This window comes from Nestor notabilis, unplaced genomic scaffold (genome assembly GCF_000696875.1).
Source record: "Nestor notabilis isolate BGI_N333 unplaced genomic scaffold, ASM69687v1 scaffold179, whole genome shotgun sequence".
NCBI classification, from domain to species: domain Eukaryota; kingdom Metazoa; phylum Chordata; class Aves; order Psittaciformes; family Psittacidae; genus Nestor; species Nestor notabilis.
Genome location: NW_009943091.1, coordinates 1 through 120,124, shown reverse-complemented (window position 1 = coordinate 120,124; position 120,124 = coordinate 1). Strand labels below are relative to the sequence as shown.

General features: G+C 37.7%; 1 protein-coding gene across 1 annotated transcript; it reads right to left on the bottom strand.

The window, feature by feature from the left end:
* Positions 1–28,901: 28,901 nt before the first annotated feature.
* MYOM2 (myomesin 2) lies at positions 28,902–104,536 on the bottom strand. Its single transcript, XM_010021720.1, has 37 exons — positions 104,491–104,536; positions 97,653–97,786; positions 96,506–96,625; positions 94,370–94,508; positions 94,025–94,182; positions 93,071–93,163; positions 85,081–85,169; positions 84,949–84,999; positions 84,509–84,673; positions 80,030–80,191; positions 78,132–78,273; positions 76,348–76,547; positions 75,117–75,170; positions 72,565–72,692; positions 69,372–69,555; positions 66,783–66,957; positions 65,306–65,427; positions 62,913–63,100; positions 60,301–60,427; positions 55,650–55,828; positions 55,369–55,483; positions 54,849–55,005; positions 54,638–54,744; positions 52,623–52,667; positions 52,021–52,157; positions 46,920–47,064; positions 46,751–46,810; positions 45,217–45,284; positions 41,122–41,235; positions 39,670–39,757; positions 36,727–36,765; positions 35,951–36,056; positions 33,622–33,785; positions 33,253–33,289; positions 33,106–33,128; positions 32,205–32,260; positions 28,902–29,219 (listed from the first exon to the last, which is right to left on the bottom strand). Exons 2-37 carry the CDS (start codon positions 97,757–97,759, stop codon positions 28,902–28,904), a joined length of 4,362 nt encoding a protein of 1,453 aa, XP_010020022.1. The 5' UTR covers positions 97,760–97,786; positions 104,491–104,536.
* Positions 104,537–120,124: the final 15,588 nt, after the last annotated feature.

The following is a 120,124-nucleotide window of genomic DNA, read 5'->3' as shown; positions in this document are numbered from 1 at the left end:
TTCCCTACAATGGTAATTCGTAAATGATCTTCCTATATTTATCTCAACCCATGAGTTTTCTTATTCTTTTTTTCCCCATATGCTTCTTGTCCCATTGAGGGGAGGAAGGGAGCAATTGGCTGCATGGAGCATTGGCCACCAGGTGAGACCAACCCACCGCAGACTAGAGGCTTCTGACACGGAACTACATTCTTGAAACCTCACATCTCCAAGAGCTGCAATAAAGGCACACCTGATCAGTAATTTGACTTTGTGTATTCACTGGAAACAGAGTTTGTTGAGGATAGCATCAATAACACTTAGGAGACACTCATATTTTAGGTTGAATTATATTTTGTTTGTTTCTCAATATAGAATATCAGTTCTAAAGCATGTAACAAAATTCCCACTGATGCTGCTTTTTGACAGTGGGGTGCATGTTAGTACTAATAACCCATGGGAAAGACCTGGGTTGGTAGATTTCTAGCTTCCCCTAAGAAGTAGATACAGTAGTGAAGGGTTCAACCAACCTCCCCAACATATGCTTTATGTATTTATTTTATCTATAAGCACTTGCTAATTTTCTTCCCCAATACTGTTCTGAGGATCAGCCTTCTACTTTAAGCTAAGAGGATAATTGTGGGCTCTAAAGGGCAGGAAACCAGGAAAAGAAATCTGCTTCCTGTCACTTAACGTTGTAGTCCTTAGAGCTTGAGGAGTGGCACTGGACAACTTGGAGGCAAGGATTTGCTTTCAACCTTCCCATCATCTCCTTGAACTGCAAACATGGTTAGGCTCAAAAGTTCTTAGTGGAGATTGCCTGTGGGTCAGGGCTTAAAGCTGACCTTTAGTTTGAATGCAAAAATTATCATGCATTGAAGCCTTAGTAATGCTTAAGAATTTTCTGAAAAGACCGTTTTTTAAGTACTGTTAATGTGAATGGAAGTTAGCCTTCTCTGTCTTGCAGTGCATTTACAGGGAAGTCACTGTTACTGTTTTTCACTTGTGTTTCATTGGCTTCCAGAAGTATAATAATCTAGTCCTCAATTTTACAGTGTTCCTGAGGGACAGAAATGTTACTGCAAAACCAGAGGTCTCAAAGGTCCCAAGACTTATTGTCTTCAAAAATGTTAAGACAGAAACACCTCTTTCAAGGTTTATTGACAGCTTGTGATTCAGAAACACATTCAATAAAACAGTTAGTCAGCTCAAGAAAGTGGTAATAGCAAATAATGAACACTCCATAAGGAACAAAAACATCTGGTCATTTTAAGATGTGAAGTAAAAACTACAACACTTAAGGCCAAGTTCCCATTATCTTCTGAATATTTTATCATAAACATCCAAACTTACTCAGCTCTTTCTGTAATTAATGTCAAAGAAAATATTTCACAGGGCTTTGTCACAAGACAAAAACACGGAAGTAGGAAAGTGCATTAAAAGTGTAATATATAACTGAAATAATGACTGTAAGCTAAAAGTGCTACAAGCTCAAATGAGAATATTTAATAATCAGACCTGTCAAATATTCTTACGAAAGCTAAGAAGACAAACATATGATATTTATCAAAAAAACTTCTACAAAACCAGTACATCCTACCACAAAAATAGCACTGTATCTATGATACTGCTAAGGGCAGACAAAAAGAACCATGAAATGTCATCATATATTTAAAAGCATTGTGAAAATACGACGTAGTTCTGTATTGCTTTTATGAGGTATAGTGACTTGGTTTACCTGTTTAATTTGATGGGGGAGTATTAATTAAGGAAACAATTCATTTCAAAAGACACTCCCCACACCTGGCAAATAGCATGCACGTTTTCTGTATGTTGTATCATGATACTTGTTCAGTCTGAGCAGACTGTGGTCACTCGTACATTTTTGAACATGTCTATCTGTGGAAAGCTAACATATACAAGACAAGTAAAGCAAGCTCTACTGTTCTTGTCTAAACTTAATCAAAAGATTAAAAGCAGATGAGCTGTGGTAAAATTAAGTGCAGATATCATCCACAACATATATTACATCTGTGTACTAACATACTCTGTTTCTCATTTGAGTAAATTAGCCTTCATTTAGCTCTGTGTTATGCTGCCAAACTGCTTCCAAGCAGTTTGTTTTATCTCTTCTTAATCCTGCAATATAGACATCTCATGGAAACTAAATATAAGTGCAGACTTGGAATTGGAAAACATGGAATTGGAAAAGCAACTGTAGGAGCATGCTCTTGCAGCAGAGAGAAATTGTTTCTGTTATTCTATCAAGCTATGAATGAATGAACACAAGTGGACAAACAGAAAAAAAGGAGCGGCATGCTGTGAGTTTATGACTGAAAGGGTGACACTCTGGAAGGCTCAGACCATATGCCAGAGATTATTTGTAGGTGTTGGGTATAATAAGTAGTATGTACAACTGGTTTATTTCTTGTATCTGGACCTACATACCATTTGTGCCATCAAAATTGAAGAGTAGTTGTCCTATAAACCTGCTGGCAGTCCTGTTTTGTGGTTGTACTACAGATTGACAATTAAAATGTTTGTTTGATGACAAATACCCACACAGCAGCCAAGGTGAGCTTTGGCACCAGGCAGTAGGGTAGCTGGATCATGAAACTGAAGTGCTGTAAAGGTCAAATCAGAGCCTACAAAGCATGATAATGAAACAAAAAAAATGGAAAGTTATGAAACCCACTTGAACCACAGGAACCACAATACAGGGAGTTGAATCTCTCCGTAGGGAGACTCAATCAATGCAGATTTGTATTATATATGTAAGAAATTTGGGACTTGGGATTTTAAACATAACTGCCTGATTCTGTGAAGGATAAGCTTCAGGGGCAGGAGTGTGCAGTATATGTTAGTGTATACAGATACACAGATACATAGGGACAAAAGTATTTCTGAAATTAAAACCCCAGGATTCTCTCATTGTCTTCTACACAGCCATTAACTCTCTCTCTGTTGACTCCCACTATTTGCTCTGCTGACTCTGCAGCATAAGGTCTACTATCCTGTGCCCTATTTGCACACAGTGTCTGTTTCATGCATTTGCATCCACTGTATTACATTATAAATATATTGTAGTACAAAATTATCCTTCCTCTTTATAATATGGCATATTGCAAAGATTTTCTTCTGTAAAGAGTCACAGAAGGTAAGCAATGATAGGTTTTAATGTCAATTTATGGCTATATTTCCTATACCTCCACAAATTTATATTTGATATTGTTGTGATTGAACTCTGGTTTAACAACACCTACATTTACTGTAGTAGATTTATGTGGTATATTTATGTGGTAGATTTTACAGTAGCTTTGTACCAGAACCCACCTCTGTGATAACAATTGAGATGGTACCAGGCTGCTTGTAGGTATATTTTACCTCTTCTAATTAGCTCCAGGGGGTATTCTCTTCTGAGCAATTGACAGAGATACAGAATACCTACCAAATCAGTTTAAAAAATTAAACTCTAGCAATTTAGTTTAATCTAGTCCCTAACCATAGCAACAGAGCCAACAGAAATGCATAATCCAGCAAAGAACAGAGGAATTAACTTTTTTTTTTTAAAGTGTTTTGTTTCACTAAACAAATTTTTCCAAGGCAGCACTGTTGTATTCATATCTGAACTGAGCCTTGAAATAATGTTCACATGCTTTCTTTGACTTCATTTTAGACATCTTTAATGAAGTGAAGAATTCAAATAATTATAATTTTCCTTTAGGACTAAAAAAGTCTGTATGTAACACAGTACATTCCATTAAACTTTTAATACCTTTTGAATGTGTTATTAGCAACATGATTCAAAGACTAGAAAGTGAAAAAGCCAGTTTTATTTTTACCACATTTATGTACAATCACTAGCTGTAATCCAATATAGGATATTCTTTTAATATGTCCTTCAGCCAGGAAAATGCAATTAATTGTATATAATTATATCTATAGCTGTGATAGGAACGCATATCATGACTGTTGTCACTACAGTGTTTTGAACATTTGTACAGCCTAGCAACACAAAGATACTAAGATATAGAATCATAGAATAGTTAGGGTTGGAAAGGACCTTAAGATCATCTAGTTCCAACCCCCCTGCCATGAGCAGGGACACCTCACACTAAACCATGTCGCCCAAGGCTCTGTCCAACCTGGCCTTGAACACCGCCAGAGTTGGAGCATTCACAACTTCCTTGGGCAACCTATTCCAGTGCCTCACCACCCTCACTGTGAAGAACTTCTTCCTTATATCTAACCTGAACTTCCCCTGTTTAAGTTTAAACCCATTACCCCTTGTCCTGTCACTACAGTCCCTGATGAAGAGTCCCTCTCCAGCATCCTTGTAGGCCCCCTTCAGATACTGGAAGGCTGCTATGAGGTCTCCACGCAGCCTTCTCTTCTCCAGGCTGAACAGCCCCAACTTTCTCAGCCTGTCTTCATACGGGAGGTGCTCCAGTCCTCTTATCATCCTCATGGCCCTCCTCTGGACTTGCTGCAACAGCTCTATGTCCTTTTTATGTTGAGGACACCAGAACTGTACACAATACTCCAAGTGGGGTCTCACAAGAGCAGAGTAGAGGGGCAGGATCACCTCCTTTGACCTGCTGGTCACGCCTCTTTTGATGCAGCCCAGGATACGGTTGACTTTCTGGGCTGCAAGCACACACTGAAGCCTGCTCATGTCAAGCTTCTCATCAATCACCATCCCCATATCCTTCTTTGCAGGGCTGCTTTGAGTCTCTTCTCTGCCCAGCCTCTAGATGTGCCTGGGGTTGTGCCAACCCAGGTGTAGGATCTTGCACTTGTCTTGGTTAAATTTCATGAGGTTGGCATCGGCTCACCTCACAAGTGTGTCAAGGTCCCTCTGGATGGCATCCCTTCCCTCCAGCGTATCAACCAAGATACAAAACTTGGTGTCATGTTTTATTCAATAGTGTTACACATTCATTAATTCCCAAGCACTGAATCTGTTATTTATGCACACAGAATGTTTGAGGTTGGAAGAGGCTTCATGAGGGCACCTTTTCTGTAAGCAGGCTTACCTAGACCCCATTGCCCAGGACCCTGTCCAGATGGCTTTTGCATATCTCCAAGGTGAGATACTCCATAACCACTCTGGGCAAACCTCACAGTCTACTGACAATAAAAAGAAAAGAAAGAAAAAAACAGTGCTTCCCTACTTACAGTTAGTGTCAAACAAGTGTAAACACCTTTCTTCTGCACCTTCTTTCCTCATCTTTGCCCATTTCTGGTTGCCTTCTACCCTGCTTTTGCTTTTCTTGAAGGGCTCCCTTGCAGCTTTCTGCTGCATATTATTCAATGACCTCTCTCCTGCTCATTATGCAATGCTGTCTGTTCCACAGTCTCTAGATTCAATATAACATAAGTATTGCTGTGATGATGCCTGAACTTATTTGGTGGAAAATAAGTTATTTCCAACAGAAACCAATATATGAAAAATGAAGCCTTGGTCAGATATTAAAAAAATACTCTTAAAAACTTCAGCCAGTGTAAATTACCATAATTCTATTGTCTTCTATTTACTGATGTACCCTTCAGTAACTGCTTATTGCTTTCTGCTTTGGACATAAATATGTTGTGATGATTTGCTTGAGCCAATAGCCTATGAACTCCTTCTCAGTGATGGGGAGAATTATCTGGATAGATAACCACTGCCCCTTTACCCTTAGAGTGAGCAAAGTCCTTCTGCTTTGCAAATGTCATCTTGAATAACATCAGCCATGCTAGGTTTATGTGAGTGGGATGACACACATCACTCTAAGGGAATGAAAGGGAACATCAGCAGGCAGTCTAAATGGCAGTGTATTTACTTCAGCACTAGTCATATATTCACACCAGCTGAGGATCTGGCTCCTGAAGCTTCCTTTCAGTCCAAGAAAGCAAAGTGCCTCATCACAGAGCAACAAACTGCTCACAGTTGGTGTCATTCAAGATGCAGTCTGCGAAAGCAGAAGTACTTTGGAGATACTGGCAGAAAAAAAATAAAAAAGGAAAATGTTTTCATATCCAGTTGGCTGAAATACCCTCTTCCCAGAATCAGGTGAATCACCAAAGCACTGCAAGATTTACTGCCAGTTCACAAACTACTGAAGAAGCAAAAATCTGAGTTGTTGATGATGATTATGTTTGAAAATTAATAACTCTTCTGTTAACATTTATATTGTGTCATAAAAATTGTAGAGAGTGGTTTGTGCATATGAGATTTTCTTGTTTTCATAATTCAAGAAACTCCCTTTCTCAAGCAGGCAAGCTACCCACTCAAGCAAATGTATAAATCCAAAAGGGGTAGATCTGTTAAGATGGATGCAGTTCAACAGAGCAGAAAATACACTTTGTTACAGAAAAATAATTCTCTAGCGAGATATATGAACAACTAAAGTAATGATACTGGATTTCCACATATTTCTTTATCAGGAATTGATTTAATTTACAACCTAAGGCCAGAAAATGCTTACAGAAGTAACATTGTTCAATTATGTACTTTTCAAATTATGCTGTTTATTATTTTTTAAGATGAGTGAATTTCTTTTGCCTCATTTTCTGTGGACTCTAAAGCATCATGGGCCTAACTCATGCTACAGAGAAGACTTCGAGACAGGTTAGATTTTTGAAAAGATGGCACTGAACAAGGATGACTACTCAGCATTATTGCCTAACAGCAGTGTTGCTGGCTCGAAAAGCAGCTATGCATAAGTAACAGCCCATCTCTATACTATCCCTGCATGCTGTGTACCTGTGGAAGACGAAAATATGTGGAACAGGAAAGAAGTCTGGCTGTGGTAAGTCCATATTTCATCAATCCTCAAATTTCGCAGCAGGCCAGCACAGTAACAGTCAGCAAAGAGCTGCAGTATGTGCTGCTGTGGGCTGTGCCAGGAAACATTTCTGAGCAGCAGAAATGCAGAAAGCCACTGAGGCAGATGGCCAGTGCTTGTAGCATTCCGCAGAGGACCAGTGTTCAGTGAACTTGCCTTTGCCTGCATCTCCTCACCTTCTAGGACAAATTCTGCGTACAAGGATTTCTACCCAGTTCCTTTGAAAAAAGTCCCTTCTCCCCTTTTTGTTTAAGAAAGAAAAAAAAAAAATTATGTGAAGGACATTGGAAAAACTCAGAGAAAGACAAAGGCAAAAAGCTCATAAAAGCAACTGAAAGTGAGAGGGGGTAGCATGCTAAGATCACCATCTATTTACTTAGGGAACTTGGTTGTGAATCCTTCTTGCCAGAGACCTTCCCTCTGTTCCTGGCAAAAGCTTCTCTGCAGCCAGGAGAAATTCTCACCCATAATGAAGATGAGAGAGCTTAAAATATGCACCTGTTTGAGCTAATCATATTCAACTTTTTCTAAATTAAAACTCAGTTTAGCAAACTCTTTTTCTAAATCACCATCTCTCAAATGCGTGGCTGGGGGTATGAAAAGAGGAGTAAAATTTTTCCCAGATGGAGAGACTAGCATCTGGTCTGTATTAGAAACAGCACAAGCTATGGCTTTTTTGCAAAACTGTTTCTCTGGGACCCTCCTACCCTTGGCAGGCTCAGCTATAGGTAGGAGTACTCCAGTGTTCATGTCCATGTTCCCGGGCTCCTGAGATTGATGCATTATCCTTCTTCTCCATCACACCACATACCATCTTCAACAAGTGATTTTGTTCAATCCATTTTCCCCTGGGTCTGCTTTCATACAACTCTGGGCAAACTTGCATTATGCTAGCCTGCAGGCAAGCAATTTCATCAGAGCAGAATGGAAGCTGTTCCTATTTAAGGAGGTAGGTTGGAGCTCCAAAGCCTTCCCTGGTTAAGCATACATTGGGGTCTTTTATGCATGGGAGTGGGGATTCAAACAGCAGACTTACTTACTTAAAAGAAGGGGAACAAGCAGAAGCTGGGGAAATAGACATTACTGGACTGTCTGTAGGAAATAGAGACTGGCTAGTCGTTTTGTCAGGAGACTATCTTGGGCCCAGAGTATGCATCTTACCTTGAGCAAAAATCTTATGTGTTACCATTATCATCGTGTTCTCTTCTGCACTGGAATCACCAGTCTGGATATGACTTCAACAGCCATCTGCAGACTGTATAGATGGTCAACAGGCTTTCTGCATAGCCAAGATCTGATCTTTATCACCTGTAAAGAGTGGAAATAAGTCATTAAATAGCATGCACTTGTCTCTGCAGCGAAAATAATACAACACTGCCTGTGCATAACCCATATATTCACACTTTAAGGTACCAGCAAAAACACGAAAGATGAAAACTTTCTATGATGTCCCTTGTTGCCATATGTTCAAAGGATAAAAATCTAGACAGAATCAATCATCTGCTATATAACCCAAGTATTAATTGGACTGAGACTAATTAGTTGTCTTCCTTTGATGAGAAATGAGATATCCTCCTCCTCTGTTTTTCAAAGTGAAAGATTTACTGCTCAATTTTAATGACATTTTAAACGTTTCCTTCTCTTTTAATCTGTGGTACTAATTTAATACAGATACCTCTGCAGCAGAAAAGCTCTCTGCAAAACTGATTCTGATACATAAGGTGAAGCAAGATCATTTTTCAATAAATTGTAGGAGTCAACACTAAGCTGAATATAATGCTCTGCCGCTGAGCTCAATTTATAAACTTGCACTATGGATTTAAAATGTCAACAGGTGATGGAAACTCTAATAAATTATATTATAATTAGCATCTCTGACTATAAAATCTCCATTCCAATCTCTTTTAAAAGCAAACAAACTAATATATGTCTGACCCAATAAAGGCACCCTGACCACCACACAGTAATGAATGTATGTATCATGAATAGTTTCAGTGGCTTAAAACAGCTGTGGTATATGCAAAATATATATTAATGGCAAAGAGACTTTCTAGAAACAATTTATTAAGTTCTGCTGAATGTAAGAAAAATATTCTGCTCTTTCCAGTGTCTGAGATTTGATGAATGATACTCACTGTTTTACTGTCCATAGTATTGGCAGGATTAGTATAGCCAACATTTGTTGAACATATAAAACACTTATTATGGAAGTATTCTTCTTTGATAGAAGTTGATTTAAATAGGAAAGCTGAACCAACTGAAAACTTTTCTATCAAGGAAATAAGTATTACAGCAGTTGTTCCTCAGATCTTGCTGGATTTGGAAGGTTCTAACATAGCTAGAATTGTGTTGGTACATCTATTTTATCAGTTAATAGTATGACAAATTCAAGACAAAATGCTTAATGGAAGCTTCATGGACCACCTCAAGTCATCCGAGGTTTATGCAGAACAATTCTAATCTTTCATAGCATGATTCAGTAAACTGCACCAGTTCCATGGATTTCTAGCACACTATGATTTGACTTAGGAATGAAGCATGATTATTTTGGGTAACAATGTGATAGCTAGATAGAATTTTATCAGCAAAGATTTACCAGGATCCAAATATATCCTCTGGACCTTAGCCTGAATACTGATTTTCTATTGAGGATTTCACTTTCTCTTACTAGTACATTCAAAGGTCACAAACACTGCAGGGAAAAGGTTTCCTTACATACTTTTATATTTACAAGCCACAAAAATAATAGCTTTTCTCAATTTGTGTTTTTTTAGTATTATAAGTTTAGATTTCATAAAAAAATAAGATTTTCCTTACACATAATTTTATTTAATTGGAAACATTTATAACATTATACATGGGATGAAAATACTGCACATTAAAAAAGATTTTTGAATTAAAAAAATCTTTATGGTGTACAATTAGACCCTTGTGCATGTAAATGTTATTAAAGATTTAAAATTATGATTCTGTGCATGGTAGTTTTGTCCATAATATCCATACTGTAATTTTTTTAATACTCTACCTAGTATATATTACTGCTTAGGGAAATACTGCAGTGCTGAACTTGCTCAGGCAGTGTGATTTCAGTAGAACTGTATGGGTCTGCATCAGCTCTGGTTCTGCGTCTAGACCATTTTCACAATGTCTAAGTATCAGCTAATTCATAATCAATGATCTAGTTGCTGCTGAGCCACCCTAAAATACTTGTTAAGGTTTTGCAATACACTAACATAGTAAAGGCTCAAGTTATTTCACAGGTGAAATCGATTTTAAAGTCTCTGTATGCAGCAACATGACAAAACATAAATGAAATAGAGATAAAATTGGGCTGTGGGATTGCTTTGACTCTGCTATTGTTATCAGCTTTGGCTGTGTTTGTTGCCACAATTTTTTGTTTTCTGCTTCCTATCACCAAAGATGACAAGACATACATTGTACATTCTGCAGGAAACTTGCAATTGACTTCTGCCTTACAGACTGGGAAGGCAGGCCAATGTTTGGGCATGTGGCATCACATGACAGAGAGGATCTGTAAATCTTCAATCTACTGGATCAAAAGTCTAGAGTAAGGGGTAAGTAATGATTTGCCCTGGCAGTATTTTGCAGCTAGAAAATAACACCATACCAAGACTGCAAGAAACAACTTTCCTGCTAGCCACCCTGACCATCTCCTGTAATAGGTTCCATCCTTTGCCTTCCCCTGTGTGACCCAAATCTATCTGCATTCTTCATTATGTGTCTTTTCTAATGTAACAGAGCTGGTATTGAGGGGAAGGAAAGGAAAACGGGGGGCAGAGGTTGTGCTAAGGGGAGTTAAAGACACTGGTACACACATCCTGGTTCTGCCGTCATTCTTTCTTGCCTCCCCCCCTTTCACTGTCTTTCTTCTTGAGAGCAATTCAGTAATAACCATATCCAACTTCAAACATTTGTTTCTAAAATAAAAAAAAAATAAAATATCCAATGCTGAAAGAGGAAATGGAGGGAGGATAAACCTTGTGTGTGGATGGAAAACCAAATGGAAAAAATCAGTTTATGGATTTCATAGAAAAAAACTTTTCATCATTAGCTATTTACTTGAGGGAAAAAAAAAAAAAAAGCACAAGAAAAAAAAGACATTCTGATATCTCTATAATGTGAGTCTAATACAAATTCATCACAAAGCAAAGATATTTAAAATGAATATTACACTAAGGCCCAAAAAAAACCCAGATCGTGAAATGATTAATGATGAGATAATCACATTTAACAGAGTTTTGTTTATGCCTTTGATATAAAGACAATCCAGGAATGTCAAGTACTTGCCATCTTGACGAAATCAAAGATGTAAGGAAAATCCTCAAGTAATACACTACATGCTTTACCTAAAATCTAAAGCATTGCTTGCTACATCTGTAGAATATTTCATGGAAGAATGTACTCCTATGGAAATTTCCACCCTAGCCCTCTCTTTTACTAACCATTAATTCCAATGTAAGCGCACACAAACTCCTGTTTACCCCTTTATAATCCACTGCGTACTGCTGACAACAAAACCTTCTTTTCCCCCAAAAAAATACATGGTGCTCCAGTGAAGTGACTTGCTCGGGAACTGTTGAAATATTACTCCCTTAAATGACTACTAAATGACAGTGATCCAGATTGTGGTCCATGCTGAATCCTGTCCTGCTCTGCTGGGAGTCCAGCTGAAAGGCAAGACAGAGCTAGATTTATGGCTTAATTTACATTCAATCATTTTAAGAAAGGACAAATAAATTCTCGTAAGTATCAGATGGTCTCAGAGCTCATCAAGTGCTTTTTAAATGTTAGCTGGGAGACTGACTAAACTAAACCAGAGGACTGTGGTCAAGCAGACAGATTCAGAGAAAATGTTACACCTGAGTGGGCCTTCTAATACAAGAGAAGCTTAAAGCATAAGAGATGAAAAGAAATCCAGTCTGAAAAAGCTGTGATTGGTAACAGAAATCAAGTAACTTCAATTAGACTTGCCCTCGAGGAGATGTCTGAAGCTGCAATATGGGTACAAATTGCATTGCATTGACAAAATACAGAAACTGTCTCCTTCAGAACCACAAAATCTACTTTGAAGAGACAATAGGCCTACTAGCATATCAAATGGAGCAAATTAAAACTGTCAACATCACAGCAACTGTTTTAAATTAGTAACTTAGCATGACCCTAAAGCAGAATAAATATTAGATATTCTGATAATGTTCAGAAATGTGAAGGCGGGGATCGGCAGCTTGCCCTAGCAAATGGCAAAGTTATAACATTCAGAGCCTTTCTACAAATTATTAGCTCACCCACCCAAAACAGAGCTTTAGAAACTTCTATAGGTTGTGCAATAGTCTCTGACAAAATAATCATCCAAGGGAAAAAAGTCATTAGCAGTGAGTAATCATCAGATGAGTGATTTATCACTAGCTTTCTAAATAATTGGCCATGGTGATTGTGAAAACTTCAGCTAATATTTTTAAAATGTCACGGAATCAATATATAATCTACACAGTGTTGTGATACATAATTGAAAAGAAAGTTGTAGCATACACCACTGTTGTTTTTCTAGTGCTGCTGTTTCTTTAAATAAAATACGTAAATTCAACAAAACTAAGCACCTATTCCTGGCATATTTTTTCAAATTCAATTGACAAATTTATAAATTTGATAAAGAGATTAGAAAAATCTTACTCCCAAAATATTCCCCATATGCACAGAAACTAGTCATAATCAACAAAGTGTAAGAGCCCACAAGAATTTAGGAATCAAAATGTTAAGCAGTGTGGCATCCAAATTTTAGGCACCATGATGCAGGACAGCTAGACCCACAAAAAATAGCACATTAAGCAAAAAGCAGCCAAAAGGGAAGTCCTGACGAGAGGGTTTGCATTCAGTTAGTCCCCAGTACTCTGCCATCGTAACAGAACAAACAAAAAAATCTCCCAAAACAACCAGAAGAAGGGAGCAGGAATTACAGCTTTCTTTCAAGGTACTGTTTTCTGTAGTAAGAAGCGTCTAAGTGTCATCTCTCTGCAAATACTAGCTCAGGACACAGGAGGAAAAGGCAGACTCGAACATATGCAAGCTTACCCCAGGAGTTCCCTGGCCTCACCATGACTAAGATGCTACCAGGTAACTTGAATGTTCTATTCAAGGCATTTAGCAAATGTAAATGCTAAGCAATAGACAGAAGTTGGGTGTGGTTTTAGGATCATGGTTTTGGTGTCTCCGTTCAGTCTAAATCCCCCCTCAGACACCGTGGCCTTTTTCTAATCTTTGAATGAACAGCTTTAGGATGGCCTACAAAAGTCACCTCATTCAAAGTCAAGGAAAACAAGTATGGGGCTGCAGCTCACTTAATGCTGGCGAGATAAATGTAATAATGTGGTATTATGCTGAACTGGTATGCTTGACTGGTTGCTTGCTGACTGGCCCACAACCTGCTGGAACTGCAGTCTGTGACCTTTCAGGGGTGAAAGTTGCTCCACGGAGCTGACATTTACCCAGGCTTTGGGAGTTTCTGTCTCCTAATACAGTTCCTGGCATATTTCACAGGAAAAAAGAAAATGAGAGGAAGGCAGTGTAAAAAGGACTTCTGCAAACTAAATTACCAGGGTAAGAAAGGAGAATGTAAGAAATCTGGACATGTAGGCTGACTATTATCTCCAGGGAGTGGCAGCTCACCGAACTCCCATTAATTTTACAACTGTGGCTTAAACTGCGTGGATTTTATTGCATAGATGGACAGTGGCTGTTAACCACTAGGTCTGTCCTAGTTTCACGATTCAGTTGCTACCTCTGAACTTCTGTTTGTTGGTGTCCCTGGCTGCAGATTTTTCTACCTGTTCTTCCACCACATAAATTTGTGTTAGTTTGTCTATAACAATTATCTGCAGATGATAAAACCTGAAGATCTTGAAATATATTCAGAAAACTGCAAAATATACAAGGCTATGACCAAAAGCCCCTGCAATATTACGAATAATACTTATCACTAAAAAGCAGGCAGATGAACAGGCAGGCAGCTTTGACACGCACTAATATCATCACACTGTGAAAACTGTAGAGAGGATGCTGTTGCACTGACAGATAATTTTGTAAATAACATTGCTCTTCAGTTACCATTTCTCACCCAGGTGAACAGCTTTTTGCTACCATTAAAAGCTTTTTTTTTCTTTTGAGCCAGGCTTTGCAATTAAAGCAAAATTAATGTCCATGCTATTACACAAAATAGAATGTAAATCAGAAGCAAATGCAAATCAAGGCAAAGTATATTGTCTTAGCTTGTCCTTTAAGTTCAAGATGACTTACAACATTTTACTGAATTAAAAGGGCCAGCAGCAATAGAAAGATATTTCCACGGGGGGGGGGCAGAAAAAAATGTGGTAATTCCCATGTTACCTTCAATCCTACAGCCAGAGTAAGGAAGGAAAGGATAAAAAAGCCTGGCCGGGACTCAGCATGACACTGGCATTACATGACTGCCACCACAGCCATTCAGGACCACCCACAGCAGCAGTTAGAATATTGTAACTTATGCCACTGGTCTGGTCTGATACACAGCTGGCCCAGGGTCATGGTAATGGCATCCAGAGTAATTTACAGCATCTGTGCACCTCCCCCAAGCTACACTCTGTGCCTCGCTGCTGCACTGAAGAATTTGGATCATTAACTTTAGAGTCATTTAACTTACGCTTGCATTATGACTGCTGCCTGATGGCATCCTACTCATCTATCTGCTCCTAGGTTGCCATGACAAACTAAAAACCTTGATGCAATGAGAAATTAGTAAATCAGATGAGTTTCATGAGAATTTAGATGATAGTAGCTCTGCCTCCAGTATCTTAACAGATAATCATTTTCATGGTCACTTGACAGTGGCAACTGTTATGACTTTTGCATACTGCTTTATTAACATTTCTAGGACTCAGTACTCTGCAAAGATGCTGCTGTTCTCTGATTCATGAACACTGCAGCACTACACATGGCCAAATATTCATTAACCCGTATTTAGGCACCTATGGTAGGTGACCTGCTTTTCATCATCATTGGGAACTTTTAACACATCTTTTTGGCATCATATTCTCATAACAAATCAGGCTGTCTTTCTCCTCTTTGTCTTCACCCTTAAGCTAAAAGAACATTTGTTTCATGAAGTTTTAAGTAATCATTTTAGATGTTGGTGAAGGGTTTTTTTTCACCTGTGAATGTGAGTTGAACTGGTTGATTTATACATCTTTTTAATGAGCACATCCAGAACTAGGTATCTCCTAGACCTTAGTTTTCCTCTCTAAACAGTAAATACTGAAGATCTACCTTAATGTGGGTTAAGTGCAGACTAATCTTCATTTTTATAAAGTGACTTCTAGAAATACTATTTTTTTTTTAATTCAAAAAAGATGAGAAAGAAGAGCTTGTATTTCTCCTGTCAGGAGCAGAGATATTATATGACAGTTATGTTAATAAGCATAGAAAAATTTGCTTTACAGTAGCAAAAGCACAGGCTGCAACAATGAAAATGACTGCACATTTCATTGGATAAAGAAGTTTATTTATCAGTTTATGGCTAAAGATAACATTTCTGTCATGAGAATTGTACACTGTATTATTGTATGTTGCAGTAAGTAGACTATTATGTGTATATGATCAAGAAGGCTTCTTGCACAGATAAGTACATTGCTGTGCCTGGAAATCAAACTCCTGTATGAAAGAAAGCTTCGCGTTTGCTTTTAAGCAGGTTCTTTTCTGATAAATCTTGGTCCTCACATCATTTCAATTACAGGTGAAGGCAAAACTCATATCACAGTGTTCATACATAATTAACTATCAAATTCAGGTTAATAATAAAATTATAACCTAGGGATGCTCACCACACATCCAGTGGGGCTTCATGTGGCCAATCAGAAAAAATGATCCAGCGCACAGCTGCTTTTAGCAGTCTTCTCACTGCAGGCAGTTCAGCAGCAACCAAAGAGTAGGGGTTAAGTTTAATAAATCAATTTCCTACTTTCATGTCACGAGGGAAGGATCACTGGGGAAAATGATGGGAGGAGCAAGTCGTGGTTGTAACAAAGAGAGTTCATGTGGTCTGAGGAGAGCTTTCCCCACCCTATGCTACCTCCAAGGAAAGATGTTCCATAGCATATAGTTATCCAACTTGCTTTAGTGGCAGCAACCCACTTCTGGGTGCTTTTCTTTCGGTGCACCTGGGGAGGCCACACTTATTATGTGATTAGGGTGGACAGAATAAAACTAGTTCTCCTGAGAACTCTTAAATGCACTTGACTCTTTTTTTTTTTCCCCCTGAAGGGTAACTTCTTCTATTTGCAGCTTTCTCATTTTTCTAACCTTTACTAGTTCATGTTCTTAAGCTTTTCTGCAACACAAACAGACTAGAAATACATTCTTATGTTTTAAATTAAAACTGAGATACATCAGGCTAGGACTTTGAGTCTAAATTAAGAGATGGTGCAGTAGAAATTGCAGCCATTGGCAACATTACATCTCACTGATGGATTCAGGGCTTTTAGTACAATTTCTAGCACTATTCAGCCATGATTTTTAGCAGAAATTTGAATGTTATTGTAATAAAAATAATGAACACTTATATTTTTAATATGATTGTTGGATGGCTTTTTTTGTCTGTCCTGTATCACAAACACCACTTGAAAGATAAATCATCTTAGTACTGAAATGCAAAATGATTGAATGAGACACACTACTGTAAACTGTCTCTTATTCTCATCAGCCTTTTTCATTATCAAGGGAGTGCAATATCAAATTAGTTTAACTTCTTGACTCACAAGAGAACACAAAGAGCTCACAAATTAAGATTCTCCTGCAAGAATGTTTTAGTGCCAGGATTAAATTTGGATGAGTAGTTGATTGATAAGCAGAATTAGCATGGACAAATAAAGTCCTTGGGGGCCAAACCTTCCTAGTACCCAAGAACATGTCACTTAATATGACCCCATTTATTTCAATAATATGACAAGCCTTTGACTCAAAATTTCAGCCTGATGATATACAAAGAGTTGCACCCAACTCAAAACCCTTAATGACCCCCATCACTGAATGCAAAGACAACTGTATCTTGTCATAAATCTTTTACACTGGGAACAGCTTCATCTCTCCTCACCAGTAAGGGAAGAGACATCTCTCAGAAAGATCTAGTCAAACTTTCCATTTTGGTTACTTCTCATCGTTAATGATTTTTACACCCTTCATGTTGACAGATTTAGTCATTCTTTTGTTCAAGGCCTTGTGCCTAAATCCCTGAACCGAAGTGTTAAATAAAAAGAATTAAGGTTTTATTTAATATCACTAGACTACTGCAATTGCTTTATAGATTTTTAAGGCAGGAAGAAAATAATTGACTAGCCTGAACAAAAAAAACCCCACACTCAAACTAAGTTGACCAGCAACTATTAAATAACATGTGATTTAACTAATGTGTAATAATTCAGAAAGACCCTCTGCCTCAATTCCTATTGAAAACTATGTCCCATATGTTAATTGATTCTCACTGTTGAAAATTAGTTACTTGCTTCCAATTTGAATTCTGCTAGCCTCAATGAGGGTTATTTTCTCCTAACATGTGGTTTTAAATGTTTATCAATTAGTCATGTTTCAAGTAACAGAATGAGGGCTGGACTTTACTACTGCCAATATTTTCACACATTTCTTCTTGTATCATACAAGACAAAATTACCTGTTTGTTTCTAGATGTACATGTGCTGTAGCCTCTGTGAAGAACTTTTGCCTCTAGGGAAGGATATCCCAGAGAGAAATTGAGATCTTGTGGTGAATCAGTCACAGTGTAGAGGTGCTCAACTCCTTTCATTTTTTCCCTTAAATTTCTTTTTTAAATTTTAACAGGTGGTACAAGCTACAAAACATCTGTTTATATCAGGTTGTGTTGTCAGAGCTCCCTACATTCCCACTTGCTAATTTCACTCCAGCTCTCAATTTTTTCAAGAAAGCCTCACTTGTCTGTGATAGTTCTTTTGTTACACTTATGCCTGAAGTGCATTACCTTTTCTCTGTTAACCTGTCCTCATCATTTTGTTTTTCTGGGATGAGTTTAAACAGTGGTCTGTTAAAGCTTTTCACTAAAATGTACTTTCAGTAAATGATAGCTAAGATGTTGCCATTCTGAGTTGAACAGGAATATTGAAGCTTCTCAAATGTGATTCACACTGTTATGCACTCAGTCAAACCCTTGTGAAAAAAGATGTGATACTTGTATCCCATCCAGGATTAACCACCAAAAAAAAAAAAAAAAAGGAAAATAAGATCTATGTGAAGTAGCTTACATTTGTCTTTCAAATTAGATGTAGATTCATCACCAAAGTATTTATTATTATTCAGAAGAATAAAGAAGTCTAACAGGGCAGGGCTTAAAAATCAGAAAATGGCAGTTAAAATACACAAATCTGTTTTCTGCAAATGCGCTGCTGCAATTCTTCACACAATAGTTCATGCCCACAGTGGCAGGATAATGAAAGCTAAAGAAAACCTTGAAAACAAAATACTTTTACAGGTAAGGAAAATACATGCTAGATTTTTGAGGGGTTTTTTTGTACCATGCCAGTAGAGCAAGGGAGTCATGAACACTAAGGTTATGGCCACAATGTGTCACTGGAGCTGAGTACAGAGAACCAGGGACACATCAGTGAAAAGTGTTATTTTTTTCTGTTAAGACTTTGGTTTTGTAAAACCAAAGCAGGAAGCTGTATGCAGCCCGACAGATAAAATCTCTGCAGAAAGGATACTGATAGCTGTACAGTTCCTGCTCTGCCTTATTTGAGATCCATCCTACTGCCAGTCAGCCAGAAAAGAACATTTAATCAGGTTGTGTAACCCAAACATAAACTTCCTTTTGTCAGTAGTTCTGTTATTAGTATTTGAACAGCTGGCAAGGAGAAGAAACTCCCCAAACTATAGAATTCCCTACTAGTATCCCCTTAGATAGAAAAGTGTCCCACTTCTCATCATGAATAACATATCCAGGTCACTCTATGTATTAAGTTCAGGAGGTACTGCGCTGTACAGATATCCTGAGGAGGGGAAAGGTTTAACTACTGGAAAGTTTCAGATCAAGATTTTGAAATTTGTCTTGAGGATCTGGTCACAGAATTTCACTTATGTATTTAGAAACATGTAGATGAGTCCCTCTGTGAGTTTGATAGTCTTCATATGTAGATGATCAGAGCTTTGCCGGGATGTATCTGTCATAACTAAAAGAACAACTGTTATATTCATCTGACTAGCTTGAATCCTCTCGTGTAGCTCTGTCACACATCTCTGCTTCTGATGCCAGTGTCTTCTGCCACCTAACACTTTCAGCAAACTGGAATTCTGACACTCTCACTGCAAATATCCTCATATGGCCATGAATATACCCACTGTCAATCTCCTTCTCAGGTTGCAAGCTTGGTTGAACTTTTAATTTTTCTCTTTCTTCCTTGCATACTCTGGTTGGTGTTACTGCCAAGTCCTGCTTTAGTATCTCAGAGTTGGTATCTTTCCATATCACTCTGGCTTGCAGTCTGACATGGTCTTCCCCAGTTATAGAAACACCTTTCCCTCAGTTTCTCACCAGTGTCTCTCTTCCTGTCATTCTATCCCACTACTTAGATCTTCTGATTCTCCTGAATTTCAGCCCTGTCACTGCACTCACCTGCCATGCTCTGCTCCCTTAGAAGCTGCCATCATTAATAATTTTGGCTAATCAACAGCAGATTTCATAACATGTACTAAGTTAAGATATGCAGAGATGTCCATGACCTCAGTCTCTGTAGAGAAATACATGTCAGCCCTTGCTTTTGTCTTCACTGGTTTTGTGCCTTTTTATCCAGATGTATTTTGTTTCACTATCACCTCTTCCACACATATACCTGGGTACTCATCTCAGCCTCACTGCCCAGCTCCTTCATTACAGTCTCCTTCCCTTCTAGCTGGTGCTCCCCCCTGTAATTTCAAAACTCTCCTCTCCCCCTGCTATTGTCTGTTTTCACAGCCATGCCAGTATCCCCATGATGCTGTCTGATGCTTCTGTGTTCACTTGCTTTATCAGCTGCCCCTCAGCAATTCCGTGATTCCCTTCCCCTCTCCACCTTGGGCTTCCTGCAGTCCCAGCCTTCCCACAGGCATCTGCCCTCACCTGTTCTGCACTAGCATCAGCCAGCTCCCTCTTCCTACCCTGCCTGAATCTCATAGGTAAGCAGGAGCAAGAAAAGGGATGCTCTTTGCTGCAGCATCTAGTTAGTAGGAGAGCAGGCACTGCCTCTGGCAGCCCAGAGGAGTCATCTCAGGAAAAGGGCAAGCTGCTGCTGGCTGGAGCTTGACCTGTGCTCGCAGAATCATCAGAGACTTTTACTGCTAGGAAATCTCTACTCATGTGCAAACTACAATTTACCAACTTGGCCAAATTTAGACAGGTTTTCAAGAGGACAGCAAGAGGCAATTTTCTTCTGCAGATCCCCTTTCCCACTCCTGTCCATTTAATTTGTCACAAATGGGTGATTTAGATTACCTAAAGAACCACTGTTAGAGGTATTAGCAAAAGCAGGTTTAATATGATGTTGTAAAAGTACAACAAAGTTTGATGGCAAGATTCACTCTATTACTGTACAGCACAATCACTTGACTAGTGATTCAAAACTGTCAAAGCACAAATCAAAGTCACCAAGACAGAAATAAAAGTTACCCAAATCAAACTTACCAAGGCACAAATCAAATTTACCAAGACAAAATCAAAGTTCCAAGTCACAAATCAAAGTTACTATACTTTGTAGATTGCACCCACAACTGAGAAACATGTATGATGCAGAATGTACTATAGTTACCATATTGATTAGCATATATGAAAGAAGTGAGGGTCTCCACCCTGTGGGTCAAGCTTAATGATATGTGAACCATGTTTGGTTCATGCTCACAATGAATATTGCTGCAAGAAGGATAAGCAATCCTTCAGTGGTTAACCAAATCTCCAGGGAAAGTGTGCTGGTATCATTCCTGATATTGATCCTGAAAGGTGAAAACAACACAAGCCTGCAGCGGTTTTCTGGATGGGTTACCTATTAATGGCTCAATTTGTTTAACTTCTCAGACTAAAGACAAAAGTCCCTTCTGCCACTTGGAATATCTCTGTTCTGTCTTTTTAACATCAAAATACAAGATCATTCAAAAGAATATAGATGAATATAAGCAAGCTGCCAATCCTGAAATGCATGTGGAGCATCTGTAATTACAGCCTGAGGCCTCAGGAGAAGAGCACTTGGGAGCACAGTTGCTGAAAAGTCATTGGCCCATGGCATTTTCAATTAAAGCCTGTCAGGCCCATAAAGGCTGTGCTCAGATGGAAGGGGAATTACTAACTGTGTTCTTTGGAATGGAACAGTCATACCAGTTCATGTTTTGGCATGGGATGGACACGGGGCTTGACCAGAACCCATCAGAAATTATCATGTGGAGCTCTCTAAGTGATGCAAATTATGTTTCTGAGTCTTTGGTACTACTAGGTAAGGATATGGTTCTGAGAAGAGAAATCATGGTTTATTAAATGAAGTACAATACAAGTGACGATGCAGGAGACAGAGAGGTCTGCAAGACATTCTGATTTGCAACAAGACACTTCAAACAGTTACAACAGGATGGAGCACAGACTTACTTCAGAGGAGTAAGCCTGAAAAGAATAAGATCCACAGGAATTTAGCTACCTGAAACCAGTAAAAGGAGAGCTGTGCATGTAAAACGTGATTATATTTAAAGGGAACACAAAAACAGGTTTAAGACCTGATGACAAAGTGAAACAGGTCTGAATGTCACACTTGGAGAAAAAAGACATATCCAAAGCAACCTGGAAGCCCATTGACCAGGCATAAATGCTAAACAGACTGGAGAAGCAGAGAGCATGCACCAAGATAAAAAGAAAGGTCTCACAAGAGCCAAACCTGCTCCTGAAAGGTCAGAACATAACCTTTAACAGCAAAAACTGCCAGAGGTGTTTACCATACGTGACCTGGAGGTCTATCCAAAAGCAAAGAAAATCAGGAAGTTTAAGGTCTAAGCCTGCAAAGTGCTGTATACATTACAGAGGAGTTCAAGGACTAATGTGCCAGTTAATCATAAAGCATTTTTCCCCCAAGTTACCCAAAAATTAGTGGGAAGACAGTCAGTGGTGGATGCTGATGAAAAGGCATCAAGACCAGGAAAAGGTCAACATCAAGAAATGCTGGGTTCAGCTAGGAGCTGTAGAGAGACACACAGGCTGCGGAACCAAACATTTCATTTACATTAGGGTAGGCTTGCTTGATGAAAGTGGTTATGAGAACAGCAGGCCATGTAGGCTCAATTATTTGCTTACTAACAGGACACTAAGTCTTAATGCTATCACATACACATTTCATATGGCTACTGGTGCTTGGACATTGTAGTTATAATCTCTGCTAGTAAATTAACCAGTGCTAAAGGATCAGCACTGAACTTAATTAGCTAGTACTTTCATTTGTTCGGACTGACCTTAGTGAAGTTTTGGCGTAGGTCAGCTCATGCATTCTTAAACATCTGATCTGAAGCTAGGGTGGGTAAATACTGTCTCCAGTTGGCAGTTCAGGTGACATTATGCTTTGCAATGGTTGCTATAAGAGGTTAATGTGATGCATAGAGCATGTTGGCCTAAGGACTAGATAACCAAGCCTGGTACTGTTTATTTACTGATACAGATTCTGCCATTAAAGCAGTATTGAAGGACAGAAGATCAAGTTAGAAGAACACAGATTATACCAAGAAACCACAACGTCTAGAGAATGACAATGCTGAACAGGAATATATCTGGGAACTAGTTAAGAGACAACCAGAAGACAAAAGCAGGAGCCCAGGAGCAGGAGGATGCTAAGCTCTGGCCAGTCATTGAGCTGCCTTAGGCACACTGGAAGAAGTCTGGTATATGAGAACCACAAGATCGTGCTTCTCCAGCTAGAGGGTGTGCTCGGCTAACAGAACAGAGAAACTGCACAAGGCATATTTTATGGGCTTAGCAGAAGGGCACTAATTCACCATGAAAGGCTTAGAGCATCTAGTGACAGAGCAATGGGGAACAAAGGTAGAAACAAGTCCCATACTCATAGCAGCATCACAATCAAAAACTGGGCTGAAGACTTTTCAAAGGACAGAAAGCCTAACGCAATGTCTTGGTAAAGGCCAAATCATGACAGTCATCTAGGACTTGGGACCAAGTGGCTGCTGGAAGTCAGCAAATGATTGCACAGAGAATTCAAAATAACATGGATATCAGAGAAGGCAGCAAAGATTTCAAAATACAAAAATTCAGTAGAGGAAACCAGCCTGTAAAAACACAGCAAAAAATCAGCTATTATGAAGCATCTCTGTAAACAGATTTTTCAACTAAAGAGCTAATAAAATTAGAGAAACATGGTACAGAATTTATTACATCTAAGTTCAAACATCAGCCATTTAGGTGTGTCCCATCCAATCTGGCTATACTAAGCTCCCTTTACAGTCAGTGGAAAGAATAAACAAGATTCATCTCACTTATTTCAGACACCTGCGTTAGAATGACATGACTTGTGCCCTACTAGTACGTGTTTCTCTCCATTTTCTAAGAAGGGAGTTTCAGTGATTAGCTCAGATGGAGACATCTGCATGTGGCCTCATAACTCCCAGCCAGGGAGTTGTCTTGTGTTTTACCTCCCATTAAGCACCATGCAGGAGGTTGATTGCCATTTTCATATGTCGAAGGCATTTTTTCCCAGGCAGCAAAAGTGGCACACGACTATGTGGGGTTCTTTTTCACACACTGTCTTGCAATCAGGAGGGCTAGATTTGGGGTTGATTTACAATTGTTGGATTTGCTTTTAGTGCACTTCATTCAAAATGGTCCAGTGGAGGTCACTAAGTCAGCAGACTAAAATTTTGATCACCATTTTTATCATGATTTAAAATGGTAAAGAGCTACACTGGCTCTATCTTTAACAGCAGTTGTAGCTCTTTCCATCTGCCTCTCTTCTACATGCTGAGTGCACCAACGTCATCAGATGGATAATGGCTTCCTGAAGAAGCCCTCAGCAGGGTGGAGGGCAAATTCTCTCATGGGAGACATTGGTGCCCAGTGAAATCTGCATGGGACAACCCTGCTGGATAGTTTAGAATACCACGGGAAAGGCTTTAGCTGCAGCTATTAACTAACTGCAGTAGGGTGTCTAGGTCTCTCCTGTCAGACTCTCTGCTGCACAATATTAATGTAGCAGAGGAGCAACAATAACAGAAAGTGAAGTTACATTAACTTAAAAAACAAGACAAATTTATTACAAGTTAACAGTCCTTTAATGCACCCTCACAAAGTTCGAATGTTCATAAAGAAAATTACGTGAGGTCAAGTGTGCTATTTTTAAAATATAACAACCTGATAAACCTTGAGCTAATACCCAAGGACAAAGCTGGTACTGAGATACTGCACATTCCAATGAGGAATTAAATATTAATATCGAAGGCTATTGCTAGTTTCTTACAGGTCTCAACATTACTGAATCTCGCAGTAGCAGAGCTGAGAGCCAGACCCTGTGCTCTTCGGTCCCAGACCTCCCATCAATTTCAAATGGAATCAGCCCTCTGTAAAGACTGAACAAAAATAGAAATGGGCCTTGCTGTACTAGAAACAGAGTGTGAAAACCTATGGAAGCTGGTAAGTCTGAGACATTTGCCTTTACAGCTCCAATTCAAATCTCCCCTTGCAAATAGAGTCAGTATGCTGAGGTTTTCATGTCCTAAGGAGAAACTTGATGTAACATGAGTGTCTTGCAGTATTTTACAAGACATGCTTAACCTCTTAATGTGTGTCATGCAAAGATTAAGAGGCAGTGTTATTGCTTGCAAAACCACCTGCTATTTCCGGGAAACAGTCATTTGCTGGACCCGTCCTTGTCACTAGCATAAATATAATGCTTTTCATAATCTCCCATTGCCTAAGTGATGTGTTTGCATCAAAGTGATGGATATGCTATAGCTGCAGAATTTTTTACAATCTGCTCATTTCTATCTTGTTCTTTTGGTGCCATCTAGAGGTTATAGTCTTCAGTTCTACAGAACAAAAATAAAGTGTTGCACTATATTTCACAAGTTTTCCTTAAAAACTGTCTGTGCATTAACATCACTTAGAGTATTGTTATCACTGAACCTCTGTCTCCGTACAAGAGCAGATTAATGAGGTGTGCACAGGTTTTTGAGCTGTGGGATGCAAGTGAAGCTTATGGGCTGGTGAAAAATTTACACTAAAGGCAAATGCTGTCATAAAAATTAAAAAAAAAATACCCTCATAAAAAGCACCTGTAAATTGGCCTTAGGAGGAATTTTCACAGAGCTTGTTTCCAAGAAAATAAACAGTAACTTATCAAAGCTGATTCAAAGGAAGCAGGTGCTTGGAGAAAAGCAGCCTTGCCAGCCTCGTAGCAGAATGCCAACATGACAGACAGAGACATGAGTTTGGTCTGCTGGCACCTGCCTACCATGACAACTCAATGATGCTCCATTTCACACTAGACCTGCCTAGAAAAGTGCAACATGAAACTCAGACAACACAAAACTCACCAGTGTGACAGAAAAACATTCTAATAGAAACATTTCTTCTTAAAGGTAGCAGAAATAGCTAATTCACTGCAATGGGTCCCTGGATTTGTAAAAATAACAGGCTGGATTCACATCCAGTGTAACTAAGTCAGTCTCCCTTGACCTTAGTGTGAGTAGGATCATTTGGCATCAAACCTCCTCCAGCAAATCTTGCTTTCTTCTCTTCCTCCTTCAGAATGGTTATTAATTAAACTAATGCTGAAGCCAAGTCTGTGAAGGGTGTGTGCAAATGTTAATATGCCTCATCATGTATTCCATCTGACTTGACTACCAGAGCATGTTTTTTGTCCCTCTAATATCTGTCCAATTGTATTGCCCCTCCAGACAACTAGATACACGTTTGCTCTGAAAAGACAGTACTTTTTAAACACAGTTGACCCAATTCATTTTCTAGCACTGATAAGATTTTTAAATGTGTACAAAAGAATCAAAGGTACACTGAGCACTGAAAAATGTGAAACGGTTTATAGGAAGTCTTTTGAATGCAATGTTCCTGTGAATGATAATTTCTGTACTTCAGCAGAGGATTAACTGTCATAATAAATTATTTCTGTTTGCCCTTAAGGAAGTAAGTGAAGCTTGCTTAACTAAGAAGGCCAGCTAATGGTACAACTGAGATGAGACTAACCTTGTCTCCTGTGCCAAGGATACCTCTCAAAAGCTGCCATAACATGCAATAATTTGATAGTGTCAGCTAAAATTAACCTGTGTACTGTAGAAAGAGATAAGAATAATACTAAATTCTTGCTGATACTCACTTTACATGCTATGGAGACTGGCTCTGACGTTTTGTGAGACTGCAGTTGTAAGATTTTGAAAACCTTACAGGCCTTTAGTAAGAAATCAGAGTAGAAAAGAAGAAAATTTGAGTTATTTTATTGGAAGACTTTCTGAAGTTTTTGTGATGACAGATTAATGTAAAAAAAAAAATTCTTATTTTGATAGATTTTTGGAGGATAAATCCTTGTTTCCTTTGTGTCCTAAAATTTCCTAATAAAATTAGCTCATGCAATATCACGGTCTTGAGACTTTAGCCTTCTTGGACACTTTCCTTTAATGACCAGACACAGAATATGGTTCCATAGCCACAAGAATTTTTCCCCCACAAAGAAGCCTTTTTCATCACTGCGGAGTGTAATTCCTGTCTGGTTATACTGTACTTCAGTATAAAATCACTGTTTGTTGGCTCTAAGCACAAAAATCTTTCAAAAGCTGTTTATTTAAAATCAAAACATCTCTTAATAAAGTGTGATTAGAGATTATTTCCTTTCCAGAGCTGGCCTGCTGTTTTTTATCATGACTACTCGCAAATATCAGTGAGTTGCAAAGGAGGCTTGCAGGTTTTTTTACTTAAGGAATTTGAAATTACAGTGAATCCATCCTCATCATTATCTGTTCAATCATTATCTGTTCATTATCAGGTTCTTAAATAGTCTACAGTACCACACCCTCAATCCCTCCTGCAATATTATAAGTTCAGGTAAAATACAAGAAGTAGAAAAACCTTGTAAATCTAGCATTTAACATGCTCATGTGAGAAGCAGGTTTCCTAGCTCATCTATTTTTACTTTTACCTAGTTAGACTAGTAAAAAAAAGATACACAGAAGCAGCATTTCCAAATACAGAGAAGTCTGGGGATTAGTGCACTGCCTTTGGTGTTCAGAGATACAGATTCAAATCCCCATGGATGGAGAGGGGGGGAAGAGTAACGCTGCTTTCCTGCCTCCCAGATGAGTGCTCCAAGCTACTGTGTCTGACAGCTTGTAAATTGGCTTCTCATTTCCTTTGCTTTTCATTTGTCTCAAATATAAAACATTTTTTGAATAAAGTGTTTGTTTGCCAGACAAAACAGTGGAAGGTCTATGTCACTTAGATGAGAAAAACAAAATGAAAAAAGATCTGAGATTAGGTAAGTTTACTCTGAAACTGATTTTCTGGGGGTTTTTCATTTTGTCTGCTAGGGAAAAAAAACCAACTCACAAACAAAAACCAAACAAACAAACAGAAAAAAAAAAAAAACACCAACAAAAAAAGAAACCCAGAACAATTTCCGTATTTTCCACAGTTAAACTCAGAGGCTGCCAGAGACTCATCACTGGCTTCCAGGCATGACCCATGAAACCCCAAACACAAGGTACAGTCCCCATAGCTGTGCCAAACCCTTTCATCAAGTTTCACCTGTGAAGATCTTGCAGAGTGCCATTTCTCCTTACCCAAGCTCCCCTGTCTCCCACAGTGCTCCCTTTCCCACACATTTATCCTAGAGACTGCAAGAAGTCACGAGAGAGGAGGGCTGCATCTGGGATGTTTTTATCACCAGTGTTACTTACCATTAGAAGAACTCTGCTGGAAGCTGCTTAGCAAATTACAAAGGTTCATCTAGGTAGATAAATGAAATTCTATTGAACAGGAAAACTCATCTGAAAAAGCCAATGCTTCAAACACTCAATCATGTGTTGTATGACAGGTATGTTATAATCTCACTGAAGCTCATTCTATCTGATCACTTCATGATACACATATATTGAGATCTTTGCCCAGCAGGACATCAATTCACTCAGGGAAGAGTTTAGTTATTCACTTTGAATAGAGGAGAATCAAAGACATAATTATCTTAAGTGACTGAATTGTATACATGTCGTTTGGTATCAGTGTAAGCTTGCATCTTGGCCTGTACTGTAAAGAGTAAATTAACATCAGAAGTGTCACCCAGTGACTGTGGTTAACCATAATTTTCATTCTTTATTGAAAGTTGATAGTCTGTATGCTACCAGCTGTGAAATTGTACTGTAATTAATAATTAAACAATGAAAGAGAGTAAACAGAACTAGTTAGGTGTCATTTGGAGCAGTAAGTAACAAAGGTGACTTTTGAAGTTTTATTATCACACAAAAAAAGAAAACCAACATATAACCATGTGACCTATACTACGACTATAAAACAACGGTATCACTATTAAAGAGATGCTATCCACTAGACTTACAGGATCAGGGGCTCCAAAGCCAAAGGAACTGTGTGTGGAACAAAGCAGGAACTATCTCTGAATATGTATTGAACTGCAGTTCTCTACCTCTACTGACGGGACGTTTTTTCGCAGAGTGTGGTTGGGTTGTTTGGGGTTTTTTGCAGAGGGTTGGGGAGGGTGGAAATGGAGGTTTCCTGTAGGTTTGTGCAATTTTCCATTGCATATGGTGACCTCTGGCAGGCTTTTTGCTATTTGCAAGTCACACCCCACTACATGTATTCAAAATGAGACTGCTGCAGTGTATACAGCACCATAGCACAGCTACCTCCCTGAAGCAAACTCCTAAAAGCCCAGTTTCCCTTTGGACATTATCAATAAGTTATGTGAGGGAATACCTCAATTACAGCTTATGTATTCTATTTTATTTTGTTTGTCAAACACAATGTCAAGCTTTTCTTCATACTGGATGTTGCGTGCCCTAAGGTTGGAGGACTTCCTCTGATGGTGGGATTGGGCTGGGTTTAGCAAGCTGGCCAGGCTTAATTTCAGGCATTTTTTCACCATGTTTGTACACACTTATAGTGACATCCACTTTTTCCCCACCATACTTGTTCTTGACATGGATGCTATATTTGCCGGAGTCTTCTGAGGTCACTCCCTTGATTGTTAAACTGGCATATTTCCCTTGTTCCAGTGAAAAAGCATAGTGCTCATTAAGTTCAAAGACCTTGTCATTCTTGAACCAAGACACTTCAGGGTCAGGATTTCCAAATACAGTACAGGTCAGATTCAGCGTCTGAGGGAGGAAAAAAGAAGTAATTTTGAGGATCAGTCAGATTTGTTTAACCAGAATATTCTCAATATTGCTTTCAGGCACTTCTTACTCCTAGTTAATTAAGACAGGTATCATGTTCCTGAGGACTGAAAATTAGAGTTTTTAATATTTCTTTTTTTTATTTGATTCAGTCTTTCCACCATCTTAGCAGTGACTGTAATGCAATAATAGCCTCAGGGTAACATTGTCTGAAGATGGTAAGTTGGGCTGTCATTGCAGTCCTGCCTGCAGGAGACTCCTGACAACCCATTAGTCCCACATGAGGTTCAGGCAATGATAGGTTTAAAAACATCCTTGATGTTTCCCTGTACACAGCAGGGAGGAGAACTAAGGAAATCTTTTCTGACCAAGGCTTCCTAAGTTATTGCTTGAGATGATTAAAAATAAATCACTTAAAAACAGAGTACATAACGTGAATCATTGGACATTGACTCCAGGTGCAGCTGACTGGTAAAATGGAAATATTTCACAAAGAATAAATACTACGTAAACATTGTAAAAGTGTTACACGCTTATTGAGAGAGTAGCTGAAATGACCTAGTAGACCATCCTGGTATTTCAGGTATTTTCCAAGGACTGAACTGAGACTGAAGAAGCCAATAAAATTTTCATGGTTGTTCTTCCAAATTTTTATAGTTAGTGTTGAATCCCATTTTGACGTCCATACGTACATGTATGTACACTACATGTATTTAGGTACAGTGATGACAGAATAAATAAAAGAACCATCTGAAAAGTTGCATTAATTAATGACTACTTTATCCACCTTTACTTGGAACTCATTCTGCTGAAAATTCTGCCATAGATAATTAAGTCACCTCAAGAATTTCATATATGCACCATTGTGTTAGGGGAAAAAACAATGAAACAAAGAAACAAAAACAAAACAAACAAAAAAAAAACCCAAAAAACAAAAACAAAACCCAACAAATCATGACCAAAGAAAAATACCCCAAGCAATGAGCAATGCAAAATTGATAGTTTCTACCAGAATGCTTCCTTATTTTCCCTCCCCTCCGTATTCCCCTTTAGGTTTCTCCAAATCCTGACCCACAGGGAACAGAGGAAGTCCATCTGTGTGTGTGCATACATGTATGCTTCTGTGCAATATTTTTATTGAATGATGATGATTGAATAGGTGTGAAGAGGGAAAAATGAAACAGAAAAACATTTTAAGTGATTTAAAAATCCATATATTCACATATAGAAGCAGCTACATGCCTCCAAGGTCAGAGAGGAATGTTGAAGGAAGATTTACCTGCTCTGAGTACAACCTAGTGACATCATAAGTGCGTGAGTACTCTTTAAGAAATTATATCATGTAGGATGTAAAGTTAACTAATAGTCTATAGGAACTAGCCTTACTATAAAATATTTAAAGATTTAATAATGTAAACATGAAAATAAAATTTTAGGAAATCAAACTAACATCTAATAGCATGAATTTAAATCTTATTGTCCTTTCTATAACCCAGGCCATATTTCATGACTATTGCCCTTTCAAAGTGACTTCATTTAAAAGCAATTAATAATTAAACAATAATAATTGATCGAGTCTTAATAAGTTAATATTAAAATCTTACCAGAGAAAAGATATATTCCACAGTCTTTTTAGATCATTTTGGGCCTGTTCTAATTTATTAAATAATAAATGTGACCTAAAATCATTTATAATCTCTTAAGAAGCACTAGTAAAGCTTCATGTCCATATATTTGTTTAGTTACGCTGTTCCATTGCATGAAGAAAACTCTTCACTTTTTTTTTAATTTTTTAATTTTATACTTAATTGTCACACTTGTACTTACACAGCTCTTGCCTGGTACCTGTTAATATTTAATTTAAAGATGATTTTAAAGTCTCACTTCCTTGTGATCCATTCCTTTTTGCTTGATTGCAGGAATTAAATATTTTCATATATTCAGTTATTTAATCCTTAATCATGAGGTTTCCTTTGAAGACTTCTGATTCTGGAAATGCACTTTGTAGCATTTCTTTAATTTAAGGTTGTAGGTTTTAGGGTATGATTTTGTGAGGAAACTGCAGCTAGTGTGGATATGCAGTTAGGGGTGACTCCACTGAGCTGTTTCCTTACAGTTAGATTGTTTGAAGATGTTGGTTGTAGAGTGTGTTACACTTAACCTCCTAAAAGACTAGCTTTCTTGCTGTGTCTACCACAATAAGAAGGTCCCTTATATGAACTTGTACTAGAGACAAAGGAAGGAATGGGCCAAGAGGAAAATCATCTCTATATGGTCCAGAGTTGAACAGCTTTCAGCATCCAGTATAAGGACCATATGTTCCCCTGTCATCCTAAAGAGACTGCTCCTGGATATCCAGAAAATGGTGAAGTACACAGAGTTAGAACAGTTGTGTGCAACCTCTTACTCTGCTGTTAAGAAAGAATTTTCATACAGAAGAATGCAGCTATAGTCTCTGAAGATTCACTTCATACAAGAGACATAAACAGCCTGATCAACATGCTTTTGATAGCCAGCAGATGGTAAGAGTCACATCGGCTCATGAGCTGATCTGCTGTATCCTGTCGGAATGAAAGTCCATCTAACTCTCTTAGAGGTCAAAAGCAACTGCTTAAGAAAGTACACAAAAATACAGAGGGTGAATAGCACGATCCTATTCCCAGTATACCTTCCTACTTTCCACAGATTTGTGGCATTTAAACTGGTTATAAGACTGATTCCTCTTGAGGCTGACCTTGCTTGCCTAAGATCTGAATCAGGCTGTGCTTCCTCTGAGTGCGTAGTCAGCTTATGGTACCTGTGCTTCCTTAGAATTCGCATGTGTCTTAATTAAATTACTACTATTACATGGTTTAAATTAACTTCCTTTGCTTTCAGCTTCTATGAAATCATCTGCATTCCCTCCCCTTTTACCATAAAAGCAAACTTCTTACCAGTCAGCATTTCTTTGACAAAAACTGTCCTTACCTTCCCATCCATTATAGTAACGACATCAGGCAAACCACCAATGACTTTACCACGATCTAGGAGTTAAAGAAAAATATATTGGCCATGTGATGTTTAGACCTCAAAATTACTAATTCCTTACTGATTTTATAACTTGGCATCATATTAGTCACAGCTTTTGTTCAAACTTATCTTTTTAAAAAATGTAGTTCCTGATTAACTAAATGTATAAAAACATGTGTTGTTTCTTTTTAATGCATCTTATGGTCCCCTCTTTTTTCAGTAGATTGTGCTATAGCATTCTAAACTGATATATGTAACAGCCTTGAAGCTACTGGTGAGCTTGACAGTTTGTGCTTTGGGCAGAGAGCAAAGCTAGGAGAATGATTTTAGCATTTTGGTGATATCTAAGATTGAAGGAAAATTTGTTCTGCCATTCTCTTTGTGGGCAGAAGCATCTTGTCATTACTGGGGGAATTGACATCAAAGAACCAGAATTCCTAAAGCCCCTAACAGTAATAAGGTTCCCTACTGTGTGTATCTCAGTAAGCACTGCCCAACAGGCATTAGCAGCTAATTTTTTACTTAACAGGTAGATTCAAATATTCAGTGTCAGCAGCAGCTTTCAGAGTCAACACATCCTTATATGACACCTAGAAGCTCACACCTCACAAACTTCTGCAGATACGACAAGATACAGTGGAGGTTTTCAAAATGTGTAAAACTTTAGTGGATTGCCATTGGAATTAAAAACAAATAAATCCAAAAATTACTATTATTATTGCAGTATTATATGATAACAGGGGATTTCTGCAGCCACAGAACCCTGAAAGCTATGACAACATACCATGACAGATGCCTTAAAGTGAACACTATAGTCTAGATTGTAGAACACCTTTGATAAAATGTAAAATAAACTTACTCTTCTCAGCAAAAGCAGCTGCCCTAAAATTGTTGAGGAAAAGGAAGAGAAATAATTATTGTTATTAATGTAATTATTAACAAAATATTTTTTCTATAAGTAAAGACACTTGTTATGGCATTAAAATGCAAAAGATGTAGCACTTACTTGAGTCGCTGGAATTCTGCACATGCATCATCAAAAGCTGTAACAAAACAATTGAGAGAGTTTTGCCCATTAATATAAATTGCACTTGGGGCTCAGTATAAACGTTTAAACAGATATCCATGTTAAAGCTCTTTTAAAATCCATACAGGGTTACACAGTAGCAAAACGGAAAAACAAGCTCCTGAAACTTCATGCCACTGGTGGTGGAAACAGATGTAAGATTAAAACTATCATAACAGTTATGCAACTAAACTAGAATTGGTTCTGACCAAAGGCTTTCTGGTTTTACCATCAATCCTCTCATTCTTGCCAGTAAATTCTGTTTAATCCACAAAAAGTCACCATAGAAGTACGGTATTCTAAATATACCTTGCCCAGACAGATCGAGTGTGCGTTTGTAGGATTGCTTGCTGCCAAAGATTTCAATAGTATAGTTCCCCTTATCCTTTTCAGTAGGTTCACTTATCTGCAGCCAGGCAACATTCTCTCCACCTCCAATCTTCATCTTTTCACTAGAAGAAATCTTAGATTCCCTGGAAAACATCAATGGAAATGTTTACGAACATTCTTTTAATGTATATTCTCCATAGTAGATCATCTGTAAATTACAAAGAATAACATCCCATTCCTAATCTACAGATAAACAGCAACTAACAGGAGCAATTTACCAGAAGATTCTTTTCTTCCTTGTACGGGTATAAAACACTTTAGAAAACTAGCTTGAGCTTAATTTCCAGAGATAAATTTAGAGTTCTGTACACTTCATACACATTAACATAGAATATATAAGAGTAGCAAACTAGAGGCAAATAATCTTTTCTGATGAGAAAAAAAAAAACCTTTACCTTTACATCAGAAATTAAGAAAACCATAAAATATTTGCATAAAATGTATTGCTTTTGCATCAAAATTCACCTTTGGTGGGTTTTTTAAGAATGAGAAGCAAACTGAATTAATAAATAGGTCTTTAAAAACAGTGGCATTATATTGACTTATCATCCCTTTATCAGCTAAGAATACAAGAAATGCTGTCCTGATTCAGACTGGGATTTCTTCTTGTCCATAATCTGTCATGAAGAGTGGAAATAGAAGAAGCTATTTAATGAGAGCATGCAAAGCAGACTGCTTTTAATGCTTTGAAGAGAAGTTCTCTTCCACTCACTAACTAAAGAAATATTTCTTTTCATCCTTCCTCCCCAAGCATCTTTAGTTGGAATTTTTAATAGATGAAGTCAGCATTAGCTTGTCTTTGATCAGTTATTTTATTTGTCCAGACAGGGCTGATTTGGCTTCATAGCAGAGTTACTTTCATGGAGAGAGGAATTTTCACTATTTCCCTTTCTGTAAGATGACTATATTGAGTTCAGTGTACCAAATTAGATAGCTGGATAGAAACTACTACCTTAGAAAATACTAAACGTAATATTCCCCAATGTGCCATGAGTGGATGATGCATGCTGGCTTTAGGATTTGCACTATGTTCCCTGCTATGCAGTGTGGTGGATAATTCAAAACAAGCTAGAAATCTACATGTCGTGTTTCATGATGTGCAGATAATGGTAAAATAACATGGACTGTCTAGCCTTTCATTTAAATATAAATTAAAAAGTTGCATAGAATCCCTTTTAAAAGAGCACGGAAGTTTGCAGAGGCTGGGGGTAGTTGTTTGGTTTGTTTGTTTTAGTCTTTGTTTTAGCTTTAAAAACTCTGACTTATAATCACTGTAATCAAGGAAGTCCTGAAATTTTACTGGTTCACAATTTGTGTTGAATGATCTTTAAGACAATCAATGCGTAAGACATCACAAAACCTGAAATATTGGGGGGGGATGGGGGAGGTGTCTGTATGTAAATATAAATATGCACACTGATATTTCCAGATAAGCCATGTAACATTCTCTGGTTTTATATTTTCATCAAGGAATGTGAAAGTTGAAAATACTTGAAGAGATTTTAAATACTTCCAAACATTAGCTGCAGTTTCAAACAAATGAGGGCCTGACATAGCTAAGCATTTGAACACACATTTAACTGTAAATACACAGATGAGTAGAGTGCTTCTAAAGTCAAAGGTTAATTTAACATGAGGGTGGAAAAATATTGTGAACTTTAAAGCTCATTTCTGGTTGTATTCTCAGCTCAGAGGGCTATTCTTAAAGTACTCTGTGCCCCACTGAATATCTTTTCAAAAAGGAACAGAAGTAAGATATTTTAATATATCCTAACTGAGATATTTTGCATTACTTAAGACTGTATCAGTTTGGAAAAAAAAAAGAATCCTTTCTTAATATAAGCTTTTATTAAACTGTGAGAGCAGATCCTTGGTGTTCACCTACTACTGGAGGAGAATTTCATCCATTTAAAGAAAAGGGCAGCATAGAAAACTACGCTCAAATAGTTTGCTATCTTTGAACCAAACAGATAATATAGTGGAAGACAAACAGTCTCATGTAGAATAAGAGGCTGGAATATTGTAGATTCTTTTTTTCCTGGCTACTACAGTCCTCCTGATAGGTGTTGGCTAAATCTGCTAATATTTCTTTTTCTGAGTCTATTATCTATGTGAAAAGAGTATATGAAATGCTGGACAGAGAAATTCATTAATGTGGTCCACTTAATAAATGGCACACAACAGTAAATAGTATATCATAAACACAGCATTTTTTCTCAAATAAAATTGAAAAAATAGTCTCATGTACCTGTGAGACCAGTTGATTTTCATTTCTTCATTGTAGTACTTCAAGAAACACTGGAGCGTTATTCCTTCCTCAGTGCAAAGGATCTTCAGTGGAGAGGCTGACTTACCTGTGTAAAATAGGATATATGCAGATCAAATAGGATAGTGGAATGAACAGGAGAAAGTCAAATGGACTACTTGTACTGCCAGGACAAAAAAAAAGTCAAAATCCGTGCCATTATTCTCACCTACCACAAAGAGACAATTGTTCATGCCTCTCAAAGGAGATCTGCTGGTTTGTATCATGTGAGAGTTCAGTATATGTTTATGGTTTTATTGTTATATATGAGCATTAGGACTAGCAAGATCTGTTGTGAAATAAGCTAGTCATGTGATTGCCATGAAAGTGTAATGTCATGATTCTAACTGCACAAAAATTTTCTTCTTGTGCAACCCCTGTTCTTTCAGTGGAATGACACCCAGCTTCTCACTGGAAGCAGGATCAGCATCTCATTCTGTCTGTATCAAGGTTCACTTATTTATGGGAAGAAAATTACGGCTACAGCATTGTCACAGTATCTAAACCAAACAATCCAGGTGGAATAATATTTTGTTCTCTTTTAATAGTGTCAATTAGCAAGGTCAACTGCCAGTTCAGAAACTTAATAACACGTCCATAATAATATAAGTATCATGACTTTCAGAGATTTCCCACTTATAATTAAAATTGTCTGCCTCAGGCTAAGATGACTTTAACATAAAAAACCTACAAGAAAATCCAAGACAGCATTTACTTACCACTGACTTCGCTCAATGCCAGAATTATATCATCATACACTGGAGGAAAAAAAAAAAGGAAAGAATATGCACCATCAAAATTAAATCAGAATACAGCTTTGTTATGTTCAATTTAATTACAGCAATAAGGGAAATTTTCACATCCTTAGGTAAAGAAAATCATTAAAATTGCAACAGGTGCATAGGACAAATTAGAGACTATCTGCGTACAGCATACAAATTCTGTGCTATGTCACTCAGTATCTCCATTGTGTGTGGAGTGAGCTGACTGCTGTCAAATCTTTCTCTTTGTACCCTTCAGGTCAGAAACAATAAAAGGTCATTAAAAATGGATAGTTTGCATTTAAAGGAGAGCAGAGGGGAAAGAGAAATTATCACATTTTAGGTGAAAATAGTTTTCACCTGCTTCCTGTAAGACAGCATTTGACAAATGTAAACCCCTTCAATAGCAAGTGAAAGAAACCAGGTATCATATCAAGCTTTTGCAATATCACAGAGCTGATGGGTTTGCAGGAGGGAAGAACCCTGGAAACAGGGGCAGCAAACCAAGAGAACTCTTTTATAGCAGAACAATCCTGTTCAATGTCACTGTGTAATATGGAAAGAGAGAAAAAGAAAGAAGTGCCATAATCTGAAGAATGCATACTCAAGGCTGAAGAATTTTTATGAATAGGGGCAACAGTGAAATGCATGAAGTTCAGAAGATGCTACTTGTATATTTGGTCTGTATTGTTCCCTATCTACACCTTATTTATCTTTGCTAAAATAAATAGTGATTTAATTCCGTAACCCTCTGCAAACTCCAGTATGCTTCTACTGGCATATTATCATGAGGACATGAATTGCATACTATATATACATGACATTATAGATGTCTGAGAAAATGGGGTTATATTACTTATGCTGTCTAAATTGTATTTTTTTCTGAAAGAATAATGGGCAGAATTTATATGGAGGAGAAACACCTGAAAGATTATCAAGTGATGATACAGCCTTCTGAGGTAAAGACCGAGTTCTTAAGCTGTAAAAACACAGGTTAAGAACTCAGTCTGACATTCATCTTTTCGTCTTATTTCAGGTATTTCCCCAACCTCCTAAAAAAAAGTTAAGACCTTTGGTAAACTGAGTTAATATTTAAACATGCCTTTCTCCCTCTATTAGGACCCAGTAAAAAATACTCATTATTTAGGTCAAATGTCTACATGCAGGTGGGATGTAACAAAGTTTGCTGAATAAAAATCATTTATGCTGGCTACAGATCAGTCTTTATTATAGGCTCAGAAGTGAAGTAACATTTTGTTTTCACTGAACAAATTTTGATAGGCATAGAATTACAGTAGATCGCTATGATATGTGGTAACATATCATTGGTACATTTTAGACTAGATTATCTTACCCTTATTTGCGTTTATCTTCTTTTGAATGCCAATATATACTGAGCTTGAACTAACCCACTCCATAAAATATGCAGTCTTCCAAAGCCCTGTTCTGTTAAACTTCTCTGCTTATCTTTTACATATCAAGGCTAATTCCACCATTTAGGAGGCCCACTGTTTGATTTAGCACCACAGTTCTTGTGGTTTTGATGGCTGACATTTTCAAAGCCTCCTGGGCCTACAGAATTAGACACTGAATTCTCTAAACAGGCATTTCACTGTACATTTCCAGCACAGCACATTCTTCCCACAGTTGAAGTATAGACTATGGAAGCTGGAAAGACTACTGACCACAGGATGGAGAACTACTGCGCTATTTGTTTATTCCGGTGGTCAGGATACCCTTTACTTGAAAATCCATAGACTTTCAAGGAATGATATCTGTATATATCAAAGGACAGGAAAGGAAGAGGTGGTTAATGAGGATGTCTTGGGTGAGACCTGAGCATGGCATAAATGGTATGGAATAAGGGGTTGGAGATGGTACTGTTTTTGGCTGGGATTGAGTTAATTTTTTTCATAGCAGCTTGTATGGTGATGTGTTTTGGATTTGTGGCTAAAACAGTACGGATAACACAGAGACCTTTATGTTATTGCTGAGCAGTGCTTATACACAGTCAAGGCCTTTTCTGCTCTCACCCACCCACCAGTGAGTAGGCTTGGGGGCGCACAAGGATTTGGGAGGGGAGACAGCCAGGACAGCTGACCCCAGCTGACCCCAAGGGATATCCCAGACCATATGACATCATGCTCAGCAATAAAAGCTGGGGGAAGGAGGAAGAAAGGGGGACGTTCGGAGTCATAGTGTTTTGTCTTCCCAGGTAACTGTTATGCATGATGGAGCCTTGCCTTCCTGGAAATGGCTGAACAGCCACCTGCTGATGGGAAACGGTGAATGAATTCCTTGGTTTGCTCTGCTTGTGTGCACGGTTTTTGCTTTCCCCATTAAAATGTCTTTATCTCAACCCATGAGTCTTCCTCTTCCAGTCCTCTCCCATATCCCACCAAGGAGGTAGAGGGGAGAAGGGTAAGATGGGGGGGAGGAGAGTGAGCAAGCAGTTGTGTAGGGCTGAGCTGCTGTGGAGTTAACTCACAAAACAGCTCTAGGATTTTGCAATCAAAACAACTCTCAGTCCCCACTGACAGTCCCATATCAACATTGAGCACTTTGGTGCTTTAGAGATTCTTGTAGACATTAATTAAAGATTAAAAAATCTGAGAGAAAGGGAGCTCACTAGAAAATATCTCACATAAAAGGGGACATCTGTTTGATTAGAAACTTACTTCATTTCTTGTTTGTTAGAGTGCTAGAGATTAATCATTGCAGTGCCCAGTGTCTCTTTTTCTAAACTGGTAATAATGCAGTTCAGGCCTCTATGGTGTATGAAAAGAACTGAAACTCAAAGCATCCCAAAAATATTTGCTAACTTGCTTTTTGCAAGGATAAACCTTTGGCACCTCTTGGAAACATGTGATCATTATTGCAATATAGTAAACTGAATGTTACCTTTTCCTGATAATTCAAGAGTAGATACATCATGACCTCTATCATCTGATAGTGTTGCCTTATAAACTCCTTCATCTTTGCGAGACAGCTACAAGGAAAATACAAGATGTTTACTGACAAACTTGATAATAGTACAACATTTGCTCAACCCCTGCACAATTTTTCTAAACCAAAAAAAATACATTGTACTGCATTCTGGCGAAGTAATCTTACCAGAGATTAGACAGAATCTATGAATGGCTTGGACATGTTTCTTTATGGACCTGTTTTTAGTTTTTAAGCCTAAAACATATTCTGATTTCAGTTCAATTGCCTTGAGAAACTGTGTTTTTTCTCTTGTTCCAGAAGGACAAACAGGATTGATCCTGATCCGTAGAAACTACAAGTAGTATAGTAAGACATAACAAAGGGTAACTTCAACCCACACAAACTTTAGAAATGTAATTTTTCTTTAACAAAAACTATTACTTTTTTCAATTGATGTAAAGCATAATAGATTTATACTCTTTAACTGTCCAGATATCATCCCAGTAGCTTTCATTCAAGCAGCAACTGTAGTCAAATTATATCTATGTTAAGTAAATAATGAATTCATTACCCTTGGAGAGCTCATATTCTAAAATCTAACACCATGATACTGTGTTAAAGGCAGTAGGAGGTTTTGGTTTAGGTGTTTTTATCTTAATTTGTTTTAAAACCTGAAGGAAAATATATAACTATATATTACATATATTTTGGAGGTTATGTCATTGAGTTTTAGACTTATATAAATCTATAAGCGAGTAAATCATAGTAGAAGCATCATATAATAGAATGACAAGTAACAAGAGTAATTCAAAAAAAGCGGAAACCTCCTTCCGCCAAAAAGGACTGCTCAAGAAAAGTGAAGCCACTGGAAAGTCAGTGCTCAGTTGCAAGTGATATGAAGGAAGGAAATTAGAAGAATAAGACACCAAGAAATAAAATAAATATATCCATTAAATGGAATGCACATTAAGCAGAAAATTTCAGTCCAGGGACATTTCAGACTTTGAAGGCAACGGTTATGCAAGTTAAGGCTTCAGACACCTAACAAGTTAGGTTATCCTGTTTGCATAAAGATAAATCTTAAATAGCCATATACCTTAAACCTATTCATTTAGGGCAATAAAACTGAAACACTGTCAGAAATAAGGTACTTTAACAAATTGAAAAATTAATGAGCAATAAGAAAGAATGAGATAGAGTTCACCTAAGGACACTGAAGCAACTTAAGCATGAACTATCTGAGCTAATAACGAAAATAGATACTTTTACTAGCATTAGTTACTTAGCAGATAATTGAAGGATAGCAAATATGCCTTTTCTTAAAATAGTTCACAGAAATCATGATAGCTGGTTTAGTGCTCTGCCTGGCAAATCTATAGCATGTCAAGCAGCAACTATCAATTCTAACAATAGGTGATACTGTACCCTCTGAATACTGAGGTGACATTCTTCCTTCTGCAGATCAGGCACCTCATCAACATCAATTCCAGAACCGTCCTTATACCACTTGAAAACAGTCTCCTTCTTCGTGTTTGCAACCTGGGCAACAGAAAAGGCACATAAGGCTGACTATGTACTAAAGAAAGGTATCACGCTGCATATAGTCACACAGGTACTTTCAACAGAAGCCAGGGGTTTGTTTAACACATGTCAAACAAATCTAAATAAAAATACAATTTCACCAGAGCCCTACTAAGCAAATCATAGTCCTACGTTATTTATTTGCAGCATAGAACTGGTCAGAAGTGTACAGCTCACAGCTCCACAGCCCTGTTAAATCCTTAAAGGCAATCATAGAATCATAGAATGGTTAGGGTTGGAAAGGACCTTGAGAACTTCTAGTTCCAACCCTCCAGCCATGGGCAGGGATGCCTCACATTAGACCATGTCAGTCAAGGCTCTGCCCAGCCTGGCCTTAAACACTGCCAGGGATGGAGCATTTACTTCTTTAGACAACCCATTCCAGTGCCTCATTACCCTCACAGTAAAGAGCTTCTTCGTTATATCTGAACTTACCCTGTTTAAGTTTAAACCCATTACCCCTTGTCCTATCAATCCTGTCAATCTCTTCTCCTAAAGGTTTTTGCACTCTTTCTATGTGGTTGTAACTTGTCTAGAGGTATCTGTGAGAAGTATCTTTGAAATTAGAGTTCCTAAACTTTCTCCTTTACCTTTTTCTGGTTGCACGTCTCTAGAGAGCTGTATGCAGAATTTAACCCACCCGCCCTTATAGAGTCTTCAGCCAATTTGCAGATTTATCCCAGCTATCTAAACAATGTCTTTGAGGGATAAACTGCAGAAAGTGTCTGGAATTACTATTTGGAAAGCATTTCAGACTTCAAAATTGCGAGCTGCACCAGAAATCCTCTTTTTCTACTGCATTCTATCTTATGGAAAGTACAAACACTTTAGGAATCCTACAAACTACAGTCTCTCCCAACACAAAGGGGCTTAACAATGCAATGCAAATGCAGAGAAGTTGCTTGAAAGCCAGGATTTTGCTGTAGTAGCAGCAGCTCATCTAAGCAATGCATAAATAGACCACAACTATACCTTAAGTACTGCTCTAATTTTGAAATACAAATTGTTTATCGGTGGCACTTAAATATAGCTGCATGAATGACCTCAAACTGTGAATTCAAAGAAACTAAAAGCCCAGTTCTTTCTGGAAACCTTGGCAATATATTTTATTTTTCTCCCTTTCTGAAACACGATGGTTTATTTGACATCCCTATTTCCATGCCCTTCAAAAATCACAAAAATCTGATGGCATTTCCATCTGTGGCCTGAATTCTCAGTCAGAGTGTCTTCTGTAGAAGGACAAAGCTGGCAGTACATTTCTCAGACCCCAGGCAGTTGCTTTAAAAAGTCTCCTTAAAAAAGAACTGAACAAATGTATAGAGGGCAGCCCAGAAGTTAATACGGATCTTAAATAGTTTCCAAGTGGCTTGCTTGGAGGAAAAAGCATGCACTAATTTCTAATCCTTTCACATTAGAGAAGTCTTTCCATAGATGAACAGCTCTATGAAAGCTCTCTATGGAGGTGACTAGACAAATAGGAGGGCCTCCTATACTGTTTCCTGGACATCTCTACAAATCCTGCTTAAATTAATCACAGATATTGCTGCTTAATAACCAGTGTGGTTGCTATGGATCTCTGACAGAGTACTTGGGATCACAACCTGGCCCAAAGCAATGCCTTGGTTGAGAAAAGTTAGCAGCATTTTACATTTACCAGTAACTAAAAGTGACTGCTCCTATAGTCATACGACATGGGTGGCAATTTTATTTGAGCAAAGCCTGAAGGAACAAGCCTTTAATGCTTTTCAAAAATTTTTCATCAAAGACTGTTAGCACTCAATCTGACAATAAACAGACTGAGTTTCAGGCACATGCAATTTGCAGTGCCAAAGTTATTTCATGTTGACACTTGCGATGAAACGTCCCTTTTTCACTGTTCAGGCACACATCAAAAATCTTGCTTTTAACAGACAGTACAAATAACGGTCAAAGTTACACAAGAGCAGGTAGCTTCTGAACGTTATGCAATTTAGAAGTACTTAAGGAAAAATTATAATAGATGCTGCCATATGAAGAGAAATAAACACACAATAAAAAGTAACCACCATCAAATTATCATTCAAATGGACAAACATGTTCTACTAGCATGCAGGGGCTACAATACCGAAAACAAGATTATCAGTCCCAGCTGTATCAGAATCAAATACTAAGTCAATCAAAAGTCCACCAGGTTCAATCACATAGAAAATAAGCAGTACATGAAGTAATGTATATTACTTTTGATGTGCTCTTTGGTCATTATTATTGTTAGTGGACCTGGATCATGCAGTCAGCCCTCTGCCCCACACAAGCTTCCAGTTGCCCTGGTTTCCTAACTCCCCTATTTCATGCCATGGCCTTTGAGAAAGACAAGGTGAAAATTCCTCTTTTGTAGGTACTTCCTTCACATTAATCCAGGCTCTTTCAAGAGGTAGAAACAGCTCTGGTGCACAGGACCACTAACCAGAGCCTAGAAGAGACCAGGACCAAGTGCTGTGATATGGCCAGGGCAGGTATATGTTTTTATTACGATAGGAATAGCCCAGGGCAGACACACTTCTAACTTGAATGTCAGGTATTTGAAGTTCGTAGGACAAATGCAGGCTTTATTGTTCAAACTCTTCCTATGTGCAAATATCAGCCACAAACAAGCATAACAACAGTAGCATAGGAACCTAATAGCCAGTCACATACCAACAGTAACAAACATTATAAGGTCAATGGCACAGTTAAAATGATGAGTGTGCAAACAGCCCACATCCTAGATTTCATTTACATAAAATGTTCTGACCTTATGAACAAAAATTACACTGGTGAAAAGCATATAATCAGACACTCAGCCTCCCATAGCTTCAATCATAGAAACAGGCTTGACAGTCAATGAAATGAAGGACAATTTCAGACGAATTTGTAGAAAATTAACACTAGTATAACTGATTCAGGAACATTTAATTCCCCATGTGAATGAAAGGATAAGCAGGGTTCATGCCTGAAGCAAATCACGTCAAGGCTATAAAGTACTGCAACTATACGGCCTCGTACCAGCAAAGGTACCATGTTAACTAATGAGTGCTGAGCCCTAAAATGGTGGCAGGCAGAATGGCTGCTTCACCACCCAGGTCAGTTCTGCAGGGAATAAGCTGAAGTTAAAGGTCTCCTAATTAGTGAGCAGGAAAAAAAAGAAGAAAAAAAGCCCACAAATGTGCATGCAAATTGCTCATAATGAATGACTCAAGTTAGTCTAATTAAAAGCCAAAAACTTATTCAAAAGAAGTGGAGAAAACACAAAAGAGTCCATATTACAGGAAAAGGCAATGAAGAAGATTTTGATGCATGTTGAATTCAACTAACTCAGTTACTCAGGCCTCTAATTAGTCACTCTAGAAGAGCAACAAAAATGACAATATATCAGTTTATAATGGTATATAAAGATGTTAATAACAGAAGTTACTCTGAATTCCATACACATTAGTTAAGATTCAAAAGTCATTAGTCATATGTAATAAAAGTCATATTTTATAACTTTAAATCCAGAAGCCTTTGTTGTATGTTTGGTTACAGCTGATTAAATGAGAAATGTTTTGGGAGAGAAACCTCCAAATAAGAAAATGGTGAGGAAAGAGTTTGAAACTTAGCTTTTTGTGGCAATTTTTTGAGGAAGGAAGAAGGACCATTAGAGGATGATTCTTTTTTTTTTTATTATTATTATTTTTATATCTCACAATTATTACAAATAATTAGATCACCTAACACATTTAGAAATGTCCTGGGGTTTTTTGTTGTTTTAATGAATACTACTGCTGAAAAGTAGTAATTGAAGTGATTTTAAATATTTCTAAATAATACAAAAGTTTTACTATGAAACTTTTAATTTTAAATATCAAAAACTTTCCTCACATTTTCCTACCTTAATTTTTAATCAACACATTCTAAAAAAAAAATTTCAAGCATTTTTCTCACCTTACAAGCGAATAAAACTTCACATTCCTCTGTAACTTTCCAATACAAAAACTCTGAGAAGTGAGGACCTAAGAAACGAAATTATCTTTAACATATGGTAGAATAAAGAGTATCAGAAAGATCCAGTGAAAGAAATAAAAAGGATGACAGTTGTAACATTCTGACACCAGAATGATGAGGTGGAACTCCTGAACTACCTGTGGACTGGAAGGAAAATCCTGCAGGAAGTTCTTACCATATTGACCCAGGTGTCTACAGTACAGCTTAGAAACCTGCGGTTTGTCTCTGTGCGGTAAGTGATACAGTATTCCAAAATGTAAAACAGTGAGACAAATGAGTTTTCTAAATATGTTTATGCCCAATTGAAACTAAGCATAGGAAAGAAACTAAGTAGCTACAAACAAGTGTACAAATGATGCCTTCAGTGAAAAAGGAACTGGAGAATAAACAAATTTATCCAAATGCCTAATAAAATGTTCAAAGCATGACAGACATTATTTTACCAAATTCTGTAAAGTTAAAAAATGTATTTAACATTACAAACAGAACATGAAATATTCCTTTTACACACTAAGGCTCCAATCCTGTGAATATACATAAACTCAAGTAAATTAACTGACATTCACAGCCTTCTAAAAGTTATTGTAGTTACTCGTGTCAGTTTATGTTTTAAATTGCAATATCCAGATCTGAGAGGTAATGAAGTCCCAGACTTTCCCTTAAATCACTAAGAACTGAAAGATCCTGTGAGTTTATACAGTAAGTGGCATAATTTTTTTCTTTAATCTATCACCTTCACACACACCCAAAAAAAAAAAAAAAGAAAAAGAAAATAATTGAATTACATTGCTTACGTAGAGAATCTTACCTAAGCTATTTATAATAAATGCTTTTAATTACTATTGTTACTTTCATCCTAAAAGCTATCTGCTTGCCAAGTGAAAATTACAATCTAGAGCTCAAACTTAATTTTTTATGGATTTCACAGTGATAGAATTCTGATTTAGGTATCCAGTAGTACTTTCATCTGCAAACAATATGATAACAAGTATATAGCAAACTCTGTAACTGTGTAGCAACTATCCAGCAAATATACATGTAATTCCTGGAATTCTGCTTAGACGGAAACCAAAGGATCAAGTTTTTAATCTTCGCTGTCTAACATTGTGCTGTCTATTCTTCCATCAATTATATTGAAGTGACAATTTATATGCTTAAAACTAAATGTGTTGAAATGTTCTGTTGGATCAGAGTCTGCAGTAGGCACACTTCTCATAAATGCTGAGTAAAAACAACATCTTGTAAGTACTCCCACTATATATACTTAGTGAAAGTTCCATCACAATTTGAATGCATCATATGACAATGTTAGAAAACAAGATCCAACAAGGCTTGAAAGTGTTCTCACACTGTGCAATATTCTCATCTTCTAATGAAATCAGTGGAAGCTGGAAGCATTTAGTATTCACCAGGTACTTAGTACTCATCATTAGCTGCAAACTGGGCCTAAAGTCACCTTTCTACTCTGTCTTACCTTGCTTCCTGAGAAATTCCTTTTGCTGGAGCTGAGACTCAGCCAATACTGCCTTGAATGCTAAATTTGAGAAGTGAATGAAAAATTAGTTAGTCACAAAATTACTCAAAGAATAATTGAAGTTCGTTTCTTCATCAAAATTAGAGTTTCTGTGTTTCAGTGAACATACCATCTCCAATGAGAACTAATGAAGACTGGTTCTTGGCCTTTCCATCTTGAATCTGCACTGTGTAGGTACCTTCATTGTCAATTGTAAATTGGTCCATCACCATTTCTATAATGCCATTTGAACGGTCACAATTTATTTTATGCCTCTGAAATAAACAAGTAATAACTTTAATATAATGCAAATTACCTATTATTCATTATTGAATTAATCATGTTTTACACCCCTGCCTCTACACTCAACCTTTTTCATGTCCTTTTAAATTGTAAGCTATTGAAACAGGACTGTGCTTATGTATCTGTTGTACAACAAGATCCCACTGGTGACAGAAACCTCTGGCCTCAATTGAATCCTCAACTGAATCCTCAAGTCATGATAATACCACTGGTTTGGATTTTAAACTAATAGTTTATGGCACTATGTGTGTTTGAAGGAAAGCTTTCATATCCAAGCTTTCATATCCAAGCTTTAGCTGCATTACAGCTTCCAGTTCAACAAGGGGTTTTATTAGGCTAAAGCACTATTCCTAGCAGAGTCCAGAAATATTTGGAAGTATTATATTCACAGATACGAATGTTGACCTCCAAATAAGTCCATCACAACAAATCCAAAAAGCCATCACTACTAAATGTCTCTGAGACATATGTGGCAGCTCAATATGAGATGTTTTTTTCTCACTAAAAAGTTTATTTAGGAAGGGTATAATGATTTGCTCATCTAATGCAGATTATTCTTTGCAAAGAATGCTAAAGTGCAAGACCATGAGAACAGTAACTTGTGAAAAACCAACAAAGTTTCTGGGAATGAAAGAGATCAACCAAGTCCAGCAAAAGAGAATTAGAATTCTATCAAAACATAGAGTTACCTATTAAAGTGCTTGCAGAATACCCAAAACATCAAATATTGACTTAAATTCAAATTTAAATATGCTTTTCATTGTTTGTGTCCTTTTTTGTGTTTGCTTTCTATTAAATATTCCAGAAAGATAAAATATTGGCAGGCATACTCAAGGAAACAGAAAATTGCAAGCAAATATTGGACAGTACTTGCAAAACACGTGTTTTGAATTTGCAGGTATTTTAGATACAATCACCTTTTACTAATAACCTCTTTCCTTTGGTGAGTAACAACCATGAGGACTGTGTCCCACTAACAGTAATGTTTGAACATCAACTAAAAAAATTCCTAAAGCAAAGTAAAAATAATTCACAGAAGTTACTTGATGAATACTTTCAGGTAAGCATTGTAACCAATGTAACACTAGCTGTTCCACTGATGATGGGACCGACTAGAAGGAGTTCTATGCAGTAAATTATAGAACCTGTCACTGTTAAGAGGAAACATGATGCCTTATAAACAGAATGTTTTGGTTAACCTTGTTATTGGACTCCAAACCTAGAAAAAGCTACTTGAAGCCACAGGTAGATAAAGTTTAGGAAAGGGGGTGGTGAGAGGGAAGGAAGGAAAAAAACAAAAAGCTAGTAAAAAAACCCCACTTATTAAACTTTCTGGAACCACATCCCTAAGTGGGAGAACCTTTAAGTACTAATTCAAAATTAGTAGGAATATGCCCACAGTTATATCTGCTTCAGCTTTGAGGGACACTTCCTGGACAGTCTCCAGAACAGATTCACTCTGGACAACAAGCCTGAAAGAATAGTGTAGACATAGTCAAGATGTTCAGCATTCATTAGTGGTGCTTTCAAATATAAAAATAGTACTAGTTTAAATCTTAATGGGGTAACTGAAGAATGAAGCAAGATGGAAGATAATGGAATTAACAAAACAGTAGCCAACAGATTGATCAGGATTATAATATTTTAAGTAAATTATTTAGAGGGAAGAGACTGAGGTATAACATTTCTATGATTCTATGATTTGTATAAAATAGCAGGGGAAAATACTCATATAATTTAGATATACACTTTCCCATATGTATTTCAAAGAAAGGTAATGTCAAATAATAAGAAAAGATTTAATAAATCAGGAAATCAGCAGAAAAATTACTTTTGTAAGAGTTCATCTGTAAGAGTTGAGGAGATAGGCAAGGTAGGTTAAAAAGAGAAGTTATAGACTTCACAAAACTATCCAAAAGTGGAAATTAAAATTCTTGCTTACAGAATCTTGTCCACAGAGGTCAAGGACAACACTTGCATTAATTTCATGAGTTCTCAGGGAGAATGTTAAATTGAGATTTGCCAGAAGCAGAAAAAGAAGAGCAAGATGCATGTTTTAATCTCATCCTTTATCACACTTCTAGAACTTTTTTCATTTCTTGCTCTTGGGTAAAGGAAAAAAATATTAAAAGTTTAAAATGACAACTGATTAAATGGGGACCAGTTCATTCCTTTCCCAGATTATTTTGAATCTTACAGAAACCATTCCTTGTTAGGACCTACAAGGAAAAATTTATTACTTCAGCCAATGTCAAGAACCAGGCTACAATTCACTGGCATAACGGTCTGCTGAACATGTTCAGTGACTGTAGCCCAGTCTCCAGGCAGGCTTTAGAGTGTAATTAGGCTTCTAACTATTGCCATTATGCAGCAAGATGAAGTTCAATGATTTTATGGGCACCATAAATACTTGGGTTTTATGAGACTTTCCACAAAAATATCATCAGTTTCCAAACGTAAATGTCACCTGTGGGTTACTAATTAAAGAGGTGAAATAATGCAGCTCCACTTCAAGACTCTCTCTGATGTCAACGCTTCCAAAACATATGTGAACTAAAAATAGCTCGTTCTGTTCCACTAACATTACTAAGACAGAATATTGTCATTTCAATAAATCATAATATTCAATGCTATAGTTTATTACTTCTTAAAGTAAGAAAAACAAAAAAGTATTTTACTCAGAAACACTTCTTTTTCCATATGTCAATATATAATTATAGTAAATGTTCTTTGCTTTTGTATGGTATAAAAATGCTGATAAGCTTCTCTGGCCAAAACCAGGCTTTGCATCCTCGGGAATAAACTGAACCTGTCAAACAGCTGCACCGGAGATGGTTTCCTCACAGGAAAAGATATTTCCAGTGCTTTATGCCCAGTAGATTAATCATACTCCAGCCCTGCAAAGGCATGACCTTGCTTTCCTCTCAGCCCAATCTGACTACATTTTTGTTTCCTTTTCTATGAAAAGTCTTCCTAGAGCTATAAAAATGCAGGAAGCTGGTGGCCTGCCCTTTCATCTCCATTGTAGCCATTTGATGCACATTTAATGTCCAGGACAAAATTAAAGAAAAAAAAAAATCCAAAAGAAAGTGACACCATCTAAAAACTTTATATTTACAGACACTGTTGCATTTCCAAGTGCCTCCCACTTTCTGTGTAAAACTAGTAGCAGTAGCCTCAGAGAGTCTCTGGGAATAGCATGCATTGGCAGTTTGGAGTTCAAAACTTGAAGCAGCTGTTTTGGTTTGAGTTGTCTTCATAAAACATCTGTGCACTACTTTTAATGAGGTGTGTTTAATACTGGTCTGTGTCTCATTTCTTCTCTTTGGCTGTTGGTCATCTACCTACCCAAAATGAATACAGCATTCTGAATGTCAAACTTTGCCTTTTTTTTTTTTTTAATTTGTATTAACAGTCTCACTCTGCAACAGGAAACTAATACTGCAAAAAAGATTCAAGTTAAAGAATGGCATTCCTTTCAGGTGTTATCAGACCTTAAGAAGCTATAGGATCCAGGGAACTAACTACAGGGCTGTCAGTCTGACCTTGGTGCCAGAAAAGGCTATGGAGCAGATCATCTTGAGCACTGTTACATGGCACAACCAGGTGCACAGGATAACCAGGTGATCAGGCCCAGTCAGCATGGCTTTATGAACAGCAGGTCCTGCTTGACTAACCTGATCTCCTTCTATGACAACGTGCCCTACTTAGTGGATGAGGGAGAGGCTGTGGATGTTGTCTACCTAAACTTTAGTAAACCCTTTGACAATGTTTCCCACAGCATTCTCCTGTAGAAACTGGCTGGTCATGGCTTGGGTGGCTGTTCTCTTTGCTAGTTAAAAACTGGCTGGATGGCTGGGCCCAAAGAGTGATGGTGAATGGACTAAAATCCAGCTGGCAGTTGATCACAACTGCTGTTCCTTAGGGCTCAGAATAGGGGCTAGTTTTGTTTGATATCTTTATCAATAATCTGTGGATGAGGGTATTGAGTGCACCCTCAGTAAATTTGTGGACGACACCAAGTTGGGTGGGAGCGTTGATCTGCTTGAGGGTCGGAAGGTTCTCCCAAGGGATCTGCACAGGCTGGATCAATGGACTGAAGCCAAATATATGAGACCCAGGTGCAGGGTCCACTTCCTGAACCCAGGTCACAATAACCCCATGCAACGCTACAGGCTTGGGGAAGAGTGGCTGTAAAGCTGACCAGTGGAAAAGGACTTGATCAACAGCCAGCTGAATCTCAGCTGACAGTGTGCCCTGGTGGCCAAGAAGGCAAATAGCATCCTGGCTTGCATCAGCAATAGCATGGCCAGCAGGACTACAAGAGTAATTGTCCACTTATACTTGGCACTGGTGAGGTCGCACCTCGAATCCTGTGTTTAGTTTTGGGCCCCTCACTACAGGAAAGACATCAAGGTGCTGGAGCATGTCCAAAGAAGGGCAGCAAAGCTGGCAAAGTGTCTAGAACACAAGTCTTATGAGAAGCAGCTGAGGGAACTGTGGTTATTTAACCTGGAGACAAAATAAAACAGCCACAAGTTGTGCCAAGGGAGGTTTAGATTGGATATTAGGAAGAATTTCTTCACTGAAAGGGTTGTCAAGCATTGGAACAGGCTTCCCAGGGCAGCAGTTGAGTCGCCAACCCTGGACGTATTTAAAAGATGTGTAGATGTGGCGCCTGGGGACATGGTTTAGTGGTGGAGTTAGCAGTCCCGGGATAATGCTTGAACTTAATGTTTATAGAATCATAGAATAGTTTGGACTGGAAGGGACCTTCAAAGGTTATATATACCAACACTCCTGCAGATATTAGATGTCTTTATATATCTAAATAATTCTATGGCTCTATGATGAAACCAGAATAACTATTAATGTATAAAGGTTTATTAAACAAAATCACACATATATAGAACTCAGTATGTACTTACATCACTGTTTTCAACTTCTTTATCATTAATAACAAATCTGAAGGTAGAATCTGGTGATAAGCTTTCAGCCTGAATCCAGAAACGAACTTGTCCTTTCTCAAGAACCTCATAAGCTAATTCTGATTTCAGAGGTATTGCTGCAGAAAGAAAAGCAATCAGAAGTCAATAATGCATGAATTCTTGTGAGAAAAAGAACTATTGTAGTAAAATATTAGTATTTCCCTATTACTTACGGAATGCTGGCTTTAGAATAAATTTTATGCATGGAAAATACATCTAAAGCTATCTTTGGCTGATTTTTAAATTAATTTCTCAAAAAAAGAAAACAATTTGCAGCTTAGTTTGCACATTGTTTAAGGAATTGGCTAGCAGCAACTTATAGTCTCTTGACAAAGTTAAACTTGAGAAGACTTTTAGGCAATGATTATTTGATTCAGTGAAAGCTAATAATCGTCTAAATGAATGGAAAGATAAGGAAGCAAGTTGTTCCATGAAAAATGAAGCTGCCATTGTCTCAGGAAGAATCTTTTTGGAACTCCAGCTATTAGTGTGTAATTATAATTCTTCTAGAAGTATCCAGTAGATAGTGATCTTCAACTTACTTGGATTCTTTATCTCATTGCTTAATGCCATCAAACGTTCAAACTCTGAAATTAAGAAAAATACTCATGTTTTAATTTATTCTGAAAAATACAGTCAGAAAACGAATGCCAAAGAAGGTACATGTCAGAATCAGCGTATAATCTCAAGTCTTATATGTGAAATACTCAACTGTCTTCAGAAAACTACGACTAAAAAAAATAATAATAATATTTGAGAAACTTAAAATTCTCATACATAGGTTTAGCTGATTTCATGCATCTTCATGCACACCCTCTTATGAAAAATAATCTAAACAAGGGAAGAAACCTATTTTAAGCTCTCTATGGGATCTGAACAAAAGTTGGGAGACAATAGCTTCCAAATGCATGAGGTTTCTTTATCTACTTACTTCCTTTCTGACACTGTACCTGAAAAGCCTGTTTTACTGTGGCAGGAAACAATATTGAGTGCAGGTTAGTCTGAAAAATGTACAGAAAGTTCTATTAAGCCACTGAATGCTAATGAAAGCTGAGAATCTAGAAATCGCTTCATTAGATTTTCACACTAGACCTATTTATCATATTCATTAGTAATAAAGATTTTTAAAAGATGAACATTACTGACAATTGCAAATTTACAGATAATGAAAAGACCAGAGGAAATTAGCAAGGATTTATGATATGGTCAAGAATTTAGCAAAATTACAAGAAAATTTTTAGCATTTGAGGAAGTAAATAGGCAGAAAAGTAATGGGGTTTGGTGCTAAGACGAAAATATGACACATGCAAGGATCCAGTGCAAATAAAAGTGTAATTTTGAATGACAGATATGACAAGGAAAAACATGGGCTAAGTGTGGGATGAGAAGCACCTTCAGTGCTCTTCTACACAAAAAAAGCTTTGACTGAAAGTGGCAAGACTTACAGACAGGTTTCAGAGTGACACTTCAAAACTAAACCAAAGGGAAGTTCTCATGGTGAAATGTATACCTGTCTTTTCATAGAGTATTCAATGGAAAATAAAAAATGTTATAGTTTAGTTTCGCTAGAAGAAGCAGATATTGGTAATAACCAGGAATGCACATAAATGGTCAATGTCCCAGAGAACCATATTTTTTGTGGCTGCATACAGATTTCTTCTCAACACCTACTATGGATGGGAGGTTCAACATGGTTCACACTGATGAAAGTCCTGTCTGCCATCAGGCTCACACTCAGTCTCATCTGTCTCCTCAAAAGACTTAGAAAGAAGGTAAGTAGAGGAATTTTCATGCTTAAGGAACTGGGCATAGCAATTATAGCCTGTGGACTGGGAAGGCACCAAAGTAATTTTTGTGCTATTTAAAAACAGAAAAGTCCCCTGCTTTGCCTTTCGCCTCAGCACCTCTCAATGGTAAACCAAAGTCAGCCTAAAGCAAAACTCATTGCTACAATGAAATAAAATAAAACTCATTTAAATTTAAGCCAAAGGATCATTTAACCCAATGTATTCAGATGCTAAAGTACTAAAGTAACATCCTTTTTCTAACATTCTTCTCACTAATTCTCTGCAAGTTTTATGAAACTATATCTAGACCCTCAAGGTCTGTCTCTATATTGGGCTCCATGGTAAGCAGAGCTCTGATGGTGACTTTAAAGCTAACAGAGAACTAATTATTATAAAATGTAAAAGGCTGTAAAGTCGAAGCACAGCAAAAACAACAAACTAGAGAAAGAGACTTACAAAACAATTAAAAAAGCAACACTTCCAGACATATAATTGAAAGTGTAACAGACATTTACAAACAGCATTATATCCCAACATAAAGAAAACAATTCTAAGTGGGTGCATTATTTTTTTTTTTAAGAGAATATTGCCTTAAGTTTTCCCTACTTTCATTATTGTGATAATCAGAAAAATAAGTAGTCACTCAGAGCTTGTTGTGCATAGGAAAGAATGTGAGAGCTGTGGAATTCTTTTTCTTTTTTTTCTCAGACAACTTTTAATGCAGTTGAGGTGATAAAATGAAGAAAGACTTGAGCTGATAACAAGCTTACCTTCATCATCCATAACAAAGCTGGATGAAACTCCATCTGTGTCACTAACCGAGATAGAATAAGTTCCCAAGTCTGATTTATCAGGATTTTTGAAGTACAGCTTTGAACTAAAATTACCAATAAAGAAGGATATAATTAGCAAGCTTTCTTATGTCATTGAGATTTTTAACATGACAAAAGTCTAATAATTTGGTAGACAGGCAAGACTTACCAGCTTCCTTCTGTTTCAATCTTAAACTTATCAGTATCATCAATCTCCTCATATGATTTACCCCACACAAAATGAGACGCAGCTGTAGCTTCCTTGCACTCAAAAGCCAGGTAAATATTACCTTCATCATCCACACCTGAAAAGATTTCTTTTGTTCCTGCAAAATAGGAATCAACTCAAATATTAAGTCTGCATTTCTCTTTCAAGCTACAATTCATAAATTAGTAAAGCCCATGCAAATTTTGACCATCTTTGCTAACAGGTACCGATCTTACTTGCAGATCTTGAAGTATGTTTATGTCATATGCTGACTCAGCACTACAGACTGTATGATTCTTTTGCTATATGAGCAGAAAAAAAAAAAAAGGAATCCTAAAGTTTAAAATCTTTAAGTTTTAAGGCTAAGAGCTTCTTAACTCTTGAAATACTTATCTGTGCTACAATATCAAATCAGATTTATTAAAGTCACTTCTAAGTGTTTCAGTATTTCAGAAGCAGAGGAGATAAAACAGTTCATTACCTGGCCGTGCCTCAACAAGCACTGGTTCAGATATCTCAGATGATTTGCCTATCCCAGCATCATTTACTGCACGAACTTTGAAAACATAGCTATGACCCTCTTGTAAATCAGTGACCTTGAACAAGATAAAGAGCAAAGCCAGTTTAAAAAACAATCTAAACTCTTCACATTTATATGAAGATATTAGCTGAAGTCCAAGTTCAAATACACACCCTTGCTGCACTCAATTAAATGTTTTTAGAACTCAGTTTTGAAGTAACACTAACTCATTATAATGTTACCTTAAAATAGCGCTTTGGAGTAGGCTTTTCGTTAGCAGTGACCCAGTCTTCTGTATCTACTTCCTTATAGTCCACTAAATACCCAGCAATAGGACTTTTGCCTTCATATACAGGAGCTTTCCACAGAAGAACCAGGGATGTATTTCTAACTTCACAAATGTTGAGATCGTAGGCAGGACCTAAAACATTTCAAATATAGGAAGTTCACTTCAGTAAAATAAAGTTCTACAAACTGGCCCTGTAGAGGTCAAAATGTACCACTTTAATTTTGTTTTTGTTTTGACCATGTTTGCTTTCCAAAATCTCATCCTTTACAATAAACCTGGTATATGTGGTATTTAGGTCATTTTTCCTCATGGCTGTATACAGCAATACCTGCAGTGAGTGACATTAGTATTCTGAAGCACACATTCTTAGCTATATCTCAGTAATTCCATTTTAAGGTGAAGTTAATCATGCAGAAAATCCATGCAGTTTAAAATTTTCCAACAAGTAATAGAGGTTGCTCATCTATTAAAGAATTTCACCAGCCCATATCAAAGTTGCTACACAGACCCTGACTCATAATTTAGAATCAGGATTTTTATTTTTTGTTGGTACTCCTGAACAATGACCCTTCGGACTAATCTGATACCCACTGGCACCAGTGGACTTTGGATCAGGCTTCTCATTTCCTGACAGAAGAATTTTACATTGTGGTATCGATAACTATAGCCAAGAAGAAATTCTCAAGAGGATATCTTTTAGAAGAACTATTTACACCAGAAACATCCAGATGTCCTGTGAATAAGTGAGAGTTCATAACTTTGCAGATACTGGATTATGTTCTTCGTACTATACTTTCCTTTTCCTTCATTAAACTCTTCCAGTGGCATTCAGTTTAACTTGTGGCTTTTTTTTTTTTTTTTTTTTTGCTGCACTCTTGATATTTATTTATACCTGTAGACTATAAAGGTAGAATTATACCAGTTTTTTACCATGGTGAGAACATCCATGACAGAATACTGATGTTCAGTCCAGTTATGTAGTTGGAAGCTTGCTTCTCGTGCTTTAAATTTAGAGTAAGGAAACCTGAAAGTACCTGAGACTTAGGGATTTTTTCAATGTTGTCAGCTTGGCCTACTTCTTCATACAACAACTCTCACCATTTAAAATAAAGAAGAATAAAAAAACCTTACAAATAAACCTGATTGCCATTCCAGCCTACATGATGTTAACCAGTACTGAATGAACACGAAATTTGTCATGGATGATATTCAGCAAATATCCAGCGAAAAAAGAACAGTAGAAAAGTTTTTCCCCATATTAGACATGCACATTTCAGAAAAGAAACATTGAAGTACCTGTTTCAGACCTTGTAAGGGTAAATACTAGATTTCTGACAGAAAGACTGCAAGTTTCAAGAAGACTAAAGCCTTCTTTCAGGGCTCTTCAAAAATCCTAACATGAATGTCTATATATCCACAGATAATTAAAATTCCACTGGCAGATTCACATGCTAGAAATCTAGACAGTAGAAGAAAATGTGTAATGAAATATGTTCTGTTCTGAGGATTCTGAGACCACAGATGATTAATTTTTTTCAAGTCATGTAAAATATTTCATTAGTTATCATTGTTAACTCACAGAGGCTCACAGAGATGCCTAAGACTAGAGTTCTGCAGAAGGATGAAGTAATTATGGGCTCTAGGCAAGGAATCCATCGCTCATGCTGGAAATCTTGCAAGGGGTTTTGGCCTTTCTAAGGAAACCTCAAAACATCAAAAGGTGGAAGAATATTTTGTTGGCACTGAGAGTTTATTGCAGTCACATTACATTACTCTTCAGTATCTTTAGTAAGTCAGGGAAGAGAGTCAGCCTCTTTCTCCCAGTCTTAAATCTCAATTATTTCTTTTCAGTATTGCTAAGCTAATGTTTGAAAACTTATTCTAAAAAAGGCTTGTGAAAAATTTTAGGAGGTTTGGTAATTTGGAGAGGGATGGATGGTTGGTTTTCTTAAGCAGGAAGAATGCAACACTCTGTTCAACTGAGAACTCATTCAATTGAACTATCTGTTCAATTGAGAACAATGTAATCAGCTAAGAAGTAGAAAGGTCAGATTGTTCATTATGAAAATAGAAATTTCACTCTCTTTATTTTGTGAAAGTGCCTTTTATTTTATTTCTTTATATTATTTAAAACGAAGGATAATCTTCACTTGTTTACACACTAGGCAGTCTCACTGATATTTTGAAAACACTCTAGAGAGTACAAATTGGAGTTCCTTTCTTTAAGGAAAATAATTATTGCACTGATGATACATTTAAACCAAATGTTACAAGATGATAAGAAAACATAGCTAACAAAAAGGGAGTTAAGGTCAAGATATTAAACATTTTCTTATTGATAGCTTTGCCATGTCATTAAATCCAGAAGGTAAGATGTATGAACCTAGAAGAATTTAGCTAGAAAATGTGGACAACAACTCTCTGATGAGCAGTTCTGCAGAAAAGAATCTGGGCATTAAACAGAAGTAAATTTAGAGCTTAGAATAACAGTATTAAAAAGAAAGAAAAAAAGGCAAATAGAAGGGGATTTCTAAGCAGGCAAATAGCTGTGGCATGTGGAGTTATCATTTCTCTGCTCAGCATTGAAAAATCTTTATTTGAAATAGTTTGTGCACTGCCATTCAAGAAAGACATGGGCCAACTAGAAAATGTTCAAATATCAAAAAATTGTTCACTTAGAGATAGGAAATACATGCTTTATGAGAAAGAATGCATGAACTGGATTTTGTCAACTAAAGGGGAAAGCTATGGATCTGAAATTCTTTAAACACAAAGAAAATTTGTTGAAAAGAGGAAAAGTATAATTTCTACATGCCATTGGTGAACAGGACAAGAAGCAAATTGGCTTAAATTGCAGGAAGAAAGATCCAGAAATATTAGAAAAACTTTTTAAACTCTAACCGTATTAAGATTAGGAATAGATCCTCTCCATAGAACCTGGACTTTTTCATGGGTAGAAGTCTTTAAGGATGGATTAGACAAGATGGGTATAGCTGATCCTGCATGTGGACAAGCAGTTGAATTATATGACATTTGACAGTCTTTCCTAGTAAATGATTCCATGAGCTTACTGAGCTGTTGTTCCGGGCAAGAATTACTTTCTACATATAGTATGTAAAAGAAAACTGAATTTTTCCTGCCACCTTATACTAATTACGCCTTTTTGAAATCACTAAAAATTCCAATAGTTTTACAAAACCAGATTTAGGGGTTGGCTTTTTTATATTTTTTTTTCTTTGCTGAGAAAATAACTGCATGAACATTTAGGCGTGAAACAGATGTGTGTAGGTGTCAGACAGCTCTTGATGACATATACAAGTATTATAATGGATCCTTAATTGCATACAAAAACTCAGTGTCATAAATAGAATTTGATTTAACAACACAGCAGTATTTTACAGCATTTTGGGAAAAGAAAGTAGAAAGATATTGAAGTGGTAGGTGCCTGTGTTTTTGTTATGGGCTGCATGGTCACATGCTTTATTTAGGCAAACCAGTACCAGACATCAGAAATTGTTTCAGCAAAAGTGTTGCTCAGTATGAGTGAGGGTGTTGGAGTGTTTTAAAATAAGCAGAATGAGCTTTTCAAAACCCTTTCATAGTTTATTTACAGAACTCAAGCATTACTGAGGGGGACCAGTTCCCTCTATGCCTAACATTCAGGCACAAATTTATAGGCTCATGAGGTAGACTAAAATTTAACTTTCTTTTGCTGAGTGTCCTGAATTCACAATAATTTTTATTTAACATTTTCTATGAAATCAGCATTGCAATTAACAGTTTGTAGCTACATCTACACTGCTAAAGTACACCCAGCCTAAACACAGGTTTGAATACTAGCACATAGTCATTCCTATAGTATGTTTGTTAGCATGTTTTTTGTAACATCTGTCTAATAATAATCTCTCAGGTAGCACCTAGGTACAATCTAGGGGAAATACATGAATAATGGCACACTATTTGAGACTGGAGACTTCAGCTATAAAGTGTGAGCTACACTGTGCTAGTTGCCTCTATGTCAAGAAACAGATCCATGTTGTGTCTGAAACTCCAGGAATATTCTTAATAGATTGCAATTTTCACTGGAACAGGTTGCCCAGAGAAGTTGTAGATGCCTCGTCTCTGAAAACATTCAAGACCAAGTTGGCTGGGTATTTGAGCAGTCTGGTCTAGTGGAAGGCGTCCCTGCCCACATTAGGAGGTTTGGAACTAGGTGTCTTCCAACCCAAACCATTCTATGATACTATGGTGCAGAGACGCCTATATATTTTACAGGTGGTGAGTGTGAAGTGGAGGGCTGGATGTTAAGAGATGATAGAGATAAAAAAATAGACTGAAGACTGAAGACTTTCTACTCAGAGCTGATGTGGGCAGCGAAAGAAAGAAACACTCAGCAAGCTAAGTAAAGGTCACCAACTTCCCTGGACATTCAGTGTCATCAATGGCGATATGGAGGTAGCTTTTAACAGGAGATCTCAGAAGCAATAGCAATCTCAACAGGTAATATGGCAGAAATTAACAGCCAGCAGAGTTTGCCTGGAAAAACACACTTGGAACAATACGCTGACTGTGATTTGAATTTCACGAAGAACTAATAGACTTACCAGGTTCTGGCATAGTCCAGGCTTTACACTTAAAATGCTCACTGGGATCTGAAGGTTGACCTATTCCAACCAAATTTGCAGCAGCAACTTTGAATTCATAGAAAGCATCTTCTGTTAAATCCTCCACCTTTTTTGAGAAAAAAATTCAATATATCAAAATCCATAATTTATATTATTTTAATAAATTAAATACTTAAAAATAAGATTTGGTTAATTAGTTTTCAGGCATTACTGCTGTGCTGGAGTACTGGAAGGATTTAATTTGAAGATTTTACTCTTAAACCAAACACACTGCAGAGAGATACGTTGTAGTTCCATGTTTCAGCCACATCATCCTAGGAATAACAGCACTCAATATATTGGCATGAGAGGCTTTAAAAGGTTAGAGCAAAGGTCCAGGGAGCCCACTCAATGAATGACAACTAGAAGATACTTATGGGTGACTGTTCTAACATGAAATATCTTCTTCATTTCTTATGACTGGCTAGTACTAAGCCATTCACTTAAGCAAGAGTTCAAATGGTGTATTGGTCTAAAGAGGTCCCAATGGACTACCCAAGGAAACTAAAGGAAAAGGCAATCCAATTAGTTCTGCAATGTGCTGATATAAACCTGGGAAAGATTCTCTTGGTATTTTTTTCTGGCTTGTATGCATTTTTCTCTTAATATTACCATTACAAACTGAGGAAATAAGTACTGGAAGTGGGATGCCCGGAATCCATGCTATACCTCCACAAGCATTCCTGGTAAATCAACCCTGACTTATCTAGTGAGTCCATCACATCACCATCTAAGATTTTGAGGTCAAGGTAGACTAGCTATAAGGCATGAGCACCACACAGTAGTAACCTTCTTCCATCCTTCATCTTCCAGATTGTCTAAAAACAATAAACAAGTCTTCTACACCTCAGTCCTCTGCATAAGTTTCCCAACTCATATCTAGTCATATGTCTGAAGAGAAAGAGGCAGCTGAGAGCAGTACATCTAGCGGAGATATAGAACAGTTTTAGATTTTCATGAATAAACTATATTCTCTGGGAAAATGTAAATATGTAAGATAAAAAAGAACTTTGGTATGATTTTTTTAATGGTAACAAACATATGATGGGATTATAACAAACATATGGTAGGGTAGCATCAAATACAAGACCAAAGCAGACAACGTAATCTTGGAAAAGTCAGGCACTAATACAACTTAGATAGATTTTCCTGAAGACATAGAGCTGTAGAGAGTGATTCACAAGAGGGAATAACAGCTCAGCCTGTAAAAACGGTTTTGAAATATCAGGTTATTAAGGGAAAGAATATTTGTTGGGTTCCCATAGACTAATTTAATCAGAGAGGGTTAAACCTTTAGTGATTTCCCAGTGCTCAGCTGTATATCTCAGTGCCTTCTTTGCTTGCAGTATGTCATATTCTGTGCTACTAAAAGCTGTCTTGCTTTTATTTCCCATCAGTATTTCAGATTGCAGTCATTCAAACTAATGTATGAAGATGCACCTTCAGGCACATACACAGTTACTGGCAGGTATGAGAATTAAATATCCAATTAATTAAACTCTGAATGATTTGCCTTAATTTGCATTATTTCATTTACAAATGCATTAAAAAATGAAAAGATCTGGAAAGCATTGATTTGTAGTACCCTTTCATGCCTAGCCTCAATGCCCTTTTTTATTTCTTGATACCCGTGCTCCATCTCGTATGTCAGAGATGACAATTATAAACTCACTCACAAGCATACCTACACCTGACTACTACTGGCTGTGCATGAAACATTCTTCCTGTGCTCATCTGCAGCATTATTTTCTATGTCAGTGTCAAATATCTGCTAAATATTTATTTCTGCCTTGAGGCTTATAAGAAAGTTGCTGACTTGAGGAAATAATCTTAAGAAATATTTTGGAATAAAATTCAATTGCTTAACTTGAAAAGTATCAGATTAATTAATTAGTTGTTATATTCTATATTCCTAACCTTTCCTCATGGAAGTTCACATCAAAATTTTCCTATTTTAAGAAACATTGAATACATTTCAAGCGCAATCAGAAGTAATTTATTTTAAAACTAAAATCATCACCCTGGCACTCTGGAAAGAAGGCAGTAAGATGTATTGCTAGGTTTATTAATATACATTCCTTTCCAGCTGAAAGCAGATTTCGGGAGTAAGAATGGGGACAGTTATATTTCTTCGCAGCCCATCTCCACTTCACTTTACAAGTCTTCAGTTCTACAGACAGTGTGGGCATTTGTTCTGAAAATGCTTCTATCTTTTGCCTGCATGTTATTACAGTGATACATATAATGCTCATTAATGAATATAGTTTGTGAAGCATTTTATAGCTCATCTTGTTCTTTGCGAAGAATGTGCTTCACATCTTTTTCCACAAAAATAGCCTCATCTGAATTGGTCTTAGAATTTCATACCAAAGGCAGGCATTAATTCTCTACCCCAGTTTATAGGCTTGTTGCACTCCAAAATACACAATGAAGGGCCTGGTTTTACTGTGTTAAGTATTTAAAAAACTTCTCTGTAAGAAAGTGAAACTCTGCCAAAAGCAAAGAAGTAATACAAATTGGCTCCAGAAATGTAAGTATCAAAAAGTACCAACCGTGTAAATTGTCTGGGTAATAAGGGAAGAATTGACTTCATGCCAGTTTTGATGATTAGCTTCCCGTTTATCCATATAATAACCAAGGATTGGTGAACCTCCACTGTACCTTGGTGCTTTCCAGCCAAGGGTCATTGAATGACCATCACAGTTCAGAAGTGTGATACCATGAGGGTATGATGGACAAGCTATAAAGAAATAAGCAACCTGAGAGTTAGGACAGAGTCTAAAACACTGCACTGTATAAGTTGTTTAGCATTTTTTATATTCATTTTGTTTTCTGCACCGTATTGCTGTCAGTTGCATATTGGTAACAAAGAAGTTGTAAAGCTGCTAATCAACATTAATTTTATTTCCAAACATAAATGTGGAAGCTTTTGAAATATCTGCCTAATGTCCTGCCCTCTCAGGAGATAGCAAGAAGGAATATATAATCTTTGGTACAGAAATGGTAATGTCAGTGAAAATGTCTTCAGACCAGATATTATACTAGAAGATTGAAAGGGATCAGAAGATCCTTTCCTGCTAAGAAACCAATAAGCTATGCAAATACTTCTGGAATACAGTAAGAATGACCCAATAATTTAAAAAGAAACCAAGCTGGCTATGAAGTTATATGACTGTCTTATCTATGGCCTTCGTGGTTTTCCCCTCCTTTCCCCATATTATATGCCTGCTTCAGACTGAGAGTGCTTTCTGCCCTATAATGAGTGGAAAGTATTTAGATGATCACTAGCTTAACCTATGCTGAGGCAAAAAAGACATTTCCTCATGAGTCCACCTAGATGAGTTTACTCCCATCCGTAGCAGAAGCAGAAATATCACCCAGGCATCTTCCTAGAGGTGTAAAAACTTGTTTTCTTTAGCTTTTTACACTCCTACTACTAGCAAACACCCTTTCTACCAACCAGTTTTTTGTATTTGCCATCCATGCATGAAAGTTTGCTCGAAGATACCCCTTTTTTAACACTATAGTACTGCAATCAGTACAGCTAAGCTCCTGCCCCTAAAGCTCATTGGGTATTTTCAGTTGAATTACCAGTATAAATTCAGAGAACGTGACTTATCTCATTCAGAATAGAATACGTTCACAGAGCCCCTTAATGCAACTCCTAATCTTGTAGCTGTACTGGTGATCAGCATGAAAAAAGATAGCAATCAGCAAAACTGCCATTTTGGTTTTTTTTCAAATGTGGTGTTATACTGAAAGGCCATAAAAAATGGCCTTTGCAATTATTACCACTTCTTGGTAAATAAGAATGACCATAGCAAACTCCTATAAGTGCCCTTAAAATAATACTACAGAAGGAGTCTGTCCATGCTAATATAGGTCACCTTTAAATAGCCCTGCAAAAATCCTTTTAAGGTTACTGAAATGAATAAAGGCCATCCACATCCCACAGGTGCATGTAAGATCCATGTGCTCTGTGTTTAGTGATATACACCATGCAACCCTCATTTTCAAAACACACAGTGACAAAATAAACAGCAAAGTGCATTTATGACATAGGGGTGATATATGTGCAAGTGCCCGTGCACCACCTACCCATATGAGACACACTTTGTCCTAAAAAAATCAAATAGAGTAAGATTGTCAATAAAATCTCATCCAAATTCATATTATAATAGTCATTCTGAATTATAAATCTGTTAGAAAATTGTTTCTGACAAGTATGCCTATTGGTCTTCTTCTCCAAGAGGAAGAAGCCATTCAGGTGCGGAAAAGGTGTTCTACTTTAAAATAGTCAATATGAAACTGAAACTATGTAGAAATGAAAAATGGGCCATAGTAGCTCAGATCTGTGTACTTTTTGTTCTAAATAATTATCCAGCCTTTCACTCAGTATGTATCATTCCCACTGAAGGCTGCACAATGGATTTTTCTTACAATGAAATTTTCTTTGCAGGGTACCAGAGGAGGTAGATTGCTCCAACTTGCAGCAACCAAAGGGAATTTTCTGTTTGTTTCAGCCACACAGCAATAAATTTTCCTTAACATTTCTAAATGGAGCAGATTCTGTGCTAAGCCAATCTGCACCACTCCATTTTAGCCAGAAGCTACTTGTCTAACTTAATCAAGATTTAGTTTCTTTGTTACAGCTGAGTAGCAGAAAGCAACCTGGTCATTACAGTGGATCAGATCAAATATTTGTAACAGACATTACGAATAACATTTTGAGGGTTTAGACAATTTTGTTTTTAATAGAACACACACATGCCAGAGCATAAACATCACTAAAAGGATGTGCTCAGTGGCTGCAAAATGTACTGTTACTGCAAATGAGACCAAAGGAGTTCATTGCTGAAAATATGTTACTCATTCTTCCAACCTGAACCGTTCTATGATTCTGATTCAAGAAACAGGAAGCTGAGTTACAGAGACTCATACTTACTAAGAGCTGCCTGTACTGTTATAGCCTCTGACTCCTGTGAATTTTCACTGAATCCTACAGCATTCACAGCTTTCACACGGAAGATGTACTGCTGTCCAGTTTCCAAACCATGAACAACAAACCTGAGTTTTAAAAAAAAGGGTATTAGTATACGTTTTACAGGTACCATTCTGTACTGTAACATGAAATCTGGGCAACAATCAGAAAGCTCAGCTTCATGAGTGCTTCACAAAGGAAAGTATTTCCAAGAGGGAAACCATAGTACAATGGTGTGATGTAGTACAATGTAATTGGATGAGATGCAGGAACAAAAGTCACAGTACTTGAGTTGCTAGCACTGATCTACCACGTAGAGTCAGATAAACTATAGTATATTTCCTCTGAAATTTGGCTCACTTAATTCTAATCTATTCTGGGAAGGGACTATATTTTTCACCATGTTTTCATAGTCACTATCAAAAATAGAGTACAATTTTGATCTGAGGTTCTAGGCAATTATTGTAGCAGATAGGACTATCCTATTGTAGAATATGTTCACATATAACCAAATGTTTTGTTTGGTTGGTTGGTTTTTATTTTTGTGTTGTCCCAATCCCCTTGATCAAGAATTATTCTCTACTTTTTCTTTGGTCAAATTCCTTGACTATTTGATCAAAGGATTCAGCAGAATACAAAGTCACTTAAAATTAATAACTGACAAAATACATTAAACAACACAATGTGCTTGTTATATGCCCATAAGAAAACATAAATTGCACATATAAACTTTGTATTTGGTGAGTGATTCTGAAAAAATTAAGAATGATTGTTGCAAAGGAAATTACTTGAACAATCACATAATAAAATGTGAAATATTCAGGAGGGAGTAAGAAATCATCAGAAATACAGACAGGGCTGGCATCATGAAAAGGGAACTAGAAACAGGGGCTACTGTCCTTTACCAATAGATATAGCAGGTCAGGGACCCCTGATGTTTCCTGGATGAAACACTTGGGTTTCCTGCAGAGTAGTATCAGCAGCCGCAGCACTTTCCTCACCATGTTTATAGCACGTGGCCTGCCCTTTTGCCCTGATGTCCATGGGCTATGGGAAAGCTTCTGAGTTCCCTCTCTTTCTCATACACTTCCACACGTGCATCAGGTCTGTTTACACCATAACATAATTTAGATTTTAAGAAAGGCATTTATTTTAAGCTTACTCATGTCCTTACAGAATCATGTCTCTATAACCTGCTTTTGTAATTCAGTCATATAATAGACAAAAGATGTTTCTCTTTGGAGAAAAAAAGGGTGAAAAAGAGGAGGGAAAGTCTGCCCTGCAGTCTGAAACGCTTAGCTCTGAGCATCTGCAGACTGTTTTCCTCACATTCATTCAACTTTCATCTTCCATGATAACATCATTGCGTAGCACATAAATGGGCTTAAAACAAACCCACAGTTTTCAAACCTCCCCAAAAATACAGAATTATTGTCAATACCTATTATATTTAATAGGTTTATGGTTACTAGGTTCCCAGTGATTTGATCCCACCACAGAATAGTCAATATAGTAGCCATACAAATCCTCTTCATGTTTTGGTTTATCCCATTGAACCACAACTGATGTTTTCGTATTCCTTGTGGCCACTACCTGACCAGGTGTAGATGGAGCAACTAAGAAAAAGAGAGAAAACATATACTATTATGAAATACATAAAAATAAAAGTTAGCTGAGGTAGATGCAACACTGCATACTTTTATCATATTTAATCACTACAGACATGACTTCTACCATGCTAATATTGCTAGATGATATATATTTTAGTATATTTGTTTTACTGTAAGTCTGGATACTTCATATATGTGTGTATAAATATATTCATTTTTCTATTTGTTTACTTAGAGTAAACTTACTCTAACCTACGAAGGTCCCTACCTCTCTCATTTTGTATAGGTTTCTGAGGATGGAGTTGTAGGATAACGTATTTTCAAATATCAGTGTGGATAAAGGCTTATAGGTATGAAAATGTTTGCTCTCAGAAGTTCTCTCTCTAATATTCTCTCTCAAATAAAAGATTTATGTATAGCTTATGCCCCTGGAGCACAACTGCATCAGTAAGAAATGCACATAAACTGTAGAGGTATTATATAAAGAATATTAAGAAGTACAAAACAAAAGAAAGACAGCATTTTTTTTAATTGTCTTTCAATCTCAAAATAAAATAAAGTACTTGTACATTATTGTACTTCATGAAAAGATCTGCAAGATCCAATGGATTCAGTTTGAGATGAAAGTATCTCTATTTAGGAGTTTATGTGTGTCTGCAAGTACATGTTCTTAAGCTGCCATTATAATCAAAGAGCTAGCGCTTAATTCAGTTACCCAAACAAATTAATTTAGGGTCATTTTAGAACATCTGAGACCACTTCATAGAGCTGATACGTATGACTCAGGAAATACTTATCCCCCTTTGAAATGGCAAACTGAAACCGTTTGAAAAGGTACTAAATGCCTGTTTGGCTGATTAAACTGCAATTCTGATCAGTGGTTGGTAGAGTCCTGAAATTCATTCATCTCACCCCAATGTAGACACTCCATAGCTGGGTGCCATGGGGCAACTTATGGCAACATCAGCCATCTTATCCTCCAGACTCCAACTGCCACAGTGAGAGCAGAAACATCTATAGCACCTGCTGATCCTACAGAGAAACACCTAAATTTAGATGTTGATTTCAAACTGAATACTCTTTTACCACTCATTTCAATTGCATAATATTGTGTCATTTTGTATGGCCTAGAATAATCCCATTCACCTTCTAGTTTCTGCTCAAGAGAGAAAGCTACCCATAATTCTAGTGTAATGATTGCCTTCAGCATGAAGTTACCCTCAGGAATGTCAAATGCTGAGGTACCCTTAGCTAACCTCAGAAATGTCAAATGGTGCTATGGGCAAGCCACTAAAAGGAGCCATGTGTTTCTGATATGTTTTAGCTCAGGTGGTAAACTCCATCTCTGAAAATACTCCTGCAGTTTCTCTTTAAAATAGCTTCTTCTGCTTTCTGCTTTCAGCTATAGTTATGATTTATCCAGAATGTCTTGCGTTAGCCCCTAAGGGATAACCTATTTTCTGTACTAAGTGAAATAAATACAGTATTTTTCTTCCCTACCTTGGGGAATGTTGAATGGTTTAAATAATTTATATGCATTAATGAGACATCAAATCAAGAATACATAAAAGCAAAAGATGCTTTTATTTTATCATGTATACTTACAGATAAAGCTAAAGGTGATGAATTACACTTTTTAAAAATTATGGTAAACATTTAGAAGGCTATATCTATCAACATTAAAGGAACTATGGTATATCGGGTACTGTAAATATTTCTTATATTTCTAGCAAGTGCAGTAGTATAATATATATGCTTTTAAGGTGACAGTTGTCAATACATGAGGCTGTTTTATGTGACCTCTGTAAAACTGTAAAAGCAAACCAGATATTTGACCACTCTCTAAACTTTCACTTATGCATATGAATGTGAAACAATTAAGATAAACACTTAATTTTCATTTGGAAAGTTACCAACGAATATGCAGATGTATCTTCTCCTATCCCTGAAATCTACTAATCTGCATACCATGGGAATTTTGCACCAGCAGCAATTTGCAACTTAGAATACTAAGAAAGAAATGAAAGGTTAGCTTATCTATCTGAAACTGTAGGGAATTAGGTAGTATATAATTACCTAAGCCAGACAGTATAATTACCCAAGTTGGCAATTAACCTGTATTTTCTTACTTTTTGACAAGTCACATTAATAGAGCACTCTGTAGAATGAATAACTAAAATTAATTTAACTTTTTAACAATTATTGGTCTCAGAAAGGAGACTTGTGGTCATCAGGAAAATTTTTTAATGTTTCTAAAGCTTAGAATTTTGGTCTTTCTGAAATCCTTCACAGTATTGAACACCAACTGGTTCAATTACTATTATTGTAGTTCTACTGATTTTATTATAATGAGCTGTCTATTTCCATTTTGTAAAATAACAATTGCATTTAATATTGATGTCATAAAATTTATCTCTTACCGATGGTATCTTCTGGTTGAATAGGTACTGTGATTTCAGATGGATCACTGATGCCATGCTTGTTTGCTGACAAGACTCGGAAAACATATGATTTTCCTTCTGCAAGGTCAAACACTGCATAGCGAGGAGATTTTACTGCAACCTGTGCATTGACTCTTTGCCAGCTTCCACTACCAACCATGGACTACCAAAAAATAAAAAAATAAAGGAGAAAAGAAGCTGTGAGTCAATTCTGTGGACTGTAAAAAAATGAACATATTGCTGTATTGCATCCTGTCATGAATTTATTTAAAACTACGAAAGAAGGATCACTTGCAAATGCGTTGCTCTAGCATATGCAAATTCTAACAGCTCATGCATTCCATTACTCTACAAAAATGTCTGACTACCTCACTGTCTCCCTGTCTGTTTAGACCTCAATATATGCACACTTGTACATACAGCTAGCCTTCAGTTAGGGCCATGACTGTCAGCTGTGATTGGTTCCAAAGGAGTTAATTTCACGCCCTGCAAAACTTGCTCGAATGCCCAAAGGTTTGGTATAAAGCAAGAAGTTCTACTCCCAATTCTACAGAAAGGGAGGGAGGAGGATGTTACTTTATGCAGTGATTTATCTTTATGTAGTTCAGGGGTTTTTTTAGTAAGGTCATGTCCCTAAAAACGTTAATCAAATGGAACGATTACTTTTGAATATTCTCAATGCAGCAGCTGAGCTAATCATCTCTACAACTGCACATGGAAGAGAGCCAGCAAACAAGTACTCTAAGAGAAGTCTGCTGTTTGTTAGGTTCCCCAAATGAACTGTTGACCCAAATCAAAAATTAGTCATGGAATATTGCAGCAATTCTATTAAAGCCCAAGTGCTCAGTAAATAGCTTACATGAAATTTCCTTCAAGCACAGAAAGGTGCATACAAAGTAAATGCTTATAAAATTTTGGAACATACAGTCTGGGAACAAAACCTGATAGACTGTGAAGTTCTTAACGGAGGAACGGTGTTTCATAGGTACTTGGAAACTACCCTGTATATAAGAGGCCTACTATAGATATGTAATAAAAACATAAACAGCTGGAGCCCTTATATAAAAATATTTTTCATACATAACAAAAACAAAATCCATACATTTTATTCATAATAAAAAAGATTGAAAATATGAAATCAATATTCTTTCCATATATTCTACTTTCTGCCATGAAAAATGTTAGTTAATTGTTGCATTTCATTTTCACAGAGCAAAGAACCAACATCATGTTTTATTCTGTAGTTTTATTTATCTGTTAAATAATGACTTTAAGGGAATATTGCTATACAGCAGAGATAACTCATTTCCATTTTGTGTTTCCTGAGGAATTTAAAAATACATTTTTATTCTTCAGGACTGAGACTTCTTTATTTGAAATAAATCAGTTAGAAATTGTGCTTTTCTATACTTGTGCTTTTCCAAATTAACAGATAGCTGTGGAAAGCAAAAAACCAAACATTTATCTATGAACTGACTGAGCTATTCATATATATAAGATATTTATATGCAAAAAGATTTTAGATTCAGGTATTAATTAGTATAGTGCAGCTTTTTTTTTCTCCCTAACAATAGATTTTTAGTCCTCATTCTCACTTTCCCTTGCTATGTTTGGCATTTAATTAAGTCTTGTTTGTTCATTATTGTCATTGCTCTATACTGGTTTTGGAGCTATATAAAGCTATTTCTGTAAAATAAGCAGATACATATCTTTTCCAATTCATATGAAATTCAGCTAAGCAAGTGTAGGTGTCTTCTCAACAGAAACCTATATCTGAGCTTTTTCTGGGTTATTCTGTATATTCTGGAAGCAATGAGGCATTTTCACGCCAACAGCTGGTTGAAAATCCTTAAGTCAGTATGCTTGAAATTTATAGGTAAGAGCAGATGTATGCAACTGGGAATAGGTACAACGAAGACATTATTTTATTGCATAAAGAAAAACCTAGATACTTATATCTATGGAAATTTTCATTACTTTTTCTGAATGTGAAAGGCAGAGCAGGAGAAATCATAGATATGCTTGCTGGAAAATTTAACTAGTGACTGGACTTCACTTTACACCTATGGGTTCAACATCCAGCAGGTAATGGACGATGAAGAATGCAGAGATGGGCTACAAAGATCTTCTGAAATGGAGATTTTGATGTGACTGAGAAGGAAAAGACAAGATGGGGCTGCAAAAAGAGGAGTGATGTGAACAGAATGGTTGGCTGAGAAATGAACTTTGGAGGAATGTGCTGAACAGATGTGAGAAGAAAAAAGTTGCATGGTAAGGGCCTGAGAAAAGGCTGTCACAATATTCAAGATGCAAATTGAATGTGTTGTAGTTTTATGGACAGTTTTAGTGGATCGTTAAGAAGGGGCATATGCTAGAGGCATAATACATAAAAACTAAGTATAGCTTGGCATGTAAGAGTTTTAGAGGTCAGGTATGAGGCCCTGTTTACCCACTAGGGAAACTTTGCGGCAAGGAGGAGAGATGATGACCTCTGGCTGTAATCCAACATACTTAATTTAGAAACTTGGCCCTGTGACAGATGTATCTAAATCTTAGTAGTTTAAACGGGAGAAGAACAAACCTCTCCTACTGTGATGACTGAAGTCCCCGTCAAGTAAAAGAGAAGAGGAAGGCAGCCATGAAGACTGCCAGGGAGCAGTGAACCTGAAACAGGCATCTGCATCGCTGCTGACCTTACAGGGAATAAATTGGAAATATCAGGGTATAGCAGAGAGTGCTGTAAGCCTGAAAAAATGAAAATGAGAATCAAATTATGAGTCACTGTTTATTCCTAGCTTTACCACAGGACTACCAGAAAATTCCCTTGGATACAAACAGACTGCAAGCTTCCAGTCTTGTCTGTAGGACTGCAAAATCTTAAAATGTTTCTTTTCCATTAAACCACTACCTTACACATGTAGTTTGTTGTCATTTTAGACATCAGTACGCAAAGAGTACAGGGGTATCCTTTCCCCTGGGTCTTGAATTTCAGTGCTCATTAAATCACATAATAAGACATTTGATTCTCCATATTTATATGGCATCCCATTACCAAATCCTGTGAGACCATAGAAAGTGTTAGTTTCATTGTTCATTCTGTAATTCTAAAAATGAATTGAATGCAATTGCACACAGCAATGAAACAGCCAAATGCCACTGTACAGCACAGTACCTTCTCAATGAAATATGTCAGTGGTTCCCTGCCACGGGGAACAGGTGGATCCCAGCTGAGTACAACGTATGTTTTGCTGATTTCTGAGGCATGTACATTGGTGGGAGGGCCTGGAATCTGAATATCACCTGGAAGAGGAATAGAGGTAGAGAATGTTAAACAGCAAATCAACCCCTGGGTTAGTACTAATATTACAGCTCATCTTTCTGAACTCACACCCTGCAGTGCAATGCTCAGCTATTAGGAGCTATGATAGCATCTGTGCAGTTCACTTGCTCACTTTAATTAAATTTTGAGAAATAAGGCATCAGTTTTAAAAGCTAGTTATTTACTTTTTCAGTAAAAGTTAAATATGCCCCCTGAACACCTGTGCATTTGTCACAATTTTTCCTAAGATCCCATTTGAATTACTTCTACCTGCTGGGCAGAATGTCTTGGAAAAAAACCTACTCATTATATGCAAACAAGAGATATTTTTTGATCAAGGACAGAAGTTTAAAGAGCTATTATGAGAAATTTGAATATGTCCCCAACCCTCTGGTAACTCCACCAGTTAGTTCATGTGGCCTAATCAAACCCTTATCCCCACTCTCTCTGCAGGGTTACAGGAAACATGGGGCAGGAGCCTGTGTACCATGGGCCAGGCTGGAAGAATTCAACATGGCCCTTTGTGATCACGCTCACCCATCCAGTGTGTGAAAAACTGGTTTCGCTATCTAAGGAATTACAATGATGTAAAACAGCACTAGGTATAAGAGGCTCAGACCTACGATAGACCACTTCAGGCATAGCTACACAGCTCTTAAGAAGCTTCTTCTTGGAAATGGGTTAGAAATAGCACCTCAGCAGATATCTAAAAATGTTTTATTTTTTATGACTTGAAATAGAGAAAGCAAAAAGTTTTGTTCTTATAAGATACGTTTTTGCCACTTCTCAGGGTAGCAAGGAGCATATATCATCTAAATTCTCAGGATTTTACATTTTAAAAGAAAAATATTTCTATAATAATCTCTAAATCATGGAAGTGATGTTTTAACAGTTTATAAACGTCTGTAGAACCAACCAGGCTCAAAATGTACACTGAAGTTATTTCATCGTACACGTTCCCCAATCAAAACCAGACTTTTTTTCAAAGTAAACTGACATATCCAAAGAAAATTTATTTTTTCTCAATGCTTTCTGTATTTGATTCCCTACAAACACACCTTTTCTTTAAGAAAGGCACATTAATCAGCTGTTTAAGACAAAATTACCGACATACAGTCAAGAAAATTACAATAATCCTTCACAGCATAATGAATAAAGTCAAAAGGTTTTCAATTGGTTTCACATAACTAAATCCCAGTGTGTTTTCTTACAGCCTGGAAAACACCAAAGCTGACATAATTTGTAAAGATAAAGCATGATGGCACAGACTGCTGTCCCAGAATTGCACTAAAAAATAAATCTACTTGTGATCTATAAGATCTCTTTTTCAGAAATGGTCTCCAATCTAGCAGATAAAAGTAATGATCTATATATACAATGATATTTGCATATCCATACTCCTTTATTAAATTTGCACATTCATGTAACAGAATTCCAAATATCATTTTTCATGCCCATGCCAGAGCGGCCATTTCATGCCTCTGATCATTCTCAGGCCGTCCTGAGAGCAGGAGTATATTCTGTGAAGCTGAACAAGCAACACAAATATATTCTGATAATATAATATGATTCTGATCCTGTAATACCCATATTATTTCATCTAGTGTACCATCTCTGCAAAATAGAGAAAATTCATCTGTCCTGCCCATGTACTGGGGAAAACATTTAATGTCTGATTCTCCTTCAAACTACACCTGTTCTTACATGATTTCTCACTTAGTATGTTATTTTTGGAGATACAGCTTTATAACCTTTGTGGAAGAGAGTAGACTGACTTTTTTTTTATTACTGAGCCATTATAGTTAACATTTTTGACAGTTTAAGTGAAAAGATCATTATCCAAACCTAAAAATTATCACCACATATAGAAAGAACCAAAGAGAGAAGAAATTGAGGCTTTATCTCAAAAGTTGGCAGTGATCTCTCCAGTTGTCCTAAGGAAAAATAATATTTAGTGTATAACTTTAACCTTATGCACAACCTTTCTATTCAGAGAGATATTAATTAAAGAATTAAGATGGATTGCATAGGTTTTTATGAAAATGGAAATAACTTGCTCAGATCATCAAATTCAGTCTAAGAAAGCTATATTTAGCTCCTAGAAGGATGGGAGGAAGGGAAATGTGAGCAATCAGATGCAATGTTCAGCTGCTTAAACTCAGCTTAGCACTAGGCAAAGCAAAAAGTTGAGTAGATGCTGTCAGCATGCTGTTGGGTGTGTGATGTTCTCTGCCCTTTTAGACTTCACCTTTCACTTGTGTTCTCAGCCTTGCAATCCAGAATATCTGCCTTTATTACAAAGAATTCACTTACTATGTGGATTTTTTTCAAGCCGTGTTTCTAATGATAGTGCTAAATTCTTGGAATATAAACAGATGGACTGAAGTCATAGAAATGCTACATACCTTCAAGGTCATCCTTACTGATCACAATCTTCCGCCCTTCATCCACATGAATAGCTGTTAATCAAAATATTCAATTAGTTTATTGAACCAGTCTAATAGATTTACAGATTTTGCAAATAATTGTCCAGGACCCATTCAAAAGCTCATATACCTCTGTTTCTGTAACACTGTTACTGAATCATTCCCCAGATGGTTTCAACTCAGCCAAACACTGGTTCATTCACTTTCACAGGAAAACAAAGCATGAGAAGTACTATTTAAAGATGTACTAAAAAGCAAGAGTCATAACCACAGTAGATAGATTCAATTCTGTGGCAAATTAGTAACCAACTGTATCATGATCTGGACATTTTTTTATAGGAATTAATCAAAAAGCTAATGGAAACACAGCATATTCATCTCAGATTTTACCAGCAACATTGGGGCAGTGCTCTGCAGTCTTCATAATGAATTTAATTCCCCTCTGAGTAAAAGGAGCACACAAAACAGAACATGTGCAAGTACACAATATACGGAATCTGTACAGGGGTTTAGGACAAGGCTAAATCAATAAAACTACTCCCCAGAGCAAGCCAGCTTACTCTATGCACGGAGAAGCTCTCATAAGGCTCCTTTGCAGTCTGCAGGGGCCTTGAGCACAAAACCAGCTTTCAGAAAGGGCTTGTTCATTAGACATATTGACTTGCTCCACCTGCTGGAAAAGTCACAATCTCAGAGATCCCCCAACCTGTAGCACTGAGAGCTTTGTGCCAGTACTTGCACTAAAAAGATGTGGATAAATACAATAGTCTGTGAGCCAGTGAATTCATATGAAAACTTTTGGTTTTTCTTTAACTAAAACATATTCAATAGCTTTTTCAAAAGTTACTACCAGCACATGTAGGTGGTTATGGGATCTGAGGGCCCATCTGCCAGTGCAAATGATACAAGCTTCCAGGGACCTCTTTTGAAAACATTTCTCTTTGTGATAATGAGGGCCTAAATTTAAGGCTGAAGAAAAACAGCCATAATTGATATGGAAGTCCCCAGGTCCTTGCAAGCTGTCTGTATGGGCATTGCCATTTCAACCACATCCCTCACCTTGAAAGTACTGAGATATTCAATGAAAGAAAGAAATAAACTCTGCTTCTTAAGTTAACTAAGCAAAGAGAAACGTTAAAAAAAAATGAAGAAAGAAAAGAAAAGAAAATAATCAAATATTCAACATCTGCTTCTGCCTTGAATAACCTACTTTGTGTTCTCTCCAGGTCAACAGGGTCAAGAGCTGCAACTGGTTCAGATGCTCGAGAAGGCCTGCTAATGCCAGCACTGTTCACTGCCCTTACACGGAATACGTAAGAATGTCCCTCGTAAAGACCAGTCACAGGATACTTGCAGATTTTTACAGGAGCATCATTGCACTGGACCCAGTTTTCCAAGCCTACTTCACATCTTGGAATAACAGAAGACAGCATTTATCAGTACCATTCCACAATAAATATATACCATCCTACACAGAATCACAGAAGTCATAGTCACTAAGTAGAGGAACTAAACCATACACCTCATTAACGAAAGTCACACTTCTTTCCTCTGATCAGGCAACCAATTCCCACCCTGCTCATATTTATTCATAATGCGATTGCAAAGGTCATTCAATAATTTTTCTTGCATGCTTTTTGGCCTTTTTGACTCTCTCTGCTTACCTACCATTTGGTTCTCTTCCTTGTCAGATAAAAAACAAGTTATTCACTTTTATTTTTAATATGCATCCCCACAGAACATGCTGAAATTACAACATTCACCCAATCTTTTCCATGTCTTTGTTGTCATATTTTTAAGCAAGAATCATTGTGCTTTTCCCTCCCAACAATGGTTGGCCCACAGACTGCAGGAGTCATCAAGAAGCAGAGTGATGTTCTCATACTGACTCCTTTGTGTGTACATACCTGTTTTGTGCCCTACTACTATAAACTTTTGTGGAAATGACTGCCCTGTGCCCTGGCAGTACCAGGAAAAATAGGGTCATGATCAAGGGCTCCTTGACACTGCAGCAGTCCAAGGAAAATGTCAAAAGGCACAGCAGACTAGATTACATACAAAATAGGTGAAATACTCCCATGATCTATGCACTGCACAAATTAAATGTAAGTGGTAGAGTCCCCAGGGCTTAAGTTAATTTCCTCCTACTGACTGCCACTCATAAGCCAACATTTTCTAGCAATTCACATACAGTGGTCACTGAACCAAATTGCAGGGTAGCAAATAGCAATGAGCCACAAATGTTGCTCTTAAGAGTAAGTAGTGTACATTATGAAATCATTTTAGTAACATTTTTGCTGACTGACAGTTTCAGACACTAAGGATTAGATGTTCTGCTCTGCTTACAAGGGGAAAGCATGCACTTCAGTGGAAGAGATATGCAAAACAGCGCTTGATCCCCTGTTGCCAGGCTGCCTTCACTGAGCCAAAACACCAGCAAAGTGCAAAGCAGACTGGAGGAGAGAGGGTTGCTATTCTGATTTAAATTAGCAGCTCCTGGGAGCTCCTGGCATACCACAGTTAAGGCAGTAATAAAAAGGTAATGTAATAAATCCTAGATTTCAGCTTTTGCAGTGTACAGATTAAAGAGACTAAATGTAATTGAAGATGCCTATGGATTCTGGCTTCTATAAATCACATAGTTGGAGATCATTCTCTGATTTAGCCACATCCATACTAGTGGGCATTTTTAGTGTCTGATAAAAGGTGGCTGCCTGCACCTGACTACTGAGAATGGCTCCCAGCCCTTGCTATCTCCCAGACTGTACCTGGGAAGGTACTAGATCATCTGGCTAGATGGGCTGGGCTACAAGTTTGCCAAGGAACAATCTAGTAATTTAACACAGTAGGCAGCTGAGTTCCAGTGACAACGGTCTATAAAAATATATCTAAAGAATCCTCATGTTGAAGGATACAATGGTAATTCTATTGTTCTTCAGTGTATACATGTTTTTAGCAATGAACAAAATTAAATAAATCCCACTGTTTACTTACTTGTCAACAAAATACCCGATGACTGGGCTCTCATTGATTGTGTTTGGTGGTTTCCAAGTAACAATAACATAGTCTCTGTTAGCATCATGGCATTTAACATCCATCGGTGCCCCTGGTGCTCCTGCGATCAATGCATCAGCATCTGAATCATAAATGAAAATAAATCAGTTTTGACCCTGACTTGACAAAAGGGAAGATTTCCAGTTCACTGTGCTATTTGTTTATATGAATGGGAGCCCAAAGATTTCATTACACACTAATTCACTGCACTAATGAATTAGGCCCATAATGTCTATATTTCCACATAGACGAAGATAGTTTTCAAGACAGAAAAGCAGCTTAGGCGTAAACACCTATTAGTTTTCACAAGAATTAAAAGCCCATGTGTTTTTGATGCTCTTTCCCACTGAAAGCTGTGGCTCAGTAGGTTACTGATCAGACCAAGGTACTCAGTAAAGAACATGTAGCTGAAGAAGATAATTCTCTTAAGGAATAAAAACTTTTTAAAATATTGATACATTTCTAAGTTGACTTATTATTTAAAGTCTTACAATACCAACAGGCACAAATAATCTATGTTCCACCATTAAGATACCCTTCTGTGGCTTCATTTTGAGATGTGTTGACTGATGTGGACCTACAACTCCTAATGAAGTCTCCTAACGAAGTCTCCTAACAGGTAAAGTTCTCTCCCTTCAAAGAAAATTTCTATAACACAAAAATACTCTGTATAAAGTCTAAAATTATAGAGTGCTACAATCAGTTCTGAGGTGGCTGGTGCTCAATATCACATCACAGGCTACATGAACAAAGGCAAGAGGAAGGCCAGAGAGGACACTAGAGATTCCAGAGGACATAGCTTAAGTCTAGTGCATGCAAAGGGATCAGACATAATATAAAATGGACAAATTTTTTCCAGTGAGATTAGGGTGGCAGAGTGGCTTGTTCAGGACATACTGCTAAGCTGATGAAGCCCTCATGAAGTCCTGTGAGGAAGATGGATCTCAACTCCCTGAAAACATATTCATGTCCCTCCACTTCATACAAACTGTCTGGATGACACTTCTGCAAGACACACATGTTCCAATACGTTTCCAAGAAGAATAAGTTTTAAAATTAATACAGCTCCAATTGCTTCAATAGGGCTGCTCCAGTTTGTCAGCAATGAGGAAGATGTATATGAGAGTGTGAAAGAACTGCTCAAGAAGAGCTATTTTTGTCTTTCAATGAAAATATTAATACATGACTGAGGTCTGCTCTCAGATGCACGTGGAAGCTCATTCTCACTTCAGAGATTTGTGCACACAAATGTGAAGGAAAATTCTGACCTTTATTCTATTTTAATACATTTACCTCCTCTTCTCTATGTCCCTTGTGAAAACTCTATTTCTTCAGTGAGCTAATTTCTTATTTTTGTTCTATTCTCTGATTATTGTGATAACTGCGAATGATAGAGAGGTAGGAATATTTCTTTTTATTTCTTGTCTGCCTCCTCGTCAGGCCAGACACAGGATATGAGAGTGCCCAACAAGGCTTATTCCTAGTTGGCAATCTCTAGAGCTAAAACCATCACAGTGAGGACTGCTAGTATGCAAAGTGTTTTATTTCCTGCAGGGAAAGGAGACGGCAAGGCAAGAAACAAGCTGTTTCTTCAAAAGAAGGATTTCTATGGTTCTTCAGGAATGAAAATATCCTCAGAAGTGTGCTCCTCTTGAAGCCCCCCATTTATTGGCTAATCTTAATAACACAGACTACTACATATAAATCAAATTACTATGAAATACACAAGGCTGGATTTCTTTTGTATTTCAGCCATTACATGGAATTTTTTATAAAACTAATCTTTTCACTGCTTTTTGATTTTTCATTTCTCCTCAAGAAACAGGTAAAAAGTTTACCTCTGACAAATAGGTATGCACTGTATTCGCTCACTCCACCTCTTGTAACCATCCGCAGGGTGTATAAACCTTCATCATCTTTGTTCAGATGGGTAAAGGAAAGAGCTGCCTGGCCTTCTCCAAAATACAGCTTTGTCCACTTGGAGTCCTTTATCAGCACATCTGGAAGAGAAGACCCATCAGACGTATTACTATGCTGGCCAGAACAACCTATGTCCTAGTGCAGCTCTGTGCTAATCAGCAGCACAAACTAACCTTTATGTCAGGTTTATTCAGATTGATGGTGCTTTGGTGCTATGAAAACTCTACAGAAAGTAAGCTGCATCTCTCTAAACTTATTTGATCATTGAATTTCAGAGAATATGAGGACTCAGAGTACCCTATGCAGTGCCATCAACAGAATTTCATCATTATAACTTTTTAATACATTGACAGAGAAGAATGCTGCCCACATTTCAAAACAATGACATGAAAATCTGCCATACCTTGTAATGAATGCAGGGTGGAACTTTGTTTCATGTTTAATAAGTTTTGCTACCTGTTCAGGTCAAATGTCAGATTATTTAATTTCTTCCTCCAAATTTAATGACCAGATTTCAGTTTAATCTAAAGACTGCTATAAATATACACCAAATTTAAACCTTCACGGCATGCATGTCGAGCAGTGAATAAAATTAAATTTGAATCTCTCACAGGTGAGAGGTAGTGACCCATGATTAATGCAAATTAGTTTGATTGCTTAGTGAAACCAGAGCAAATGAATGAGCAGGATATTTTATGCTAGCCAAGAGATTTTCTCATACCACCCTTTTTAATAACTGATTGGATTATTTTTGATTTTTAACTCCCTAAGATCTATTACATACTAATTTATTGTAATCAGTGCATCAGAACTGTATTTAAAGGAGCTGAATATCTATAAATGTTTATTATTATATTGCTTAAATACACTTTGGAGCAGACGTTCAAAGAACTGTCAAGGAATCAGTTTTCCCACCTACCAGCTGCATTGCATAAGAAAGTATAAAAAATGCCACACATTCAGATAATAAAGCATCTGGAGGACACATACTACTAAAACTTACAGCAGTAAATTGCATAATCACCTAAGCATATAGTTGTTTTCTGAGAAGTGTAAAAAGTAAATTCAGTCACATTCCTTCCCATGAGATCCTTAATCATGAAATCCTTACCTAGAAAATCTGCATGTCCCCTTTCTGTCATGCATGTCACAATGGTACTGAGAGACATGTAGACTCACGAATTATTTTAAATCAGAAAACATCTTAATCTAGAAACTTTAACCAATGCATGAGTTCTGTGCAAAATCCTGAAGAAAAAATGAAGTTGAGTGACCAGCACATCTGAAAAGCTGGTCACTGAAAAGCTTGAGAGGGATGATAGACGCTCTAGTTTGAATATACAGAAACTGCAGGCAAGTCTGTATTGTCTGTTAAGGCCAGAATCATCCATTTCCAGCCTTAACGTATACCTGAGACCAGAAACTGCAGAAGCAGTCATGTTTGGTAAGAACAGAAAAACTCTCCATCACACACTGCCAAAGACCCACCAGATCCCCTAACTAAGCAGGAGCTCTCTTTTTTAATGCAGTCTGGATGCCTTTCTAGACAAACCAAGAAGAAGAGTAAATTTTGGAGGACACAAGCATGTTTAGAAGTTCTAATAAAGCAGGTATTCATGCACCAGCTATCACAATAACATTACAACTACAGGGTCTCACTATTGCACTCAATTTCCCTGTCTATTCACTTGTTGGGCTATGTAATTTCTCCAAGAATTTTTCAAAGAACAAACCTGTAGAAGACTAACCCTTGGAGGCAGTGTGATTCCAGCCTTACATGCTGGTTTTAGTACATGAGATAATTTCCCTAAAACATTACTCTGCTGAAAATTCGTATAAAGAGCAGGGCATTACTTGATACTGAAGCTTCTTTTCATCATGTCTGCTGAAGTTTCAGCTAAATTCTGCACTCCATTTTTCCCTCTGAATACAATTATTTTATTCTAGCTTACAGTATAAATGGCTGCAGAATGCTGGTGCATGTAGTTGTATAGTATTTATATTACATAAGAGATCAAAACCAGAAAGCTCCTGTTACCAGCTGAACTCATATCCAGATTAGATATGCATTTCTGAAGTATTATTTTGATTTAGTTCTTTCAGTAACTTAAATTGTTCTAAGTGGGCCATGAATTATAGACATCATATTCATGTTTATAAAATCCCAAACCACTTCAGAGGATTAGATTCAGTTGACATATTTCTGTCGGAGTCTAGTAGATATCCTCAATAAGGTTCACTCGCATGAAGCTTGTTAATGCTGGATGAACACATATTTCTCTCGTGTAAAATTATTGGAAGTAAATCATGCATATCTATCTCAGGGCTTTAGTTATTATTATTTGATTAACACAAACTGAAAAATTTTAGGAAAAATGCAGTTTGTCTTAATGCAAGAGAGAATTAAGTACTACTTCTTAAAATAAAAAGATGAAAAAAGCCCCAGAACATCTAAAACACATGATTTTGAAGAAATTATTAACTTTCTCATTGTTTAAACTTCTGCGTTGCCTCCAGCTTTCATGAGACTTAACACAGGGAACTGTGCAGCGCATAGCAAAGGTTCATAGTTCCTGCTGTGTTTGGGAACAAGTTTGCCAATTGACACCTCCATAAACCTCTTGAAAATATTGCAATCCATGTACAAGCAACAAAGGATGATTCTAAGCTTATTTGTATTATTTCATGCGAATGTAAGTAAAATAATGGGATGAAAGTCTATGGGACTCAGTAACAAAAAAACCTATTGGCTTCAGAGACCAAACTTTCATCTCAGGTTTTCATACAGAAGGTGTGTGAAAGGTAAGAAGGTAAACTGAAGTCAAATAAGGGGCAAACAACATGGTACTCTTACACATCAAAAGGGAATTACCTTGGCATTAGGAAAGGTTAAACTGAAAGGCTGTAAGCTTTTGTTCACCTATCCATAGTGCAAGAAAAATTCATGAATGAAACCTGGAACAACATGGGACGTCCCTTGAAAATTAGCAGCTCTTCATAGCTGCAGTTCCAAACCCAAAATCTCAGGAGTTTGGTGCCTTGAGAAACTGGGCACAGTAGGAGACAAAGTAAAGGTACTGGTGACTCACCTCAGAGAGAGGTGAGTGATTATTTATAGTGATGACAAATCCCTGTACTCTTTAGTGGCAACAAAATCTGGGTTCATGGATGAGCCTTAGATTTTATGTTATTCACCAAACAATAAAAAAGCCATTCTGATCAGCTCATATTTTTTGTTTTAGTAACACCTAATAGTTCCATCACAATGAAGCATCCGCAGTGATAGACTAATAGGAATGAAACATTAAGTAGCAGTCGATCCCTGAAGGATCAGATGTGAATCTATGTAAAACTACTACGTACATGGAATAAAAAGCATAACTAGCAACAATAAAAGCATCCTTTTTCTGATTTTACTAACCTTGAATTCTTTCGACTTTTGACTGTCTTATTAATCTTAGAGACACTTCTTAGTTCATGCATTACATTATCTTAGCTATGGAAATTTCTGCCACCTTGCCTAGGACCAGTCCAAACACCAGTCTTGGGAGTCCACCATTCTCAAATGTGGTCCCTTTGGGAAAAAGTCTCACCATTTACAGATAACCAAGGCTTTCCTTAAATCCTCAAGCAGAATATTTACTTTAGAATCCTACACAGAGATTGTGGTTAAAAGTGGTGAGCTAAATATCTGTTATGAGCCTGCTATCCATTAAGTTTAAGTAGTTAATTTTATTTTTCAAGACCTTTTCTGGAGCAGTGAACAAACACTACTCATGCAGGGTTTGAATACCACCCATCATAGTATTTGAAATGCTTCAGTTTTCGGTACTTCCTGTTAAGACTGCTTCATAGCATAATTTTTCACTGACAAAAAACTCAAGGAAAACCTACCAACATGGCACTTAAGCAGAAGAGCAAAGGCATGTGTTTCAGGCCTAGTTTCTGTAAGTATTTCTTAACTATGCATTGAATTGATTTTAATATAAAATTCACAATAAATACTGGAATAAGATGCAAGTGGAGGCCTGTGCACACACCTCAGTGCTTCAAACTTTACTGCTCTGTGAATGCCCTTCAGCTCAGTTATCACAGCATTCATTTTTAGATCATGGTCAAATCTAGGAAGTGAGTTCAGATCTCCACCTAGTCAGTAAATGTTCTATTGTGTTTTTAGATAATATGAGATTGCCCCTGTTGCTGTAAATGTGTGCTTAAGAAAAGGTTGACCAAGTGACTTAACTGAAAGAATGTGGGTCTATAAATTCTAAACCAGAGATATTTGTTTGCTCTATTCCAAAAATAATTCTGACAATCTCATGTTCTAAGCCTGATCTGTGCCCTCAGTGCTTCCTCCAGCATTTTCCAGGTAGCTTCTACCCAATGTACTAACTTACCATCTCTATACCACTCAGCACGAGGTTGTAGTCTTTTCAGGTCTGGGGTGATCAACATAGAACACTTCAGGGTCAGTGTTTCACCTTCAGTTGCAAAGGTGACTCCAAACTTCTCCAGAAACTGGACATCAATGTGGGTGAAACAAATATCGTACGACAGGGGCACTATTAATGACAGAATGAAAACATTCTTGAGTGTAATTGTACTTGGCACAAACAGATTACTATCCGATCTGAACATGAGATGGACCTCTCTATTCTACTGAATGCTGATCTAAAATACAACTGGGAAAGCAAAAGCATACAGACAGCTCCTATTGTAACTGAATGCTTAAAAAGCAAAGCTGGAAAAAGAAAGTTGTATCCAATTTTTTCATCTGTAAAACATAACTCTGATAAGAGTACATAAACTATCTAAGCAAAACCAAAACAATGCTTACAGTGGAAGGGCATTATCCCAGCTGGGTGAGGCTCTTCACCTTCTCTGAACCCTATAAGATAAACATACAATAAACATTTAATGACAAGAGCATTATATTTATGTCTTGGTTTAATCATTATGTAGGACTTACTTCGCACAACCACAGCACAATTAGTTGATGCCTGCCCATGGACATTTGTTGCAACCGCTGAATAGGTAGCAGAATCATCAAAATCAGCTCTGAAAAGGGAAAGGAAGAAAACAGATTACTCTCTACACAAACATAAATTCTCTTAATGATTGATATTACAAACCAAGTTATGTCAACCCCGAGGAAAGCATATAAAGCTCTTCGCTGGTGTCACACAGTGCAAGACATTGATGAAAGACAATCAGAAAGTGGTGCTGGTTTTTACTGCAGTTTTATCACATCTTAGCAGCAGGCTGCATTAACTTGAGTGAACTGGAAATGACCTTTAGAGTATGATCAAAAGGAGATAGCCAGAGGATGCCAGTCTGGCTATTCCTTTTCTGTATGTAACGTTCTTCCTTAAGCCATCTTGTCCTTCTGCCACCTACATCAAGAAGGAGACATGGAAGAAAAGTATATGTGATGTTTGCAGACATTCCTCCTTCCGTAGCTATTCCCAGCAGACAGATACTGGCATTTTTTGCCTCTCATATCTTTTAGGAAGTCCAGAGGAAATGATACAAAACCAGGGAGACTGACCAAAATTGTTTATGGCCATAAATGTTTTGGCTTGATATATATTTTTAGTAGGAAAAAGGTATTTATTATGCAAGAACAATTAAAAAAAAAATAAAGAATACAATAGTTACTTTATGTGAAATAGGACCCATTGATGGATTGTCTTACTTACTATATCCTTCCTTGAAGAGGAAGCTACATTACCAGAAATATGGCCAGATGTTAAGATACAGGTACAAACTTTGATGTCCCAGTTCTTTTCTTATTAAAAATAGTGTCAGTCAGGAGAAGAACTACTGACATAAAGTTGAAATAAAGGAAATAAAACTAAATTATGTGCAAATACATATTTTTTGTACAATTACTCAAATTTATACATGAAATAATCTATTTGATATGTTTTTAATAAATATAAGGTGTCTACTGACTAGAAAAAGTTTAAAATATTTTGGACCAGTTTTTGGTAAAATGTAGATTAGAGTGGAATGAAATTTCCTCAGTTTTGATGAAAGAACTTAATCTGAATGAAGTAACAATTTTGAAAAAGTGTAATATTTCATTTTTACACTTCAGAATGAATCTTTAAAAAAGATCAGAATTTACTTCTGCTTTCTTCTCATAAACATACTAACTACTTTAACAGGAAAGAAAATATTTTGGTTTTGAGTCAACAAAACTTTTTATTTGGTCCAATTCAATATTTTTTCTTGAACTTTTCCATTGTTGTTTTTTTATTTCTTGTAATTTCTATTAGTTTGAGTTACTAGCTAATCAGAGTGCTTTCTGAAACACACACGCTTAAATCCTGCTTGTGTGTAGTTCATTTAGTAATGAATTTAATGGATGTGACTCAGAAATTCACAGTGATGAGATACAATGATGTTCTGCATGCACGCATTTAGTTTCGTCTCAGAAGAATAAACCTGTGTTTTCTTGGCAACTGCCATATAAAAAGGGATTAAATTCTGGTTCACTTGTCTTCTAAGAAGTCATATATCCCAAGTGTGGGAGAAGAAATTATATGTAGAAATGTTTGAGGCAAATTGCATTACAGGATGCCAATTTTGGAATATGTAGCACCTGTGACAGGCACATCAGATGCCTATTTTTCAGCTTCTGCATATACTCTGGACAGTGTCAAATCACAAAAATGATAGTATCTGTACTGTAATGTCAAGCACAACTTGATGAACGCTCTATTAAACTGAGATCTCTCCCTCCAAACATAACAGGACTAACAGCTCCTCCTGGAGGTAACTCTTCAGTCACACATTTCACAAAATAAAGCAGTAAAATATAAAGTTTATCATACAACTAATTATCAAAGACACAGGGGTAAGTCCTAAGATTAGGCCATTTAACCAAAAAACCTGCAGCTGGGTATGAAGCCCTTGAGTGCCCTGCTACAGACTGGACAGCAAAGTCTGGGAAAAAAAATATTAAGCTTGAAACTATTTAACTTTTTCGGTTTGGTTTGGTTTGGTATGGTTTGGTTTGGTTTCAGGAAGCATTTTAAAAAATGCCAATACGTGTTCGCAGATCTATATAAAGCTTAACTGATTCTGGATTTGTTCGAAATCTGGCAGACTTGTTTACATATCCTTGCACTAACTTCATAAAAGAAGACCTTTTTTACTACCTCAGTTTCACATTATTTAACATTCTGGTGATAAAATGCCAAAAGCAAGGTAAAACTGCAGTATAGGCTTTTTTCCTAAGCCTTTTTATAATTTTGTAATGTCTCTATACTGAAATATACATAGTTCATACATTTATCACAGCTGAGTACAGTGTCTTGTTATAATGAAATAAGCTAACAACAAATGAGGCATCCTGGAAATTTCTTACAAGAAGGGGCACCGCAGAATTAACTCTACTGGAACTGTAAGCTGTTATCACTCTGCATTTCATCCCTACTTTAAGGAGATAATTATAAAGTAAATAATACACAGTATATAGTATACTTAATAACATATGTATTAGTAAATTAAACAGCATTACATCATTTGTCCCCAGAAACTGGATCTTGATCACCCTAGTGCTGATGTGTTAGAACATGCCCTGGTGTGCACCAGCTTACCAAAAGGATGGCAGATACCTGATTAACTTTTCAAATGGATATATCTGTTCTCATCTCAATCCCCTCCCCATAGTTTTGGTCACATACGGAACAGTAAAACACATGTCTTGATGAGATCTTCCTATTTGTTATGGTCTCCAAGGTAAGGAAAACAGAATAGGATCCTAAAAGTCCCTAGAAAAGACAGGAGATTCACAAAGGGGTTTTTCTTTTTAGCCCAAGAAGTTCGATGTCTGAAAGCAACTATTTGACATAAGTTAGTGATGGATGATAATTAATTTTCTCAGGGAGAACAAAAGAAAGAAGTTACTGACCAAATGACTGACCACACTTTTACAACATCCTTTGGTTTTATGAAGAGAAACAAGGTACTTACAGCTATTATGAACAATTCCCCAGGCCAAGCACTTTCTGCTTTTTAAGTTCTCTACCTATTTTCTGGAGGTCACTGCTTTGAAAGTATTTTATAGCTCCTTGCTATGATCTCTAACCTGACACTCAAGTTGAGAAATCAAAGCATCTTAGACAGCCTAGTACTCAGTGGAATGCTTTTAAATATGATACTAGAAGTGTATGGGGTTAGTGGGTAAGAGCTACACAGCACATTTGTTTAATACCCACTCTGAAGAAAGTTGGACAGGATGGCAAATCACATAAGGTCCTGACTCTCCTTTCATGCTAGATAATGCTCAGACTGAGGGTTATTCTGGCAACTATCTACTTCCCTATGTGCTAAACCCCCTAAATTTCCTAAATTGCACTGTAAAGCTCATTGAGTCAAGGCCCGTTAGAAATTATATTTTAAGTACCCAGGAGGTAAGGTGTGGTCTCTCCAACAGTTATTCTTGCATCATGATGGAGAATGTGTTTTCCAACCTTTACAAAGGTCAGATAAAATATGCATAGAATACATTTAGATAGCATGAAGTGTGAGTGCAGAGCTGTATCTATCCCAAGGTGCTAATATTTTTTGTGAAAATTAAATTGCCCTGAATCCACATGAGGTTCTGAAGTGCTAATATTTGTGCAAGGAATATTCCCCAGGCAGATACATCTGTTTAAAATGCATATATTCATTCATCTGCCTAGTGTAGATTTAAACACAGGAATTAAGAGTGAAGTAACGTTTTTGCCTAAATTGGAACACAATTCAGTGCGTGTCAAGAACAGGAAGCAGTGCATAGTAAATTACAGAGTTAAAATTCCCTCCCTTGAATCCAAATGACAAAATTTTCAGTGTTACGGCTATATGACATCAAAATGTGGAAATACTCTACAAGATTACCATCTCCAGCACTGATTCCCCAGTCAGATGGAATCGAACTCATTCTTTTTGTCTGATTGGGTTTTGTTTTTACTGAAGAAGGGATCTCTGTTATGAGGTGGCCACTTACCTACTGTTGCAGCTTATAGTGGACAGTGACTGATACATCAGAAGATCACGGACTATTTCATGTGGGTGCTGTTGCTTGCATTCCAGCAAGGGAAGAAGAGCAGGAGTACAAGCCTGCTGCCTATACACTCACCGGTACTGCATGCTTGCAAAGCCCTGGGAGCTGCAGTTTATCACCCAATTAACCCTATTCAGCTCTAAGGCTCTGCCTTCTACTCTGGAGGACTGCCTTTGCTGCAGTGCCTTTACTTTGCTCTACTTGTACCTACAGCAGGAGAAAAAGCAAGTCTCACTGCCTCCTTCCAAATTAAATCATCTCAAGTCTTTTGTGCCTAATCAAACTAAAACAGCACAGCACTGACTGCACAGTGTAATTTGTTAAGTCAGAATAGTTAGAAGAGAAGGTTCATTCAATTTTTAACCTTCTTTTTCTTTACAATGGTGGTGGTGCTGAGTGGAGCGCTTGATCAGCGGGCCAGCTCTGCCTCCTGGCAGCAGGTACTACACTGCACTCTGCTGGCTTGATCACACATTTCTGCTGATTCAACCACAAACCTTTCCTGATGCAATTACAAGCATTCTTAAGCGATGGCTTAATGAAACAGGAAAGGGACAGGGCCCTGTTGAAAGACAGAACACCTTCAAACTTTGAGCCTTGTATAGGTAAGATCGTGCAGTCACATCACTCTAACAGAGCTCTGGGGGTCAGGACTGCCCTCCGGCAGGAGCATACTGCTGTCCCCTCTATGCCCTAGCAGACGTATCAGGAAGTGCAATGTAGCCATTCACAGTTGCATAAATCTAAAAGTGATTCGTTTCAGGAGTCATCACAGTAAACAAACAAAAAAAAAAAAAACCCAAAACTTGTTGCTAAACAAGTAGCTGCAACTAAGAAATACAAAATGTTATGATTTTTAATTACTAAGATATACTCTCAGGCAGAATATATTTGCAGTTATGCTATAAAGCAACAGGACATCCTCATCTCAACACCTCTGATATAGAAATCTTGTCTTATATTCCTCTCCATAGTTAAATTAGGTGGGATAAAGAAATATATTTTAAATAAACCCTCATATTCTCAGATAAGTATCAATCACTTCAACTACCAGTAGCTTTCCCTCAGAGGATTCCTCACAGTCTTCTCTGAATCGTGTATCACAAGTGAGAGGAGAAATGGCATGAACCACTACCCTAATGCAGGCTGGCAATATCTCTTCTCCTATAACTATGAGATGTGTGAAAAAAACAAGGAAACTCAAAACCCCTTTTCTTTACTGCTCAAGGGAGACCTTAAGCTCAAGCTTCCATTTGATGAAATGTAAAAGGAGGAAGAAAGAGGTGTTATATGATAATGATAGTGCTGAATGCATGCAGAAAATGTCATAAATTGCATACAGAGCATCATGAAAACATGAGAAAAATGACAATGATCTGGTTACTGAATAGGCTGATGGGCCCTGGAAGACAGCAAACAGAGGGTATGAAACTGTGTCCAGTTACTACTTTAAGTTGATGAGGTGACATTCTGGTTTTGGTGCCTCAAGAATTTTTCCACTGGTATCAAGGAATACTCATAGGAATAAATATCACACTTGCATCAGAAGGAAAAGTTCACTCCCAGAGCCTCACTGAAGGGCCAGAAAGGTAGCCAAGAAATTCCAAGGCCGTTTTGAGTGACTGCAGATCAGATGACATGCTGCTCAGCACTTTGGTATGAACAGCTGAGAAGAGCACAGAAGTGAAGAGGCAGAAAATCCCAAGAGTTCTACTTTACAGACAAAAATATTCCAAATATATGCACAGAAAGATATGCATGGAAAATCCAGAGCAAATTGATACATGCTTGTATAAAAACATTAATAATGTATATATTTTAACCACCGTCTATACATCCATTGTTTTCAATACAAGACTTACCTAGTAATATAGTAATATGCTATCAAAACATTATTCCATTTTCTGCATGTTGATTTTCTGTCTTTTGAGGTAGAAAATACAGCTGATTGTCAAGTTTTGAAATAAAATAGATTAGTTGTAAATAAACAAATTTATGGTTAGAAATTTAAATTTAATTAACTGTAACTGTATTTACTGTGGTAAATAAATCATAACAGTCCCCCAAGTATTCTTTTAAGAGAAGAAAGGAAACCTGGGAGAGAGCAGCTAGGCATCTTTAGGTGGCAAAAAGGCCACACTGACACACAGAAGGAAGAGAAATGGAACAACAGTCTCTGAAGATAGTGGCTTGGTTGAACGTGAGGGAGCCTGCATGAATACGTCTGGGACTAGTAAACAAAGGGTAATGATGGGTGGGTGTGGGAACCTGAGTAGGTGCCAATAAATGACTCTGTGGTGTGGCTGATTAAATATGCCTGGGTCTGAACACTTCCAAAGCTGATTGTGGAAGGTGACTAAACGACTATATAACCAGCACAGGAAAGAGAAAAAAAGCACCAGGGGGATGTAAGCCATTAGTACCCTTCAGCCTGATGGTTACAGATGCTCAGAAAGCAGCATCAACACTGATTCTCATGTCTTCAAAAAGCCATTTACTCGCAAAATGTCACAAAAGAAACCTACATACTACATATCCAGCATCTGGACCCACCAAGCAGTTGGTCATGGACACTAACCCAGAAAAATAAACAGTCACAGACACTGATTGGCTGTGAGTCACAGTCACCACACTTTGATCTCCTGACTGTCACACACAAATCCAGACAAACGAGAGAATTTTCCATTTTCCCTGCTGCAAGGGAGAGGATTGCAAGAGGATCACCTGGTTTTATCTTTTAACCTCCCGTTCTTATCTCCAGAAGTAATGTTGGTGCGAAGAATCAGCTGTGTCAAGACATCTCATGGATGCAGCAGTCAGCAAGTTATCCATATCCTGGGGTAGAAGACTATGCGAGTGTTTTAGAAGTATTCATAAGTACTGCTACTCCTTGAGAAATGTCCCTTAAGAAGCAGCAACTTAGTGATCTTGCTGCCAGTTTCTGTACAAGGGTATGCTTCTCCCATCCGGGACTATGAAAAGGTGGACAGTTGGGCTGGTCTTTGCTACAGGATGAAAAAGGCAAGTAGTCTTTCCCAAAAGCACTGTACTAATGTCACAAGTCTGTGCTCAGGGCTGCTTCCACTGGTGACAGATGGAGACAGGATAGAACATGAAATGTTTGGCTAGCAAAGTGTTAGCCACAAATATTCCAGCTGTTCCAGCACAGCTGATGCCCATGTTCTGGATAAATTAAAAGTGAGGGTTTGTGTCTCTGCTCTGCACATTAGATTTCTTTCTAAATACCACAGCCACATTCTCATGTTTCTTTGGGTTTTCATATTTTTACAAAAGCTTTGACCAGGTCACATGTAACATTGTTTAGGACAGCATGGGATTAGTTTTGGGAAGCTGTTCTTCCTCAGCATTTTCTATACCACCACTTTGAAAAATTCATTAAATTAGAAACTTAAAAAAAACCCAAACTTAGAGTGCCTTACTTTTGGAGAACAAAAAAATGGAGACCAAAATATAAACAGAACCTAACATATAATACTGATAACTAGGTATCCTTGTCTGATCAGCTAAATTTTTGCTTACCTTAAAGAGCTTCTTCATGGCAAGAACATAAAATACAGACATTTTTCCACTTTGAATGCTGAGAAGATATAATTCTAATAAAAAAAGAACTACCATTTTTTCAGATACTTACCTCTTCTTTTCTATCTTCTTGTAGATTGCTGGAGTTAAATAATTGAAATATCTAATTTTTCATTTCATTTGCATGATGTAATATCCAGCTAATTAGTTAGCCTTCTCTAGCCTAAATGTGAATACCACAGAAAAGTATGCTGAATTCAACTACTCTCTTGCAGCCTTTGTGTGAATTTTTTAATTGTATTTGATACAAAATACTTTGCTTAGAGTATACAAAACTGTTGTATACCCTAGAATAATCTACCTGTTTATATGCAACACATGTACTCCATATTTGCTTTCAATTCTGTACTTTCTTGGATCACTTGCAGGGGTAATCAATTCTTCATTTTTGTACCTGACATTTAAGAAAAAAAAGAACTAATTAATATCAGTTAATATTCACTGCATTAACTTAGTAGAATTTTACATCCAGATATCATTTACTATCATCTGAGGTCTCTCTGTAAATCTTCTCTACTTGCATAGAGTATTCTCCAGCATGCATAGCTACACAGTGGGCCATGAAGGCAAAGGGTGACCATCACTCTTGTAAGAAAGTGGAAAGAGAAGATGTGCATCCAAACCAGAAAAGCAGGTAGTGAAGCAGAGAGAGGACAGAATGTGACTTGAACTTTCCAGTCCACTAGCCCTGACACAACATGTGAAGCAAACTTTGTCTTGGATCACAGTAAAGCATTTCAGCACAAACAAAGGAAGCAGCAACAGGTCTGTGCCTCAGGTTAGATTTTCTCAGTCTAGCCTGGGCCCTCACATAGACAGGACAACACTTGTCTGGAGAGGGCAGCTTCAGGGATGTTGCATTCATGTCCACCTCAACAGAGGCTGACACAAAGTGAACACAGTTATAGCCCATGACAATAATGTGCAAGTTTACACAGGCTTAGCAAGTAGTGTGTCTATTTTGCCATTTGCTACTTCATCATGAGGGAATTCAATGGCCAGAAAGACTGGAATGCCTTCCACAGTCTGCCTTCTGAAATACTTGAGTTTGCTTCTCACATTGCACAGGGCCATGCAGCAAGTTGTCCTCCCACTCCTTCCACTGCAGTATCAACTGCTACAATCCAGCACATCTATGAGGATTATAAAGGAGGTTTAACATAGCCATTATGCATGTGACACTTATCAGTTATGCCATAACTTACAAATGAAAAAAGCTTAACAACATTTTTAGAGGGCTGGGAAAGTCTCTTACCATTGTACAACAGGGGTGGGAAATCCTTGTACGGTGAAGCAAAGGCTCACAGACATCTTTTCCCAGACAGTGTGAGACCTCAGGCGTACTAGAATTTCAGGAGCTCGACTTATACTTTCCTCAAGAGCATGTCTTTCTAGAGCCATGTTTTCTTCTACCTAGTAATCACAGGGGGGGGGGGGGGAGGAGGGAGGGAAGCATCTAGCACAAGACTCAAACAGGTAGAAAATCTAATCCACAAATTTGAAAGATGCTAAATCACTATTGGCATTTGAAACACAGGCTTCAATTTCAATATAACTTATAATTCTGCTTGGATAGAAACAAAAAGGTTTGGCACCATACCATCCTTTGTACTTCAAGTCTATCCAGATGTTCTCTAGCACGGTGTCTGGCTGTGTGAATCTCTTTTTCCAAAACAGACAACTCATTGGCAAACCGTATTCTTTTCTCTTCACTTGCATGAGTCTTTTGTTCATGGGTCCTGTAGGACAAGAAAAAGTAACAGGGAAGATTAATCAATAATGAAGAGTCAGGGACTCTTCATTAGGGATTGTAGTGGTAAGACAAGGGGTAATGGCTTCAAACTTAAACAGGGGAAGTTTAGGTTAGCTATAAGGAAGAAGTTCTTTACAGTGAGGGTGGTGAGGCACTGGAATGGGTTGCCCAAGGAAGTTGTGAATGCTCCATCCCTGGCGGTGTTCAAGGCCAGATTGGACAGAGCCTTGGGCGACATGGTTTAGTGTGTGGTGTCCCTGCCCATGGCAGTGGGGTTAGAACTAGATGATATTAAGGTCCTTTCCTACCCAAACCATTCTATGATTCTATCATTCTATGAATATGAAACTTTAAGATTGTTGCTCATACACTAGGCATTAGGCATCTGAGAACTCTGAAATTGTATCAGCAAGATGTAGAATTTAGTTTAGGAAATATTCTTAGAGTCTATTTGCCTATCTAATGAGCATGTGAAATGAATATGAATTTTCCTTCTTTTTTTTGCCCCTGTATGTATGGTGCCATAGATAGCTTCAGGTCTTGAAAGCTGGCATGGTCACACTGATGCTGTACCCCGCAGACCTAGTCCCCTGATAATCGAGATCAAGAACCTGCCTGGCTTCCTTCTGGCCCCTAATTTTCCTTCCCATTGTCATAAAAAGGCAGAGGAGTGAAGGCATGTTCTGTGCCTGTTTGCATTCTGATAAGAGTTGGGCTTTGCTTATGGTGTGCCTCTGGCCCTAGCAGCTGGGAAGCTCTGCTAGCTCCATGGGCTATATCAGCTGAGCTCACCTGAAAAATACAGAGCAAGGAGTTCACAAGGGTTTGATGAAATCCATGCAAAAAGGTTGTCCGTGGACAAGGGTGATTGGGAAGTATTCTAGAAACTACCAGGAAAAGACAGCATTTTGAGAGAATTGTGGGTTGTTCTCTGAAAACCTCACTCCCTAGATTTCTCAGAACTCCTAAAAAAACCCACACTCAACTTGTAAATGTTTTTAGGAGGAGCTAGCTCAAGCTCCTGCATTCATGCTGATTCAGTAAGCAGCCTATGCTACTCTTTGCCTTGCCAATAGGACAAAAGGGAGCTGAGTATCAGAGATTTCTAACATGGCTGTCATTATACAATACGGCAAGACTCTTAAAGCACAACCCAGCATGCCATGAAGCAAATGAGAAGTCTTGCTTGAAGTGCAGTGAACAGTAGATCAAGAAGTTATTTGTCTGGTATTTTAAAAGTATTTCTTTTTACCATTTCAACATACTTTAAATACTAGCCTTGTTTTGATGCTTTTTTTTAATTGGTAAAATTTAAGAGCTTTTTTTTAAATAAATTAGAGCATACAAATTAGTTTGACTTTCCTAGGTCATTCTGTTTCTAAGATGTACCTTCCAAAACAATCAAAGTACCAGAACCATATGGATGTATATGATTTTCACAACACATTTTCTTCAAACAAGGCAAAAATTGTTCTCGCAGTATAAATAATTTATGTCTTTGGTACAATCACTGTAGAGCACGGTGGAGCAGAAACAGTCAAATTCACAAGCAGGAATATTGCCATCAGCAGTACAATTACTATAGGACTTCGTATCAAGGCTGTAACTGAGATGTGACAGTAAGCCCACTCAGTATTAAGGAAAGAACTTAAAAAGTTTAAATTTATCCAAATCAGAAATTTAGGAATAGTGGAGTAGATCTATTCAAAAATTGGTTTGAGATACAGGCAGATTCTAATTTATTTTGGCTTTAAAGCTGTTTTCAAGGGTCATAGAGGAGATTAGAGGAACAACTCTGGGGTGAAATACGAGACTGAAAGTGACACTCAGTCATTTAGTACTTACTCCAGCCAAAACAAATTAGTGAAGAACAGTGACAGAGAAGCCTCCAGACTTGCTGACTGAAAAAAACCCTGGTAAAAGAGCGATATTGAATGGGACCAGGCCCACTACACAGGTCAGATGGGACCACCAGAGCTTTACCTTTTCCTCGATTCTTGTATTGCTTCGTGAGCCAAGCTGCGTGCCCTCCTGGCACAGAGCCTGCATGTCGTTTTCCCCAGGCCAGGTAATTCATAATAAACAGCCCGTCTGGAAGCAGCCCTTCAGATACAAAAGACATTGTTATAACCCAATAATTCTGGTAAAACAGGAACTTCAAAAAGTCAAAGAAATTACTTTAAATGAGTTGAATACCACAACTGAGCACAGTTCAGCAAGAAACACACTTTGCATTCCTCACTGAGTGCACAAGGGTTCCACTTCTATTTATTTTTCAAGGGCTTAATGCCCATCATTATCTGTCAGTGGGGATATTAGGCATTTCATTCTATTAAATTTAAATTTATCTCAGTCTCCAATCATTCAAGTTCTACTATAGCACTTCAGTGAACTATAAGGATACAAGTCTTTTTAATACACAAGTCACACAGACTCCCTAAAACGTTGTCTATTTCTAAATATTCCTGCCTTTCTATACATCACAAAACTTCCTGCATAAACTCTTCTCAGTCATAAGGTAAGCTGGACAAGCTAGACAGCCAGCTAGGCTAGCTATGCATCTTAATTACTGCGGAGGGAGGCCAGTGATTCTTAAGCAACCAAAATTCAATGCTCCAGACTTTGGGATACAAAGAATTTGTATCTTGTGACTGAAACTCTGATTTTTCACATGAAAGGAGTTACATTGTTATTTAATTTTTTAAAAAGGAAATTGAATGACAAACCTATAATTAGAAGTAGCCAACATCAGGAGAAGAAATGCCCTCATATCATATGGAAGAATGAGTAAAAAAATGTTTCTGTGATTTATAATAAATTTCATGGCAATTTTTCTAAAGTCAGAGTTTCAATCAGAGTCTAAAAGGAAGAATTTCCAACTTGGAGGTAATAAACAGAACAGATCCTGAGCTAAAAGGTCTGTGTAGGTGTGTTGCAACGTAACTAGAAAGTCTAGCTGTGCTAGTGGGAGACTACAGACAAGGAGAGGAACTGGAAAAATACCATTCTGAATAAATCACAGCTGGGGAGGAGGGAGGTGAAGGGGGCCACAGGAAGAAACTAAATATCTTGATTTTAAGAACCAAAACGGAAAACTCTATGCTCTTCATGTGAAATACATGGTACTTACTTTCTTGCTGCATATTCCTCAAGGACATATCTTGTCTGAATGTTGCGATAGGACTGATCAAAGTGCTTGTGCCTCCTCTGGTAAAATGGCACTGCTACTGAAGACATATTTCAGTGTGTTACAATCAATAATTCCTACAGAGAGGGAAATCACATTTAGCCATATATTTCAGACACTTAGATTTGATATTTTTTTATATGTAGACATGTATGTGCACATGTTTAAATGGATAAAATTCCACCAATTTATAACAAATAAAACCGTCAATGGTAGACATGGGTCTCAGGCTGTATCTTATCAGATACACAGTGTAAACTAAGGAATCACAGATGATAGAGCTAGGAGAGAACTTGTTGGATTAGTTTTCCCCTTTCTTGCAGATGTCATTTAACACCTCTGTAGAAATTTCCAGGGATGGAAATTTGACCTTTTGGGGTATTTTTAGGTGTTTCAGCTCTCCACTCTTTAAAGCTTTTACTTTGTCCCCCCTTGCACTTGTTTCTTGTCCAATTCACCCACTTTTGCAGAATGCTGTTGATTTCGTTCATATCTCCTTTCAGTTCTCTTGTTTAAACTAAACAAAGCTGGCTCATCTAACCTTTTCTCATGGGTTATTTTTCCTAGACCACCTATCCTTCTGGTTGCTTTCCTATGGACTTTCTCCAAAGCATGGAATAGTTTGATCAGTATTTGGATAGAAGGCTCTCAGAAATGTTCAGGGATGTCCCATAAGCAGTATGGGTGGGAAGAGCACATTTCCTACTGAGTTGGAGTTAAGCAAATTCCCAGCCATGGCAAAAAGAACCTGGAGGAGACCAAATCCCTTTGTGCTCATTAGAAATATGACAACTTCTTGCAAAAGTGGGGAATGTTACCAACTGTGTCCTGAGTAGGTGCCAGCTTGTGTAACTACAGTGTGCTGAATACATCCCATTTACAGTCTCAGTGGGATATGGAGCTTTTTACTCCTGGACCACTTGGCCTAAATAGTGGTGAGGTATTCTGGGGGGCAACTGAACAGCCAACACCTCCCCCATGAGATGTCTGAACTTCAGTGACAATGGAAGCAAATTCCACATACAAAGTCTATAAGCTTGGGACAAATCCTGAAATTTTTTAGTCAGGCAAATTCCTGCAATAAAAATCTTACGTTCTTCTTTCTAAAAATATGACATGTTGTATAGGAAATCCAGCTTTCATTTTTCAAGAATAAATTGCTGCAATGAAATGTAGAAAATTATTTTTTCTGCATATGCAGTCTGGCTAGTAACACAATTAGAAACAATGTTAACAAGTCACAGTTTAAAAATTCATGCAAAAGTCTTGATAGTATTTGCAATATTCCAGCAATTTCATCATTGCTTCCTATTCTCAAATGGAGATTTTATGGAAGGATTTTTCAAAACATGAGGTGCTAATAAAATTTTCATTATGTGACAAAAACCAGCATTGCTTTTGCAAAAAGAAATAAACATTTAGAAACTTATTTTCAGCAATATTTTGTTGAAGTACATTGATTGCCTGTAGTTTTCACACAGTAAAGATTATTGAAGTAAAAAAACCCACAAAAAACAACAAGGTATTTGAAAGTTGACAATGACATAGTGACTGAATTTCTTCAGTATTGAACTAGATCTCATTTTACCAGAAACCACTTTTTTCCTGAAACAGGAAACTTTAATTGAATTGATAGGAGAGGAAATGGAAGACTTCAATTCTTAGTTTAGCATGTCACTTCATTCTTCATTCATGCTTGTTTAGCATTCTTTCCTGAACTGTATAAAATTAAACCCAAATAAAAAAAAAAAAAAAAAAAAAACCAAAACATAACAAAATAAAAAACTCCAGCATGTTCTATGGGCTAAGAAATTGAATCTTTAAATGCAGTAAAATACCCATAAGTGCCATATTTCCAGCATATAGTACTTACTAACAAAAGGAAATACTGGTTATTGATTTAGTAGTGTAATATATTCCACCTGTGTCTGATTTAGTTTTAGGTACTCAAATGTGGAGTCAGATGCCCCCAGTCATGACATTCTCATATTAGCTAATTTTAATTTTCCAAGAAAAAGGTCTCTGCAAGATAAGGCAGTAGATATATTTAATAGCAGATACATCTTATTAAAAGAAAAGTAATAAGATATAAATAGATGAATCTTTACAATTTATTTCCTGAGAGCTGCATCTTCTGCATAATCCATAGTTACCTTTCAAGTCTTTTTCAAGAGATATGAGAATGGCAAATCACACGTTCAGGAAAGAGAGCTTTACACAAAATATCAGGCACTGCAAGACAAAAACAAAATAAGTTTACATTACTATGGGACAGTAATGAAATATATTACCACATTTCTAGAGAAATACAAAAGCTAACAAGACCCATGATAGTGGGTGCAGCAGTACGGTGCAGCAACTCACAGAGATGCTAGCTTAGTTAGGTGCCCTCAAGCAATGCTGAGCTGACATGAACCTATTAAATAGTCATACAACATGTCTTAGTTACATGACACAGTTACACAGACCCATGACTAGCCTTGGCTTCTCCTAGTTTTGGTATCTGTACATGACATTATGCTATACCTGAAGACATTAAATACTGGTTTTCTTCCTGCTGTCTAACTGTGACTATTGTGTATATGACATTTGACTTCCCCCTTAGTTCATACATCAACTGGTCAGTTAATGGTATAATGTTCCCTCTTTTCTATTTTTAATTAACCTTTTCACCTAGATGAAGGTGCAAAGGGCAAACCAATAGATTAAGGGGAAGCCTCAGCTGTTAAGTGCTACTCATGTTTACATGAGGCCCAGTTGAATAATTCTGTGAATTTATCAACATGCAATTTATGTGTTGCTATGTATATAACTCCCGCTGAGATCTGACACAGGAGGGTTGCAGAGTAGTGCCCATGTGTCTGGATGGGTCACAGTCTGGGTTATTTTCGTTTTTGAGATAGGAGAAAACATCTTTGTCATTTAGAGTTCAGCCTTTTCCACTAAATGTAAAATTTTCATTTTTATTTGTATATCTTCTATTAATCAGCACCCAAGATTTATCAAAATTCTGTTCAGATGTTTTTCACATTTACCCAAACATTCTTAGAGTAGAAACACGTGTTGCCATCCACTTCCAGCCTCCATACAAGCAATTAACTGAGCTTATTAGCAGCCAGACTCATTTTGCCTTCTGTTAACACAGAGGGGAGCTGCTTGGCAACAATTCCAAATATAATAATCATCACCAGTTACTTACAGTGATGCTTGCAGAGTACGTATTTAATACTTAATAGTGCTGCAAAGACAAGTATCTGAAGAGCAAAATCACAGCCCCACTGTAAAACCAGCTTCAGCAATCTACAGAGGATGTGGAATGTCTTGAGCTTATAAGAGAAGTTTCTATTGTCTTCCTAGGAAGAATGTGTTGACTACTTTCCCAGTTTTCCTCTAATACATATTTATGTGAGATGTTTGAAATAGATACTAATATTTAGACAACCTACCACTAACAGAGTTAGATAACATGATATGCAGTTGACAGCTTAGCCTTACTGAAGTTACTGATTTAGGTGAACCAAGATATTATTACTGGCAGTGATTGGAAACCTAATTATACTGGCAAGTCACTTGGTGGACATGACCCAAAAGGAAGATGCAAGCAGTGGTCTGGCAAAGGCATTGTGAAAAAAAAAAAAAAAAAAAAAAAAAAAACCAACAGTATTTCCCAATGGGAAACTGAAAATTCAGCAACAGAAAGAAATGCATAAATAGGCCAAGAGAAAAACAAAATAATTTTCTGGATCATGGTAAGAAATATATGCCCTGTGTGTCACAAACAACCCTTGAACTTCATCCATGCACATCCTATTGACATCCTTGGATTTCAAGAAAAAGGCCTGGAGTTACAGGACAAAATGGTCCTAAAACACTTAGGTTCTCATCCAACCTTTATTTTTTTGGTGGAACAGAGCACCATTGTATTCCTACCTTTATTATTATTATTACTACTACTACTACTATTATTCCTATTTATTTCGGCGACTGTGAATGCTGGTGAAATCAGAAGGACCTAAACTGCACTAATCTGTGTACTGTAGAAACCACTCAGAGACTATTAAGCCAAAACAAAAATATTGTCGGCCAAAATGTCCTTAAGAATTAATGATATAAAAAACAGGTGAATTAAACTGTTCAAATCAGTTTACATAAATATACATTTTCACATGCTTAGTAGCATGTACAATTACAAATGATACTTGGTAATGAGTTAAAGGCAGAGTTCCCAGGATATGCATAGTTTCATGTCATAGTAATACTGATCTGAACAGAAAACAATAATCTAGGACCATGTGACAAAGGGCCACATTCTTGAGCAGGGAAGCCAAGGGTCTGAAATAGACATGGTTAGTTTGATAAGTGAGTTAATTTAAGATTTAAAGGACAGGCAGTAAATTCTAGCATGATCATACAGCCTCAGAGAGCAGGCACACAACCAACCAAATTAATGGATGGGATTGACAAATGCCATAGGAAGAACTTGACTGTGATCACCGTGAATAAGAAACTTGCATTCCTAGACTCGGGAGGCTCCTGTCATGAGCAATGCACTATACAGTATGTACTTTCTCTGCCTGACCTGTCAGTGCTATACCATGCAACACGCACTTTCATCTCTGTCCTTGTCCATCAGAAGTGCCAAAAACGATTCATGGGTTCTTGCCTGACCTTATGCTGCCTATCCTCCTCATTCTGGCTGAAAGATCAGTACATCCTGCTCCTACACATGTATCCTCATTCTTGATCTTCCTCTGTATCTCATCTTTCTTAAATAGTTTTGACCATTTATATTTACTTGAGGGTTTCCCATGACATAGGCATTGTTTCCTCTACCTGTCTATAGTTCTGATTGTTCTTCTTAACATTGTTCAAAGTTAAGTATTTGTATGAAGCCCTGTTTTTCCAACTTATACTTCCATGGTACATTAAAGCTCATGATATTTAGCTGATAAAAAGTATTTCATTCTATACAACCGGTATACCACAAAGAAAACAAAAAACCCAAAATCAAAATCAAAAACTTCTTCTAGTCATCAGTTGATTCTAATGACCATTTTAAAGAATTACCATATTGCCTCAGAAAACACATGGTCCTTTCCAGATGGTTATATCAGTCCTGTAGAAATTGCCATAGATAAAAACATAAGAACATTTTCCCCCGAGGAACTTACTTTGGTGGAAACCTTGTAAAACCAGCATGAATCACTATGCAGCTCATAGGCACTGCAGTCTAAAACAGAATGGGATATAGAGGGTCTGGTAGCATCTTCCCTGTTTTGGTAATAAACTTTTAAAATGCTAATATGTCTCTCCAGTCTTCTCTCTCTGTGTGCATGTGTGTATTTAGATCTCACACAGAAAACCATGTTCTGTGTATTAAAAAGGATGATCTTAAGAAATCACACAATCTACTGTCATTTTAAGATGCTTCTGTTTTTTCCATTAAAGAGTTTTTTCCCTTCTGTATAATAAGAATTCAGTTTTACCTTTTTTGACAACAGAATACAAATGTTTCTAAAATTAAAAAGCATATGGAATTCCAGACATTACTTAGTAAGCTTTGAGATTCCTTGTCTTTTCTGACGTCTTTAGCTACATCATATCTGGTCTTAAGTTTTACTGATCATATCTCCTTTGTATGGGAATAGTATTATCCTAGTTTCACAGGTAAGTTTTAAGCAGAAATCTTGTGGACAAGTTCAGCCTGGTTCAAATCATCCCCAGAAGTTCATGTATTACTTTTCTTAGTAAACCTAAATCTGGAGTTCTCTCATCTAATTCTAGTCATCTGAATATCCAGCAAAGCAGCTGTCAATTCTGGCCATCACAGATGTGTCTGTTCTTTATTAATAATTTTATAAAAGAGCCCAGAGATGCTTTCTTATGGATCCATGATCTTACATGACTGGGAATTAAACAAGGTTGAATTTGCCCACATTGACTTTAAACCTCGCCATCCTAACATAGCAAATGCACAAGAAGTTGCAACATGTTCCAATGAAGTTTTAAGATTTCCCTTCACTTGGCAACTATATTACATCCCCTCAACTGGACAGCAAGGAATGTGAGACACAGAGATGGTGAAAGTCACTTCCCATCATCCCAAACTTCATTATCTTTCATTACAATACTTTCATTGGCTCATAGGTATTATCAACACATGGGCATAGTTTCAAGAGCATGAACACGATTTCCCAAGGCTCTATCAGTGGTATTTAGCTGGAATTTTCATGTGGCACAGAACACATCACGTAGCCCAGACACCAGAAATGCATCTTCTGAAGACATGTACTTGGAAATATGGTAGACAAAATATTAAAGCAGAATTTTTTGTCCTAGCTACATCCTATTCTCTAGCATGCCAAATACTTTTGCCAGTTACTATAGGACTTTATGCTTAATCATTTACACACACCCTTCAGATAAATCGTGTTTTGTCTCTTTACACAGTATAGCATACAAGAAAGTTGCATTGACAATATATGTGTAGTTGGAGAAGCTCATATACCAATAGAGCAATGGATTGGCATAATGTAGATCTTTATATGTAGAAAGAACACGGGAAATGTACTACAGAATAAAATCAAGCTGACTATACACAGAAGAAAACAATTTTACTTCGCTTTTTTTATTATCTTTTCATAAATCAATCTATGTCCTGTTTATTGATTGCTTTCCCAAAGGAAGATAATTTATTTTTTTAAAGAGAAACACCCAACACCTCCCACAATCACCCTCATTTGTTCTGAACAAGAAAAACCTAGATGAGAAATGGACTTACCGAGGGATACAGAAAAATTTCGGCACAGAGAAGACCAGCCTTTCCCAGCTTTGTAAACTCTGTCTGAGGAAAACAAAAATAATTCCCCTCTCTAAAGGCTACTGCCCCTTCACTCCCATTTAAGGGAAGATGCAGTGCTATATTTAGAACTAATCAAGTGATTCTCCCAAAAGTGAGCCTAGTAGGAAATAAGGGTGTGATATAAAGGCAGAAGAAAAGCCCTACACCATATGCGATTCTACACTGTGTTTTAATAAAAGATAGACCTCGATCCTAAAAAAAGCAGTTGTTTATATTGGGATTTCTTTTCACAGCAATACCAAGCACATTGGAAACAGTTTAATGCTAGAAAACAGTTGAAACTTTTTATATAGAAATGACTGATGTTTTAAAATAATTACTAACTTAGAAGACCAGTGGGGAGACACAAACTCCGGAATCTTATTAGCAGAGACATGAGATCCCCTTGCTGCCTCAGGCTGTAAAAGGAGCCTCCCTGTTGCCTCATTAAGAGCTCCCTGAATTTGAGAACATGGCTGCAATATGTGAAGGCATAGCAACTGTATATAAGTTTTATTGACATGAATTTAAAGAAAGACCAGTTCCTAATCACTATTTCCATCTCCATAATGTCACCAGTCAACTTGAGAGAGACTTCTCTGCGTTTTGCAGGTAAAGTAGGAAGAATTAATATGCACAGAGACATATACGGGCAGAGTTAAAAAACACAGGCAAAGCACTAAATTCTGTGACACCCTGGTGGTGCCTGATTACTACCAATTCAAATGGACGTTTGGTGCTTGTAGGGCTCCAAGATTTCTATTCAGAAGCTCAAAGGCACCGCTATGGTGAGTCTGAGGTGTCCAGATGCAATGGGCTAGCGGCACTTGCTCTGCAGAGCTGGTTAGTGTGGGCTCAGTATGCTCCATTTGGGTAGTATGCAAACCCATAGGGATTTGTTCCATACTGTGAGCCCCTATGGGGGAAGAGAAAGGAAGGGAAAGGAAAGGAAGGGAATCTGACAAGGCTTTGTGACAAGCATAAAGAAGTAATCACATTCCTCTTACTCTGTCTGGAAATACAACAACATGTCTGGGAAAACCTGGCTATATGGCAGACTTAATCAGCCCTCGTGTCTTGGCCCATAATGACTCAAATATCTAGTGAGTCAGCAACATACAGTACATAGGGAATTCACTGATATTCAAAATATTCAAAAATAACAATGTCTATTTTCAATTTACTTATACAGGGATGCTGTCAAGACTAAAGTCACTAAATGACAGTTAAGATCTTCCAGTCCTTGATGTAAGAAACTTTGACACATGAACAGTGTTCTTTTAAGTCATGCTTTCTTCTTATGCATACATATATGGAAAGAAAGGCAAGATGTGGAAAAGACTTTAACAAGCAGATTCTTATAACATCCATGGTATTCATCCAAGTTTTCTAAATAGCTCTGGTAAAGATGTCCCTACTTTCTTTCTATCTAGGACTACCATTTGCTTGACACAGACTTCTCCCTTCCTCCCATTGGTCTTAAATTATAACTGAGTCTGACAGAATTAGATCTACAGAGACAGACACAGTGGAATGTGTGCATATGCACTGAGCATAAATGTTGCTTCGGAGCAGCTGTCAAAGTAATTAGCATGTAATAATCCAGAGCAAACCTACTTTGCTTACCTCCTTCTCTCCTACTGTATTTTCCTGTGGGAGGTAAAAGGTCAGTTTGCAGTTTAAAGTTCTGATTACACTCTCTGCTTTTAATTTCTTGTTCTAAATTGTTTATCTTTAAAGAAATGGAGGAATGTACAGCCTGCTCTGTCTGCCTTTACACTTGATCTCTCTTCTATTTAAAGTTCTTTCTTCAGGGTGTGCATGGATGTCAAAAATGCTAAAGTGCACCCTGAGGGCTATGGGGAACATACCATAGGCAAGAACAATCCATGCAATGGGGCTAGTCCCAGATTGTCTCCAGGTAAGTCAATAAATAAATTCTCCTTCTCTTCATAGCTACTCACAAAATAGGATAGAAGAGAAAACTGCAATATTGTGTTATTCAGTGGTGTTGAAATTTAGGCATCAGAGCACCAAAAATTATTCAGCATTTTAGTCATTAAATAATTTGCATTACATTCTCAAACAAACTTCCTGCCTGACACTAAAGATATCTCCTCCTGATCCCACTTCCCAAATAGAAGTTCTTCCCTAAGAGGTGCTTTTTTTAAAGCAGAGATTTAGCAGGGTATCAAAAGGATTATTCAAGTGCTTAAAACTGAGCATGTGCTAAAATCCTTTTGTAAATGTGGTATTTTAGAATTATTCTTTATGTTATGCCAGTCCCTTGATGTGGGATACAGGCTTAAGTAATGGCTCAGCTACTCCAGTAAAGGGGAAGACAAAGACCTGAAATGGAGCTCAGAAAAAAGATGCATTAGCTTTTTAGCTGCTGAAGGAAACATCCATACAGTAATGAAATGAAAAGTAATGGTGTTAGAAGAGGTACGTTTTTAGCCCATTAAGAGTGTCTTAACAGTGGCCTTGTGCTTTTAGCTTTCTCCAATTCCAAGAAAACCTAATGCATCTTTGCATGGCAGCTTCTGTAGTCCAGCTTTGTGATACGTTAGCTCTTGATTTCTTCAAATGTTTGCAGCATATTTATAGTTTCATATAAATTAAAAGCAATGAAGTTCCTTATCTCTGCAGCAGTCCTAATTATTCACAAAACCCTATGGTAAGGTTTGTGAAGCCATGATAGAACAATGGATACTGGGCACTGGTGATCATAAAGAAGTCTCTTGGATTTCCCTCACAGCTACCCAGGTCATAGCATCCTGCTCAGTATTACAAATGAAAGACAAAGCAATGCGTGCAAATTCAACTGTATGAAAAATAAATCATGCTCTTACCTCAAGTACTGCTTCTGGTCAGAAGTTCAGGGTCGTCAAGTATGGGGTCCATATATGTACCAAATAGGATGTGTCTTATTCAAAAGAGAATGCCACCTCCTGTAACAATTTAAAACCATTTTGGAGGCAGTGTTCCTGCTTATAAAGATTAGCTAAGAGAGCAGCAGCAGATGCACTTGACTGCTGACAGCACTGTACATGTATTCATGCAGCTGAGCACAGATCCCCATGGGAAAACATCTCTTTCTGGTGGGGAGAGAACAACCCCAGTTCTTAAGAAATTTAAACACTTCTCTCTCTACCTCCTACTTTCTACTTACTTTCATTTTTCTTGATGCATTTTCACTTCCTCTATTAGAACCTCTTTATTTTCTTTTTCAGTACCCAACTTGTGAGTATTTTAAGGCCATATGCAACTGCAAACTGCCAAAAGCTAAAACCCTTCCCAGAAATGAGGATAGGCTGTGTGGACATGAGACCGTAGAAGAGCCAAGACATCTGGAGGAGGAAAAGGAGGAGACACTTGCAACCAAGGGGAGGCTCTGCGGCTTGCAGGAAAGAGGACAGTGGCAGCTGAACAAAACAAAACAAAACACTTGCTAGAAGCTGTTTTAATCCTCAGACAGAGATATTCAAGCAGCAATTCAACAGAGCTAGACTGAACTGCATCCAGAACATCACTCACTCCTTGTACAAGCCTTTGAACAAATACTAAAATACCTGAATATACAAAATGTTGTGACTTTTTTTTCCCCTGCAAGGTAAAATAAAGTGAATCTCTTAATAAGTATCCTTTTTTTATATGTGAGAAGACAAACACACCACTAAGTTACAGTGAGTCAGTCACTCAGAAGATATTTAAACTGTAATGTGCCACCTTGCTGTCCAAGGACCCACTCTGGAGCACATCAGACTCAGTGGTAAGGTTTTACTGACTCAGGAAAGCCCTGATTCATATCCTTCTTGATTTAATGCCTCTTTTAAAAGTTGACAGAGGGTTAGTTCAGCCACAAACAGAAAATACGGAGTTGCCTGTTGCAGCAGAATGTTTCAACTACTGATTTTGTGAGTTACTGCAAGTGGGAAGAAGAGTATATTTTCCACTGCTTTGGACAGCATAAGGTACTCTAAAATTGATAACAGGCTGACAGCAATACTTAATTAAAATTGGGGTTTCAGCCAGTGGGAATGCTTAGCTAAATATGACTTGCTAAATTTTAGGGTGAGACAAGCAAATTACAGTCTCTCACCAGTGATGTGAAGTTATGGCTCAGATTTCAAATGTTGGGTTTTTTTTTTTAATTTAATCAAGTCTTTTGGAAGTGTTTCTGATAAGACTTAATGAAAACAACAACACCTACTACAGTTTACTAACTGTAGTTAGTTAAACCACACCATAGGAGATCCCCCTAGCAGTATATCATCAGCTCAAAGGCACCTCTTCACTTACCATTATAATGAGATCTACTTTTCCAATCAAGTGCAAAGATGAGGACCATAAAGATTTTTGTCTTACCCTGGTATATTTATGCCAGAGTCACACAGCATGCTCTGTAGGTATCCGCTGCAGCAACAGTTATCTCTATCAACTAATCTCAATGTCAGGAACAACAAATTAAATCCAGACACAACCACGGGCTGTAAGAGGGCAGAGACAGGAACTACTTAAGCTGCAGCCATGTGGTGCAGAGGCTTCACCTCCCTGGGAAATGCAGGCAAGAGTCACAAATCCACTGCTGGGTAGCACCACGCAAAGTCTATTTTAATGTCTTTAGGCTTTACTTGCTGCCAGCTGCAGCGGTTACTGCTCATAACAGCACCTACATACAGGACTCACACCAGACATAAGCACAGACAAACCAGCCACAGAAGCACAGAATGGTTGAGGTTGGAAGGGACCTCTAAAGGCCATCTTGTCCAGCCCACCCGCTCAAGCAGAGCCACCTAGAGCCGGTTGCTCAGGACCATGTACAGATGGCTTTTGAATATCATCAAGGATGGAGACTACACAACCTCTCTGAGCAACTTGTGCCAGTGCTTGGCTACCCTCACAGTGAAAACAAATGGGTTTCTCAGTGTTCAGACCCCCTGTGTTTCAGGTTGTGCTCAGTGTCCCCTACTCCTGTCTCCTCTTTTGGGCTGGCAGAGATGGAAGGTCTCTACTGCATGCACACACATGACACTACAGGTTCACAACCACACACGCATTTGCTGTCTGGCCACCTACTCTCACTCTCTGATCTAGGTCCGTGCTCGCTGCAAATAGATGCACTCACTCATACACTCATCCCACAGGCATTCAATATCCGCCACTCCATCCCCCCCCCCCAGTACCAATACCTACATGTAATGTGTAGGAACACCTACACCCTCAATCTGACTCCAGTAGCTGGCACCCAGTCCACTCATGCCAGTCCCTGGCACCTAATCCATGCAGCACTCACACACATGGGATGAAGAGTGGAATTACACAGAGAGATAACTAAGAAAAGTTTTGAAGAAGATAGGACAGACTGTGGTGGTCAGGTGCAGGGCTCAGCCAGACACGGGTACTGATCAGCCCTTGTTTACATCCTTTCATACCCCTTCCTGCCTGTTCCTCTCTTTGTTCCTCCCAGATTCCTTCCCCTAAACATTTCTTCATCACTTTGCACAGATCTACCAATGCCCACTCCTCTAGTCCTCTTCATCCACCCCACCCCAAGGTATAAACTTATCAGTTGCAAAGTCCAGGTTAGCTTTCCTGGCATAGTGCATCAATTAGTATGACTAGCAAAGTTTGTTTCTTCTCAGAGTCTCCATCGTTGTTTGTCAGGTATGTGACTCTGGTTTTTGCCTTCACCTTTTCTTATCAACCTGATTTTAGGTGCTCTTCAATCAGATCATCTTGCTGCAATAAGCATTCCCACACTCCACTATCCTTATCTATTAGTGCCACTAACCAGGTTTATTTCTGGTTATGGATTTTGTTATCACTACTCAGTCAGGTTTTTGGCACCTGTGTGTTTGGCTCTTCCCTTTTCCTTATCATCCTGATCAGTCCTTGGTCAGATAATCTTACAGAAAAAAAATGTTCTCATACTCCACGTATACTCACATACATATCATGGAAATTATCTGCTCCTGTTTCACAGGGGAAAAGGAGAAGGAAATAAATACATAACAGATCACACGTCAGATCACCTGTACGATAAGCCCAGTGTGAAAGCTGAAGTGAAAATGTCAAACAGTATCAAGTTCAGGCATATACCACAATTCAAGGTTATTGAACTTCATGTGTATATATCATGTGCAGCTATGCTGCACACAGTCCATGTCATGCATGATATACTGTTTGACTTATATATGATCATAAATGTGCTCTAGGGCCTGAAGTATATTCCCAGAGCAGGTAACTCTCATTAGAGAAATTATATTGTTTGTCTTCAGGTCTGAATCCACAACAGCTTGAAGGAATGACACTGTGAAGGTCTGACCAGGTTTCACTGTAGACAGGCAACATCTGTAAGGAATCCAGCCCAAGCATGATTTTCTTTATGGATGATAGCAAGTGGACCCCTTAATCTCTGTTCCTCACTATTGCTGGATTTTTTTGACTCTTTGGTTGTTATAACCAAAAGGATTGAATTTGTTATAGATGGGTACCTTGAGAACTGTGCTAAGACTGCCAGTCCCAGGCAGGCCCCAAATTTACACTATTTAAATAGCAACTGTTTTGCAGAAGTGCTGGTGAGTCACACTGATCCTTCTTCAACGTTAGTTTCTCCAGGTCTTCAAGAGCAATGCCACAGTGCATAAAACAAAGCAACATTTCATTATAGAAAACAGACTGAAGAGTCCTACTTGATTATTCCATTCCAGCCTCTAACTACTTTTTCTCTCCAAGGGCCATATTCTGGTGCTTCAAATCAAGCTATATTTGAAGGTCACCAGTTGTCACCATTACCATTAGCTGCAAATGTTCCCAACAGGGACATTTTGCTGAATTCTTTCTCCATGCCATTTAACTGATTATTTACTTTTCTCACACTCTAAGATTCATTTGTCACTAAATCAGTTACCCACTAGCACCCTTGGTCCTCGAGTTAAATACTCATTAGATTTCAAAGTGTGCTTTCCCAAATAAACTGTAGGATTCCCCACACAAACTCTTTTCATATTTGAAGACAGCTTAGACAAGTTATTCATACTCTGTTCTTTTTATTTTTCTTCATGAGTTGTCTAGCTTGTGTCTTGTCTCACCTGTTGGCCTTGCTGAGTGTTCCTCAGCAGCTGTATTTTTATCACAAGGTAATATTTGCACTGCTGACTGAAAATCTTTTTATAGATGTAAGTACATACATTTTGATTCCCACCTTACTGATATCCAAATCAAAATATTTTCCCATTATTCTTCATTTTAATCTGATGAAGTTATGGGTCCCAGATAAACAGCTTGAAACGGCAGTAAATTTTTTTCGTCATGGGCAGTATAGAGTCTGTTTCTTTTATTCTGGATTTCTATTGCAATCAGGCAGCACTAAGTACCATTCTGGATTTTACTGTAAGTTATCCTAAATAACATGTAGGTAGATTCAGAGAGCTTCAGGACCAAAAAAGGCTCTCTTCCAGCTTAATAAATATCTTGAAGCCTAGGTCACATTGGAGCAGCACAGAATGTAAAGCTTTGAATGCTTAGGACAGCTGTCCTCCCTTCTTGCCTCAGTGGCCTTTCTGCTTACACTTGTACCAAATCCCACCCACTGGCAGAGTTCCCCAAGCAACACAAATACTACAGCAGCGCAGGAGAGGAAAAAATCTTGATCTGAGTGCAGTCGTCAAGATGTCTCGGCATTTACGAGAGGACAACAACAGCAGCAACATCATAACATAACAGCAACCACTGGGATTGCTTTGGACACCTCAGAGAGTGACAGATCGTTGCTCCTTCCCAGGAGACTGAAATAGCTGCTTGGAGTTTCCAATGCATGGGAACTCTTGGCTGGAAACATAAACTTTGAGGCCAGAAGAATCATCCTGACTGTCTTATTTATACCTCACAGTCTATTCAGTTACGTTTGCTACTTTCATGCAGTGACACCATGCAATTAATAAAGCATGTGGTCACAACACCACCTGGCTGAAGCACTTGTTCAATAGAAGGAAGTCTGTCTTAATTTGGACTTATCCAGGGATTAATTCCTCCCTATTGCTTGTACTTTCCTCCAACTCTTAATTGTATTTAGTGTAAATAAAAAAAAATGTCTTTTTTTCTTGAATCAGAATTTGCCTATCATTACCTTCCATCCAGTAGTGCTTGCTGAAATCTCAGATTAAAAAAGAAACCAACTAAATAAAAGTAATATTTTCTTCTCCTGGAGGTGCTCACACACTAACGCTCACGCTTCGCTTTTGCACTACAATTACTAGAGAGAGTATCTCTTTCTGACTGTATGATGCTGATGCGGCCTGCAAAGCAGTCAGGACTTCTGTGAACTAGGTAGAAATGACCAAAGAATTAGAATAAGTTTGGTTTGGGGATGTTTATAACTGTCATTTTCCAGACATGGGAGAAAAGAGAGTGATTGCTTTGGAAATGTTAGAAGTAGGCAATGAAATAACAAGGAAGTTGGCATTATGGGTTGACCTTTGTAGAATTAGTTAGAGATGAGGGACGGACATAGGTCATGATATACACGAAGAAATGGAAGAAATAGTTTGCAGTGGTACATTACAAAAAAAAAAATCATCTAGAAATAGGAAGCTTGTAGAAAGAGGAAGCTTGTCAGAAGGTCACCTTAGGATTATGATCTTTTCGGAAGCTTTCTGAGAAATACTAACTGAGCAACCTGCATTGCATTCCTATACTGTAATACAAAAGCTTCAACTTGAACTTCAGGTGTATGCATATAGAAAGACAAATATATGTTTCAGATAGTTTTCCCTGCTTAATTCTATGTAGAATTAATATAAAGATTTAAAGAATGTAATGCTGATTCTGGCAGCTGCTGGTTCAGATGCTTCCTGACAGCTTGGAAGGTTGTGTCTTCACAGGAATCATGAAAATAACCAGCAAACAGAGGCATGTGGAAGGGAAAATAAGAGCTCTGTTCTAGCCTCATTGAGTTTAGATGGGCAACAAAAATGGTGTCTGGTTTTCTTTGATCTGATCTTTGATCAATCACACACTTGAAACTCATGCATGATACATCAAACAGAAATACTGCCTTCATTTCCAGTTTTTAAAAAATACAGCACTAAAAGGAAAGCAGACCACTACAAATGTATATCTCCTTACTAACAGAAAGGAGGACTGCAGAACTACATGTGCAGTGTCACTCCTTTTCCAATGGAAGTATGCCAGCAATTTCCTAGTATGTCACATGCCCTGGGAAACAATTGTGCCTCATGAGAGCCACATGGAAATAGTCCATTAAAGCTCTAGCCTCAAGTAATGTAGAGCTGCTATCTCAATAGTTGAACTGATTTGGCATGCCTTGTTCATTACTGCATTTTTCTATTCCTCCTGCCCTTCCGACCCTGAGCCCCCACTCAAAAAAACCCAAGTTTTCATGAAGAAAGTGAGATGTCCAGATGTCACATTACTAATGCCAGCCCAGGGAATGAGAGGAAGACAATGCCACCATCTCTCACCACTCATAGAGACACAGAACAAGCAGGGTTATATATAACACCAGCATAATTAATGATGCACTCATCAGTCTTCTGATGACATTGTTTACAGTCGCATATTCTGCTGATGGACTCCACAGGCACCTGGAACACAGTGGGCTAATGCTGATCCTGAAAGCAGCCCTTGCAGCTGCAGAGGTACTGTACTCCTCTCATAGAGCCCTTGACCTGAAATTGGATAAGAGGATAGAAACTACTCTGGGGAGCTTCACAGCACATACATTTGCTTTGTTCTTTAAATCCTTCCTGGGGACCTGCCATTTGCCATAGATAGGGAGAAGACACAAAATTACCTCTAGTCCTGGACTAATAAAGTCATTCTTATTTTAAGACAACACTTACAGAATAGGCACAGGGGATCTTAAAGAGGAAAAGGTCAAAGAATTTATTTGCATTCCAGAAGCTAATGAGCATTTGCTTGGTGAATGTAATCTGTTGAAAGAAAAGACTAGGGAACAGCAACTAAGTAAGGAGGAAAGATAAATGAGAGAATGTATAAAAGAGATCAGAAGAGGAGCCAAGTACAGTGACATCTTTCTAGGTAGATAAATTACAGTTAAAGATCAGCAACAAAGATTAACAACACCCTCCAGGAAATAATTTAAATAGTACCTGTCCAAAGATGAGACTGTCTATACAAGGAGTTTAATAATACTCAGATTCACCTCAGATTTCTCTAAACATTCAAGGAAGTTTCATGGCTTCATAATTTTGGCCACTAGCAGCTGGCATTTCATTTACAATCCTTGGATTGTTATGCACATTATTAAAGTTTACATACATAAGCATTTACACTGAAATGCCATGATGATAATTAAGGGATTAAAGCAACTGACACACCAGGAGAGTATGAGAGAGCTTGACTGTTCAGCCTGGAGAAGAGAAATCTCAGGGGATCATATGAACATGTATAAATACCTGAAGGGAGGGTGTAAAAAAGACAGAGCCAGGCTCTTTTCAGTGGTGCCCAGTGCTGTGGGAAGCTGTAGATTGGCACTGTTCCATCATGACTGGGGCTGGGGCTGATGGCCAGGAGTGGGCTGAAATGAGGCCATGGGCAAGGTAGGGGAAGGCTCTTCTTAACTTTAAACTTACATTTGAGAGTGGAAGTTGGTGAAAACCTCCTCCATGCCCCCCACTTCTCTTCAAACACATTGCATAGTGTTGGACACCAGTGAAACTGCATTGATCAGGAAATGTCTATTGTCTTACTTACAACACAGAATATATTTGTGAGTAAGGAATCGAAAATAACAGAGCAGGGTTTCCATGGCAGTGTATTTGCACTTAGACAACTGGACCATTAAGCTGGCCAATTTTCTTTTAAAGCTTCATTTAGCTTCTGCAATATATTATGACTCACAAACCCTAGCTTCAAATAGGCAGGTTTCAATGAGCTATTATTTCAGTATTGCCAATTATTTGAACTCCACACTTCAATATACTTGATAAATATCAAAGTTCATACTAAATATCATATTTATAGTATATGAAATATTATCTTGCAGTCAACAGAAATTACGTCCACACAAGTACATCTGTGTATATATAACTGCTAGGAAAGTCCAAGGAGGAGTTGCAGGCCACACTGAAGGTGTATTTACATTGTTTATGAATTCTTAGGCTACACTTCTACTTTCCCTTTCAGACTGGGAAAGCACAGGACAGTCGATTAGCCCTGGGTGTAGGGCCTGACCTGTGCCACATAGTTTGAGAAAGAGATGAGAGGTCATGCACATACCGGGCGAGCAGCTGGATGTGAGGCTGCTCCCACCAGCCTTGTAGCTGTTACTGCTACTGGCTCACCAAACCTGAGCACAAGGTCAGAAGACCTTCCTCAGCATAAAGGAAACATTAGACCATTTTCCAAAGGCATCCTCAGAGGCAGCCTGCCCTCTGAGCTGAGAGAGGAGACAGCCACAGCCCTTGGCCATGAAGCTTGAGACTTAGCACTCTGCCCTGCATTTGCCCATCAGATCCATGCTGTTGGAGAGCACCTCTTCTCCTCCTGTTAACTTCTGCATGGATTAAAAAAGGATTAAATCTTCCCTTTCCAAATGACTGGTTTTGATACTGTGCCCAGTCTCTCTAAAATTTTAATAGTCAAATATTAAATGGAAATTGCTTAACCAGGAGAACATACAGGACCCAGGACTTGACCCTCAATAGAGGCAAGAGAAGGACTTCTACTTATCACAAGTATCAGTACGGCTTCAGTTCAAGAACTTTTTCTGGCACACAGAAATCATAGTGAAAAAGACATCCAGCTAGTCTAGAGTGGGATACAGGTGTGATACAAAGGTTCTCTTGTGAATAAGATCTGTTTCCTAAACACCTTATCAGCATTCACCTCTGTCTGCCCTTCACATCTGTCCTGGGGAGCTGAGCAAGGACTATTGCTGGTCAGTGTAATGGATCTTATGGGACCATTCCAGCTGCTGTAACTCCAGCGCTGTGCTTCAGATCATTTATTCTGAAAGTCATTTTTCCCAGCATCATTTATTTCGGAAACTGTTTTAGGGACTACAGGCTGAGAAATACAGTGAAAACAAAATTAAAAAAATAGAGCTTCTACACACCAGAAGAGGATTTAGAGCTTCTCCAGGATTTACACACCTAAAAATCTTGTCCACTCTGCACGAATCCTGAGACAGTGTAAAACTAACCTAGGCTACCAAAAGAGGAAGCTGTAAGTCTGCTGCGAAATGTATGTCGATTATAGAAGCCAAAGAACAAAATGAGAGGCTGAAAATCAATAGAAAATTATACAAATGTCAATAAGAAAAAAAAAGTCATCTGTCAGTCTTTCACACAAAAGCTCACACTCGCACATTCCTCCTTTAAAACTTGTACTCCTTTATAAACAGTAAACTGAAGAATCAGATTTTCAAGGCATGCCAAACCAAGGCAAAGAGGAATGCAAGATCATGGTTCAACAGTTTCATTTCCAACAATGCTCTTTTTATTTTAGCCAGACTCTCATTTGTCTTCCAATATCTCTGTCTTGGGAGTTTCATGCAGTTTTTAAATAACCTGCTATGCAGCTTAATGAAAATAATCAGCCTATCCTTTATGAAATAACTTTTTTCAAAATAACCCTGTTATACAGATTCAGAAGTAGTCAGTCTCCATCCCTTAGGACCCTCTGTGAAGACACAGATAGCACAGAAACTCTTCAGAAAATGTTTTCATCCGGGTTTGTTTAAAATTGACAGACTGGGAGCTAGGTATAGTTACAGACACCCTCTTGCAAATAGCTAGCTCTGTAATACAGCTTTGCCAGAGAAAACAGCTTAATCCTTACCAGATAGTTTAGCTATTTCCTTCTTTCTTTTCCTTTTTATTTAAAAAACAAAAATCAAACAAACACAAATTTTTAGACACCTAGGGGCGTATGTTCTGTCTAGCTAACCATCTTACTCCCTCGGGTTACACTGAACAACTTAAGCGCAACTGAAGTATGAATTTGGTTCACTAAATTCGTTTGACAGATGGACTAGAAAAATATCATTTGTAAAAATAACTTGGATATAACCTTTTTCCATATCTCAAGCCACTTCATTTTCCTAATAAATACGTACAACAAAAAGTTCATGTCTGAACATATTTACCATTTTAACAATCTGGTATATCAGCAGTTCTGTCAAGACAAAATACAGATTTTAAATGTTTGGCTCTGACAGACGTTGAAGTGCTGCTGCAATGCTTCCTATTTTCGAGGTTACCTAATAAGCCTCTTAACTTATGGATGGCTTTCCAGTTATGTTACGAAAATGCTTCAGCACGTAATGCTAAGTAACATTGTCTATATGGAGAGACACATAAACCAAGTATCAGCAGGAGAAGAATGAAAACACAGTGATTTCATTTGTGATTATTAAACTCCGTAGGGAATCTTCATATCAGCTCCTTTTACTGCTTTTTATTGCTCAAATCAACACAAATCAAGTTGCTCTTAGTGCTGCTCAGTGCATGACATTATCCACTAGATGGGGCCCCAAGGCAAGAAGTTCTCAGCTCAGGACGCCGGGTCCACTTTCAGCAGCTGTATTTCCGGAGGAGAAATAATTAAAAACGCAAATAGTCGTCTGACAGATCAGAACCACAAAGGAGTTATCGTGGTTTGTATACTGGGCATGACATGCTGTGGTATGGAATGCCCCTTTGGCTAGTTTGGGTCAGGTGTCCTGTCTCTGCTTCCTCCCAGCTGCTTGTGCCCCTCCTCACTGGCAGAGCATGAGACTAAAAGTCCTTGATAGGTGTAAACATTACTTGGCGACAGCTAGACACATGGGTGTGTTATCAGTGTTGTTCTCAGATTCAAATCGAAAACACCAGCTGCTAAGAGGGAGAAAAAGAACTGCTACAGCTGAACCCAGGACAGGAGTTTAAGACCTTGAGCTGAATTTGGAACTTAGTTCGTAAGGGGACTTGAATTCTACTAGTACCTAACAGAAGGTTTTCACATAACTCTGACTATATAGAACTACAGCTTCACCTACCCACAGCATCACAGCAGAGGACATGGACAAAATGAGGTGATACAAGAAGCATCATTATTTCCTTCCTGTTGGTCAAGACAACAGCAGTGCCAGCATCCTTCAGGAAAGTATGTTTCCAACAAGCAATAGTCCTTGGAGACCTCTCAGCTCTGGCTTGGTCTGCTGGGTGCTCAACCTCTCACAGAAATCCATCAGCTTCCCTGCCCAGTTTTTGCTTCATAGATCCACACCAATAGAAAATGTTGATCTTCACTTGTAAGAGAAGGGGTCAAGAAACAAAAATCTCTGCTTTTCACAGCCAGAGCCATACCACTGATCCAGGACATCATTCTGATTTGTATTCACTTTGACCCACAACTGTTCTTCATTTAAACCATTCAAAGTTGATCCTCAGCTGATGATTTACCATCTTGTAGGTGACTGTCCTACAATGCGAAGGTAGACTGCTATTATGTAACTATTATATACCCACATTTGTACCTGAACTCGTTATTATGGGCTATCTTTACTACCAGTGCCAGAAAGCCACTTCAAAATGGAATTCATCCCATTCTGAAGTAAACATCTGAAATATATCCTCCTAGAGTAAGTAGTTCAGATACAGATGTCAAAGTTACAGAGGTCTTAGAGGTGGGCAAAATGGCCCCTGCATCTGCTTCTCAGAGGAGACACATTTTCTTAGCTTTGTGTTTAACAACACAAGCAGTAGTCTTCTGAGTAAAAACATAAGCTTTTCTCTCAGGCTCATTAGATTTGTAAAGCAACTTTACAACCACTTATCTGAAACCATCAGATTCTTTTCTGGGAGCCTTCCACTGTTGAAGTGACAAAATTTCAGCTTTAACTTAAATGTATAAGCCTAGAGTTACAATGATAAGCCAGAAAGTGTTAATCACAAAGGCTTCAAAAGTTTTGAAAATGTGTGGTGGGAGGCTATCAACACGGTAAACCTCATGCAGGAGAGAGAAGCATAAACCTTCAGCCTTGAAGTTAAATATTCTAGGAAAGATTGGTCACGTTATATTGAGACAATGCCATAAACTGTGCCACACAAACTTCTGTCAACTCTATGGTCTGTCTCTGTTCTTATGAGAAATCAGACTCCTGATGTTTACCAGCTTGCAGAAAAATTAATTTTTCATATCAGCTCTGCACAGCATCAAGCATGGTGAGGCACACCGGCCATGATGGATGAAGACAAACTAGACTTGCTCATGCCAAAATGGACAACAGCCAAGCCAAGGTTGGCTGAGTTGTTATCCTGTTTATGTCTGCCTGGATCAGACTCTGGAGCACCAGCCTTCTCCAAGAGCAACTTACGAAGGCAGAACACACTGGCTACTCATGAACCTAACCGGGCAGCATGGTAATACAGTCATCAATACTGTGTTCCTTGACACCCTTTTGGACTAGTACACATGATACTTCCTCAAACAATTCCTGAGCAGAGGCAGGATTTAATGGGAGCAAGGCATTGCCAATGGAGGTTTGGATGTGGCCATCCTGTTCTGCTAGCTATCACACCACCCAAGTCTTGGAAGGCAGATG

Excerpts from the sequence above, each read along its gene's own strand:
- MYOM2 (XM_010021720.1), bottom strand. The coding sequence starts at position 97,759 with ATGTCTTCAGTAGCAGTGCCATTTTACCAGAGGAGGCACAAGCACTTT. Across the intron at positions 52,158-52,622 it reads CAATGAGATAAAGAATCCAA|CAATACCTCTGAAATCAGAA; the intron begins GTAAGTTGAAGA and ends TTCTTTCTGCAG. Across the intron at positions 33,129-33,252 it reads GCAGAATTCCAGCGACTCAA|GGCAGCTGCTTTTGCTGAGA; the intron begins GTAAGTGCTACA and ends CAACAATTTTAG.